The sequence below is a fragment of the Populus nigra genome, chromosome 10, assembly GCF_951802175.1.
Source record: "Populus nigra chromosome 10, ddPopNigr1.1, whole genome shotgun sequence".
In the NCBI taxonomy this organism is placed as follows: domain Eukaryota; kingdom Viridiplantae; phylum Streptophyta; class Magnoliopsida; order Malpighiales; family Salicaceae; genus Populus; species Populus nigra.
In genome coordinates this window covers 11266085-11406912 of record NC_084861.1, presented here as the reverse complement: position 1 = coordinate 11406912, position 140828 = coordinate 11266085, and the positions used below count along the sequence as shown (strand labels likewise).

Genomic DNA, 140828 nt, shown 5'->3' with positions numbered 1-140828 from the left:
CGTAAATTTTTCAACTTTTATTCCCTGCACCGGACTATAAACATCGTGTAAAACATTTAAACATCACGTTTTGAATATATTCTGTCTATATATTTTCTGGAATGTATGATGAGATCTATCTGTATAAATATTACTTCACTGTACGGTTTGCCTAACTCAATAGGCAATGGTTGGATATAATTTCTGGGATGAGGAAACGATCCGGAAAATTAATGTTTGAATTGAGAAAGAAATATTACGTAAACTTTAAAACTTTTCTCCTCTTGACCTTTCTTTTTCCCGCCCTTCATTACAATGTTAAAATTTAATCTCTAAATGATGGTTAAATGTTCTTCTATATATAATAACTATTCTTTCTCTTATTGTTAAATGATAACACATGAACTTTTTGCCCGTTTAATTAAGCTAATTAAAGTCAGAACACAACTTTGATGTAATTATTTATTATTTATATATGAATTATCTATTTGTATAAAATCCCTCGTTTTGCAATAATTTATGGTGAGATTTTTAAAAAATAATTTTAAATTTCAACACAGACACAGTACTGTATAGTATTTTAACTATACTATATTATACGTCATTTTTGGTGGGTAATTGTTAATTAAAACTGTAATCATCAACATCAAGCATGTATACAACAAGTACGTGTCACATGTCTTGGAGGTATTTTTAACGTGGAAATATTTTTTTATGCGGAATCTTATATTTCATCATTCAGTTGGGCGATTTAAGACATGTGGACACAATCATTATGGACCGTCAACATGAAAACGCTCAATTAATAATAATAATTTTATAGTTATTTGGTATCCAATAGTAATTCGAAATTTACTTTGGATCGATTCTTTGAAGTCCCATTAAAAGTCAGTCTTTTTTTTTTGGTTGATGTGATAAACAATCATTTTAATTTACTGTGATTAAGTGTTTAGAGTCTATTTGTTTTTGTAATTAAAATCTATTTTTAAATTTTTTTGAATTTTTTATTTCAAATTAATTTTTGTGTTTTTTTATCGTTTTGACATGTTATTATTAAAAATAATTTTTAAAAAATAAAAAATATTATTTTAATATAATTAAAAAAAAATAAAAATAAGTTATATTACAACTACAAGCTAACTTAACACGAAGGATTACGATAAATTACTGGTTAATGCGAATTAATTAATGAATTACGTTGTCCCGCTGCTGGGCGAGTAATGATTTTGCCCGATGAGTCTACGGATAAGGTCAAAGGAAATGTTTCAGTATTACGTGTGAGCAAAGGGATTTGATTTTTCCTTCTACGCAGATATTGGGAAACAATATTTTATATTAATAAAAAAATTGAATTGTTGTTGATATTGAATATTTTTATAATATAAAAAATATTCAAAACAGCTGGTTTAATTTTGTGAGAAGGGAATAATAATGAAAAATAGGTTGTTTTCAAACAACCAAGCAAATTACATTTATAGTGTCGAGTAATTAATAATTGATATGATAATATCGTTATTTGTCCAAAAAAACACAACGAGATTTTCAAAAATCAAAACTTCCAAATGAGAAAATATAAATAAATCAAATCCAGAATCGGTGGGCCAGTCACTGAGACTTCACTCCTTTCTTGTGTAATGAGCCTGGTATGGTGGTGTGATTTCATCTTCAGATAGAGCCTCAGGCCCGTTTAAGGGCCCATATTGTAATTTGGAATGCTGATTTTGTTTTTAAAAATGGGCCCATCTACTCTAGTTCGAGAAATAAAAACATATGGTTTAAAAATTACGATCTTGAATTTATAGAAAAAAAGAATTATTTATTTTTAAATCTCAAAATTATAGCCTTGGATTATTTGTAAAAACTCTTAATTCAAATGTCCTGAATATCAATAAAAATAATAATTAATATTTTTACGGAAGATAACTCATATGGTTATTTAAATAGAAGACATAATTAACAAATCTAGGTATAATAATATAAACCAGATACAGCTTTAAAACTTAATTGATAAAGAAATCCTAAAATAACTATAAAAATAAAGAGGAGTCTCACGTAAGAATTTAAAGGTTGGATTTGGATATATTATCGAATTAATTAGGATGACGCTACCTTAATAGTACAACAAGGAATATAACGTCTTTTAAAGATGCTGATAAATTTTAACATGATTAAATAGTTGAGTAATTTTTTTTTTAAAAGGTTTTTTTGGTATTTCTAGATTTTTTAAAAAACTTTGATTTTTCATTGAGTGTCCAGCATCGAAACGCCATGTTTTTATACCTGCTGTATATATTATCATTATTACTTGGCGCAAGTGAAAAGAAAAACAAAGAGTAGCTATTCGTTTAAAAAACTCCTCTAATGTCCAGTTCAAGCGCAAGATGAACACTTGGATGGGGATTAGGGGTGTTTACAGTCCGGTTTGATCCAGTTTTAATCCAAAAATTTAATTAAATCAAAAAGTAATAGTCCTTGTTAATATAACCCGAATCGAACCGAGAACCGGTTCAAACCGAACTGGTTTTGTTCGGTTCTGATCGGTTTTTAGCATTTAAAACCAGAAAAACCGAAACATTTTTGTTGCTGCCGTTGTATGCCTTAATCTGGGCTTTGTGCCAGTGGAGGAACGAGATGCTATACTACATCTTGGATAGATTGCCATATAGGATGGATCTAAGAATTCCAGAAAGCAAAAAAATCTCAAAAAATCTTAATGCCAAAACCATAACTATTTTTCGATGGCCATCTTCACAAGTAGGACTATGTTTACACCATCTACCTGAAACAGAAGTTTAGATTTGACCCTTCAAGATGATTTATGTTCCCTTAAAACCTTAAAGATTGAGATCATGAAGGGTTAGGGGAAAAAGAAGGGGTGGGGGTGGGGCGGCTAAAAGGGTTAGGATATTTGGGGTTAGGATTTTTTTTATACCTTTTTTCTAGATTTAATTAAATCAGTTCGGTGTGGTCCGGTTCAATCAGTTTAAGCTTTTTAAAACCGGAAATGAACCGGACCAGACAATTTTTTTTATTTTTTAATCGGTTTATTTGGTTTTTTCTATCGGTTCAGTTTTTTTTATTAATTTTTTCTTGGTTTAATCGGTTGGTCAGATTTTTGTTGCTGCCATTTTATACCTTAATTTAGGCTTTGTTCTAGTGGAGGAACGAGATGCTATACTACATCTTGGATAGATTGTCATTTAAGATGGATCTAAGAATTATAGAAAGCAAAAAAATCTTAAAAATATTTATGAGAAAACAATGAAATAATCTTAGTGCCAAAACTATCACTATTTTTCGATGGCCATCTTCACAAGTGGGACTATGTTTACACCATCTACTTGAACCAGAAGTTTAGATTTGACCCTTCGAGATGATTCATGTTCCCCTGAAGCCCCGAAGATTAAGATCATGAAGGGTTAGGGGAAAAGGAAGGGGGAAGGGGAAAGGGGGGAAGGGTTGGGGGGGTGAAAGGGTTCGGGTATTTAAGGTTAGGATTTTCTTTTTATATCTTTTTGTTTAGATTTAATTAAACTGGTTCGGTGTGGTTTAGTTTAATCGGTTTAAGCTTTTAAAACTGGAACTGAACCAAACCGGATGATTTTTTTATTTTTTAATTGGTTTATTCGATTAATTTTTTTTTGGTTTTTCGGTTTAATCGGTTGGTCGGTTTTTTTAAATATCCCTAAAGAAAATGATTCTTGATCTGAAACTTGAGATCACCAACAGAATATAATCATGGTAATAATTGCTACTTTTAGTTATACAATAAAGTTTCAGGAAATATTTTTTCCATTATGTATTTGCAATATCAATACAAGGTATGTTTATAACAAATTAATGTGAAAAATGTTTTGAGAATGAAAATTTACGGTCTTATCGAGATGTCAAGATCTAAGAGCTAGATTTATATATTTGATTGAGGAGGTGTTTTGACGTGTAATATTGATTATGTTTTCAAATATTTTTTACTTGAAAATATTATTTTTAAAAAATATTTTTAATATTAATATATTAAAACAATATAAAAATATAAAAACACAATTTCGATTATATTTTTAAATAATTTAACAATGAAAATGGGTCGAATTTGAAATACAAGAGAAAGATGTGATAGACTAGCAATTAACGTTATGTAAGCATGTGCATATCCACTTGTACTTCCCAACAAATGAAAGTCACGTTTCAACCTTCCACCAAGAGCCTGTTTGGCAGTGTGGTTGCGGATGCTTTTCAAATAACTTTTCGTGCCAAAATGCATGCCAACGATGTTTTTTCATTTTTAAAAAATCATTTTTGACATCAGCACATCAAAACGATCCAAAACGTACAAACCATATTAAATTTTAGCAAAAAAAAAACAAAGAATTTTCAATATTTTTGGGAACGCGGCCGCAGCCGCGTTCCCAAACGGTCCCCAAAGCAGAGAGCTCTTGGCTTGGAAGATAACCCATCCCCCTCCATCCGCCGCTCCACCGTTGATGCCGACTCGACACCATACTCCTCTAGAGAATCCTGTGTCGAGGCCTAACGGCCGGCCCACCTCCGTGTGGGTCACCGTAAAGTAGGAACTTTAAAAACAAAAATCAGGAACAAAAAAAACTCTACTATCAACATCCAACATAAGAGCAAGTGTGCAGCTAGACATAGTTGATTTTTTATTTATTCACTGACAAAACTCGGCTCACCGAGATTTAAGGTTTAAGAAATAGGCTGGTGATTCGTCTGATGTTAATTGTCAAAAAGAGGAAGGGAAGAAAGGAATTCTGTTATGTTAATGTCTATTTGACCAGGTCTGTCTGGAACTTGGAGAATCATCGCATGGTGACAGCATCTTGTGCTCGTGGGGACCACTCTGGGAAATGCATATTTAAAGGGTCACGATTAAAGAAGATGCTAGCTAGTCATCAGTGACTGCCCCATGTATGTTCTACAGATATTATTGACCGGAGAAGATTTGTTCCACGAATTACTCCAATAATCTTTTTTTTTTATAACCATGGTTTTCAGACGATCTTACTAGCATCTTAACTAAATTAATGATTAAATAAGGCTTCAGAAATCTATGATCTGTAACATAATCTCTAAATAATAAATTTATAATGGGACAAGTTAGGCTACATACCTAGAGTTATTATTCTAGTAATTTTTATTTATTAACATTGGTGTTCGAGTCAGCTTGCGAACACTGCGATTAATCTCACTGATCCTGAAGTTAATGACCATGTAAGCTTCCTGTGATCCTGAGAGGACTCGAATTCGTGATCATTGCAAAACAAACTCAAGACTTGACCAGTTGAGCTACTCTTCAGGGTTATGTTATGTTATGCATCTATTGACCAAAGAAGATTTGTTCCGCGAATCACTCAAATAATTTTGGGGTGTTTCTAAGTATGTTAATAATTATTTTTTAAAGTGTTTTTTTATTTAAAAATATAGTAAAATAATTTTTTTCTATTTTTTTAAAAATATTTTTACCATCAACCTATCAAAATAATTTTAAAAAATTAAAAATTAATTTTTTTAAAACTAATTGTAAAAAACAAATAAATACCATCAACGAACCGCGGAAGTGATGGCCTTTACCGCTGAATCTCACGGTAGACTTGCCATGAAGTGACCAGGACTATTTTTATTACAATAAATACAAATATTATTTGTTCTGTTTTTTATTCATTAAGAAACTCTGTATATTTTGGATCAGACAGATATCCCTCTTCTAAAAAAATGGGATTCTTAGTTTTATTTTATTAAAAAGATTATCGAAGTCTGAGTAATTTCTGCATCCACCCAGATAAATAAATGGATGGAATGGAATAATGAATGTTTTCGATGTTGCGTGGACCAATCGCCAAGACTTCAGTCCTGTCTTGTGTAACGAGCCTGATATGGTGGTGTGGTACCAATTTCCTAGGAAGATTACCCCTTGAGACCGGGGTGATTAGGAGCCCAAATTGTAGGGTATGTCCTAGGGTCCACAAAGAGGACCTAAATATTTATTCAAGAAAAAGGAAGAGATAGCCTAATCCTCCTGGGACCCCTCGCATGGAGTCGCTCGAGAGGATACTTAAGAGTAGTAAAACGACAAGAGGACTCTAAAAGAGAAGAGAAGAATAAAGCGAAAGACATCCCAACACACAAGCCTGTATTATAATAAAACCATCATCTGCCGCTGGACAGATAAGCTGTTCCTTTTTGTCCCTTCCTTCTGATCCCTAGCTATAACTCCCAGCCATGGCGATTGTTTTTATACACATAACTTCTGCTCACTTATACTGATTCCCAACCCCAACACTCATCATCTTCAACAGTATTCACTAGCTAATTAGCACTAATTTCCGTACATTCATGGGCTCGAGAGCTAGATGGAAGCAAAGATGGTGCACGCAAACCTTAACTCCACTGCTAGAAGGTCCGGACCCCGATATGCAAGAAGAAGGTAACAAAAAGGAAAGTTCATGGGAAATAATTCGTGAATGGTTTCGATTGCAAAGGGGTCTTTCTGCAGGAAACAATTTTACAGTCTCCTTGTATGGGAGCATTCCAGCCAAAAGACAAGATTTGAGGCTTCTACTTGGAGTATTGGGTTGCCCTCTAGCCCCAATCCCTCTAGTTAACGACCCCATCCATCGCATTCACATTAAGAACACACCCATTGTAAGTTCTTGCACCTCTACTTATCTAAATTTTTCATTTATTTTTCTTTCCTGTAACTCCATTTGCTAATTAACGTAGCTTTTATTTTGTCACAGGAAAATTCTGCCGCGCATTATATCATACAGCAATACTTGGCATCAACAGGGTGTTTAAAGCAACAAAAATGCATGAAAAACATGTACTCAGCAGGGAGTGTGAAGATGGTCCGTTGTGAGACGGAAATCTCATCAGGAAAGAATGTGAAGAGCTTAGGGACTAGAAGTGGTGAAAGTGGGTGCTTTGTTCTTTGGCAAATGTTGCCAGGGATGTGGTCTCTTGAATTGGTGGTTGGAGAAAATAAGGTCATAGCAGGCAGCGATGGGAAGACTGTGTGGCGGCATACTCCTTGGCTTGGTACTCATGCTGCCAAAGGACCCCAACGCCCTCTACGTCGCATAATCCAGGTACTAGCCACAGTCTATATGCAGTGCATCAAATTCAATTTTTGGATTGGAATTGACCCATTAAACATTGAGATCACCGTAATTCTAATTATAAAAAAGAATTGGTCTAGAATTTAGTAGTCTAAAATTGGCAGGAGTATGAGAAATAAAAAAAGCAACAGGGTTTAAAATCCAGAACTTCTATTAGCTAATCCATGCTTTGAACCGATGATTTTTTTTTCTTTTGGTTGAAAGATAATGAAATCTTTCTGTTTATTCAAATCTACATACAAAACAAACATAAAAGGATGGAGATAGAAGACCAAAATCACAATCCCGAGAAATGGTAGCGTATATGTATTAGCATCCGGCATGATACAGAGACCGTCTCATGCTTTACCAGACAAGCTGCTTTTTTTGAAACTCACGTTATTCACTGAGTTGGGAATGGCACGTGATTTTCTTTTTGACGTCATCTTTGATCATGTTCAGATACAGTTTCTTGGGATTGCAGCTTATAATCATCCCTTTGCTCTTTAACTTTTCCTTTTTTAGCGCTTTAGCGAAGTGCACCAGATTTATTGCACTATAGCTATTTGCTTTTCTTGGCTTTTCCCCTCTTCTTTGCTCGTTTACTACTTGTTCCCTTGGCAGTCGTTTCCCTTCTCTTTTTTCTCTCGAAATTATGGTGAGCTTCAGGACTTTAAAAATTAGAAACTATGTTGGTGGACTTAAAAATACTAATATCTCCTGAGGGGCTACTTAATTCCTTTGGTAGATGTAGATCTAGTGCTAATTAATGCTCATGCCCGTATGAGAAACATTTCTTTGCAGTTTCTTTTTGTGCCGAAGCCATGTTTCCTACCCACAAAGAAAAAGAAAGAACGAAAGAAAACAAGACTCGGAATTAGCCATGAGGAATATAACTGCTTCATACGCTCTTAATTAGGAGTGTGGCCATCCCCATTTTGTATTTGTTTCCTCGCTTGCTGTGAGTACATGAGAGGAATCGATCTCTGGCCCCAATTGTTGAAACTTTGTCCACCTTGAATGAAAAGCATATTACTATACGCTTCATATTTTTCATGTGTTATTGGAATAGCAAGGCCAGAATGTAAAAGCTTAGGGAGAGCATGTATGGAAGTACCTAAGATATTTGGACCTCCCCCGTCATCGTTCTTTACTAATTACTTATTCAAGACTTAAATTTACTGCCTTCCATTCTCAAACAAGAAGGAAAGGACTCAAAGTAATCACCAATATTTCATTGAATTCTTTGAAGTTTATGATTTAATTTCTCATTCTTTCATTCGATTTCGTGTACCTTCTCTCTTTTTTTATTATTATTATAAAACGAAGGCTTAAAGCCGAGATCTTTTAGAAGAGGGACGCATGGATGCCGGCTGAGCTTCAAGCCCATTGGCACCTGCCTTGCTTCTAATTATGTGCTATTCAAACACTACATTGCGTATAACATGGACCTCTTCTCTACATGTACTTATTCATTAGTCTTGTGATGATTGATATTCCAGGGCTTAGATCCAAAGAATACAGCCAACTTATTTGCTAAAGCACAGTGCCTAGGTGAGAAACGAATTGGCGAGGATGATTGCTTCGTTTTAAAAGTAGCTGCTGACAGAGAAGCTGTGATTGAAAGAAGTGAAGGACCAGCTGAAGTGCTCAGGCATGTACTCTATGGCTATTTTTGCCAAAAAAGTGGTCTCTTAATATACCTGGAGGACTCCCATCTAACCAGAGTACAAACCCCAGAAAACGAAACTATCTACTGGGAGACTACCATAGGAAGCAGTATCGGGGACTACAGAGATGTAGATGGCGTGCTGATTGCTCATCAAGGAAGGTCAATCGCAACAGTTTTTCGATTCGAGGAGTTGTCTGTTCAGCATAGTAGGACTAGAATGGAAGAAGTGTGGAGGATTGATGATGTTGTGTTCAATGTGCCAGGGCTCTCCATGGACTATTTCATCCCTCCCGCTGATATCTTTGACGCTTCCCCGTGATTAACTGACGTTAACTATGTTTTTGATAGTTTCGGCGGGTACTTTGTGGTGTATTTAATCTTCAAGTGTAGTATGTAGCTGCTTTCCAAGTCATGAAGAAAAAAATAACCAGTTCTAGCTTGGGATGGAATAATATATTGAAAAGTTATTGAATATTCTTACGCGTCAATTAATCTAGAAATAGCTAGGTGAATGATTGTATTCATGCTTGTTTATAAATTTCCAAGATCTATATATGCTGAGTTACCACTCATGAATGTTACACACTTGCGAGTATTTGATCTATCTTGTTTCAAGCTATCAATTTAGGGTGTATTTGATAATAATTTATCTATTTATTTATTACATTAACACCTTAAAATCATCTACATGAATTTGATATATTTTTAGATAAAAAATGATTAAAAAAACACTTTGAAAAACAAATTTATTAACAAAAACTCTCCCTCGAGGGGAAAAAAAACTGGGTTTTGCTTCGAAGGGGATAAAGATTGGACTGGGGGGAGCTTAATTGAGGACTCAGAGAAGCTCAACATGGAGAGTTTCGTATATTCACAGCACCTCCATGACTATAGGACGAGAGAAGCTTGGGACTAAGGACATGGGCGTTGCAAGCCTACAGATCAAAGCTGCTAGAAGAAGCAGCGCAAAGATATTTCTATCAGAAACAGGACAAGATCATAGCGATCTGAGTGAGATACGGAAGGAAATCCCATATAAGCTCAATATTAGTTTCACCTTCATAAAATCATGGTAGTTGTAAGTTATAGCAAAAGCTTCTACCCTGGATGGCCTCAGGAGTTCAAAAGATGTGGGCTTTAGCTCGTTTACCGAAAAAACAGCACCTTGAAGCCCATTATAAAGTGTAGTAAGGCCCATAGATGAATCCATGAGCTTAGAACGCCCTCAGATTTTGGGCCGAGCACATTGAACTCCGGTTACGTCCAATTAAATATTCTTTGCTAGTGATAAAGACTTGGCTTCATATCTTCAAAAGTCTATGAAAACCTATATTCCCACACCAATGAAATATTCGATTTGATATAGTATTTAATATCTATTAGTTTTTATATATAGAAATAAATTTTCATTATTGTCAATTTCTTTGAAACAGTTAGCTAAAAAACAAAACAATTAGTTATCATTCTTGATAATCTTATAGTTAAACTTACAGTTATACAGATGACAATTCCTTTTATTTCTCAAATCAGACAGACCATCCTTGTTTTTCAGTTCTCTATGGCAATATATATATTGCCACAATATCACTGTACATTGACATTCAAATTCTAGTTCCTTTTGTTTCTAAAGAAAACTACTCACTTTTTGTTAAGATTTTTATTTATAAAAATCTTCTTAAATCAAATGGATTTGGCAAATATGCATACTCAAGATATTTGAACTTGACAATCAATTAAATCCAAGATAATATAAATTTGACTAATATGTTAGGCCCAATATACTTGAACTTGACAAATACTCAAGTCCAAGGTAACATAACCTTGGATACTTGGACTTGGCAGTCAGCCAAGTCCAAGCTAATATGGGTTGAGTAAGCATGTCAGACTCAAGGCATTTGAACTTGACAGTCTGTCAAGTGCATGGTAACATGGGTCTGATAACCATACCAGACTTAGGATATTTGAGCTTGACAATCAGCTAAGTTCAAGGTAATATGGGTTTGCGAAATATCCCAGACCCAAAAAACTTAGATATTATTAAATTCTAAAGCTTTATGCATGGTCTTAAATAATTCTCTATAATATAAGTATTAAAGACATAATAAACCATTATGCCTCTCCATCTATAATAATTATTCATATTAAAGCAGTGATTTTTTTTATATTTATAGGTATATACAAGGTCTTTTAAAAGACCTATCATAATTACTATCTCATTAATGACATATAAGATATATTTGCTTTATATTAATATCATCGAAAGTAGAGAATTTTCCAGCTCTTTCTTTTCATGAAAATAACAAGGTTCGAAGGATATAAATACTCTCTGAACCATGCAGGTAAAATGTTTATAACTTTTTATTTTTTAAGATAAAAATAATTAGATTTCAGAGTATTAATAAACTTAAAACTCAAGAATAAACATCTTTAATTCTGAAATTTAAGATTTTTTTAAAGTCATTTAATATCTTTTTTCAAAAAAATATTAAGTTTATTATCGGAAGGTCTTTGAGTCTTCCTCGATTGTGACTGTTTTTGTAAGTACTCAAAACTTTTATGGTAAACCTAGAGTTCTTTAGATTAAAAAAAAGAAGTTGAAGTACGTGAATATATTAATTAATCATTATCTCAAACACAAAATAACTTTTTATTTATATATATTGTATTTTAGAATATCATCACCATCCCAGTTTTTCTAGCCTCTTTACTTTTCAAAGGTTAATACAATATGTCTCTTACTAATTTTTCCTTATTAAATTATTTTTTAAAATAGTTATAAAATATAAACTTCAGTATTTCTAAAAACTAATTTAAAATTTTCAAAAGAATTAATAAAAAAGTTGATAAAAATTAATTTATATCAACCTTTAGAAATTGATAAAAATTAATAAATACGAGACGGAGAGAGTACACAATTAGAGATGATCTCTGTACATAGTTCAAATGATATGCTGATATATACGGTCATTTTTGTAAAAAAATAAAAACAGAGTATAAACTACGCCGATCATGATAATTTGATGGTACCAAGAGAAGTTAATGAGGGAAATTTTTGTAAACAAGGTAACGAGTATGGTTTACATGATTTCGGGAATGGTTACTGAAATTTAGCTCTAAAAAATTTACACGGAGTGGATTATTCGATCAACACAGTAAACAGAGCACGCCAGTCAAAATCCTTAGCATAAACTCTACCTATCCAGCCGTATTTTTATCCACAGCTAGCTCGATCCTGTGCCTAAAAGCATGAGAGACAGGGGACAAAAAAAAGCTTCTAGGCAGCACTTTGTTAGCAAACATTCAAAGCTAGAACCCGAACGTATCAAATATATAGGAAGTTAAACAGAATCCAAGGTGCCTTGATTAGGATGCAAATCAATGATTTAATTTACTTTGAACATCCTCAATCACCCTGTTATATTATATTTTTTTGGTGCCTTCATAATTTGTTATAATCATATATACCACGGATCATAATACTCACATTATGCATGTAAATTAAAGTAAATCTATTATAAAACGTACTCATGCTGTAGATTTTGAGGCAAGGAAGACCCTTAACTTTGTGCGCATAAAGGTAGAAGCTTCCTCGATATGTGCACTCATGAAAGTGTGTTGCATTCCTCCTCTCCTTTAGGCTTTATTAGCTTTTCTTCTTTCTCTTTGTGTCTGTGTGGAGAGAGTGAGCTTTCTTGACAACTTGCAGTGGCCAAATTTTTTTCTCTGCGACCAATAAAGGTAGTGGTACCACCATCTTTTTTCCCCATCAACAAAGAGAAAGAAACCTCTGCATGTTTCTCATCTTAGCTACATCACCAATATTCTAGCTAGTGATATATATTTTATTTGGTTACTATATGTAGGTTACTGATAGTCTGCCTACATATATACGCGTGTGTACGTAAGAACATAGGCAGATATTATCGAAATGGGATGAAAATTCGAGTTTCTGGTTCAGCGCATGATAAAGAACATTTTATCAATCAAAAGCATAGACCATAAAACCAGCTAAAAATTGCTTTTATTATAAATATAAACCGTGCGATGGCTCTAAGAAAACTATGATATCAGGTGAGGCAAAATCTTAGTTAAGATTTATGCTGTGTGTTTCATCAAGTCATGCTGATACAATGCATTCAAATATAATGGGAGGCGTGCCCTACAGTAATTTGTCCTCTTCCTTAATTTTGATACCCTGAAACACATAGTAGTAAAGAAGAAAAGGGACATGCATGAAAGATAGATACTCCCTGTCGGGTTCTCTTAAAGGAAAATTATTCCTCATTCAAGGTAAAAAGAATTTTTATATATATATATATATTTAATATATCCCTTCACTCGGAACAAATGGGTTTTTAGAAACCGTTTTTTCTCTTATCTTACTGTTGTATGTGCGATTCCCGAAGCACATAGAGGTTCTTTGTTCTTCTTATGTTCACTTCCCCAATATGGCTTTGTCTGCAATGATAGGACTACGTCACTGAGAGCAACTAACTTAGAAAGCAGCGGTTAGAAAAAGAAATCTGTACTAGTAATAGGCATGGGGATGGAATATGTTAGACTGTTAGTGGTTGGATTTATTGTTGCTTGAGGGTGACAGATTGATTGAAAGCTCACAGGCTAGTGGATTTTCAAATGGAATTTACTTGAGATTTCTGATGATGGCGATAAGTGTTTGCTGCAAATTCAAGTTCCAATACTAGTGTATGTAGACCTCTCTGCTCGTTATCGTTTGATCTTGAATTGGATTTCCCTTTGTATATCAATTAATGTTTTTTCGATAGGTCTGGGTTGTCTTCTGTGGTTTGTTGCTCCCCTATATACACCTGCAGACAAAACTCTATTTCTTTGTCCTTCGTAACCTTTTGCTTATCAAAAAAGAAAAAAAGTAACAGGCATGACGTCCATTGACCCACATGGAACTAACGTGACATTGTACAAGTACAAGCTTCGAATAAAAGCCCCCATCAGAACGAAATCTAAGGTAAACACTTATCCTTTTATATATATAAAAGGATATGAAAAAGAAAAGAAAATGTCATGAATTTCACTCCTCGATCCATGCTACACACACACACACACACACACACACTCAAATGGTTTTAGTTTTACATAAAATAATATGACATGTGCTTTTTATTCAAAATTTAGGAAATTCTTCTTCTGTTTTGCCGTTTTTATTTAACTATGGTTTGCCCTTTCTTAATATTCAAGATGATATTCGCCGGGCCTTGCAGCCGCTGGTTAAGAAGGGCGCTGCTTAGTTTCTGTTTTCGTTCATGATGTTCGCCTCATTTTCTTTTCTTTTTCATATCCAATGGCATTTTTATTGTATAATTTTTATATACTAGAAGATCTAATTAACGAGTCCTCGATTACACAATGACACAAGTACTGTTCTTTCATCCTTAAATTTTCATCATACCCTTTTCAGGATTTTGAACATAGACTTTCTAATTAATGCAAGTTATAGATATCGGCTTATCTCGGTCGTTCCCATGTCACATATATAGTTTGATGATACCCCGATGCTTTTGAATGGACGCAATTAGCTAAGCACGCATGAATTTGATTTAATGCAAGGAAAAGAACACAGGAGAAAGGTGATAGCAAGAATCCGTAGGTCTTGCATTTTCCATCATTCTATGCACAAATTAACTAGAAGGGTTCTGGTACATATTTTGTTACCGATTTCGTAAAGAGAGATAAGAGGAGGAAGGAGAAAATGAAGAAGAAGAAGAAGATCAAGAAGATAGATGGAAAACTCCTTGTTGCGTTGACACCAAATTAACGCATGGGATAAGCGATTTAATTAATTACCAAAAAAAACAATAATGATAATAATAATGGGAGTTGTGAAGAAATATATTGAACAAAATGATAATAAAAATAGGATGTTTCAAGAAATATATATATTGAACAAATCAAGTGTGAATATGCATGCTACCACATTCCAAACCATCATGAAATATAAGACGCGTGAGGGATAAAATTAAGAATTGAAACCAAGTGCCAAAACAAGTGCAATTTTAATGTACTTTGTCAATTCATCACAATTTGACTGGATTGTTTTCCACACATGGCATTGTACTGTTAGCTCAGAGTAGAAACCCTAATTTAATAAATTGCTAGTAACTTAATTTCCAGTCCAAAAACCCTACATCTCATACTTATAAGAGCTTAATAATTAATATCATGTCACTTACATCTACATAATTCATAAGTCAGCTTCAACCAAATGGTGAGTTTCTGCCTTGTGGCATGGCACCGGTATTGATCATAGGGCTCAACCTGTCTGCTGCAAGTGGTGCTCTTCTTGGTGATGGCCTTTCAGTCTTTGCTGATGCTTCCAATTTCTTTTCATCCAGTGCATCACCCTGATGTACTGGCTTTGTTTCATATAAATCGGATAACGAATCCAGATCAGTGCCACTATCCATTAATGGTGGTGCAATCTGGCTCTGGTCACCTTTCAAAGGATCATCTTGATGAGGTCCAAGACATGACAGTCCCGATCCCAAATCTTGCAAACGCAGATCGTCCGACCAAATCAAAGGGCTCTTGCCACTACCAGCATAAGGATTAGTCCTCTTCTTTCCCAAAAAAATGTCGTCATGATTGTTGGACATGAAACCATCAAGTGATGGCCTATCCATATTGTGTAGAAGGTCAAGCTGGCCACTCCCATAAATGTTAAGGTCTTGAAATGGTGGAAAATTAAGCGGACCAAAGTCTTTCATTGCACCCATATCAGGAACTCCTTGATTCCCAATTCCCTTGTAGCTTCCAGAAGCCAAGTCTTGATCACCTGCTAGGGTTTGGCAAGCTTTCTCCAACAAACTTTGTATATATTTTCCTTGAGCTTCAGTCCTTAATTGAAGGTGTCTTTGAACCTGGCATTAATTTATGTGCATAAAATTAAGTCCATATAGACAGTCTTCATTAATGAAATGAAAAAAGAGGATGGTGGGGTGGAGGTGAAGTTGAGGAACATTTGATCTGTGCTTACCTCTAATTGTTCGTGCAGTCTTCTCTGCACCTCCATTTGCATCCTAATCGCATAAATCATGTGTGAGTTACTGTTATATACAGTTTCACAAACATATTCCACAAAAATGAAAACAAGACACTTAAGCGACTTTGTTTATATTGTTATTATATATCTTTAGAAAAAAGGGGACAATTGCTAGGCCACAGCTCGCTGAAATTCGTAATTGTTTGGTTTTTTTGCATGTAATACTTACTCATTCATACTGCGGCTAATCATGCCGGATGAAGATGCTCCGCTTCGTTGAAGATCTAACGCCGAAGCTGCATGCATGCCATGGAAAATTATGAACAAATCAATCTGATCATTTTGATCCCATTATATTGTGCTTGTATAACACTCAAAATATTGTGAAACAAAGGGAAGAAATGGAACAGGTTGGCGTCATTTAGATTAATGTTACTCACTCTGCGTAAAGCAAAAGGAAGGACTCGGATCCGAGTCTATCTTCCCTTGCCACCTTTAACAACCGAGAGAATAAAAATAAAAACAAAAACCCTAGATAGATAGATTGATGGATGGCATAGCTAGCTCTCTTACCATCCTTGATTGAATGATCATTGAATTCTTTGTGTAGTTGCTTTCCAAGTCTGAATTTCTAAATTAAAAGAAAAGAAACATTAAAGAAAGGAAAATTAAAGATAAAAGGAAAAGAAAGAATGAAATCAAGCCAACGCTACATCGAAAATGGCGCAAAGGTGTCAATACAAAAGCGAAAGAGGCATGAAAGAATGTCCTATTCGAACCTGAAGATGGCTTTTGAGGTGGTAAAGGGTAAGACCCTTCACACCCATGACTCTCATGATGGTTTTTGGAGTGGCCTCTGCAAATTTTTTGATGAAGAGTAGACAAAAGGGGCGAGAGAGAAGGCAATAGAACACGTATTAGAGAGATTGAAGCTAGAAAATGATCAACAGAAATAAACAAACAGGAATAACAAATGATCGACTGCTTAAGATTAAAAGATAGATCAAGTACTGTCAGGGCCTCCAAGCTGAGCTACAGCATCCACAAAGCGTTCATGGAGCTCAACAGTCCAGCGGAGACGGGGCTTAGGGTCTGTGGTGAGGACAAGACCAGAGTCTTGAACACACATGGGTCTATCATGGGAATTCATAGTTGAGGGTTTCTTGGTATGGAACATTCTCTCCCTCCCTCCCTCCTTCTCTCTCTCTCTCTCTCTCTAAGAGACCCTGGGGATACAAAGAGATTCAAGAACAAATGCGATGCAAATATGGAAGAATAGGGTGCGTTTTTTAAGAAGATCAAGAGAGGTTGGGATTTGTTGCTCTCTCACACACATACTAGTAGAAAGCAGAGACTAGTTAACTTTGCATCAAAGAAAATGTATAATAATATATACCAAGAAAAAAAATAATTATAAAATAAAGTACCCATCCCAATGTGCAGCCCTACAACCTTTGTCAAAAGATTCTCGATCCCTCTCTCTTGACTGTAGCAATCTACACTAAATTGAAATACATTTGCCAAATTACTTTGGTCGTGCCCTCTCCGAATAGAAATTAAATTCATAGAGATATATACAGGGCGAGAATCTCTATGTTTTGCGGTGGATGTACGTACCTGTGTTGTCTGATAGGAGAGAGTAGAAAACCTTTTGTTATCACCAAAAGAAGAGTATATCTTTTTGTAGTGTTATTCTTCTACCATGTGAAGCTTTTTTCGGATTAAGGCATGAGAATGGAGGCCTCTTTTTTTTTTTTCTTTTTTTTTTTACAAAGAATTGAGGCCCTATTGCGCAATCATGATGACCACAATACGTGCTGTTCTTTACCTCTCTCTCTCTTTTTTTTCTTTTTTTTTTGGTGGTGGGGAGTTAGAGCCATGCTCTGCATATATAAACCCAGATCTTACTAGCTAGACATTACTTTGTGCATGGGTGGTCACTCGTCATCATTTCTCCTGTTTCGGAGGACGATCCACTTTTTAGCTTATTCTGAACCGAGAAGATTATAATTGCCAAGATGGTTTTAGAACACAAAGACATGCTTTAATTTATGTATTTGCCAGCAAAAAGGTTTTAATGATGCTTTATATGATTAAGACAGTCTCTATCTCGGTCCGATCGAGGCTTTTATCGAACTCATTCATTGGAAATGTTTTCCTTTTCTTGTCATAATTATAGTTATCTAATTATTCTTAATTTGATTAGAAAAAAAAAAAGGTTTTCCTGCGCTAGCTCTCCCTCTCTCTTTGTCTATATATAGCTGTGTGTTTTTCGTATTCATGTATATATATTGATTTAAAGGACTAAACTTGATCTCCAATTAAGTCAGAACTAAAGTACTGTAGACCCAATATAGTTTATTGAAAATTTAATAAATTAGCTTTATCAAGATTCTAGAACTCCAGTTTACGAATAATATCCGGTGTAGTCTTAGTCTACAACATACGTCCAGGAGACCTCATCCATGTGCATTTGTGATCACTCAGAAAGAGTGATGTAATTGTATCTGCACTAGCTTAGAGGTTTGACTTGAAAATCTCAGTAGAGGATATTTTAAAACCCTAATATATGGAATACTGCTTTCCTCCCAGATTCTGAATTTATTCGTGAGACTTTCCATGCAAGACTGTATCTGACCTATATATTAAAACAAGTGTTTAGTATGTTTGTAATTACCATCTTGACATTCTACTGAGTTTAAATTTTTTAGGTATTATAATAACAATTGCAAGTATTTTTAATTTGAAAATATATCGAAATAATATATTTTTTTAATTTTTAAAATTTATTTTTAATATCAGTATATATTTTTATATATAAATACTAAATTTATCGGTTCTGGAAGAATTCATAAAGAAAAATCGCAGGTCGACAATCTAAAACTTGGATTTCTGATAATTAATTAAAAAAGAGAACACACTCAGCCCTTCGTGGAAATTGATTGTTGGAATAACTTTGATCAATGAGCATCGTTCAGGATGATGGATTTCTTCACACGTGTGCTGATGCCTCTATCTGCATCATCTGATCAGTTCCTATCACTTTTCTAGGATTGGTACAGTACGAATAAGTTGATAAGGATGAGAAACTACACCTCCACAACATGCATGAAACAATGGAGACCCCATCGGGCAAGATATACACCAATTGAAGAATGCCTCGTTAATCTCTTGTTAATTTCTTTCTGAAAGTACGTAGACATGCATGAAACAATGGAGACCCCATCGGGCAAGATATACACCAATTGAAGAATGCCTCGTTAATCTCTTGTTAATTTCTTTCTGAAAGTACGTAGTTAATTAAGCTTTTTATACGTGGTGGTTAATTGAGCTTTATATGATCAGCGGGGACCCTTTTTGCAATGGCAGTAGATTTGCTTTCCGTGCCGGAGTTTCATTAGTTCCGATGTCAAACGAGCTCTGACAATGCAGCATATATCAGCACTGAAATTAGGGGATAAATGTAGTTAAGCACCAGATAAGGATAAATGTAGTTAAGCACCAGATAAGGTGGAACCAACTTTCGGGGTGCTCTTCGAGGGGTGCTGCTGGAAAAATATTTTTTAAAAATATTTTTTATTTGAAAATATATTAAAATGATATTTTTTTAATTTTTAAAAATTACTTTTAATATTAAAATGATATGAAAATATTAAAAATATATATTAATTTAAAATAAATAAAAATATTTTAATTTTTTAAAAATATTTTTAGATCTCAAAAACAAATAAAGTTTAATTTTATTATGAATAGGATAAAACATAACCTAATTTAATTTAATCCAAGTTGGATATGGAGATAGGCAAGAGATTTACTTGATTAGGGTACTTCCACCAGCTGGGTTTATTTACTATTTTCTAAAATATATGTACAGATTTCTTTTTAAATATTTTAATTCTCATCTATTCATGAAATGTTATTTTTATATTTATTTGTTTTATAATCTATAGATTTTATTTTTGAAAATCATAAAAAAAGAAAAAAGAATTCCATTTTCCGAAATCTAATAAAAGGGAATAAATGCTTCCGTCTCTGACAATCAAAGGAAGATTCCCCTCCACCAAAAAGATCTCACACTCAAAGCCTCGTAATCAATCGTATGTATCGACGAAGAGTTTTTTTTTTTTTTCAAGTGCATGTATATCCATGAAGAGAAGAGTAAAAGATCTCAAATGTTGTTTTTTTTTGTTCTTTTTTCTTTTCGGAAGCCATATAATTAATTATACGCTACACGTGTCGATTTGGTTAAACTAAAACAAATAATTCTGACGAGGAACTGTTTTTTATTTTCATTTTTTATTTTGGCACCTTTTAATTCAATCCTTACGTGAAGAGGATGAAATTTCATTTAGCTTTGGAGATTCCTAACGTTATGGACCAACACATTGCTCCACTGTTAGCTATACCTTTACAATAGAAGCAAGCAAAGTAATGGCTTAACTTGTATAGTTCATTATGCTTGAAGCCTCTAATCCAGTGGGAAAGTGGGCGGCTTAGTTTTAGCCTTTAGGGGCATGCATGCTAGCCAGCTTCAATTTCAAGCATCTTTAAAATGAATATATTCTCTGGAATATTGAACATATATATATATATATATATATATATATATATATATATATATATATATATATATTCCTTTGAAGGTGAATTTGAGGGACCCATATCTTATTGTATAATTAATTAGCATAATTTCTTTTCCATCCCGAGAGATCAATCGATGGGATGGGATGGGAATTCACTCAGCATTCTAATATTCTATTACTAGAATAATTAAAAATATTCCACAAATCATTTGTAAAACTAATTATATATCTACGTTACGTGATAGTATGTTTTTAAAATGTAAAATGTCAAGAGAGAGGTTAGGATTAAAGGATTTGTTCATGCTTTGATTCAAGATCGAGCCCGTTGCTAATATATCGATAACTAAAAATTTATATAATTATTAATTTTAAAATTTATAAAATTAATTCAAATATTTATAAATTAATTCAAATATTCATATTAATAAAAAAAAACATCATAAACTAAACACGTACTTATAAATTCATGTTTGAAACTCCTTGCAACCAAATCAAGAAGCTATAATTGCGATTGATTCTCTCTAATTCATAAAGAACAGGGGGTTATCATGAATATTAATTATCACGAAAAATGGATTAACTAGACCTGTTCTCGTGAAATGTGCTTAGAACCTGTACAACGACAATGAAGAAGATTATAAGAATTCATCCAACATAAGAACACTGGAGAGTAAGTTTGGTAGTGGAGAGATTAAAACAATAATTTCACCGCTGTCCTGTAGATACACACGGGACACATTTAGTTCAAACCTGACCATGTGTCTTCGATGTGTGTGTGTGTATATAGATATATAATATTTGTTTATTTTTTTTTGGCCCCACGAGAAGATTCTAATCCACTTCCTTTTTCAATGCGGATAGAGAAGCAAGATTGCTAGGCCGGCGTACTAAAGAGAAACAAGATAGACTGTCGAATTTTTCTAGCCCACTTCCTTTTCAGATGTTTTTCTTCATTTTGTTTTCCTTCGTTTAGGGAAACCTTCTTCTCTTTAATTAAGACTATTGGAAATAACAGCAAGTCCAAATTTGAGGAGAAGAAAAGGGACAGAGAGGATATATTATTTCTGTAAAATGGGAACTTATCTGGGATAATGGTTCAAATTTGCATTTAATTACGTTCACATGCTGTGATGCTCTGTTTGCTGGTCATCTTCTACACTCACGATCCAAAAGTTGAGGCTGCACACTCTCCAACTGAGCTACCTTAAAATTATGTGCCGCGTTATTTGCCTGAATAAACCGAACAGCAAGCATCCTGACTGGATTTAAATTTAAAAAGGGGGCAACCAACCGGATTCCAACTACAACAGACAATTGGTGACTAATACAAATCTTGGACCTCAATTTCTGTTCATTTAGCCTAAGCAGACATATTTGATCTGCACAGCTTGAAAGAATGCCTCGTTATGGCAGTAAAAGCGGTGCAAAGTAAACCAAGAACTGGTTTTCTGGGAATTGAAAACCAGGGTAATAGGAGACAGAAATGTAGATTTGTATGTGTACAATGAAGCTGATAAACAATGCAGTTCTGAATGTCCCAAGGAGCTTTCAATTCAGTCATCTCCCCCGACCTGGATTAGTCGCCAGTCAAAAATCAAGACCTCCAGTTTGGCTTGTCAAAGCACATTCACCTCCGATCTGCAAATTAAATTTTACATGTCAAGGATTAAGGATGAGCTCGAAAGCCTAAAAACAAAACATGAGTGACCATGAATAGAATTGCAGAGTTAAATCACGTCAAGTAATTGTTGTAGGGATAGTGGTGAGAGGTTTGATAAACGAAGTAGTTGATCAAGGTTTGTAACTACAAAATATATAAACCACAATTATTTTTTACCAAGTGCAGGCATGGATTTTTTGGTTAGTAACAATACTATAGCATGATGAACAGTAATTATGCGATAATTACTATAGTCATCAATAATTTTGGGACAGCCCAAAACGGAAAGATGGACAAACTCTTTGGGGGAGAGGGAGTAATAAAGATCATAAAGCAGTTTAACATGTGTCACCAACCACTGAAATGCCATCATCTCTAGAAACTGCTAAATCTAGGAAACAAGGAATACCAGACTAGCTTCACACAAATTGAGATTCTACAAGTGAAAAACAAGCTACAACCCCTACCTGCGCCACTCCTTCACTAAATCCATCTCCAACTAGCATACTCTGAACAGCCTTTGAAAAAGCATCTGCAAATTTGTCAAAGATACCTGAACGTAAAGGCACAGTATATCACAAAGGCTGCATATTACGCATAAAATTGGAATCAGAGGGGAGAAAGCAATGGCTTTAGTTCTGTAGTTTGATACCCTCTTGCCCGATTATTCTGTTTGCACAAACACATGTTTGTCCACTATTACGGAACTTTGATGCAAGCTGCAAAATGTGAAATTGATTTTTAAGATTAGCATCACGATGACATTACCTTCCAATAATGCAAGCAAAACAAAGAGCTATATCACGAGGAAAGAACACGTTCTCAAAATCCTGAATCAAAGTCTCTGCACCAAAAGGCTGCCCTAAACCCAGTAAATCAAATGGCCTCACCATTGTAACTCACACAAAAGGTTACACTTCCAAACAAGGAGGCATGGACCCCATGTCCAACCAACAATTAACAACCCTCAGCACCAAAATCCATCCTAGTCGGATGAAGCCTTTTGATTTCCTGAGTTTAGGAGGCTTGGTGTGTCGAGTGACTCAATATGTCTAAGCAAGCAAATTCAACGAGCATTAGCATGCACAGAAATATCCAGGACAATACCACAATTAGTATTAGTATGCACAGGGAACCACTCTAACTTGACTGATCCTTTAACTGCCACGTCTAGGTTTGCATCATCAAATACTATGCAGGGTGCATTCCCATCAAGTTCCAGAGACTACCTAGAAATATCAAGGAAAAAGACAATTAGCCAAGATGATTTCTGAAACCTCATCACATCAATATTAGCATCCTATGCATACCCTTTTAACAGTTCCAGCAGCACCAGCCATAAACTTCTTTCCCACAGCTGTTGATCCTGCGAAAGTAATTTTTCTTACCTTAAGCAGATGTATAAAGCAAGAAATATCAACATTATGTCGTTTGGATATCCAATTACTCTGACCAGGACAATGCCGTGCTATCATAAAGAAAACAGAGAAGAAAATTGACGAAGGGCAGAAAACCTCAGGACTTGCACATGATGCATCGCCAATATCAGGAGCTTTCCCCATGACCACATTCAGAACACACTGAAATATTAAAAATTAAGGCCCTTAAAAACAAATGAAGTAACAGAATTCCAACAAATTTAAACTCAGATTAGCTAATATAACACATAAATCATATCTGACATGATTCTAAAAATGCAGACTAGAAAAGGCCACATTCACTCTTATCGTTATGCGTTCAAAGCAGAATAAAGTATAATCAGGACAATATACCAGATCCTGCTGTTTCCCTGTGATGCAAGGACACGGTTAACCATGGTGATGTAATGGATCTAAAAGGTTTTCCGGCGATGAACATTTTCTGTTTCAATGCTCGGTAAGGATGTTCAACTGATTATTAGCATAGGTTAGCGGTCATTAGACAGGTATGCTGAGATGTAAAATACAAATGAGCATTTCACTCTACATTTGCCAATTTTAGTTCTTCAGCAGAAGCATCAACACAACGTCAACAAATTTAACAGCCATCAAGAGCATTTGTTTTCAGTATTTTGCTTCATTGGAATCTTGTGAAGAACATCTAATACCCATGCGATGATGCTTGGATTTTTTATGTCAGCTCTCGCATCCAGAGTCATCCTTGCTTTTTAAGCACTCTTTAGTCAAATTTCCCAAAATTTAACTTGATGCAGCTTCTTCTTGCACTGAAAATTTTCTAAGATCTCTAGAGCCAACCTATACCGTATACTCCCGAATCCTAAATTATCAGAAAACCCCAAAATGCAGAACCAGTAAATAGAATATTCTGAGTTTCAAGTTTTTGGATGCTGAGACAAAAATCCTACATTACAAGCATCCAAGTTTCCAACCAAAACTTCCTCCAAAAACTTCATTGCGTCACAAAGGACAAGTCTTTCTCAATGAATCAACCATAAAGTACCAACTCTATCATCGATGTCTAACAGCATGCAATTTTCAAAGATGACAAAAGCCACAGTAGGGACCTAAATCCATACCCCAAACCCTAGTTATTAAACCCCAAATCAAAACTATAAACCCTAAATTCTAAATCTAAATTTTATAGAATTGGGACCCAAATCCTAAATTCAAACTAGTACCATTACTTTACTTTAACGTTTCCATACCCTAGTTAATTAACCTCAAATCCAAACTCTAAATTCTAAATCTAAACCTTGTTATAGAATTGGGAGCTAAATCCTAAATTCAAACCTTGAAACTCATGGGTAGTACCATTACTTTAACGTTTCCATACCAGTGGAATGTTAGACTGGCCCCTTAATAACACAACAATGGCTGCTGAAAACAGAACATCTGTGATTGCATTATCATTGCTCCAAAGGTCAATGGCAGTGCCTGAAAAATCTCTCACCTGAACCCCTTCCAAAAGTAGAATGTTGCCCTAGGAAGCAACTAGATATGAAGGTCCCGTGGCCCCCTTGGACTAAAATTCCTTCTGTTGTGAAGTGTAAAGGGAAGGAATTGTTAATCCGAATTCTGGCTGAATCGACAATGATGAATTTCAAGGTTTGAATTTAGAATTTAGTCCAAATTCTACATGGTTTTAATTTGAAATTTAATAGATAATCGACAATGTGTTTAGTAAACACCTAACATTACAAGATTAATAAATGAATTTTTATAGAATTTTATGTTGATTTTTGAAATTTATCAATAACTTCATTTTAGTTCAACATTTTATTTTTATGATATTTTAGTTCTGGTTTAATTTTTTTATTTTATGTTATATACAAATTAAATCTCTGAAAAAAAAATAGCAACTAAACCTCAGTGAGGAAATACTTGTTTTGATAAAATATAATCAAACTGTAGTCAAACAAATTAAAAAACTAGCACTACAGAAAAGGTGGGAAAAAGGAGCGAGTCGGCCAAAAAACAAAGTAGATACAGAGCGGAAGGGAATCAAAATAATGAATATTGAGCAATGTGGATAAAACATAGTCTACCAACCAGCACTACAAAAAACCTGAAAGGCATGGCCGTCTGTAATGTTTTCATGCAAGAGACTATGCATCCTTTCTAGAGATGAATAAAAAATCAAGGCCTGCGTAGCACTCCAAAACTAGAGTATACAACCTGTAAATAAACTAGTGTTTTTTATTGGAACTTCAATATGTTGTTATTTTTTATTATAAAGTGAAAATCGCCGGTGAAAATTTCTGATATGTAGGCGATTCTGTCGGTATTTCTATAAACTTACCAGAAGAACTGCAATTGTTGGAACCTTCATCTTATCAGCCCAAAATTGGAAGTTAATTGAAGCCGTTTCTCATCAACCCAAAGTTTGAAAACAAGTGAAATCAAACAATTGACTAGTCAGATATATCATCACAAACACCTTAAGATCACAATCTAGAAATAGAAAGCTAAAATTCAATTCGGCGGATTAAGAAAACTAGGGTTTATAAAATTCACAATCGAATTAAAATTTCCTCATTATCTAAACAGGAAATTAGAAAACAAAAATCAATTCAGCTTCAGCTGCTAAGATTTTCTCAGCGAGTAAAAACAGCAAAGAAAAAGAAAAAACTCGGAGAGCGAGTTCTCCGGCCGAGGAAGCAAGGGACGACAAAGTCTTTAGATCGAAAGTAATAGAGTTCAGATCTGGAGGCGAAGCATTCTCTTTAGACGATTTGGTCCTCCGCGATGGCGATGTTTTTGTCTTATGAGAGCTAAGGTCTGGGGACTGCTCATTGTGCGTTGCTGCTTCTCTCAGATTGGGTTTGGCTAACTACATTATAAGGGTTGTTGTAGTGTTATGTTCAAGGACGAGGAGGAGGAAGAACAGATGGGGAGAGGAGATGAACAGTCGGTTTTTAATTCAATTTAAAATTATTGTTGAAAAATTTATCAATAATTTAACATGTTATTAATACCGATATTTTGTCATGATTTTATTTATCAATAAAATTATTTTTTTCATAAAAAAATTTTGTCATGATTTTTATCAAAAAAAAATAAAAAAATAGTGATAAACATTTCTATTATTATTTTCTAGGAATGCAAGGAGAAAATAACACGTGAAACCTGGCTCCATGTTATTTAATTGATGCCATATACTTCAATTTATATATCAATTAGAAATAATACATATCTTTCAACACTACCTAGAAAATAAAAAATAAAATAAGTAAATAAAATAAACACTTATATATCAACAACTAGCAAAGTAATGTCCCCTGCACAAAACCTTTCCACTTGAGAAAATTAAACTCGGAAGATTAATGGCACATATATATGAAACACGCGATGGATAAAAAGAATCAAGTATGATATCAAATTCAATAGATGGATTTGATAAATGAAATAATAATAATAATAATAATAATAATAATAATAATAATAATAATAATAATAGATGCAAGAAATTGTTCGCGAATTCATCAACTCCTGCACAGGCGTGCAAATGATCATCAACAGCCAGCCACGATTATATACACATAGGATTTTCTTACGACGGTGGTCATTTTTCAACCCTCTTGATTTTAACCCATTTTAATCATTTTCTCCGAGCTCAGTACGTGGTGTTGATCCTAATTTCCAGGGAATGAAAAAACTGTTAGGATACTGTCATGCAAACCCGACAAGATAAAAGGTAAGAGATAGGATAAAATGAGAAATGAGACACACAAGAATTTACGTGGTTCACCCAATTTGGCTACGTCCACGGGCAAGTATAGAAGGATTTTACTAAGTAATGTGGGAATTACAACCTCTCTCAAATAATAGGAGAACAACTAAGAATCTCTCTATTACTAGGAGAAAACACCTCACTTACTCTCTCACAAATACCTCACAACTTTGTGGGATTACTCTCTCTTCACTCTCCTCTTCTTCTTCTCTAACTTGGTGTGCAAAATAAGCTTGAAGGCATTGCCTATTTATAGGCAAGAGTGAGGGGACAAATGCCATAAATCATGGCACCAATTATGCCACAAATTATGCCATAAATCATGGCACCTAATTATGCCAACAACTCCACTAATATTTGTCTTCCACCAATTAATTAAGTGGTGGCTTCACATTCTCCCACTTGAAGACTTTGATGATTTAATCAAGTCTTCACACTTGATCATCTGTGATTCTTCTATCCTTTCTATACTTGCCATCTTCATGCTGCTTACGTTTCTGCTAGGCCAGAAGAGGATTTACACCATATATATTTATCAGTGTTGACTGGTTTGGTCAAAGCATCTGCTAGGTTTTCCTTTGTGTGAATCTTTTGAAAGTCCACACTTCCATCTTCCACCACTTCGCGAACAAAGTGATACTGAACATCTACGTGTTTTGTTCTTGAATGAAACGCTGGATTCCTTGCAATATGCAAGGCACTCTGACTATCACAATACAAAGGAATCTTCTCTTGTTTGTGCCCGAGCTCCTCCATAAGTTTCTTCATCCATATTGCTTCTTTACAAGCTTGTGTAGCTGCCATGTACTCAGCTTCTGTTGTGGACAATGCTACAACAGTCTGAAGTTTAGAGATCCAGCTCACAGCTCCTCCTGCAATTATGAACACATAGCCTGTAGTGGATTTTCTTTTCTCAAGGTCACTAGCAAAATCTGAGTCAACATAACCTCTGACAGTAAATTCTGATCCTCCATAACATAATGCAACATCTGAGGTACCCTTGATGTATCTCAAGATCCTCTTAATAGTATTCCAATGCTCTCTACCAGGATTTGCCATGTATCGACTAGCTGCTCCCACTGCTTGTGCAATGTCTGGTCTTGTACATATCATGGCAAACATTAAACTTCCCACTGCTGATGCATACGGTACTCGAGACATCTCCATCCTCTCTGCTTCATTGCTAGGAGACATACTTGAGGATAATTTGAAGTTAATAGGAAGTGGGGTGGAAATTGGCTTACAATCTTGCATGTTGAAGCGACGCAAGATCTTCTTCAAATAATTCTTCTGAGAAAGCCAAATCTTCCTCTTACTTCTGTCTCGGTGAATTTGCATCCCTAGAATCTTGTTTGCTGGTCCCAAGTCCTTCATATCAAACTCCCTAGCCAACTGTGCCTTCAATTCTTGGACTCGATCTTTGTTGGGGCCTATCACCAACATGTCATCCACGTACAACAACAGAATGATGAAAACATCATCTTCTTCAAACCTCTTGTAATACGTACAATGGTCTGAACTGAGTCTGTTGTACCCAAGGCTAATTATAAAGGAATCAAATCTCTTGTACCAACACCTCGGCGCCTGTTTGAGACCGTATAGAGATTTGTTCAACCTGCAAACCAAGTTCTCCTTGCCTGTTTCAGCAAAACCCTCTGGTTGGAGCATATAAATTTCTTCTTCAAGTTCTCCATGAAGAAATGCAGTTTTCACATCTAACTGCTCTAGGTGAAGATCAAATATAGCACACATTGCCAAGACTACTCTGATTGTAGTAAGTCGTACCACCGGAGAAAATATCTCATTGAAGTCTATTCCTTCTTTCTGAGCATATCCTTTCACCACCAATCTTGCACGATACCGCTCCACTTGATCATTGCCATCACGTTTTATCTTGTAAACCCATTTGTTGCCAATGGCCTTTCTTCCTTGTGGTAGCGGAACAAGATCCCAAGTGTTATTCTTGTGCAGAGCTTCAATCTCCTCTTGCATTGCTGTCATCCACATAGATACATCTGTGCTTTTGATAGCCTCATGGAAAGTTGATGGCTCTCCATCCTCTGTTAGAAGACAATATGCAATATTGCTCTCAGTACTATATTCTGAGTGCCAAGCCGGTGGTCTTCTTTCACGAGTCGACCGCCGAACTTCAGGAGTTTCAGACTCTATTTGTTCTTGCTCTTCATGCTCTGGTGCATCTTCAGAAGAAGTATGATTCTGAGTATTTTCAATCTGGACTGCTGTAGTCTCCTTTAGAATGCTATTATGTTCTTCCATTTGCATTTTACCTTCTGCAAATATGACATCTCTGCTGATGACTACTTTGTGGGCAGTGGGATCCCACAAGCGATACCCCTTCACTCCATCAGCATATCCCAAGAATACACATTTTCTGGATTTTGAATCCAGCTTGCTAACTTCTTGTGTATTGTACATCACGTACACAGGACTTCCAAATATATGCAATCGAGAATAATCAGCTGGTTTCCCAGTCCACATCTCCATCGATGTCTTCAGCTCAATTGCAGTTGATGGAGATCGATTTATCACATAACAGGCGGTATTGACTGCTTCTGCCCAGAATGACTTTCCTAGACCTGCAGCCTTCAACATTGCTCTTGTTCTTTCTAATAGAGTTCTGTTCATCCGCTCTGCCACTCCATTTTGTTGTGGAGTGTATGCCGTTGTGAACTGCCTTTTGATACCTTCATGTTGACAGAAGTTATCAAATTCATCACTGGTATATTCTCCTCCATTGTCAGTCCTCAAACACTTGATCTTCTTTTCAGATTCAAGTTCCACCCGCGCTTTGAAAGTTTTAAAGATTGCGAACACATCTGCCTTCCTTCTAATTGGATACACCCAACATCTCCTGGAGAAGTCATCTATGAATGATACAAAGTATCTTGCTCCTCCCAAGGATACAACCGGTGCTTGCCAAACATCAGAGTGAATCAGGTCTAAGATGCATTTGCTCTTAGTTGTTGATGTGCCAAACTTTAACCTGTGTTGTTTACTTGTAACACAGTGCTCACAAAAGGGTAAAGTAACCTTTGTAAGCCTAGGGAGTAACTTCTGATCAGAGAGAACTTTCAAACCTTTCTCTGACATGTGGCCTAGTTTTTGATGCCACATCATCGTCTTCTCTTCTGCAGGATTGGCTGATGCGATTGACGCTTCTGCCCCATGATGTGTTTCTCCCATTAATACAAACATGTTTGCAACTGTTTTTCTTGCCTTTAAAACCACCAGCGCTCCTTTGACAATTTTCATTATTCCATTGTCTGTTCGGATCTTACAGCCAAGACTATCAAATTGTCCTATGGACAAAAGATTCTTCTTTAAGTCTTTCACATGCCGCACTCCTGAAATAGTGCGAATCAAGCCATCATACATCTTCAATTTGATGGTGCCAATGCCATCAATCTCTACAGCATGATTATCACCCATGAACACTTTGCCTCCAGAGATGGGTTCATATGTATGGAACCAATCTCGATTAGGAGTCATATGCCATGTTGCTCCTGAATCCATTAGTCAGACGTCAGTAAGCTCTTCTTTATCTGTAGAGATTGTCGCTGCTTCACTATATAAAACCTCCCCATCTTCTGAGGTGCTCGCAACACATCCTTGAGGTTTTGATGACTCTGCAGTGTTCTCTATACCCTTTTTAAACCAACAATCCCTTTTGAAGTGCCCTTTTCTGCCACAGTTGTAGCATTTCACAGTCTTCTTACTTCTTGATTTGGACCTCCCTTGCCTTTGACTCCCACTGGAGCCACGCTCCGTTGATCTCCCTCTTGACACCAATAATGCCTCTCCTTGGTTTGAACTATTTCTGTCTCCTTTATTTTTGCGCCTATTTTCTTCTTCCAAGATGGCGGCTGCAACATCATCAAAGACTAAATAGTCTGTGAGGATATTATTGGTCAAGTTGATAATGAGCTGATCATACGAATCTGGAAGACTTTGAAGTAGAAGCTCTGCACGTTCACTTTCCTCTATTTGTTGACCCAACGTAGTGAGTTGTGAAAATAGAGTCCTTATTGTGTTGATGTGGTCAGTCACCGCCGTGGTTTCTGCCATTCGAAGGGTATAAAGTCTCCGCTTTAAGAAAATCTTATTGTGCAAAGACTTGGACTCATATAGCTTTGTTAGAGTCTCCCATATCTCCTTAGCTGTTTTCTTCTCCGCCACACTTGATAATACTTCATCAGCTAATGCTAAATGTATGTTAGCAATAGCATTGCCATCCATCTCATTCCATTTTGCATTATCAGTGATCTCCGCGGGTCGATCCCCAATTGCTGCCAAGCAATTGTCTTTCCTTAAGATTGCCTTGATTCTCATTTTCCACAATGAAAAATTGCTCCCCTTGAACCTCTCAATCTCGTACTTTGCTGCCATTTTATTCACCGTGATCTATTCAGCTATCACCGTTTCACCGATCTGTAACGTATATAGAACTAGTATCGTGTAAATAATACTTCACTAAGTAAGTTCCCAGGAAAGATTGGAGGGGTCACAAATGGTCCCGCTTAAAACCCAATCTCCTTAGACAGAACTTCCTAGCCTGTATTTATTTACCGCACTGATTTTCTATAGTGCCAACAGTATCGTATGTAAACAGTATCGTATGGATGAATAGTGTCGTATAGGTGAATAGTAACCGTATACACGAATGACTTTTGTGTATTAACAACACCAACCAAGAAGGCTCTGATACCACTGTTAGGATACTGTCATGCAAACCCGACAAGATAAAAGGTAAGAGATAGGATAAAATGAGAAATGAGACACACAAGAATTTACGTGGTTCACCCAATTTGGCTACGTCCACGGGCAAGTATAGAAGGATTTTACTAAGTAATGTGGGAATTACAACCTCTCTCAAATAATAGGAGAACAACTAAGAATCTCTCTATTACTAGGAGAAAACACCTCACTTACTCTCTCACAAATACCTCACAACTTTGTGGGATTACTCTCTCTTCACTCTCCTCTTCTTCTTCTCTAACTTGGTGTGCAAAATAAGCTTGAAGGCATTGCCTATTTATAAGCAAGAGTGAGGGGACAAATGCCATAAATCATGGCACCAATTATGCCACAAATTATGCCATAAATCATGACACCTAATTATGCCAACAACTCCACTAATATTTGTCTTCCACCAATTAATTAAGTGGTGGCTTCACAAAAACTTATCCTCTTTATCATATTCCTCGGTGCTCCATAGCCCGTCGACCACCCATTTGATCTTTCCATTTTCCGTCCACGTGAACATAATGCAATCAACAGCCCGCGCATCTCCTCTGCCAAATTATGAAGGCTCGTCGTTTCCACACAGAGATCTTTGGCATATCTTTCTTCGTCGTGTCCAAGCAGCAGCTGATTTTTCTCTTTGTGGGTTGTTGTTGCTTTCTTGCTCGGGGTTCAGCTAGAACTGGATGTCGTTGTTGATGATTTCAGGGTTATTATGTGGTGGTTTGTTTCTGGGTGTTTGAGCGTTGATTTCTAGAAAGGCCATGGCTGGTTCTAGCCGGTGGTAAGGAGCGCCGGAATGGTTCCACACCGTATCATTCATTCTCTGCCATTTTATTTCTGGCAAATTGGAATTGGACTAAGGAGGGGATAAGATCTCATCCATAATAATTGATGCATGCCGCCAGTGGTACGATGGCGTTGACAAGAATTCGTTGATTTCTGCTAATTGTGCATGTAGGCAATTCTTTCCTCTGGTAAAACATGAAGAAATATCGAGTTAATAAATACGTTGGAAACGACAAGCATTGAACCTAGGTACCAGGAGGACCATCTAGATATTTCTGGCACGGCTTGACTCTTTCTAACAGGGTCTGAAACACGCCGAAATTAACAAAGGCACGTCTATTTTGACTGAATTTTTATTTCAGTGGCATCAGAATTAAATAACATATATAGAATCATGGAGGTCCGTTCTCCCTTGCGCCTCCGCACAGTAATCTGAATTCAAAACATTTAAAAAGCACACCTTTCCTTTCAGGTGGGGCGTCGACGGCCTCCGATGTTATCTAGCGTCCAAGGGTGACTATGGCTCGTGATTTAAATGTGATTCAATATTGATGTCTGCTAGCTCCGTCGCTCTTTCCTCTATAAAAAAAAATCTGCGAAGGGCGGCCAGCGCCAAACCTCTCTGTTTTTTTCTTCCCGTAATATTCTCGATTGTAAATTGATTTCAATGACTTGACTGCGCATGCATGGTGCAGAGATTTTTATCGATGGAGTTGATTTGCAAGCCAAGAAAAACTACAAATTTCAAGTGAGATTTTACACTTCGTTTAAAAAGAATTAAAAAAGAAAGTTATAATCATCACGTAAATATGGTTCATGGGAACAACCCAATCACATTACATGGATTAATTCAATCCCGTTACATAATAATACTTAGGTCATTTAGTTCATGAATAAATGACGAGGTCGTTGAAAGATTCTACTGGCCGACGGCCTACAAATATTTGATATTCAAATCTCATGCGGAGAATGCTAGTTTATTTAATTTTGTCTAAATATCAGTGATTTTATTTTCTCATTACTGCAAAGAAAACAGGTTTTTGGAAAACCTTCAGCTAAACATTCAATTTGAATAGCGTCCAATTACATCGTTGACCTACAGTACGCTGTAAGTCAGATTAATTTTTTTAATGTAACAATATATTAAAGTGTTATTAACGTATTTTATAGCAGAAAAAAATTAAACCGTATGGATATTAATTCAACATAATCCGATCAATTTAAAGGATCAAAAAACAATTTGGACAACTGTTAAAAATATAATTTAACTAAAAGAAACTTCAATATAACATTTTTTTCTTCTAAAAACAACATTTTAAGATGAAAACATATTGAGTCGATTTAAATCAATCTAAGTTAACCTATCAAGGTCACAAATCTGGATCATGAGATTGGGATAACCCCATAAAAAAAATCAAAATAAATTATGAAATCTAATTCTAAACGAACTAAATATTGAATGATGAATTAAAAAAAAAACTTAAGTCGACGTAGATTGCCTTGTCAGAGTCACAACTCGAATTATGTGACGGAGATAACCTTATAAAAAGTAAATAGAAGCAAATTATGAAGTTCAATTCCCAATTATTCTGATATTAAATGATGAAATTGAAAAAAAATGATAAAAAAGGGACACCAGAAAACCTGAGTTAACCCGCTAAACCCATGACTTGGTAATGAGATCGATTAAACTCCATAAAAAGCAAATAAAAAAAAATAATGAAATCTAATTCCAAATCAATCAAATATTGAATGATGAAATTGGAAAAAAAATTCTATTAAAAAAAGAAAAAAACAAACCTAAATCAACCCATCAAACCGGAGACCTTGATCATAAGACCAGTATAAGTGAATTCAATGTTGAGGGATAAAATTAAAAAAAACAAAAAAAATACCAAGTCAACTTAGATTAAACCGCCAACCTCATAACTTTACTAACAAGATCATGATAACCTCGTAAAAAATAAAAAAAATATAAAATTTAATTTCAAATCAATCAAAATTTAAAATATAAATTAAAAAAAAACAAAAAAAAACTCGAGTTAACTTTCTAGACTATAAACCCGGGTCATAAAACCTGAATAAATAAATTAAATATTAATAAATTAAATTAAAATTAAAATCTTAAAGAAATAATAAAAAAAACTTTAAAGTGCTTCACAAGTGGGATAACATCTGGTATCCCCTTCTCAATTAGTTCATGATAATAATTAATGAGAAAAGGGTATAATTTATTACCTACCGTTCTAGAAGATTATTCAAACCATAAGTGGACTCCGTCGTCCAAATTCGTTACCTCTCTATAATCCTGGAAACCTTCAATTTCAGCCTTGGAGGCCCCCAAAAAAACGACAGAAAAACCATTACGATAAAAATATATATTAGATGGCCTTAATCCTCTCTGTATTTAAAGAAAATACAGAAAAATCGAAGGTGAAAAGTATTATTAGACTATGCTAATAATATCTAGTCATTCTACTTATTCTAATAATTAAATAATTGCATTCTAGAAAAATAATTAAATAATTGTGGCTATATAATAATAATAATAATAATAATAATCCCATATTCTCAACACGCCGGTTCAGACAAGGCACCGTGTTTTCCACATTGTGCACTATCCGGATAGGATTTGACCTTTCAATCTGATAACTAAGTCTACAAGTTATAATTACCAGTAATAATTATCAGACAGCGGTTCCTTTCAAGTAAAATTATGTTTTGGTCCTTGTATATCAATCATTTCTCCTTCAGGCACTTAATTGTTCAAAAACTCTCAATGTGACCCATTATTAAATAACCTCTACTACCATTCCAGGGCGAGGAGAAGTATTTTTATTTCGATGGGAATCTGAGACAGGTCTAGAAACTCTCTAGTGATGACGAGCATAAGAATCTAATTATAAACGAGAATGTGATAATTTACAAAATAATGAGTTAATTTACGCATATATTAATTTTATTTGTAACTTGAATAAGATATTAAATATTATAAAACAAATATATCAATATATATATAAAGCCTATTGTGAAAGTGCGTGTATGATAAAATTATTTTTGAATTAATATGATCAATCGAATATCTATAGACAAAATATTAGAATTCTTTTTGAAATCTTATAAAGCTAATGAAGAAGTTAAATCAATGGAGACCAACATGCAATATTTCTGAATCTTAAGGGGCTAAAATAAAGTTTATCATTCTTTTTATTTGCTTCCTCCTCTACTAAGAAATTCTCACCTTCCAGAAAGAGAGAAAAATTTCAGAGTTGGTGATCAAGTCTAGAGAGAGAAACCAGGAAGCATCCTCGTCATTTACTGAAGTCAAACAAAAACTTGCAGATTCAATTCAAGCATGTACTGCTGACTTTCTCTATCTAGAAAATTTATTTATTTTTGTTTTCCCTATCTATGTTTTCTCAGTCTTTAAAAAGTCCCTCTCTTTCCTTGATCACATAATATTCTCCGCCACCTCTTTCTTTCTCAAGTTTCTCTCTCTGGTTGTTCTTGTGGTCTATTTGAGAGATAAAGAGAGAAAGAAACTACAAGTGTTTCGTCATTTTACACAGCCATGAGCAGTCACACGGCTTCGTCCAGCAATGGAGGCAATGGATCGGGCGATTCTGGTGCTCCAAGAAGGAATTCAAAGCGACCCAAATGTGATTTTTTTCTTCTTACTCCTGTTTTAGTTGTTTTGCTATTTTTGGATAAATTCATGACTGCTCACCTGTGATTACGTGATTAGTTTTTTTCTTACAAATTTTCGAACCTTGACTTATTTTTCTTGGTGGTTTGTTTCAGAGAAGCAAGTTTTTTTATATAATTATTTTGGGATCATTAGTGAATTTTATTGGTACCCAATTATCCAAGTGGAGGTCTATGTATATTCTTTGATGGGTTTTTGCTATTTGATTTGCTGTTCGTTTTGTTGCGTGAGATTAGATGTGTGAGCTCTTTGGTTTTTATCATATTGTTTCATATGAAGTATTACTGATATTAGGTCTTTTTTTTTTTTTTTGGAATGAGCATTACCTTTTTAATTCCTCAAGAAGATATGCTTGGAAATTCTCCTTTTGTAACAGGAATATGCCTATTAAACTTTATTAGAAATAAAATAACCTAAATTGGGTTTGATAAAGCACAAGATAAAAATGCTATAACATGCGATGAGATAATCAGGCCTTTTCCACAAAATGAATTGGAAATCTAGTAATTTCAGATGTATTAACTATTAATAGTACATATATCTGAGTTGACGCGCGTATGCTCATGTAATCCACATTAAGATTGTCAAACAGAATGTTTCCAGTGTTCAGGATAGTTGCCTGACTGCTTTGTTGCTATCCTGCAAAGCAAGCTAGGTCTTTAAATCAAATGAAGGGATAAATATTTCAAAATCTCAGGGATGTAGCTTTTTTTCCATTTTATAAAATGCACTTGTTTTCTTATTGTAGTATTTGTGTTAGAGAGAGAGCAAAAGCTGTGAGCATCTTCTTTGTCTGATGTTTTCTAAGGGCAACACAACTCACAAATTCTCTTTCACGGCATAAGCACACGTAGATATACCTGTGATTTTTAATGAACTAAAGATGTTCTGTTTTCTTTCAGATTCAAAGTTTACACAACAAGAACTTCCTGCATGCAAGCCAATTCTCACACCACGATGGGTAAGTTTTCATCATTCCTTTTATCTGGTCTCGTCTGGGAGGCAAATGGGTGCTCAAAGTCATTAACCTCAAATATATCTCCTTCTCCAGGTGGTGTCTGCATTCCTGATTATTGCCATTGTCTTCATTCCTATTGGCATTGCTTGCTTGCTTGGTTCCCGAGATGTAAGCTTGAGTGTCACCTAAATCTTTGCAATTCCAGTTATGCTATCACTTATGGTTGTTTACGGGTCATTCTCCTTTTATCAGGTTGTTGAAGTTGCTAAACAGTATGATACAGACTGTATTCCTCCTGCAAATAGATCCAGTAAGGTCCAATATATTCAAAGCTCTGCCAATAAAACATGCACAATATCAATGACGGTAAGTTCTGTCTGTGGAATTATTGGCTGTTGTGTTGTCGTCATTTTCTATATCTGTTATGAGCAGTGCTAGTGGATTTATATAAGCTAACAAGGAAAGACCTACGCCCATATTATTTCCTGTCATACAACTTACCTTCATGCTATTGTTGTCTGTCTACTAATGGCACTGCCTTTTTGCCAGATTTGTATTGGCAGTGTATTAGTAGGTGACTTTATGCTACCATGCCAATATCCTTCTGTCTTGCAACATGTCTTCAGTGCCAAGTATAGAAATTACTCATCATGACCTGAGAGGTTCAGCAAATGAATGACGATCTTTCTTTTTCTATTGTTGTTTTTCTTATCAGATCCCTAAGCGTATGAAGAAACCTATTTATGTTTACTATCAGCTTGACAACTTCTACCAGAATCATCGTAGGTATGTCACCAATATCATGCAATCTATCAACTTATAATTTCTGATGGGTTCAAGTAATTATGTCTATAATCTTACATGATGGTTAGAGGTAAATTGTTCATATGATCATTTTGGGAGCATTGATATTCAGGACTATCCAGGTGCATAAATTAGGTAGAACATTGGTGCTGGTCAAGAGAACAGATTACAGCATGTGTTTCGGGAAGTGTACCCATTAGATTTTCCTGTCACATTTTACAACTCAGAGTGTGATGTTTGTGATTTTCAAGAAATACAAACATGATAACCTAGGACCTAGGATGCTGTTACATTCAATATTGTGTGTGTGGCCATTTCAGTAAAGGATATCATGTATCTGATCTCAGAATAGTGTGGATTTGACTATTTGTTAATGGTAGCCAATTACATTCTTTCATTTGTTTAATAATGAAAACCAACCCATCATTTTATAAGATAATTACTAAAATTAGATAAGCAGAATATCAAAACTGTTGAACATGCTGTGAACCATCATGATTATCATTATCATAAAATGGAGGCTTACTCATTGAAAGTTGCAACGCATATAATTGTTATGACTGCTCTAATAAATCAGGTATGTGAAGAGCCGAAGTGACGAGCAGTTGAAAAGTTCGGGCAAAGAGAACGATACAAGTAGTTGCAAGCCAGAAAATACCGCAGTTGGGGGGGGGCCGATTGTACCCTGTGGTCTAATAGCTTGGAGTATGTTTAATGATACTTATAACTTCTCCAGGCAGAACCAAGAATTGATTGTGAATAAGAAGGGAATTGCTTGGAAGAGTGACAAGGAGAAAAGGTTTGGTAAAGATGTCTTTCCTAAAAATTTTCAGGGTGGAGGTCTTCAAGGTGGTGCAATTCTCAATGATACAGTACCAGTAAGTCCTCGCCTATTACTCATTTGGTCAAATTAATCTACAAGCAACTCATCTAATCACAAACTAAATGACCTCTTTCAACTTCATCCTGGAAAATACCTTTGAATACTTTTAATAATGTTAATAACACATGGACATTAATTGATTTCAACACTACATTGCTGTGATATTCATGAATGAATGAGTTAATTTTTTTTAAACCCAGGGTGTTAAAGCATTAGGTTTGTACCTTAGAGACATGATAGACTTGGTGCAAAAGTTTAAAATCATAGAATGTAGTTGTGTATTATTCGCCCTCTTCTACTGCTAAAAAAGTGTGAATGTACCAGAGAACCATAAAAAAAAATTTCTCTTTCTTTTGCTGCAAGTTTCTTCTAGTAAGTGGCATGTGACTGAACTGCTTGTATATGATTTTGTGTAACAGTTGAATGAGCAGGAGGACCTCATGGTTTGGATGCGAACTGCAGCTCTGCCAACTTTTAGAAAGTTGTATGGGAAGATAGAGGTGGATCTTGAGGCAAACGAAGTCATAAATGTGACACTGGACAACAACTATAACACATACAGTTTTAATGGCAAGAAGAAACTCGTGCTTTCAACCACAAGCTGGATTGGTGGAAGAAATGACTTTCTTGGCATTGCTTATCTCACTGTTGGGATGATATGCTTAGCTTTGGCAATGGGTTTCACAGCTGTGTATTTCATCAAGCCTAGGTAAGTTGATCTCAGAAAAAACTTAATTCTTGAATTTAAGGCTTTTGAAAGAGTGAGGCTGTCAGATGTGTCCTTCATAAGCTATTATTTTAAGGCGAGGATTTCCAAGTATTTGCAGCTATCATATATGGAGTGAGGCTCTGAAACGTGGAGCATGGCCCCGTGGTGGGCAGAAAAAAAAAAAATTAATGCTATATGAATTTTTGATTGTTTGTGAGATACTATTAACTATATGTTTGTTGATATTTTCTAACTGTATCTCCTACTGTGTCATCCCAGGCGGCTTGGTGATCCTACCTTTTTATCGTGGAACAGAGGTCCTGGATCGCAGTAAAAATGCTTTCTGGATTTCATTTGATGGCTTCCCTCTGGCACATCCCATCTTATTTGTAACTTAATGTCTATTAAATGTTCAAAGCATAACTTCGGCTTGAGAAGTATTCTGTTTGTTTGAAATTTTGATTTCTAGGCTATACATCAGTTTTCTTTATGTATAATTACAGCAATAGTATTGAATACAAGTTATTATTTGTTTCCCAAAACTTGTGGCTGCTGACGCACTCCAATATTATAGAATTTGCATTTTTCTTGTTTGTCTTCACTTTGTTTTTTTTACTCAAGTAAAATACTGGAAAGGTGCCCTTCTGGGTAGGGATAAATAGAGAACACGCAAGAACATCCCACTTTGGGTCAGTGCTCCTGAACAAGAGCAAGTCATAAGAAAGCCCCCTCTCTTTGTTAGTCCCAATGTTAAAGAGTTCAAAATTTGTGTACATGCCTGATGCACTTTGAAGCACCTGAGGAGGAAAAGCCCCAGCATTATGGAGGAAGGGCATCAGCAGATAAGCTAAAAAGGTTTTCCCTTCAGATGTAGACATAAACTGCCTTGGATGAAAATTTCCAAAATATAGAAAATGGGACACGACCTTAGGATCTATTATTCACTTGTGTCGTCTCAAGCTTTGAATATTTTCCTGGGCCATTCTTTTTGTTCAAACTGTATTTTCCTTAAGAAAAAAATGCATTAATATGACGGGATAATGGAGAAATTTCTTAAACTCCGACGCTTATTATGAGAAGTGCCCAGCAGTAATCTTTTTAGGAGCTAATTGAGGAGGGTCGAAAATAACTATATCCCAGGATTCATTTCTAGTAAAAGCACCCTTCATAAATTCAGTGGCATCTTTTCACAAAAATGATTCAGGTTGTTAAGAATATTATTTTCTCTAGCAAGCAAAGATGTATCAACTCCTGTCAGAACACTAAATTAACCTTGAACATGCGAGGAGTTTGGACAACCTACTTATACTGAAATCCAGAATCTTCAAGTGTCATTTAAGAATTGTCAATGAGAAGATAAGAGAGCTGTGTTAGTCGGAGGATCATAGATTAACAGACATAATCATGAATCAGGCCAAATGAAAAATGTTGACATAAATAAATATCCGTGACATCTATTGCACCTCCATGCACCGCATTTAGAGCAAAACCACCACTGTGGGAGCAAATATCAAGAACTTTCAGGCCATTTGAAATTGTAGATATGAACTAGCGGTTTTCACGTTGGTCAGCATAAAATTCAGTCTTCTTGCACACCAATGAAATTACGTAAGTGATCCCGTTTACCATAACCTGGCAGATGAACATATAGAATGGCATCAATTTTGCAGTAAATGGATTCGTTCAGAACCTCAAGCAGGTAATTCCAGAAATATGGCTAAAATAATAAGGCAAAGGCAAAATAGGTGGTGGCTGCTTCATAGATAGCAACACTTCAGAGAATGAGTTCAGCAAGGAATTGGCAAGCACTTGAGATGTGGCAATTGAATATAGATTATCCAAGCATGGGCTTAGACAGAGTTAGAAAAAAAGGCATTTGTTATTCAGGCATAAAATTATCATATACTTTCCCCAGTTGCATAAATCCAGAGTATGCTGCTACATGACCTGCAGACCCAAACGTAGACGCTGACAAACGACAAATGAAAACCAAAATTTGGAGTAATTAATAGGCAATCAGTGGTGGGAATTATTACTTTCAATTTTACGAAGCACCACTGTGAATTTTCAGGTACTAATCACAAATTACCAAAAACACAAAAAACATCATGTACGAGCAGAAAAAAGCAAGACCATTGAGTATGCAGTTCATACAGGCACCAGCCTTAAAAAGCCAATGGTAAGGTATCTCTAATGGTGCACTTCTTTTATACTCAGTGGAGAAATAGATGCCAGGAGCTAGAAGAATTCTGGAAGTAAAAAGGGACTGATAATTTCATAAATAAGGGGAAAAAAGAGGTTTTTCCGTGGGAAATGGGTGAAAGGTATGATGTAGAAAAATTCCACTCCATGAAAAGTTATCTTGAACCTCATTCTTCATGTCCAATGCACAAGAAGGATTTCTGCACATGATTTAAGAACTTAATAGATGAAGGAGATAAAATCAAACCAGAAAGCTGTCTTTATACAGATACCTCGTGGCTTCCTCTTCTAGCTGCATGAGCCTAACACAGCGTGGAAACTGAATTATACAACCCCCACCCCATAGGTTTCTCTGTTCCATCAGCAACCAGCACAAAGTCTCCTGTCTTGGGTGGTGGTCTACCATTTATTCGATTGACTGCTTCACTGTACACATTGGACTTCCATACTTGAAAAGTTTCGTCTTTCCCTTTTTTTTTAATACAACCTTTGCAATTCCTGCCGAAAACAGACCTATTACAAAGGGGTCTAGAAATCGTAACGGAACCAACCAATGATAATTTGATAACTATGAGAAACCTTATAACAGCTTCTTCATGTTGTAAAGAATATAGACAACGCAATTTTGCTATGACCTCAATTGCAAGTGCAAAATGTTGATTTAGTCCGATTGGCATGAAATAGTTCAGAGATTCCAGCTTTACACTAATTTTTCTCATAAAACAATGCATCCCAGTATCACAATAACAAAAATGAAAAGAAAGGACAGCACCCAGAAAAGAAAAGACACAGACAAACACAAACGTAAAATGAAGTGATGAAGAAGCTGCAAAAGAAGTGATGAAGACCCATGATGTTACTTTTGCTCAAAGGCCTTATTTCCTTGTTTCAGATATCATGTCTTACAATTCTACGAATATTGCTTTTTCGCCTTTTGGAGACTATTGGAGACAAGTGCGTAAAATATGCATACTGGAGCTGCTAAGAGCAAAACGCGTTCAGTCATTCCAAGCAATCAGGGAAGAAGAGGTATCCAATCTCACCAGTTCCATTAATTATAATGCAGGATTGCCAATCAACTTGACTAAATTGTTGTATACTATATCATTCGACAGCACTTCAAGGGCATCCTTTGGGAAGAAATCCAAAGACCACAAAGCATTTAAATCTGTCATGGAGGAAATCATGGAGGTATCGAAGAGTTTCATTATTTCTGATATCTTTCTCTCCATTAAATTGCTTCATTTGATCAGTGGTACGAGGCAAAAACTTAAGATTCTGCATCAGAAAGCAGACCAGATACTTGAAAACATAATTAATGAAGATAGAGCTAGAGAGGCACCCAGCAATGAGATTGAAGCTGATGACCTTGTTCATGTTCTTTTGAATCTTCTGGGTCATGGAAAACTTGAATTTCCCTTGACTACAGACAGCATAAAATCCGTTAACCTGGTTAGTACCTATACTATATATGCTAATTTGTGTGATTTCATATGTTAATACGTGCATAGATTCCTACATTTAGTACCAGTCTTCCTCTCAGGGATGATCAAAAGCTTAGCTCGGTTAGTTATGCTTTCTTCATTAAGCACGATGTCATCCACCGAGATAAAATAATTGATGTTTCTCAAGCACAATTAGAGCTGCCTGGATATTTTCTTTTTGTTCTTTTTTCTCTTTTTTTTAGCTGCTCATATTCATGTAATTGGCATGAAAATAAAAAAGTTTTTTGGACCTGTTTAATGAATTTGCACTCCTGTTGCAGGACATGTTCCTTGGTGGGACAGAAACGTCATCTACAGGTTTAGATTGGGCAATCGCAGGACTGCTAAGGAATCCAAGAGTGATGAAGAAGGCACAAGCAGAAGTGAGGCAAGTCTTTTGTACAGCAGGGAATGTCGATGAAACAGACCTTGAGAAATTAAAGTACCTTGAACTGGTAGTCAAAGAAACTTTGAGACTGCACCCTCCCCTTTCTTTACTACTTCCAAGAGAAAGCAGAGAGCATTGTGAGATTAATGGATTCAAAATACCTGCCAAAATCAAAGTCGTTATTAATGCATGGGCAATTGGCAGAGATCCTGCTTACTGGAATGAACCAGAAAAAATTCCATCCACAGAGATTCCATGATAGTTTAATTGATTACAAGGGGGCTAATTTTGAGTACATCCCATTTGGTGCTGGAAGAAGAATGTGTCCTGGCATATCATTTGGTATCGCTAATGTGGAGTATCCACTTGCACATTTGCTTTATCATTTTAACTGGAAACTTCCAAATGGACTAAAACCAGAAAATCTAGACATGACTGAAGTCTTTGGCGTTGCAGTAAGAAGATCTGCGCTTGATTCCCATTTCGTATGATCCTCGGTCTATTCAATGAGATCAAGGAGAGAGAGTTTCTATGCATGTTCAATGTATATTCCAGGTTGATGCCAATGTTTACTGTATAAATACATGGAGAAGACTCTACACCATGTATTTAGGGTGTTCAGCCACTTCCATGAATGAATCTGTAGCTTTTCAGGCCTACGTTGGTTTTAACTTGGTAAATTGTCTGAAGAAGAAAAGGTTGATGGATAAAAGAGGAATTCTCGTGGAAAATGAATGCATAGGCTAGTTGCATGTTCCTTGTGTTCCAAGAACTCTAGCTAAAAACACGGTGCACACCATCTTTATACTGCTACTATAAGGAATTGAGGGTAAAACTGGTCCCACTGAGATTTTTTATTTTTTGAAATTTTTCACAATATTGAGTTGAATGTTGACAACACATAATGAAATCTTGAATAGAAAAAATGCGCAAACATCATGGACACGTTTTTTTTTACATCATGATATATTTTAATTGAAAATTAAAAAGATGATGTTTGTATTTAATTAATTAAATCAATTGAAAAATATATAAATTAATAAGTCATAAAAAAAAGGTTGATAAAGTTAATTGAAAACTAAGATGAGAAGTTGATATTCCATGTAAAGAGTAAATGATAGATACACGTACATATACTCTATCTTATGTTTTAGTTGCTCTTCAATTTTTTATTTAATTATGTAGTGATAAAAATAGATTTTCACATGAGAACCAATAATTTATACCTCGAAGGAAAAAAAATAATTTTTATTTTCTTGTTAATGTATTTTCTTAACAAAAAATAGCAATGTAATTTATTGCATAAAAACTGAAAATAATTAAATAAATATCTAAAATTTAAAAAAATTGAAATAAGGAGAAAATAAATGTATCTCTTTGATCAAAACCCCCTTCTTTTATTCATGCATTCCTTTTTCTTCTTTTTTTTGACAAGAACATATCTTTTTATCTGAAATATTATTTTATAAATAAGAACTTATCACAAGCTTAAAAGAAAGTTTTAATAAAAAAATAAAAAATAATGAATTGATAATTTGGACATGAATATATTTAAAATATAAGAATAATAAATTTAATAAATAATATATAAATAATTTTCAATAACAAAATAAATAGATATTTTATTCATAGGTAAAAAAATTAGAAAATTATGATGTTAGGTTAACATATAATTATTTAAAAAATAATTATTAATAGTATTATTAAAAAAACACGAATATTATTAGAAAAAAATGACGTGTTGTGTAATTATTATTCATAGAGAATGTTGTTGTAAAATGAAGAAGAAAAAAAAACAAATAATGTAGGGCCCCTGCATAAAAAGGGTCAGGCGTGCCTGTTAGTTTTCATAAATAGAGGATGACACATCGTTCACTCTGATTTAAAAATAAGAAATTGAGTGCACGATATGTCAGTCAACTAGGTGAATGATGCGTCATTCAACTACAATTTTTTTCATTTGTTGAAGGTGGCTTGGTGATAAAAAATACCATGTTTATTTTTATTTTTTAAAATTTTTTTAAAAAAAATAAATTTTTTTTATTTTGTTATTTTAAATTAATATTTTTTAGTGTTTTCAAATTATTTTGATGCGTTGATATCAAAAATAATTTTTAAAAATTAAAAAAAAATCATTTTAATGCATTTTTAAGTGAAAAGTATTTTAAAAAGTAATCACACTTTCAAATGGATCCCTGTTTTTGGATTTCAAGAACCTAGTTTTCTAACTATTTTCTTCGCCCTGTAACATAAAAAATAATAATGTGAACCTCTAAAATATCATATTCAATAACAAAATATTTTTTTTATTGATATAAAAACTAAAAAAAAAAACCCAGTTCACCTTTTTTGCTTCTTTAAATGTGAGAATCATTAATTTTCATTGAATCTTTCTCTTAAAAGTAAGATTTATAAACATTAATATTAAAATTATTGATAGATAAAATTCAGCAGCCTAAAAGATTTCTTTCTCTTATGATTTTTCAGTAACTTACTCTCTTATCTCTCAACTTTTAAAAATTATAATGTGAAAAAAATAAAATTTACTATCAAAATATAATGTGGCTTTTACCTACCTTTTGTGGAAAAGAGTTTTGTTTCTTCCTTTTATGTAAATTCCAGTCAATAATCTACCAATTTATTTTTTTAATAAAAAACTAAAACCTTATTTTGTAAAAATAGACATGAATTTAACGTTGAAATATTTAACAAAGCATCAAGAAAGCTAAAAAGAGAGAACATATCAATACAAGTTTCAGCGAGTAAAACCATGAATAATTTAAAGAGATGAAATAAAAAAAACAAATAAAGTTGAGTGATTAAATCGTAAACCATGCAAAACTACGACTAAAATAAAATAAAATATAAATAAACAATGAATGAGCATTGAAATGTGGTGTGCACAATATTTTGTTGAACTCTCACGTGATTCAGTTGAAATTCCTGGTCAAGTAGGGAGTCAAGTTGGGATTTTATAAGTTTAAATTGTTATGCTGAATCTGATAATATGCCCATGACTTGTTTGCTCTTTGTTTTTTTTTTCTCTGATTTTTTTTTATTATTATTTTACCTGTGATGTTAGATTTTTAACTAATTTTATCATTTAATTCTAAATTGATTATAAATTAGATTTATATTTTTTATTATATAATAAAAAAATTTAACCCAGTAAAATCAATAATCCTGAGTTGTAGATTTTATGTATCAATAACAGGACATCTGAAATGTTTATTTTTTTATTTGATTTTTTCCTTTCTATCTGCATAATAAATAAGTCTGTGTCAATGCAACTCATTAGTTTTTTTACTAAATAATAAATTAAGTCTATATTTTTCAAGTTTAAATTATTGTTATGAGTTAAATGACAATATTTAAAAGTTTTTTATATTACTTTTTGACGTAAATAAAAGTGATTCAAGCGCGGTTAAGAAACCAGTCCTCTTCCAGACAATGTTTTTTTATTTAGCATGATGTTTTTAATGAACAATTTCTTGGCGACACCTCTAAATCTATTAGTTTTTTTTTTAATTATTTTTTCCTTGCGCTCTACAAAAACGATGTTTAGCAATGTGGGACCGGCTCAAACCCAACTCATGGAATTTTGGTCTGACTAGGCAGCCGGGTTTTTGTTATGGCTGCATTCTGCGGAACTCGTGTCCCAATGAGCCGTGGGAAGTAGCAAGCCAGCCAGTTGGTGGGTTAAACACTCGAGACTTTCAGAAGTGGTCATGTCCATAGTAATCGGGGATTCCCCACTCCAAAAACAAATATAAAGAGACACCGAAGAAACAACCCAAAAGAGAGAGGAGATAAAAAAGAGGAAAAGTAAAGTAAAGGTAGTTGCAGTAATGATTTTACAAGTCCAGGTCTTAAAAGGAAGGCAATAGATGACTCATATCATATCCGATGAAGGTGGCCTGGCCTGTGTATTAAATCGCTTTATAAAGCAAAACCAAATATATCTGATCATGGAAGAGATAACAAGCACCGGAAAACTTTCCATTTCTAGAGAGAGATAACAGGCTGTGAGAAATTAAGAAAAATAAATCGTGGTCTGAATGTTGTTATTAATTGACTAGATTCTTTTGTTTTTCAGTGCCTTACATGGAAGCGTATCCACTTGCCCTTTGATTCCATTTCTGCTACTTACTACCCCTTTTCAGTTTTCTGAACTCGTGTCTGACGTGTTCTCTCTCTATTTAAATCTCTCTTTGTCTCTATCTTATGTCTGTGTTCAGAGTATATTCTTGAATACTGTTAGCAAGGGTAAAAGGAGCCTCTGTTGCAATAGTTCTTGGTAACTACCTGTCATGTCTTGCAGTCGTCCCTGGTTCTGCCCTTCTTCTATATCAGGTTCTCTTTCTTGAACTTTTATGGGGTTTTGGCTATCTGTACAGTGCAACTATGCATTCAAATTTCTTTTCTTTTTTTTTGTTGATTCTGTTGCTGTGCTTCTTATGTTGTAGAATTTCGTTTCACTATGTCTTATTTGAAATCTTTATGAATTTATACATTGCACGCATGCTTACCGGGGAATGAAATAACGTCAGTCATCTCTGGTTATCGAGTTATTGTCGGTTAGAACTCGGAAGAAAGAAATGAAAGTGCTATTACAGAGAGCATACTTTGTTTTATGTTCTTAATAATTGGTATTTGATTATTCTAACAAGGTTGATTATTTGATTATTTTTTTCGACCATTCATTTGGCACTCGCGGTTTTTTTCCCCAGGATGCATTCTCAAATCTGTTATTTATCTATAATTCATCATGAATAACCTGACTTGGCTTTCTTTCCCTTTGGCCAATCTTCCTTTTGTGAAGCAACCTTGACAGACCCTGCATCAAAATTAGTCACAGGAGAATTCAAGACAACCAGTCTGGTACCTAATACTGCAACTCTTTGGAATTGTTCCATCTATTCTATGAGAAATTAAAGGATTGAACATTGCTCTCATTGATTTTCCATTTTTAATCATGCAGAACTTTCATGGAACTAAGGAAAGGATCAAGAAGATGTTTGATAAGATTGAATTGTCAGTGTCTTCATATGACACTGCTTGGGTGGCAATGGTCCCATCTCCAGATTGTCCGGAAACTCCTTGTTTTCCAGAGTGCACAAAATGGATTTTGGAAAATCAACTTGGTGATGGCTCCTGGAGTCTTCCTCATCGCCATCCATTATTAGTTAAGGATGCTCTTACATCTACATTAGCGTGCATCCTTGCATTGAAGCGATGGAGTATCGGTGAAGAACAAATAAATAAAGGTACTGTTTTAAGTTAGAGCAAGTGTTTAGCAATTATTCTTAGGTGGCCAAATTGCATGATTAAGCAATGAGATATTTGAGCTGGATAAATATTCTCTCCCCTGTTGCAGGCCTTCGATTTATTGAGTTGAATTCCGCTTCAGTTACGGATAACGAGCAACATAAACCAATTGGATTTGATATAATATTTCCTGGCATGATTGAATATGCCAAAGATTTGGATTTGAACCTCCCTTTGAAGCCGACAGATATAAATTCCATGCTCCACAGGAGGGCCTTGGAGCTTACAAGGTGAAATTCTATCTTCCGTATTTGCTATTTTGGTCCACGTCTATGTTCATAAAGCTTCTTTTCATAAGAATGATACCGAACTTCAAAAATGAACAAATTGGCTTTGCCAAGTTGGGAAGGATCAGACTGTTCAAGCTCAGTCAACCCCTGCCTTGAAACTGGGGTTGGCTGGCTCAGCTCTGCTTAATAGAGCTGTGTACTGCTCTCTAGGAGCAAGGTCTAGAACAAGGTTTCACTTCTTGAAATTCTACAAGTGCACTTTAAATATTTTCCAAAAAATGCGTGGAGCCTGTGGAGTGATCCCAAATGTTAGAAATACGTTGTCATTTCTAAAGTGTAATACATCATATTGGAATGGCCTGGTTTTCATTTGGAGTCTATATATGTAGTGGCGGTGGCAAGAACTTGGAGGGAAGAAGAGCCTACTTAGCATATGTTTCGGAAGGAATTGGAAAATTACAGGATTGGGAAATGGCCATGAAATATCAAAGAAAGAATGGATCACTGTTCAATTCACCATCCACCACAGCAGCTGCCTTTATTCATATTCAAGATGCTGAGTGTCTCCATTACATTCGTTCACTCTTACAGAAGTTTGGGAATGCAGGTCCGGCCACATAACTCTAAATGTGCTATCTATAGCGTCACATCTCTCTGGTATCTAGTTATTGACTTTCTATTGATTTCTTCAGTTCCAACCATTTATCCTTTGGATATATATGCTCGTCTTTCTATGGTTGATGCTCTTGAAAGGTTGGGAATCGATCGGCATTTTAGGAAGGAAATAAAATTTGTTTTGGACGAAACATACCGGTAATGTACCATTTTCATTTTGCAAATGCAACACCACTGTGTTGTAGATGCAAGCAACTTTCTTGGATAACTGAATTCGTCTTTATGTTTTAACAAAACTCTTCACTAAAGTTCTGGTTAACTTATTAGACCATAATTGGATACTATTGTTGTAACTTTAAACCTTGACATTAGCAAACAAGCAGATTTTGGTTGCAGGGGGAGGAAGAGATATTTTCTGATAATGCCACTTGTGCTTTGGCATTTAGGATATTACGTTTGAACGGATATGATGTCTCTCCAGGTATCTTCTTTAGATAGGAGATTTCATGTTTGGATTTTTGAGGATGTTTTAATCAGTATAGCTTTAATAGGGTTAACATTTGGTGTAGATACATTAAACCAATTTTCAGAAGATCATTTCTCTAATTCACTGGGAGGATATTTGAAGGATTCGGGAGCTGCCTTAGAGTTGTACAGAGCTCTGCAGCTAAGTTATCCAGATGAATCACTTCTGGAAAAACAAAATTCTCGGACAAGCTATTTCCTGAAACAGGGATTATCCAACGTTTCACTTTGTGGAGATAGGCTTCGTAAAAATATTATCGGAGAGGTACTTTTGTTTTTTCCCTTATTGTCAAATCCCTGAGAACAGCCTTTTTCAGTTCCATTGAAATTCCTAACTTCAGGTATTTTCCTCCACTTCAGGTGCATGATGCTCTCAATTTTCCTGACCATGCAAATTTGCAACGCTTAGCTATCAGAAGAAGAATTAAACATTATGCTACAGATGATACGAGGATTTTGAAAACTTCATATCGGTACATCTTGATTAGTTGAAGAAATTTGTTAATTTGACTGGTAAAATATATGTGTTCTTACTTGTACTTTTACTTTTCATGTCATAGTTGTTCGACTATTGGTAACCAGGATTTTCTCAAATTGGCTGTAGAAGACTTCAATAACTGCCAATCAATACAGCGTGAAGAATTTAAACATATCGAGAGGTGCGTTTTCTACACAAGCTTTGGACCATGACTTGGTGGCCTTCATTGAATATACATCGAGAGCAGGATATATTGAGCACCAAGCTAGCTTTGTTGCATTCACCCCCCCTTTGTCTCTTTTCCTTTTCAAGATGGAATCGCAGCTTTTGCTGGAGCTACTCATCACTAGTGTTGCGACTTTACATTGATCTCAATCTCACTGGAGTTCTTAAATTTTTCAATCAAAGATCCAAATTTCCTTAACACGGACTGAATGATTAGCTAGCTCAGAGCATTTAGTCAACTGTTTGGCACTTCAAATATTACTTGTTTTTAGCAAGATACCTGTCATGTAAACAGGTGGGTAGTAGAGAGGAGACTGGACAAGCTAAAGTTTGCTAGGCAGAAGGAGGCCTACTGTTACTTCTCTGCTGCAGCAACTCTCTTCGCTCCAGAACTATCTGATGCACGCATGTCATGGGCAAAAAATGGTGTGCTTACTACTGTTGTTGATGACTTCTTTGATGTTGGTGGTTCTGAAGAAGAACTGGTAAACCTTATTGAATTGATTGAGAGGTATGTTTCGTTTCCCCTTTCAGTTTCTTCACTTTCTAGATGATTCTCCTCTGTTCAAATCATGATTTATTTCTAATGGAATGCAGGTGGGATGTCAATGGCAGTGCTGATTTTTGTTCTGAGGAAGTTGAGATCATATATTCGGCAATTCACAGCACTATAAGTGAGATAGGAGACAAATCTTTCGGATGGCAAGGACGCGATGTGAAAAGTCATGTTATCAAGATTGTAAGACGAATTCCTACAGAATTATTATAATATTGTTACCATCATATCAGCAAAATTGGAAAGAGACTTTTTTTGACGGTTCAGTTTTGCATTACAGTGGTTGGATTTGCTCAAATCCATGTTGACAGAAGCACAATGGTCAAGTAACAAATCAGTGCCGACCCTTGATGAATATATGACAACTGCACATGTATCGTTCGCTCTAGGGCCTATTGTCCTTCCAGCTCTGTATTTTGTGGGGCCTAAGCTTTCAGAGGAGGTTGCTGGACATCCTGAGTTGCTTAATCTATACAAGGTTATGAGCACTTGCGGGCGTCTGCTCAATGACTGGAGAAGCTTTAAGGTGGATGGTTCTTCTCAAGGGATATAAAATGAGATGTTATCGGTCTCATGTCTGATATTTACTTGTTTGGTTGCTAACTATGTTTTGCATTTTGCAGAGAGAATCTGAAGAAGGGAAATTGAATGCCGTCTCGTTGTACATGATTCACAGCGGTGGTGCTTTAACTGAAGAAGAGGCCATTGAACATTTTAAAGGATTGATCGACAGCCAGAGAAGACACTTGCTTCAATTAGTTTTGCAGGAAAAGGATAGTATAATTCCTAGACCCTGCAAGGATTTGTTTTGGAACATGATAAAAACATTGCACACGTTCTACATGAAGGATGATGGATTCACTTCAAACGAGATGAGAAATGTTGTCAAGGCAATAATAAATGAGCCCATCTCTCTAGATGAATTATAAGCAAATGCTATGAAACATGTGAATCCTACTTTTCTGAATTTCTCAAACCAGCAGCAAGGTATCAGTCATTGTTGTTTATGAATGCTCATGTTTTTCTCTGGCACTGCATGTGATTGTGGCCAGGCTTCCTTGATATCACTCCGAAGCGTGTATCTGGGAACCACGCTGGGAGATAACAAAGAGCTGCTGCCACTAGAATCTAGCTAAACATGCAAGAACGCACCATCAGGGGCCGAACCAAGCTCTTCTTGCTAGGGAAAAAAAAAGAAGCGGAGCCTCCAGACATTAGAAAACACCTACTTGATTTAAAGCACGCCTTTCAATTTTTCCTTGATCATTCAAATATCAGCCTACCATGCCACGTGGATTGCAAAATCAAAAGTATACAAACAATCTTGTCCACTCACCATACATAAAAAAACAAGGAATTGTTTGTTTGAAGACCAGAGCGCAAAATTGCTTAATTAATCCATCAAATTCTCTTACACTTACATAGTACAACTGGTAAAATACAGGCAGGTAATTGCTCTCATGCCTGGCAACAAGAGGCAAAGATCATCAAGGCACTTCTGGTATTCCCAGCAGAAACCGCCTATAAATTTCACAAAAGAGCCCATGTAAAATTGGCAAAGCTCCTTCAAGATTCGTGCAGTTCAATTAAACGCTACTCGCACTCAAATATCACTTTGGAATTTAGAACTGGTCGTTGTCAGTAGCAATAAATGCTGGACGGGTTCCATTCAAAAGGCTTTCTTCTCATGTGAAGTCAGTCCATGAACTCCACCCTCAACTTGTGCCGCGGCTGTCCGTACCTATAGCAAGCCAGAGGAATAAGGTCAAACACCGTATCGACAAAAAATAAAAGAGCAAAGTTCACACATGACTTCAGCAAGCATGAGTAATAAGCGGACAATCAAGGGCATGATGAACCACTTCTAGTATTTGAGACCTGGGGATGCAAGTATGATACACGACCTATTGCCAATGAATCAAAACACTTACCCTTAATCCCTTCATATACACCCCCCCGGCCCTCCTGACAATTCAGATTATGTTATTGATGCGTTGCCCTGTACTAGAGCTGTTTTGGTTGATTTGCAATGGTAGTAGCGATTTTAATCATTTAAGATGGTTTATGCCTCTACATAGGAGGCTAACTTCGAATGTTCAACCAGCAAGCTATAAAAAACGTATATTTACACATATTCTGATGGATAAAGACTTCAGCTTCAAGCACAGTCACAGATTATTTTCACACATCAAAAACTACCAAATTATCCCGATACCAGAAGTATAAGAAAGCCATCCGTACCTCAAGCCTAAGTGTCTTTGACCTTAACAAATCATGAGCAGATTGCAACGAGGAAGCACCAAGATCCTGGAACCCTTGCTTTACTGCTTGCATAGTGTAAGGTACTAACTTCAAAACAGAACCTTTATCAGCAACTGCTCCTACAACTCCCTGAGCAATCTTTAGCTTAGCAGTATCACCCAGGTATCTTTGATCACTCCCTTTAGTCATTGCTTCAAGGGAGCCCATGCCACGATATTTTTTAACACGGCATTTTTTCTGGTATGGAAAATTGTTAGCATTCACAGAATTGAAACAGCATCTAGAGCCAATGAATGTATCCAGTCATATTTTGTCATGAAGCAAGAATAAAAATGATCACAAAATAATTTGGCATGTTACTGGTATAAAACCGTAAATCACAAGCATGCTGCATTAGTGTCTGAATATTCATATATTATTAAGTACACACATCAGCTGGCATGTTCATGAGACTGCCTTGCTAACATAACAAGTGTCCATTATAATTCATAAGTGCATTCCCAAATAATCCAATGCTAACCAATGTTAACAAATGCACACAAACAACAATTTTTCATTTTTTAGTAATGTTCAGGTTCACTTAGCTATCTATTCTGAACACCAACCTTACCTTTAAGGCATACAATTTCCTTAAAAGGACAGGTTAAAAGATGAGGATTGCCTCAGCTGCAGAAGATTATCTTGACAAGATAGTCTCCTAATAAGATTTCTTAACAATTAGAAAAACCTTTATTTATGACGTTTCAAACTTCGAGGTTATTTTTGAGTTCCCTGTCCAAAATCTTGCACAGCTTTATTGCCTCCGCCAATGAAAAAACATCGATAATGATAAATCGGAGAGGAAATACTGGATTGGCCACAGGGATGATAGTGGTTGCTTTTACTTTTTTGTTATTACGTAATCATCTTAATTCAAGGAAATAATTCCAAAAGAAAAAAAGCGTGAAAAGGAAGTTTGTAAAAAACCCACTTTCAAGAAAGATGCTTGAAGAAACCAACTAAAAGACTAGTTTTCATTGCCATTTAGCCATGGCGTACCTTCTCATCGTACTCATAAGCCCCAGGAGCTTCAGTACTTCCGGCTAAAAAGCTTCCCATCATTACAGTAGATGCCCCAAGCACCAGGGCCTTGACAATATGCCCTGAGAATGAAATGCCACCATCTGCAATAACAGGAATGCCACTTTGTGCGGCAATGGATGAAACCTTGTAAACAGCAGTTGCCTGGGAAGTTGCAATGCAAGAAAAACAAGTTTCAGTGTGGAGAAAAGGATGGGATGTGCAAATTATCTTATCTATTCACACGAAATCATTCACTTTGGAGTTCAGTTGCCTGGGAAGTTGCAATGCAAGAAAAACAACTTTCAGTGTGGAGAAAAGGATGGGATGTGCAAATTATCTTAACTATTCACACGAAATCATTCACTTTGAAGTTCAGTGCTCTGTTACAGAAATCCGTATGCTAGGTTGTGCTGAAACTCCTTTTCTATTGGCATTTTTAGATTCTCGCATACTAAAAACAACAAAGATAATGTTTTCAAGTAAAATGGTTGGTGTTGTACTACCAGCCAGCGTCCAAACTAAGTAAGAACATAATACCATTAACAGAAGTCCTTTACCTGTCCTCGCCCAACTGCACAAACCTCTTGTGTGGTGCATATGGACCCAGACCCCATACCAACTCTCAACCCATCTACACCTGCCTTGATCAAATTCTGTGTTTGACTCATTGTCACCACATTCCCACCGATCACATCCAGCTCCGGATAGGTCTGTTTCACATACTTAATCATCTCAACCTGATAAACAGAATTCCCTTGTGAACTATCCAGCACAATAACATCAACCCCTGCTTTCACCAACTGCTCCAACCTCTCCTTATCCGACTCCCTTGTCCCAATCGCCGCCCCAACCATCCACCTCCCATCAGACCCCACCGTTCCCTTCCCTAGCTTAGGATATCCCTTCACCCTGTCAACCTCCTCCTTCGTCACCGCATCCACCACCTTTCCTCCCTCCTCCACCACCACAAAATCACGCCCTTCCTCTTTTAACTTCTCATCAATCTGCCTCAAATCATAATCCCACGGCACGCACACGTTCGCATCCGTGCGCATGACCTCCCCCAATTTAATTTCTTTATCTTTCAACCCCAACCAATCAGACTTCGCAACATATCCCAGCAACTTCGTCTTCTGAGTCCCTAAGCAATATGAAACAACAGAAATCCTAAGCACTTCCTCTTCGTTTAAAAAGAAAAAATTATCGAAAAAGAAGTGATTTATTTTTTTTATTCTTTTTATTTTATTACCTGACTGAGTGACAAGAACAAAAGGAACATCATGGCTGTCAAACTCGTCAGCCATCCGTGAATCAGGCGCCTTAAAAACTGGACTCGACAATATAGGCACACGGCGTGACTTAACGGATCTGATCATATCAGCTTGCTCAGACGGTGTTACATTAGAGTGAACAATCCCAATTCCACCGAGCGCCGCCATCGCTGAAGCCATGTAGGACTCGGTGACGGTGTCCATGGGAGAGGAAACCCATGGGATAGAGAGGGGGACATTGCGGGAGAGTTTAGTTGAGAGGTTAACGGCGTCGGTTGGGAAGTCGATGTAGTGAGGGAGAAAAATGACATCGTCGTATGTGTAGGAGTAGCCTTGGTTGAAGAGTTTTTCGGCGGGGAAACCGTCTTCGAATTCTGTCGCCATTTAGTGGTGGTGGTGGTGGTGACCGTGACGGTGGTTGTTGCGGAGAGGGGAAATACTGGAGGATTGGGGCGTGGGATGGGATTGGTTTTACTTTTGTAGGTTTTTTATAGGTAGATGTTAGATAGATAATGATGAATTGAAATATGGAGGGAAGGGAAATGGACAAAAGGAGAGTGATTGGGTGTCTTGCGGTATATGGTAATTTGGGTGGTCCATTCATCATTACTGTCCATTTTTTAATTTGTCCATCTAGCATTTACGTGAAAAACTTTTCTGCATTTATGATTATCTAATTATTGAAGAATCTATACTGATTGATTTCTTTTGTTCTATAAAAAACCTTAGCTAGAAAGTCAGCTAAGTTTTATTTAAAATAAATGCCTAATTCCCTGCGCAGAACAATCCTTTGCACAAGCAGCTCTGATATCTTGAAATGATTGAATTTTTTATTTAAAAGAAATATGTATTGGATGAATTCTTTCTTTCTTTCTTTCTTTCTTTCTTTCTTTCACCGTATGCAACTATTAAGTCACATTTTAAAATTAAGTTCAATTTATTTTTTATTAAAAATTATTTTTTTATTTTTTTAAAATATCTTTAGATTATTTTACGTGTTGATATTAAGAACTAATTTAAAAAAAATGTTTTGATATATTTCAAAAAAAAATAACTATAAAAAATAACATTCACAGTATTTTCAAAACAAAATGAATGGAATGTCGTTACCTTGTTATTGGAAATTTGCTTCTTTTTCTAGGGCGACAGCTGTTATTCAAAATGGAATGTGGATTATAACGAGGGAAATAAATCCAGTTGCCATCAAGCTAAGTTTTAAATGTGCTGGAGCATTTAAAAAAAAGAAAGGTTTGATGGAAGATTTTTCATTTTTATAGAAAAACAATTCTTGGAAATATAAAATTAAAGAGAGGCATTTATTTTTTCTTGAAAACGCATTTTTTTAATTCTCCACGTTTTTTCAAAAAAAAAAATCAAAAACCCCAAAATATTATTTTTTTTCGTTTTTTCACTGTAAGTTCAGGGCCGGTTCACCTGATTTTTCAGACATCACCGCACGCGCGTGCTGGATTCTGGTTGGCCCGTGTTTTCAAGCTCTATTATTGAATTTTAGTTGATTTGTTTTTCTTTTTCTTCTTATTAAATAGTGCAAATATCTTTTTTTTCATAAAATATTGTTGTTGTTGTTGTTTTAATTGTTATTTAGATTATTTTTTTATTTTTTTTATTTTATCCATTATCATTTTATTTAAATTTAAATTTTTGTCTTAATTCTTTTTTTTTTTGTTTTTTTGTTTTTATCCTGCTCTAATTGAAATTTGCTTTTAATTTTACCCCTCAATATTTTATATCAAATTATTTTTGTACTAGATTCAGTCCTCATTTTTCTAATTATCATTTCTTTTGTTTTTGAGAGATTTTTTATTGTATTTTTTTTCAATTTCATCTCCTGATATTTTATTGATTTATAACTTTGCTTTATTGTTTTTAATGTTTGTTTTTTCTGGTATTGTTTTTTAATTCATAGTGGGAGTCATGGGTTTTAAAGGCTAACATTATACACAAGTTAGCTTTGATCTTTTTTTGAGGTTTTTTTAAATTGATTTTTTCAAATTTATCATTGAACATCTGATTTACCATGAATTATTTTTTGTTCTAGGTTTTTTTCTACTTGATTGGCAGATTAACCTAGATCGATATTAATTTATTTTTTCATTAATTTATTTTATTTTATTCTCAATTTCACAATTGAATATTATATTTTTTTATAATTAAGCATGATGATTTTATTAAATTTGTTTTTGATGATATTACCTCGATACCACTCACAGATTTTACATGCTAAACTAGATGGGCTTGGTTTTTTCTGACATTTTTTATGTTGTCAATTTTTTACCAGCTCATCTATTTTCATTGTATTTTTTTGTATTATTTAAATTAGATAAACTTATTAAACTCAGTCTAATTAATAACTAAAGTTTCAGATTTTTTTAGTGTTTTTTCAGATGCTTGTATCATCGTGGATTTTATTTTAAAATACATAAAAATAATATTTTTTAAAATTTATATTTTAACAATAAAGTATCAACTCACTTCAAGAACATCAAAACATGATTCTCATGAAAAACAAAGAGGATGCTAGTTACAACATACTCTAAATGGTGTGGGGGAATCACTATTCCCCCACACACATTTCACTGTGGATTACAATAGTAATCCACAATGATTCTTCCCCACTTTCTTTCTTTCTTTTTTTCTTTTTCTTCTTTTTTTTAGTTTTTTTTTTCAATTTTTTTTTCAAAATTACTTTTGTTTTTTCAACTTTCCTAATTTTTCTTTTTTTTTTCATTTATGTTTTCTTTTGTTTTTTCCAAAATTATTTTTGTTGATTTTATTTTTTAAATATTGAGCTGGTTAAAATTTTTGCTTTGTATTTTTTTTCTTGAAAATACTGTGGATTGTTGCGATGTTTTTCCATATAGTTTTTCTATTTTATTTCTTTATTTTTCAAAATTATATTTTTTGTTTTTTTTTAATATGAAGCAGATTGAGAATTTAGTTTTGTAATTTTTTTCTTTAAAACATTGTTTATTGCTACAGTGTTTCTCCGCATGGTTTTTTTTATGGTTTTCTCTGAAATTATCTTTTTTTTAATTTTATTTTTTAATATTAAGCTGGTTAAAAATTACAGTTACAATATGTGAGGAAAGCACTTTAACTTTCTTCGGAAATTACTGTTGGTTGCTACAGTGTTTTTTCTTACACCATACTCTAAATGGTGTAGGGGAATCACTGTTCCCCTACACACATTTCACTGTGGATTACAACAGTAATCCACAGTGATTCTTCCCCACTTTTTTTTTTTAACCTTTCCCTTTTTTTTTTCAAATTTTTTTTAAAAAATTACTTTTGTTTTTTCAACTTTCCTAATTTTTCTTTTTTTTCATTTATTTTTTCTTTTGTTTTTTTCAAAATTATTTTTGTTGATTTTACTTTTTAAATATTGATCTGGTTAAAATTTTTGCTTTGTAATTTTTTTCTTAAAAATACTGTGGATTGCTGCAATGTTTTTCCACATAGTTTTTCTATTTTATTTCTTTATTTTTCAAAAATATATTTTTTGTTTTTTTTAATATGAAGCTGATTGAGAATTTAGTTTTGTAATTTTTTTCTTTAAAAAATTGTTTATTGCTACAGTGTTTCTCCGCATGGTTTTTTTAATGGTTTTCTCTAAAATTATCTTTATTTTATTTTATTTTTTAATATTGAGCTGGTTAAAAATTACAGTTACAATATGTGAGGAAAGCACTTTAACTTTCCTCGAAAATTACTGTTGGTTGCTACAGTGTTTTTTCCCACATGGTTTTTTTCTGTTTTCGTTATGTTTTTTCCTAAAATTATTTTTGTCAATTTTATTTTTTAAATATTAAGCTGGTTAAGAATTGTAATTACAAGTAAATACAAGTTTTTCCTCAAAAAACACTATGGATTGCTACAATTTTTCTTCACATAGTTTTTTTTCCAGTTTCTTTTATGTTTTCTTTTTTTGTAATATTTTTTTCCAAAATCATTTTCGTCGATTTTATTTTTTAAAATATTGAGTTGAGTAAAATTTAACTTTGTAATAAAGCTTAATCATGTGGGGAAAGTATTATAGCTTTGCTCATAAAACATTGAGGATTGCTACAGTGTCTCTCCGCATAGTTTTTTTTGTTATAATTTTTTTCAAATTATCTTTTTCAGTTTTATTTTTTTAATATTGAGTTATTTTGAATTACAATTACAAGTCATTACAAATAAGGCTAAATCATGTGGGGAAGCACTGTAGCTTTCATCACAAAAACACTGTGAATTGCTACAGTGTTTCCAACATGATTTTTCCCCCTTTTTTTGGTGTTTGTTTTTTTTTCCTGAAATTATCTATGTTGATTTTTTTTTAATATTGAGCCGATTAAAAATTTAGCTTTGTTATTTTTTTTCTTTAAAACACTGTGAATTGTTGCAGTGTTTTTCCATGTGATTTTTTTATGATTTTTTCCAAAATTATCTTTGTCGATTTTTTTTTAATATTGAGTTGGTTAAGAATTATAATTACAATAAAGCTAAATCATATAAGGAAAGCGTCGTAATTTTTCTCACAAAACACTATGGATTGCTACAATATTTCTCTAAATAGTTTTTTAGTTTATTTTATTGGAAGAAACGCTATAGTTTTCCTCACAAAACATTGTCAATTACTGCAACATTTTTTCTCATGGGTTTTTTACCTTCCAAAATTATCTTTGTTGTTTTTTTTTAATATTAAGTTGGTAGAGAATTTAGCTTTGTATTTTTTTTTTGCTTTTTATTAACTGAAAAGCTAAATCATGTGGCGAAAGCACTGTATCTTTCATCACAAAACACTGTAGATTGCTACAAATTATTTTGTTTAGCCTCTAAGTTTTTTATCACCAACACAACTTTTTTTTCCATCATGAAATATTTACTCCATCATATCTTTAATTTCTATTACGTATCTAGCGCTGGTTCACAATTATAATACTATTAAATACATTTATTTTATAAACCCGCGGCAGCATGCGGGCAAGTCATCTCGCATAAACTATTAAAGCCGGTCACGTAAAGCGAGACAGCCAGCAACTTACGCAACACGGCAATAGTGCGTTCTGACCAGGAGCACTCTCCGATGTCGTTTCGCTTCTGTTCTTGTCCACGAGGTAATCGTTAATTAATGGGTGTCCACGCAGTTTAATTAACCGGAAACTAATCTTGACAAGTCTTTAATCATTAATTTCAAAACAGGGATTCTAATTAAAAAGAAAAAAACTATAGCCAGGAGAAAAAAAACTGAAACTTCATTAATACTTCTCCGCTGAAAAAACTAAAAAAAATTAGTTTTTCAACTTTTCAATTTTTATAATGAATTTGAAGAACACATCTTAGACACTCTTTACCTTTTTATAGAAGTTTCCACTCCTTTTCAACAACAAAAAAAAATTGTTTAATTTGAGTAGCTAAACATAGATTATGAATTTGCTTGGTTAATTTTAACATCCCGAATTAAATTTTTTTTTAAACTTAACCATATTTTATATAAATCTAACTAGATTGTTGGATTTTATCTCAATAAACTTTTAAATTGATCCATAATAAAACTTTGACTAAGTGTAAGTATTTGTTTAGAAGCGTAATAATCTATTTTTTATGTAATTTTTAGAAGTATTTTATTTATTTAAAAATATATTAAAATATTTTTTTTTGAATTTTTTAACACGAACACTTCAAAATAATTCAATGACACGAAAAAAAATTAATTTAATATTATTTTTAAACTAAATATATTTTTAAAATACACTTTAAAACAATTTCAACTAAAAAAACATTAATTTAATATTTTTTAAACTAAATATATTTTTAAAATACACTTTAAAATAATTTCAACTATTTAATATTTTTAAGATTAAATATATTTTTAAAACAATTTCAACCGGAAACAATTACTAAATCCGTGGGTTATGAGTAGATTCACGGGACCTGTCCTTGTTTAATAATCAGAGTCCATCGTCAAGGAAGGAATTATGATCACATGAATAAATAAATATGACTATATAAATAGTTAAAATACATGTAAATTGGCTTGAAAACACACACATCAAATTCAAAAAAAATATGGCTGTGCAAAGATGCTATGTTGCATACGTGTGCGATCACATGAAGAAAATATGCAAATGGAATGACTGCACGTCCTCTTTATATGTTTATTCGAGCTCACACGGGAGCAATAGAGGGAGGTCCCTTGTACAAAAAGAAGAACTTCATGACGAGGATGAGATAACCTAAAAAGAAATAGAAATCCAAGCCTAATCTACCTGGGACCCACCTAAGTAGCACTACTTACAAAATTCATGCCTTGACAGATTGTAAAGTGACCCTATAAATTTATTTAGAAATGAACCATCAGAGAGAGAGAGAGAGAGAGAGAGATTGGCCTCTGCTGTCTCGGAGACTGGTTTGCTATCTGTTCACTGTTGTCCCCGGAAGCTCGAATAGCCTTCATCTCATCACGCGTACATAAATTGACAGCCATCATAGCCTGCGAGGATATAAAAAAGAAGACTAATTACAATGAAAAGACAAATAATAATAATAATAATGAAAGGTCCGATGTCGTGATAAGCAGCACAAATTAGAAGTATATTGATGTGTGATTTAAGGGAATTACTAGGATCAACGGTGACTAGCATGGCAGTGCCTCCAAAGGAACAAGTGCCACCAGCAACTTTGGTCCTCTGCCAGTAACTATTGAAGGCATAGGAAGCATGTGCAAACAATGTGTTGGGCTCAAAGCATGCCCCGCTCGGTTGAATCGAGTCACAATCTGCCCCAGACCCACAAGCGTAGTTCATTGCTTCTTGAATGATTGGATCGGGCACCGAAGGCTTGGCAACACACCATAAGGCTGTGTACGGGCTTGTTCTTGGAGATGGTGGCCCTGTCGGAGGTGGATACACAACAGGTGGTTGAAAAACCCGCGGGCTTGGAACAAATCCAGTTGGAGATGGAACAAAAATGGGCGGGCTAGGGATATAGCTTGGTGGGCTAGGCTCGTAATAGGGGGGACCAGGTTCAGCTTCTGGTGGGCTTGGAACATAGATGGTCGGGCTAGGCACTGATTCCGGCGTGCCTGGGATGGTACCTGGCGGACTTGGGACGACAACTTCTGGTGTTCCCGGAATGTTGACGGGTGGGCCAGGCACAACTTCTGGCGTGCTTGGAGTGACACCAGGTGGACTAGGTACTATTTCGGGTGGATTGGGAATCGGGGTAAATTCGGGCGGGCTTGGTACCACACCAGTTGGGCTTGGAGGTGGGTTTAGGGTGGGAAGAACCGGTGGTAGATAAGAGAAGGGTGGTGGAGATGAAGATGGCACGTATCCTGCTGGAGTTGGAATTGTCGTGGAAGGGGGTTGTGGGGTGTTTGGAGGATAAATGCAGAATGGAGGGGCATTATCGGGCAATGAAACTGGTCCTAATGAATCATAAGGTGGCAAGGTAAATGGTGAGCTCACATAGGGACCAGCATTCGATGAATCCATCGTTTCCTTTTTCAGTAGTAATGAAGCCAAGTCAAAGTGCTCTGTCACTTTTAATTTCTTTGCATGTCTGTTTACCGAGCTTCTTGCATGCACTGGACCTTTAAATAAGCGCACTGATCTTCTTGCATCTGCTCAAAGGTTATAAAAATAGAGCTGTGATCACCTATCAGTATCCATATCCAATTGCTTCTTATATGCATAGAGATGGTGACTACTGAATCTCGGCTATGCTATGGACCCTATGCGATCTATTCACTGTATGAAATGGAAAATGACTTGGGATATTCAGCAGAAAAAGATAGAAATAAATTCCAGCACTCGTAATGCTATATAGTTCTATTCTTTCCATCCTTCTTGATCATGGATATGTATCATATATTAGGTAGTTATCAAAACTTGATAGCAGAGCCCACAGCAGTAGCAATTCCAATTTCACAATCTACATGCTATATAAGATGGTAAATTAGCTATTAACTTGAAACAAAACGGAGTACTAATCTGTAACTCGAAACAAATTGATGCAGGCCAGAGAGTGATGTAACTAATTATGGGTGCAAGGACTTGAGTGAGTGAGCGAGCTTACTGCAAAGAGTGAATGAGGTAGCTGCAATCGTCAAATAGAGCAGTAGAATGCAAACTCTCTTGCAACCTTTGCTTATTTCCATTCCTTTCGAGCAAACGAAAGCTTCCAAGGTGAAATTAAGCTCTTATGCTCAGACTCCACGCCCTTCGAAGAATACGAGATAACACCAGCCATTTGCTTATATATACAATGTCAGAGGGTCACGGCACCCTTGGACGGTCCTAGAATGGCTCAAAGTAAGGCCGTGAGGGACAGGTGGATGCGTTGGCCATAAAGATTGATTCTTTAGCAGCTTCACTTTGCTATACAGCCTGCTTTGCTTAGAGTGGTGTATGTGAAGAAATGCTAAAGAAGTTTAAAAGCTGTGATAGAAGGTATATTTTATAGGGAGTTGTTCCCTGGATGTGCTCACTGATAATCTATCTCTTCATTTTTTATGGGGTGCCTATGTATCATGGCATATATGCTTGCTTGACATTGAAAAAAATGAAAGTGTTGATTTTTGCCTGCCTTTTGTCTTGCTTGCTTTCTACTCAAAGCTCTCTCATGCTCGAGGCAGAGGCACCCTTTTGTCCCTTGAACGATTTCGAATCATTGGTGGCGTAATTGGGCTCTAGGATTGATAAAACAGTACCTCCAATTCCATGCAAATTTATTTCTGATCGTGGTTTTTTATCATGAAAAAAAAAAAACAGTGTATCTTTGAAAGATGCAATGCATTTTCGTTGTGAACTATATGGATCATGATCAGTATGGACTGTCATGCAATGCAAGTGATATCTTCGACAATTTTATTTGCATTCGAAATTAAAGAACTCGCAATTGCGTGGCTTGTATGTTTGTGCTGGTTTCTTAATTTCCCACTAATCATGTCAAAAGTATGTCATTTTTGAATTATGTCAATTCGAATCACACTAAATCAGTAATATTTTTAATATTAAAATCTAAATTTTAATATTTTTAACCTAAAAAATAAAAAAAAATATTGCATCAACTTTCAAAACCTCATTCTCAATCATAAAATATATTTTAATTGATCTAAAAACTCAAAATTAAAATAAAATTTTCAAATTTAGTTTATTTTTTTTTCACATCATGAAATGACACAACTATATATATTGTGCTCCTCTCTTATTAAAAATAAACCCATCAACACCGCATGACGGAGAGTATAATTGATTGCCAAGATGTTCTAATTCAAGACTTTTCTTTTTTTTCTGTTCTCTTTTATCTTCCATCTCAAAAACATCATGCATTAAAATATAAAAAAATAAAATTTTATAATTAAAAAGTAAACTTGGACTAGAGTGTAAAAAGACATGTCTCTTGAACAATAAAAATAAAAATAAAAATATTTTTTTTTCTTTTCTTTTTTATGTTAAAAAATGAAAATAATAATATTTTTTTATGTTAATTTTGGTCCATGTTCTTTGAGTTTTTTTTTAAACTAAACCCTACAATTGTATTTTGAAATAGCAATGTTTAATTTAATTCATAAACAATTAATCTTTTTTATATGGCGCATGTGAGAGCATGCTAATCAAAACAAACTTTAAAATATAAAAGTGAATGGACATAACTTGTGAAGATTAAAGAACAAATAAATAAAGTTTAACAATAAAAGTGCAAAAACAAAAATAATAATTCAAGAAAAAAAAGGAAAAAAAAAAGACCATACATATTGAGGTTAACAGGCAAATGTTTCTTCATGAACAGTAAACACACGTTATTTTTCTATTCTCTTTTTTTTTAATGTTTATAGATTTTATATTTTCATGAGTAAAAAAAATTAAAAAACCAATTAAACTGAAAAAAATAATAAAAAAAACCGAACCATAAAAAAAAGACTAAACCGATTAGAATATTTTAAAAAATATTCTGTTTGGTTTCGGTTTTATAAGTTTAAAACTGAAAAATCAAACTGAACCAAACCACACCGGTTTCGGTTTTATTTTTTGTATTTTATAAAATTTCAGTTTGATTGTTTTTATAAGGAAAAACCAAATCGAACCGAAAATGATCACCCCTATTTTCAGGTATTTTTTATCTTTTAAAACCATTTAGATGGCAATGGTAGGAACATACTTCTAATTATATGTTTTAATTGCATTTTTTTAAAAGATAAATTTTTATTGTTGCATTTTTTCATCTTCCTAAAAAGAAATTTCTCATCGTTTAAAATCTAAAAATATTAAGAAATAAATAAAATTTATAATAACATCAAATCACACGTAAATTATGAAAAAATTGAATTAAGTTTTTTAGAACAATATATTCTTGGGGACTATAATTGTTGGTATCAAAACATCAAAAGATATACATTGATAAATCAACATATCAAAAGAGTTATATTTATAAAGATTATTTTTAAATAATGATGTTAATTATTAAAAATACATCCTAGACATTAAATTAATACAACCTACATTTGGTTTTCATATTAAAATCGCGATGCAATGAATCATATTCTTTTTCTGAATTTTATACTTTTAATTTTTCTTCTTATTGGACCATATCTATAGAGAACTGGTATCATACCTGCAAATATGCTTGGATATCTTACCTTGTAGTAGCGCCACACACCAATTGGTGTAATCTTTAATATTTTATTTTAAGTTTTATAAGTAAATTACTAAATCATTTACCTTGTAGTAGTGCTGAGGATATTGAATATTTAGTGTTATGATCACTGATTGTGTCCGTGAAATAGCTAGCAGGAGTGTTACACGTGGCTGTAATCAGCAGTATAAGCTTGGCAGTATAACTTGTCCGTGAAATAGTTAAGTAGTTGGCAGTTAAGTAGTTGGCAGTTCGTAGGCGGTTAAGCAGGAGGTTGTTATAGTTAGTGATTAGATGAGTCAGGGAGTGTTATTTATAGTGGCAAGGGTAAAAGGTCAGTCGAGCCAGGGGTTGATGACCATGTTATGATTGGTGTGCTGAAGAAGCAAATTTTAAATGCTTCTGATGATGTTGCAAAAATTGTTGAGCATGTTTTTTTTTTTTTGTACTTGAATATCTTGAAAATTTAAAAAAATTTAATGGGTAAAAAGAATTTTTTTTTATTTTTAGATGAAAAAGATTGTATTTAAAGAGTCGTCACCTAGTATTGTGAACACTAAAAACCCTAATTATTCAATAGAAATTTTATAGTACGGGATGACTTACGTAAAAAAAAGAAAGATATTATTACCTTAAACATCTTACCTGAAATAGGCTACACTATTGATTTTATCTTAAATTACTAAGAGTTTGTTGGATTATGCTACTGATGGTCTTCTTATAATATTCTGACTCTGACACCAATGAATATTTGGATGCCAATACTTTCAATTCTAGTATTGGTAAATATTACGTAACACAAAAAAAAACATAGTATTCCTGACTCTAGCACCAATGAATAAACCAGTAAAATTTAAATTTAAAACAAAGCATGAATATTTTTAATTTTTTTATATATAAAAAAAACAAGTATGTATCGTTTATTAAATTCACATTTCACAGTAAATCCCTATTTGAAGTTAGCAAGGTGGTTCTAACTTCTAAGGGCCCCTGGGGACTTTGTTGTGGCGTGGTTTAAGAAACCAATTGTTCAGCAATTTCTTTTGAACGAGATTTCCTCAAGGGCAGACATACTAATGCACAAGCTAAACATTCCTTTTCCTACTTCCGCACCTGAAATTAGATCATCGACCCCTCCCAAATCACTCATTTCAGCAAATGCTGTGTAATTATCTATGACATTGGAGATCCTTTCCAGCTGATGTACTTGCATATATGAAACGAATTGCGAGTGACTATGAACTGAGATATGGCCTTAGATCCTCGGTTTTGCTATCTAGGTCTGTCAAGTTACTTCGCAACTGATAGCTTGGATTATTATCCTAAGCCAAAAAATTAATTGAGAATTAGCACATTCTAGTTCTCCTTGCTGTTGTGGCCATTTGATTGTTGGATATCTTTAGCACTTTATTTATGAAATAAACACACAGTTTTGCTGTACAGTTCTTGTATTGCATATAATGAAGCTTCATGTACTTGTCAGTTACTATTGGAAAAATGCTATCCATCCCTTTCCACTAACAGATGATCAGACGAGCAGGGCACTCCTTGTAAGGTTCTAACATTACGAATAATGATTCTTTTGGGGCCAATATATAGTATTTGCATATTTCACAACAAAATAGGTATACAATGCTGACGTTAAAAGCCATCGAGTTCAACGGGATTCCCACTTAGTTAGACAGCAAGAACTGCATTTGTTCTCGATAACAAGTGACTAGAACTTGTATGGTGACAGAATCTATATATGCCGGTGTCGGTTATATAATCATATCACAATTGCGACAGTGACGAAGTTGTGGTTATGTTTTTGTAAAGTTGGTAATGGATTGAGACGTTGAAGATGGACAGTTGTACTGGATTAGTGCAGAGATATTATGATAACCGGCAAAACAAGTTTCAGCTGTAGGACTAGTAATGGAGCCTAAGAGTGGGTGGAGTGATTTGGGGCCAGCCATCTCCTTTCCAACCTTTTGGTATCTTCAGGTCTTGTTTTCATCTAAGACGGGTCGTTTTCCGAATGTGTTGACTAATTAGGTTTAGTGGAGATCTCGTATTTATTTTGAAGACCAATTGATCGTGGGTTATGTGGGTTTTTTAGAAATCATGCCATCCCGCTCGAGTCCTCTACCGAGTCATGCATCATGCCCGACCCAAACACATGTTGTTTTCACTCGTGCTTTGGATCTCGGGTTCATCCCATGGCTCATTAGTCGACTTGGGCTTTGCCTTGTGTTTTGTATCCTGGGACGGGTGTTTTAGATATAAATCCCAGACCCAGAGACAACTTTCCAAATCTAGAAAAAAGTTGAGGGAAATTTGATTCTGCCGAAGAAATGGTAAGAGCTCACTAGTTATTGCAAGCCGACATATTCCTAGACTGTGCATACACGAGTTTCCGTATGAACAAGAGTTGCAAGTTGCAACAACAATTGGCAATCGAAGATAGAACTTAGTATCACGTTCAATTTGCCAAATAAACAGCAAACAGAAGAGATTTCCATGGAAAATGAGGTCGAGGGTAAGGGACAAATCTCAAGTTCTTTCAGCCTTCTGTAATATTTTTTTTGTGAGTTGAGGACAGGAAAGGGCATAATATTTTTTTTTTATTCCCTCTCATCTAATTTAGTTGGAATCGAGACGATTAGATTTGGACATTCATTAAATCATCAATCGGTCCAAAGAAATTTTGGCCTTATTTCCTGCCGTACAATTTGTTTGCTTCCTCTTTGTAGTTTGTACGCCTCCAGTCCGCGATGGAGTTTTTTTCATGAAAGATAACTTTGTTAACTTTTTATTTTTATCGGTTAATGTTAACTTAGATGTATCTTAATATAATATTATTTTGAAAAAAAATACTATTTTCAATTAAAAAATTAAAAAATAATTAAAATTGACATGATTAATTCTCACTCAAGTTTAATAGAATCATGAAATAATTGTTAAATCAACCCACGCAAATTTAAAATTAATAATTTAACAAATTGACCCACCTAATCATTTTAAATTTAATAATTTTAAGAATTAATTCAACTAATCAGGTTTTAAATTTGTTCCTTAATAATTATAAATTTAAGTTTTTTTAAAATCACTAAAAATTTACATGGTTGTTAATTTTAGGGTCTATAAAATTAATTGAGGTATACATAAATTAACGCAAGCATTTATATTAAAAAAATATATATATGTTTACAAGTCAAAATGTTCTTTGGTGAATTTCTTACCGAAATGAAAATTGATCGGGGGATTAATTGTATGATTGGATTTTCTAAACAGAACCACTTTTTTTGAGCGGTTACAAATAAAAGCCTGTTTTTTTTTTTTTTGGTTTTAAAAGTAATTAATTTTAATATACCAAGGCACGTCGTCATTTTGCTAAGTACCTTTGGTTGTTACTCAAATGAAAGAACAATGACTGCAAATATGAAACCAGTGGATAATTGATTTTTTCCACATCTAAATATATATATATATCATAAAACTAACACTGTTAACCAGTCTCTCAACAGCCATGAACATGGATGGAGAGAAAATACTTGACCAAAAATGAAAGTTAAGGGTCTGGTGCAATCAAAATTGAACTAGATGGGCACATATTTTTAAAACTTGAAGGACCATGAATCCATTTTCCCCGGAAAAAAGGCTTGTGCTTGTATGGTTCTGAAAATCTCAAGCCCATCTGACCATGAAAGCCATGCAACCAGCCCCTAGAAGAAGGGAAACATTTGCTCCTAGTTGAATCCTGAAATTGCCTTGCATCCTTGGACTCATGAAATCTGATGCTAATAGGTCAACGAGTGCCATGTATATCAAAATCCCAGCTGAGGCTGCATTGAAGATGCCCTCGACTGTCAGAGCAGTCGGACTCCTCTCATCGTAAATGTTAGAAATTCCAATTCCAATGGCAATTCCCAGTGGGGTTGTCAGGGAGAAAAGCGTTGCCATTATTGCCATAGACGCAGACTTGAACTGTGCCTATTAATACCAACAGGAATTCATCGGAGTTGAAAGGAGGAAAAACGACAGTATAACAAAAAACAATCTTTGCCCAGTGATAACATTGATTCATGTTTAATTAACAAATAAAAATTGTTTTTCTTATATAATCCTTTCTTCTTAAAATATTAATCAAATGCTCAAAAGCTACTTAATTTACCACGCAATCATTTTTATGTTGAAACTATCAAGTGAGGCATTTGTATGCATGGCAAACCTATCACATTGACGAACCAAGATCACACAAGAGTTGACCATATATAGGAGATTAATGTAGTAGAACAGTGAAAAGACAAAGATGTTGTCATTATGTCGACATCTCCAACCCTTGTAATCTGCATAAAATTCTACTGGCTGGCAGAAGGCAATAATTGCAAAACATGAAAAAATCATCCTAGGTCGTGTGCGATATTTACCTGAGTGATGCAGCCACCAAGTCCCAGGCCTTCAAAAAACTGGTGGAAAGACAAGGCTGCCATGAGAGGCTTTATTGTTTCCGGACTCCCAGAAGCACCCAGAGATATTCCAATTATTATTGAATGAACTACAATCCCCAACTCCAATACCTGGAATAACATCCATCCAAGCATAAAACATAGGTTATGTGTTAGTTCACCATCAAAAAATTGCCAAAAAATTAGATTATGAGAAAAATCTTACTTGTGAAATAACTCTTCGACGAACCATTTCAGACAGAGCCAAATCTTCATTTAGGGAGGCAGAACCATGGGCATGGCCATGTGTAGCATGTGTATGAACATGTACATGACCTTCATGCTCTTGACCAGCTGTCTCTTCATCCGTAGTATCTACCGGTTTGTTCTTGTTAAAATGCATCCTCTTATAAAACCCTGTCGCAAATGAATCCACCATTAGCGTCCCTATTGCAGACATCATGGCAACAAAACCCGTGAATGGAAAGCGCCCCCATAGATCTTGGTTAAGACATGGTGATGTTAAGCTTTCAAATGCGTCCGGTAGTATGTGAATGAATCCGGTTGCTAGGATAACACCAGCAGCAAATGCCTTGATCATGAAGAAAATATCATTTTCAGGCCTAAAGGCTTTTATTTTCTTTCCTAACAAAGGGAGGCTAACACCAATAGCGCCAGCAACTAGAATTGAGAGTATTGAACCTAGTTTAAACTTCAGTGCTTCGCCTTTACTATGCTCTAAATCTCCAACCTCACATGTACACTCACAGGTGACTATAGTAGGGTAATAAAGAAGAATCAAGAGAGAAGACGCTTTAAAAATGTTCAAAAAGCAAGCTTGAAGATGAGCCATGGCGTGTCGGAGAGGACTGGGAGAGAGGGAAGAGAATTAACAGAGATTTTAGGTTTGTGGGTTGTAGAGAAATGATCAAGTGATTTTGGTCTTGTATATCAGGAAAGAACAGAAAGGAGTGTAATATAATGGCTGTTGAAAACACTGGATGGCTAATAGCAAGAGAATATTATACAGTCAAAGACATAACACAAAAGTGAATACGCAGGAAAGGGGAAACCAATCCATGAAAAGAACTGAGATGAGATTTGAAAGTATAGAGTGATCGTGTGGGTATAGCGGCATCCCTTTGGGTATATATTGTGTGCGAGCGTTTAAGAACATAAAGCTTGTTGTTGTACAAGATGCCAAGATGGTACGTAAATCTATATACGTTTTTTAGATACTGGAAAAAAGAAGAAGGGTGGTTTCAGGTCTGAAATGATTGCTTACATGTTCTGTGAATGAAGTGATACAAATACTAGGAGAGGCGTTGGAAGTCATGTAGAGGCATTATCGGCAGAGGAGACCAAACGAAGAGCATAATCAATTTTAGGTTTGAAAGTAGGCATGTTGGACATATAGTGAGGGAATAAAGTAAAAATCTAAAAATGTGGGGAAAATGTTGTCATCCATTCACCTAGATCAAGAAAACTTGCTTGGACTGCAATGGTAGAACTTCCTTTGACATAATTTTCCACTGAAATATTATGTCCTCTTTCCCTAGCTATTTCTTTGTAAGTCAGACCACTTTCTTTAACATCCTGTTTAGTGCCTCCTGACTGGGCTTTCCGAGGACACAGCCATCTTGTTTAGTTGTCTAGTTAATCAATAAAGTAATCGAATAGGTAATCAGTTTCGTGCATTTTAATGGCAGAATTGTTTTGTAAGAATTATTCTTGAAAGCTGCTTAAACGTCACAGATGAAGGGAATAAAAAAAATATATTATGCCCTTTCCTGTCCTCAACTCACAAAAATTCTCTCTCAAGTCTAAATCCCTATCGAGGAGAAGAATTATTTCATCTCAGGTGCGTTTGTTGCTAAGAACAACGACGTGCATTCGCTTAATGCATGCATCATGAACTCTTTGCCCCCTAGATGATGAAACAAGTTTTTTGCCGTATATTTTTATTTAAAAATACTGGACTAAAAAAAATTTACAAATATAAAATTTTTAAAAAATAAACATGTTTCAGTAAATACATGCTGGGTATAACACTAGTTAGTCCCAACATATTAGGCTTGACAGCGTGACATAACTTGGTCATGCTAGATCTAACATTAATCAGACCAAAAAATAATTGAGCTTGACAGTGTGTCAACCCCAGGAATGCTCATGAAAATAATTATACTTCCTTAGCATATCCAAGAAAATAACTATCCTCTCTTGAGTCTAACCTAGAGAAAGAACTTAGTCTCCATTGATTTAATTATATTTGATGTCTTGGATTTTAATCACCCTACACCTTTTAGATATATAAATTTTTTCTAAGAATACACTATATTTTCATCAAACATTAATATAGATATTTATTTAAGTATCAGAGAATCCTTATCTTCACCAACAAATATCTTTTGCATTTACTAGTTTTGCAGATACTTCCAGAACTAGGCATGGATAATTCCAGATTTGATCATGTCTACAGGCTTTCTCCATCTTTTTTTGTAACCTGTACGCATGTAGAAGGACTGCAATTGTTTTGATTTTTCATTTTTTTTACTCGACCTTGAATCGTAGCATCGGAATATCAAAATAAATAATGTTAAATACGTCAACTAATCTACAATGAAACCCCAGGAATGGTGTCTTTGATTCATAGGTTTATCCAATAAACCTAAGAGCAGCACTGTATAACTTATTTTTTCCTAGTTGAATGGTTATAGGCAGGGGTAAAGCAAGAAAAAAAAATAAAGAGGACCAAGGGAGGGGCATTTCCTTGCCGTATGTTACTTTTATTAAATATTTACAAGGGAGGGGTATTTTCTTACAGGGACCGGGACCTCTGCTAGCCTTTCCTTTCTCCGTCTCTGGTTATAGCTCTGTACAATTATTATTTCAAATAAAATCTAAAAAACATTCAATTATTTCCATCCTTTAGAAAAACAGTACCATTTAATTTTAATTACATCTCCAGGGTCTTAATATCCATAGAACTTCAAGTTCTTGATGTTGTTTTCCTCCTGGTGTGAATGAGGAACAATGTAAACTTTAATAGCAAAAGCTTAGTGGATGATAAATACCATTATAATTGTCATGTAAGTATAAAGAGTTAGCTTGTTACTTGCTTGTTTGGACTCATAAAATATACTTTTCGGATGATGAGATTTTCTTAAATAAAAAAAAAATTGTTAGTGAAAAGAAACATCATTTTTATATTGAATTTCTTATTTTAAAATTTAATGGGAATATTTAAAATAATTTGTATAAGATCAATATAGCAAACATGTTCTTAAATCATCTAAAAAACAATTTTAATTAATGCACAAGCTGGTTCAAAAATAATTTTTTATATCGTGTAAGAAAACAATTGTTACTACGTGATCATTTCATTTGAATACATGCTTTGCCTACGTAGACTTAAACACAAAGGTATATTATATAGTGACAAAAAGATGTCTCGAGATTATGGTTAGTGGAGAGATTGACAGGTATAACTGTTGTAAAGTGGGCCATACATGATTAACAATACGTGGATCCCACATTCTATACAAGGTGAAAAGGTCCAAGCAAGGGTGATCTTTTCGATAGTGCTTTGTTTACAATATTGGACTTTGCAGCGTAAATACGATATATAAAATACACTTATATTTTTTTTTATATAATTATTCGGGTTAATTTACGCACATTAGATCTATTTTGATTGCCAAAAATAAAGATATAAGAACATGTGCACTGTTTGTATTTTCTGTTGTGGTATCATGTTTTTTTTAAAAAAATTATTTAAATATATTTTTAAATACAAAATATTTAAAAAAACTACTTATTATCACAGTATAAAAAACTAACTTAATCATGTTACTAGCTTTGACATGAAAACTATTGGATTTTTTTTAGATTAACATGAGTATTCATGCCAGTTTGGATGCATTTCGACTAATCCTACAAACCCTGAAATTAATGATAATATAAATTTTCAGTAATTTTAAGATTTGTAAGACTTGAACTTTTAATTTTTAGTCGAAACCTGGAACATGAGGGTTGGAGGCTAGGAAGAAAATTTTGATGAATTTTCTTGGATAATATTAGGAAGTATGCACAATTTTTTTTTTTAAAAAATATATTTTCCACTTTATTACCAGTAAAAAATGTATGGTTAATTTTTTTTTTATTTCAAACAGTGAGATATCCTATCAATGAAGGAATATAACTGTTGACAAATATTTATGCGATAATCAAGAACAAAAGATGTTTTTGTAACGCTTCAAATAACCCAGGAGAGGAGCTCGATGCCTAGCTGAACAATTTATAGAATAAGCATAACATTGAGTTGGGACCTTTGTCCTCAAAAACCGTTCTAGCAAATTATATTTTTTAAAAAAAATTAATTTTTTTTATTAAAATTTAATATGATTTGTATATTTTACATTATTTTGATGTGCTGATGTAAAAAATAATTTTTTAAAAATAAAAAGATATTATTTATATGTATTTTGACACGAAAAGTTATTTAAAAAGCAACCGGTATTATACTGCCAAACATACATACTATTAATAGAGAATATTCTTGAGTGCAAATAGGTTCATTAGTTATTTATTTTATCTTTTCATATTTCTTAAATATAGAATATGGAGCATCACATTCTTCTCTTTTTAATTGTGCACGTTCCCATCACACCACAACTGTACTCTTAACGTGTGTTTAGTTGAGTATTTTTTATTTTAAAATATATTAAAAATATTTTTAGTTTTTTTTTTAAATTAACACATCAGAATTATAAAAAAAAAACTAAAAAAAATAATCAATTCATTATAAGGGTGAATTTTACCCTGTCCCATGTGTGCTTTTTAATTGCTCTCCATGCTCCTATCATCACGCCTCCAAATCCAACGCTGAATTAAAGACAATTAGACACAGGCCCAAAAGTTACAAGGGGTTGGGGCCCGAGTACAGGGTGGGAAGCCCATAAACAGAAAGCCTAGCCCAACAAGAAACAAAACCCAAAACGTTGAATTTGGGAGACGCGGAGACTGGGGGCATAAACGTAAACACGCGAAAATTTGAAACCATAAAGGTTAGTCGAGATTCAACATTTGCAACGGTAACCCCTCAAATTCATTTTCTAATAGAAAACACAGGTATCAAAAAAAAAAAAATAAAAAAATTTAGCGTCATTGAAGGTATAATCTATTAATTAAATACTTCTTTGATTGTTCTTTAATCTTTCTTTAAATTTTATTCAATTTTCATTTTATCCGCTTTCTTGTGTATTTTAATTCCAATTTCCCCTCTAACAAAAAGAGGATTAGGGTTTCATTATGTTTTTTATTGAAAGAATACGGGTGTTTATTCATGTATTTTTTTGTTGAAACTAAAGAATCAGGGTTTAGAGGGAAAATAAAAGGGAGGAAGAGAGAGTTCCCTTTTCAGAAGAATGCCGTTTTATTAAATTGTTAAAGAAGAACAAGGGTTGTTTTTAGAAGAATGGTTATTTCTTTAATGCCTTCTACAATGTTGAAATTCTGTTTTTCTTTTTCTTTTTTTGTAATTTTAGGCAAAACAAATTCAGCGAGAGAACTTCATATCTGTTATCATCATTCGTCATTAAGTGCTCGGTCTTTCTATCAGAGGAACCGAGAAAGAAAGTAACAGCATGGTGGCCACTAAAGTATGAAAGAAACCCACAAAATGTTTTTTTTTTAATTTTTTTTATTGTGAATTCACTGTTTGTTTTTGCATGTATTCCTTGTAAATTGTCAGGGAAAAGTCAGCGTGGGCATGAATCGAGTTGCTGAAGATGCCCATACCTGCAGAACAGGTGGAGGAGGTTTCATTGTTTTTTGTTTTTAACTTGACTTTATAATTCAGATTCTTGAATTGTTTTGTGTACCTAATTTTTTTACTTTTATTTTAGGTGTTAGAACTTTTAAAGTTTATTCAGAAAATGAAAAGAATAAGGATGCTGCTAGCATGTAAGTATAACTCATGCTCGGGTTCCCTATGGAAAATCTTATTATTGCGTAATGCTTATTGGGTGATGTTTTCATTTTTCTTTCCAGTAAATCTGCCAGGGATAGTTTTCTTCCTGCAAGGTATGTGATGCTATAGACTTGTTAAATCAATATACACAACTTCTTGTGAATTAGAGGTGAAGAAAAGAGCAGAAATCTGGGTCTTTAAGTTTTGTTCTCTGGCTTTAAAAAAACTTAGATTAAGGCTCAGCTTGGTGGATGTTTTCTTTAACTAGTCTTACAATAACAGGTAGAAGGTCAAGGTAACTGATGTGTTGATAAAGTTTTTATAAATTAATTGGAAAAATAGGTTAAGGGAAAATTTGTGCTTTATTTGTTTCTTGAAATATTTTTAACATTTTTTGTCAAAAACAAATTTTGCAGAAGGATACCTAACAAAGGATATCCTCCTGCCAATGCAAGTGATTCAAAGGTAATTTTCCCCCCTTTATTTCCTAATGGTTTATACTTTAATGGTGTTTTCAGAGAGGATGCTATGTTTTAGATATCTATATGAAGTATGGTTTTATAGTTTTCCTTAACATTTAATATGAAGGGGAGCTTGAAAATTGCGGGGAAGAACAATTGCAAACACGACAATTCTGGACTGACTGGTATGGCTGAATTCAATCATAAATTTTCTCTTTCTTGATTTTTTCTGAGCCATTGTTAAATTTTGATAGTGGCCCTTTCCAGTAAATCAAAATGTCAGAAGAAAAGCGTTGGCTGATGTAAGCAATGTGCAGAGCGGTAATGCAAGGGATGTGGCATATGATGTTTCAAAACCAATGTGAGTGTCTCAGTGTTTGAATTGGAAAACCTATTTTTTAATTTATGAAGGACATTTTCATCTACTAGTTACATATATGACCTGTTCATGTCTTACATGCAACTCCCTTTTTCATTCCCACAAATAACAACTTTAGAAAAATTTCTCGTGACCTCAGAACATATGATTTTTACAGAAAAGTTACTTATGAAAGACAATTTGAACATGTAGATATCCATGATTTCTCAGTGGAATATATCCTCTCTCTTGCTCTCTATCTTATTTTTTTATTTTAGCTGTCGTGAAAAAAAAAGGACCAAAGTTAAAAGAATATTTATTTATCCTATTGAGTAAATAATCAAAGTTTATTTTTCTTATGAAAGACAATTTGAACATGTAGATATCCATGATTTCTCAGGAAAATATATCCTCTCTCTTGCTCTCTATCTTATTTTTTTTTATTTTAGCTTTTGTGAAAAAAATGGACCAAAGTTAAAAGAATATTTCTTTTTCCTATTGAGTAAATAATCAAAGTTTATTTAGGTTGTGAAGCCATAACTTTATAAACAAATCTTTCTTGACTTTATTTTGATTCTTCAGAGTAGAATTTTTTCTAAGAATTCCATGTATGTTAGATTTTCCTTATAAACTGACATGATTCTCTGCCTGTCATCAACTTTTTTAGGATTTCGGTGGGTCCAGGCTCTAGGACTACGAATCTTTCATCAAGAAAATCTGCAAAGGTATGAAAACCAAATTTCACCTCAAGGTTTTTTTTTCCATCCGTTTTTGCTTTTCTTCCATGTTCCATTGCATCGTTTATGATGTTTGTTGCCATTAATTATTGGTTTCTAACAGGAAACTATAAAATGTCTTTTGCTAACTGGTTCTTTCTGCAAAACCAGCATATAATTACAGCATCCGGGTGAATGGCTGATTTATTGTTTTGCTAGATTTTGTATCTGACTATGACGCCTTTGTTTCAAAATAGTCAGATAACAAAGGAAGCATGCTTTTGAGTTCTTGTTTGTTGGGAAGGGAGGGTGAGGGGGGATGGTTGAAACCCTAAATTTGTATGAAACCCGCTTCCATAGCATAACAAAAGATAAACTCCCCAATACTATCATGCTGTTTTTTAAATTCTGGAAGGCAGGAGTAGAAACAACATTTCACCTCCCAAGTCTTAACCTTGCTTTAGAATCTATAATATGCGTAAACTAGTTTTGAAAACAACCGAAGGAGCTGTTTGTGGAACAGTTTTCTTAAGTCCAGTGGGAGATGGATGAACAAACAAACTCTTAACACGCTTGGAGGTCCTCCAAACAAGGCCTGCCTCCAAGGAGGATTGGCTCGCCTATCTATAGAAGAAATACTGACAGGTCCTGGCCATAATTCTTAGATCATTTCAGTATGTTGCATTATTCTGGATTTGCATGCTAGCAAGGCTCTTTGTTGCTTGCATGAGTGATTTTACCTGGCAGATATCATTGCTTTATGTTGATCAGTATTTCTGAATTTTTGTCCTTTATGGAATTCTGGAAAAAAATTGCTTCTTTTGGCTTCACTTTTCATGCAGTGGTTGTCCTTGTCACTAGCTAACAAAGGCTTCTTCTCTTTTCCTTGAGAAGAAAAATCATAAACCTGGCCAATATTTTGCCATATGCTGGATTAACTTTAATTTTTTTAACTGTATGCCATAGCATTCTCCAAACTTAAGACAATCTGGGCTGCTTTTCTCCTTATTTGTTTGCTTGCTTCTGTTTCTTGATTCGCTTAATGATTGAGAGACAATTTCTACAAGTTGAATTGGGTATTCTTTTGGGAATTGGCTTTTTCTAATTTTATACTTCAAGCTTATTTGTCTGAAGAATTGAGGTTTCCATTAAAAATGGAGGATTCGTGAGGAACTATTCACCAATGTTGGATGCGTGAGGTTTCCCAACATTCAATCTGGTCACTATTATACACTGTATGTTTGTCTTGAGTGATCATAATGTTAAATTCATAATTTGACCACATTGTGCCAGTTGCAAGATGAAAGTGATTTGTCACTAGTAAAGATCAATGTTCTGTTTTATCATGCTCTTTAATTCTTCCTCCTGCGATTCTAGAGTACCAAATACCAAAGATTTTCTTGTTTCAAATTAGGGAAAAATGAGGGATAATCTAAGTCAAAAGGCTGGTGACCGTCATGCTTCTAGGAAAGGTATTTTGTCATAACTTCACATCCATAATCTCTCTAATTGGGAATTCCCATTGGATAGTTACTGGTCTTGTACAATAGCAGGAGCTAAAGATCTAAGGGTCTCTTTAGAAGATCAGAAGACCAACGCCAAGAATCATGGTCATGAATCCACCGTTAACAATAGCAGGTATTTCAATTATGTTCGTTATATTTCTTATCTAGGCATGAATACTGGTACAACAGCAAGGGCACAAATATGTTAGTATCAATGCCAGCTGCTATGCAACTGTCTAATGTGACTCAATATTTTCTCATACCCAGCTGGGGCACAAATAAGTTATGAAATTATGTTCTTATTTTTTTATAGGAGGAATGCAAGGAATTTTGTTGCAGTGATGAGGTTTTTGATTCTATCTGTATGAAATTTACTAATTAATATAACTGTGTGCTCACGCGTGCTCTGTTGATATAATTTTTGTTACTTTTGACATGAAGGAAGTCTCTACCAGTGCTAAAGAGGGTGAGCCATGCAGATGCAAGTAATGCAAAGGTTAATCTCATTACATAAATTTTCCTAGAAAAGAACTGCATCCTAACCCTGATAGACCAGTGCTAATCTCATTACATACCAAAACATATTTATGTTTTGGTTTCGACTGATTCCTGGTCCATTTAGTTGTCTCCTTTTCTTGGTTTTTTTGACACTTTGATTCTCATGTAGGACAATGATGGAATGTCTGAGGAAACTAATAATATTAGTGAGTTTCCTGGTAAGATACATTGATCTGTCTCTTTTTACATGGCTCTATTGTCCATTGACTAAGGTTCATGATATTTATATGGCTATTTTGTGTCTTAATTCTTTTGGTTTCAGTTAAGGTTAAAGTGAATAAGAAAGTAGTACCTCAGGTGGGCATGGGTAGGAGACATCTATGGAGAAATAGAGTGAGTGATGGCTTCATATTAATGTAAGTAACAATGATATGTTTCTCCCAAGAAAGGGGGAAAAGGAACCGCTGTATGTTCTAATTTAATTTACTATCCTATACATATTGCTGCTTTATTTTAATAAATTTATTTGCATAAACAAAGTGGCTGTACTTGTCTTTGCTCTTCAATCAATTGCATGCTAATTTCTACCTAATAGATGAGCTTTGTTTTTATAAATTTATTTGCATAAATAAAATGGCTGTACTGTTCTTTGCTCTTTAATCAATTGTATGTTATTTTCTACCTAATAGATGAGTGTAGAACGTAAAACCAAGGCATAGTGTAAGAATAGCAAGAACATAAATTACCTACAATTTATACTTAATCCTTAAACTGAGAGTACTTTATTACTTTTCTGAATCATGGCTGAGAAATTCCTTTTTTTTTATCTATTGATGACTGTCCAGGCTGCAAATGCTCATCTTTTCCTGTCTGTAAATAGGGCCCCTAGGGATCAAAATAATGCTGAAGTTCGTGTATCCAGAAAATCTGTCAGGGTATGAGTTGTGTTTTATATATTTACTTTTCTTTCTCCTATTTCCTGATCATCTATGCTCCATTCTTTTGTGACTTGAGATATTTTATTTGCTTGCTTAGACAAACATTTATGGTGTTGCTTATTTCTGTCGTTTGAATTGTCAAGGCAATGTGAATGTTTATAAATTGGTTTATCCTTGTGGCAAAGCTGGCATGACCTGGAAGTTTGAAATTATTCTAACAGTGCCAAAATATATGCCTACTGAATATCATGACAGATATCATCTTGAAATTGAAATAATGGCAGATGACATCTTTAAGCTGCACAAGCCTAATTACAAATAATTGACAAGAAGTGGATGTTGAGGTAAAGTGGAATCGTGATTTGGTATCAAAACTCGTACTAGTTTGATAGAACCTGTGCTTGACCTTTTGACCAAATCATATACAATCATACCTTTCACATCTGTGTAAATTAAATGTGTGATTTCTTGAGTAACTGTTTTCACGGTTGGGAGTTGTATACCATTTTTTTGTTTTGTATGGCTGACGAGTGGCTAAATTCGTATCCAGGTTCATGGTTCCCACAATCAAAATCTTCACTTATAGCTATGCATGTGCAGTGACATCCTTTTCTACTCCTACCTGTATCTTCAACATACAACAACAATAAAGCCTTAATCCCAAAATTGTTGTGGTCAGCCTAGCTTCAATATAGCTTAACTATAAATAATGGAATTCAGTGGCCACCAGAACCGCTTATTATGTTCCTAAGCTTTTCCTCATTCTATTGTTTTGTTAATTTGAATGGATGTGCTTGCTGGAATGTACGGTTACATCTTATTAATAGTAGATTAGCAAAAATCCTGGTCTTGCTGTAATGCTTATAGCTCAAATGAAATCTATCTGACAACTTGATCTCGTGTTCTTTTGTTCTTAGTGGTGTTAACTCCATTTCTGCATTCATTGATCCAGCCAATACTAAAGACTGAAATCAATGCTTCTGGTCACCATAAGGCATCAAGATCAAAGTGCATCTCTAGTTTGAACAAATCCAAGTCCGTTGCTCCTATATCATCAAAGAAAAAAACACCTGTGACATCTTTCCCAGAAAACATGCCCTTGGTGATTGCCAATGAAGTTACTCAAGGAGAACCTTCATCTGACAACAACAAGATGTCAAGTGCTAATCACAAATCAGATGTCATCACCATAGGAAAATCAAGTCGAAGGAGATCTTATACATCGTTATTAATGACAAGATCAAAGGTCTGGAACTGCTTTATTGTCGTGATGCTGTGCTTGAGCTTTTTTTTTTTTTTTTTTTAACAACTGCCATTATTTTGCAGTTACTAGAGGAACATGGTGAAGTTATTGAGCAGGAAAAGCTACCAGCTATAGATGATACTTCCAATCAACTGGAAGTTGCTGAATATGTAGACGCGATATATAAGTACTATTGGATTTTGGAGGTGATTGTTCTTTTGATCCAGCTTGATGCCATTAATCTTGAAAAAATTCCTTCACTGGCACACCCATATTTTCAGCTGAACATCACTCTTTTTTGTTGTTAACTACTACCCTGCCTAATAAACTAAGCTGTCAGATAAATCATGCATGTTTTATTCCTATTTTATTTTCAGATCTCTGTCACAGATCTTTTTAATGGTAATCAGAGCCATTCTTTTAGTGGTTTTGATCCAACCTGAAACTTTAATCTTGAAAAAGTTTCCTTCATCGACACGCCTGTATTTTTGGTTGGTTCAATGGATGCTAATAGCATATATCACTATTTTTAGTGGTTAATTACCCTGCCTAATAACAATTAGCTGTCAGATAAGAAAGGAATTGACTATGTTCAATTGTTGGAGAGTGTGCCTGCAGTCTTCAGCTAAATAATATATGATGACAAGAAAAGTTAGATTGAAAATCTTTAGCAATTAATGAGTATCTTGGAGACAAATACCTTTCTTCTCCAATATAGATTTGTTTGTCAACAGTGATGTACATTTCAGTTTCAGTTGTTTATTCCTCTGTCTAATACAACTAGCTGGGAGATAAGAATGAAGTTAAATCAGCGGAAATGTTTAGTAATCATGTCCAGTGTTCAGCTAAATAAAATAAATGACTGGTTCTCATATGATTGCAACAAAAAGTACGTATGTGAGGGTTTTGGGTATTAGGTGGTGAGAATGGGGCCAGAATCCATCCTTCTCCAGCATAGATGTTCCACAATGGGGTGCATTTATTCAATAAGTTGTAATTGTGGTTAACATAAAATGATTGGTTAACATGGCCATGCACATATGTTTTGCTTACTGAAAAATTTCTATGTATTTTTTTAATCGACCAAAGCATGACCGGTGGGAAGTGACAAGCCTGTTTCTGTTAGCAAGCTTTAGTGCTGTTCTGTGACATTCTAAGAGATATCAGTCTGTTCTAATTGATATAAACTTGGATACATTAGTCTGTTCTAATTAGTTTATAGATATTTATATCTAGGTAATCTGGATAATGAATCAAAAAGGAATGAATTCTGTTTGGTATATAGGTATTGTTGGGATCTCATCTTAAGTGTGAAATCTGATATATCAAGTGAATTGTACCAGGTCTTTAATGATATTGTGATTTATCATGCTATGATGTTAAAGTCAATTCATTTCATTATTACATATCTTTTCATGATTGTAAAATAAAACAAGATTTCCTTCAAATTAAATCATTATAAACTTTCTGATTTTTGGTCTGGGACCTGGAGCTGATGAAACCAGGCATGTGAATGGTGGTTTGACTTTTACCTCTTTGATCTGCTTCCCATTCCTTGTTCACCTCATCTGTCAGCAACCCAATTAGATCTAATTTGTTCTGTTTTCATGATTTTTTTTTCAGGTGCAGAATTCATCTCTGGAAAATTACATGGCAATTCAAACTGACATTACACCTCAAATGCGGGGCATAGTTATCAACTGGCTAATTGAAGTATGCATCCATCTGTTCTCAATTAACATTTAAGCACCTTTCCCTTCCTGCTTCTGGTGCTGTTTTCCTTGGTACTTCCATTAAGCTTACCTGTTTTTTTTCTGTGGTAATGTATTTTCCTTTCTGGTTGCAGGTACACTTTAAATTTGAATTAATGCCGGAAACTCTTTATCTTATGGTCACATTGTTAGATCGATACCTATCTCAAGCCCAAATTAAGAAGAGTGAACTGCAGTTGGTTGGTCTTACAGCACTGTTTCTGGCATCAAAATATGAAGATTTTTGGCATCCTAGGGTAAAAAAATAACATGTCAAATGCACATGGTTTCAATTGAATTCGTATTTGAGGTTTTGATTTTTTGTTAGACTATGCACTCATACATCTTTTTCTGAACCATGCAATACAGATCAAAGATTTAATTAGCATCTCAGCAGAGTCGTACTCAAGAGACCAAATGCTTGTAATGGTATGGTATTGCAATTTACCAAGTACTAGTTCACTGAAACTTAGTTTCTTCGTAAAAGAGATTTTGGATGTACTTGACAGAAAATTGGCGTTGATGATTTTATTCTCCCCTCTTTTAGTTGCAGGGTTAGGAATGTAAACATCTTTCCAAGATGGACTTGATCTCTACATTTTCTTCCCTTTGCTGAATTATTGCATATTTGTTTGTTTGTTTTTCAAATTTGTATAACAGAATCATGCTACTTATCTTCTGCCCTCTTCCTGAAAGATGATGGCATAAAATTGCAGTCCATCTTGATGTTGGTTTCTCCAGGTCTTAATGGTACTCGCGGCTTGCTTTGTTTTCAGGAGAAGCTTTTACTGAAGAAGTTGAAGTTTCGTCTAAATGAGCCGACTCCATATGTTTTCATGTTAAGGTTTCTCAAGGCTGCTCAATCAGACATGAAGGTATGTGGCTTTCGAAAGGGTTCTAAATCTGGATATTTTTTATGATTTCTTGTTGCATCCTATCTGTCATGGACATATCAAATAGGAAGATGACTAGAGTGCGGACCTCAACCACTGTAGTTGTGTTTCATTAGAGAAGAGATTCTCTGGTCATAAGGCTGGATATTGGATGGTCATGGACATATCTGTCATGGACATATCAAATAGGAAGGTGACGGGAGTGCGAAACTCAACCACTCTAGTTGTGTTTCAGTAGAGAAGAGATTGTCTGGTCATAAGGCTGGATATTGGATAGTCAATAGCAATGATCTTAGATTCTTAGTTGATATAGGTTTGCATTATTGCGTGTACAATTGTCAATGGCAATCCTAAATCTATCAACCTAATATTCGTTCTTGCTTTCACTGCCAGCTTGAGCATTTAGCATTCTACCTCATTGAGCTCTGCTTGGTTGAACACAAAGCTTTAAAGTTCAAACCTTCAATGCTGTGTGCGTCAGCTATCTATGTTGCACGGTCTACCTTGCAAATGGCTCCAGCTTGGACTCCTCTGCTTGCCAGACACGCACATTATCAAGTCTCCCAAATCAGGTATTACTTATTAAGATTAATTTCCATTAGTGGGTACTTTTCCACCAAGTTGATAATCAAACTTGATTATTATAGGGACTGTGCTGAGATGATATTGAGATTTCAAAAGGCTGCAAGAACATCACAATTGAGAGTCACATATGAGAAGTACATGAGGCCTGATCTCAGTGGTGTTGCAGCAATAAAAACCTTGAGTGAACTTCCGCTTTGATTTTGATAAGTAAATTTTTATGCTACATGAGAAGATTCCCTTGAAATATATGCTTGTACTTCCCCCCTTCTTCAAATTGGTTTTATCACGTCACCACAACGGAAAGATTGTGTGCTTTGTGTGATTGTAATCTCCGGTGACTTTGCATACCAGAGGATACTGCTTTCTTAGAAATTAGATCACTGTAACTTTCTCAAACGTAGTAGAAGTATTATAACAACCTCTTGTTGTAATGTTCCTGTCGCTTTATCTCTGGATTATCGATTCTCTTTTACCGTTTTCAAGGATATACTAATATTTGAAGGGATTATAAGCTCTTGCTTTAGCTGGACGACTCAAATCGAAATGCTATAAGAAAACAAACCCTACTGATTATAAATTAAGGCGTGAAAATAGAATTCATAGTTATGCATAACAGTCTTGATATAATATTAGCAACTCAAATATAACGATTTGAGTCGTCTTGCTAAGGCAATACAGGATTTGGAGACAGCGCCTGCCTCCCTTTATCAAAGTAATAACAATAAAAGAATTTCTAAAAAAGAATAAAAATACTAGTATTATCCTCCAAAACATTCTGCAAATTAAGTGCCTAATGTTTATATTCAGTGTGGTGGATTGAAACCAGGCTCTCCAAATAGTTGTCAGCTTCATCAAGCACGAGACTGATCTTGCGGAATCATTTTCAAGTTTCGGGTCGAGAAATCATAACAAAGAAATCCAATTGTCTTCCTGTAGTATAATTTCCCTGTCGTTCCACATTCCTAGAACCTCTTCAAATCCATCGAGACCTCGTCCATGCGTGAATAGCTTGGAATAAGATCCATTGTTCGTTGTCCACAGCTCAACTTTCAAAGTTGATTCTTCAAGGTACTCCACAAAGTGCAATGCAAGCACGCTACCACCATTGCAAGGTAGAGCGAGCAGCATCCATCTTGGGGAAAACCATAGAATACGTCCCTTCACGACCGCCGAGTACGCCCTTATATCCAGACAGGAATGTGGCTGAACTTCTCTCCAAGAAACTGTACTCAAAGTAGAAACCTCTGCAGCAGCCCACAAGTCGTAGCACTTTGTGGACGTTTATTTCATGATGGAAACCAAACCCCAAAATATGACTATCACCTCTGAGACAGGGCAGGCGGCGGTATTTTCTTGCTGCTGGGTTCCATAAAACATTACCATAACGTTCACTGTTATCTACGATGACCTTTATTTCAGACTTTGAGACATAATAAACCGTTGGTAGAACCCACATGATATATCCTAACAGTGTTAGTATTGATAACGGATGATGGTACGTTTAGATCCTCGAGTTCAATTGTTACATCACAAAGTAAAGACATGGCAAATTTTGACTTCCAGCGGCTGTACGTGAGAAAGACACGGTTTTTTATTGGCAGGATGTTGGGGGTGAGTGGCAATAGAGATGGAGCTTGTAATGAGAGCCAATCACTGTTTGGATACAGCCTTGAATCAAGGTAAAGATTATGTCTTTTGGCAAACAGGAGTTGTTTGCCACGTTTTTGAGTACGCAAACCAAGTACTTTACTAATACACCATCGCTCAACATTCAGCCTTGCACCAAACAAAAGTCCCGGATGAAAAATGAACCAAAAGAATAACATGGGTTCACAGTCATGCAATCTAATTACAAGGAATGATGCCATGTCCGTATCTCAGATTCAAACAATTACAGAACTTTGATAGTAATTTAACTCGTATCTTTACAAAGGAATACCATCAACACGTGCTACATGTATTAATAAGAAACGCATCACTAAAGCATAAGGCAATCGTGTTTTAAACCTCTGCAGTATAAGGGGACTACACGCCAACAAAATAGAAGGTGGTGTTATATTGTGTGGCTTGGTCTGTGCAGAGACGCCAACGCGGTCCCGATGATTTACAGCACAGAAGGGACAGCCAAAAGAATTATCAAAATTGAGAGGCTATGTTGGAGAACAATTAAACCAATCTCGGAATTTTGAACCATCTTTTTCTCCCTTTATAAAGCTTCAGATCATCCAAGTTTAACAATCGACCCCAAATGCTTAAAACTTCATATTGTATCAACTGCTCCCGGGCAGTGAAAATGATCCGGATGATTTCTTGATTCATTTCTGCCACTAGAGGTAGTGGAAAATTCCTAACCAGATGTGCCGGCTTGCTTTCCATGGTCATCATCATGAATATTTCTCCTTAACCTTCTTAGCCATATATCATAATCTATAGGATATGGTGTCCCACATAGACTGTCTACATAATCAGCAAATGCTTTTAACACAGTTGATACCTCACCAAGCTTCAGCTGAATCAATCTTCTTGACCATGAGGTCTCTCTCCATTGCAATGCCCCCTCAACCGAATCTAAATCAGGCAAAGCTCCACCACAGGCAAAGTAGAGCACATATACCAGGCTCTCTGCATCTGAAGCTGAGCACAATTTTCTCTCTTGAAGCGCATAGGTAGATGAAAAATGGAGATTCATCGCAGGACGATCCCTGTCTTCAAGAATTGCATGACCCCAACCAACAAGAACAAAATAAGGATGCCTCACACCAGACCTCACACAAATTATGTTCTCTGGCCGAATGTCTCCATGCCGAATGTCAGCAGAAGAAGTAGTAGAAAGTGCAGATAAACAATCATGACAACACCTGATAGCCTCATCCAAACCAAATCTGCCAGCATTTACCATATCAGCAACTGTCTCGCCAACAGGATTGGTAACAAGAATAGGGGTACCACACCATGGGTGATCACAGTTCCCACCTGAGCTGGGTTTTTGACACCGTCCAGGGTGAACAATCCTGCCAGAAGCACTCAACTGTGGTAGATATTTACTAGATAAACCTTTCTGTCTCATAACAGTCAATATTTTAGTTTGCCTTTGGACTTGAAACCACAAATCCATATCTTCCCATGCCGGTTCCAGTTGAGAAGGATGAGAACCAACATAAAGAAACAAAGATTTACCAGGATCTTTAACAGGCGATGCAATGTAATACCGCAGTTCATTATTGTGCACGACATCATTGATCTGATAACCTTTTTGCTGGTCTGAGTCCTCCAACCACAGTACAGATCCTACATCCAGCTTCATTATAAACTCTTCAGACTTTATTTTTATGGATTCATCTGGAACTTCAACGATTTCAGGAGAAGCACTCTGTTGCTGAAACTGAAATAGTCCGTTGCCATTAACTCTGGAATCCCCTAACTGCCTTGCCACTCTTCTTGTTTGGAGGCGAGAACCATGATCAGCTGCTAAATCTTCAATTGAGTGCTTCGGCATCCCTGCATACTGTACAATACAATGGAAAGTAGCAAAAAGTACCTGTAGAGCACCAATGTCTCCCCAGTTGGCATTTCCAAGTTTGTTCCAGATCCTATCAATAGGAGAGACTGAGACTTTACAATGTTTTTTTATCCAATCCACAGAACAGTCATAAACATTATACACATCAAACTCCAATTTATCTACATCTCCTTCAACTTTTACAACCCCTCCATATTGAGAATCAACAAGAAGAACATAGGCACAATTAGGACTCTCAGAAAAATTCAATTTGCTCAAGCTTCTTGATAGCAGCATGCGTAAAGCATAGAAGAGAGCCTCACCCAGAACAGATAAAGAGAGTTTCTGGTCACTTCCTGCAGCAACACTTCTAATATGAGGCCTTAGAAGGGCCAGTTCAAGAACATGGTCCCACATTCCATGTGGATGTCTAGGGTTGTTAAGTAATACACCAGTGGCACAAAGACCACTGAGCTTTCCATTACCTATTGCTTTCTCAGCCTGGTAGAATTTCAAGTTTTCATTGTATAGACAAGCAACTGAGAAAGGAATGGGATCATCCTGACTCCAAAATGCCTCCCACAAGCCCTTCACACTTGCATGTAGAAAGTCTTCAATGGCAAGATAAGCAGTTGCTTCTGCAGCATCAGACGTTGAAGCATAGACAGCATTGGGCATTCGAACCAGCTGCTGAAATGACACCCCTTCCAATGCATAATCAAACTTTTGAAGTTCTATCAACTCAAATGGAACATCAAACGCAGACTTTTTTTTCCCAGACTGTTCTGATATCAATTCAAACCAGTCTTCAAGTCTGGCTGTCAGAGTTTGACTGTCCACAAACCTAGAAAGAAACTCTTTGTGGATGCGAGACCTACTGCCAGATGATACACTAGATCTTTTTGTCTCAGACCCATTCGATTCTTGGTCTGATGATCCACCTGTCAAATAATAAAATTTGCAGATCTTATTTTTAGTTGGAGTGATGATATTTCATATCATTGTATTTACAACAATAACACAATTGGAGACACAACAAAGCACTCTCATGGTGAGTAGAGAAGACAAATCACATGCCATGACAAACAAAAAATAAAGGTTAAGCAATAACTCTGCAATTTGTTTATTGATGATGCTCATAAACATACACAATTAAGAAGTTAACTCATATCATATCATGTTCAGTGCACTCATAGGGAGTTAGATAATAGAAGAGGTAACACTTGGACCCTAGATGGTAAAATGAAATATGAAGGATGGAAAAAATTTTCTTATCAATGAGAACATCAGACTTGAACTGAAATAAATAGCTACAGCCTACAGAACATTGCAATGTAAAGATGTAATAAAATGCCCATATACAAACCTTTTGGAGGAGGGCGTCTAAAGTCATGAGACAATAGCTGCTTCATGCGAGAAACATTATTTTTATATGCAGTTACAGCTGCAAAACCAACAGTATTACTTCAACATATCTCCCAATACTTCTTAAAGAGATTGAATTTAGGACAAAGTTGCATGCCTGGGACTTCAATACCAGCTTCTGAGACTGAAAAATCATAATCATTTACCCCTATAATGCCCTCGGGCGGGGATTCAAGATTCTTCAATTCCTTTGCTAGTTTCTTTATCATGCTGGGTGGCAGATCTTCATATGCTGCCTTAAATTATCACAAAATAAAGAATAGTAAGACAAGAGAAGTAACAATCCACAAAAAGAATCCATTGTCATGCTTCATGAATATACTCAACGCAAATAACTATCTTCTTTAACCAAGGAATAAAGATTTATTGACTAGTGTGAAAAGTTCAATGAATAGTTTTAAAGCTCTCTCCCAACCAACCAAGAAACAGCGCTGAAGTAGCGAGACATTTTCTTCATGTTTGCATTGTAAAAAGCTATCCTTGCATGGGCGATACTAGGCCATGACCTTATAAGGCTATTTGTTTCTTAGTTAATACTTGTAACTCATTACATTTCTGTTATCCTTGAATAACCTGAAACAGAGATAATTTTTGCTATTGGATAAGCAAAACAGAAAAGGTTTTGCGTGGATTTAGATAGATTTACCATGTGTAAAGTGGAAAACAGGACCTTTGTAAGAACTGATATTTGCTGAAAAGAACCAGAACTTCAGCAAATTATGTGCAAAAATCTCCCTCAAACTTGCTGCATAACAGTAAAGTAAGTGACCAAGATAGATAATGACCTGTAAATTACATGATGACAGATCGCTTCCAGATAAGAATTAAACACAATTCAGTTCAGTCAAGTGTTTCAATGGACAGTCGAATGAACCTTGCCAGCAACTGCACAGTTCACCAGTGTAGACATGTTTGATAGTACAGCATAGGTAATATGTCCAAGAGCCAAGTATGTGATATCAGAGCACTCGGAAAATAAGAAACTAGAGAAGCAACAATAGCAATGACATAGGACCCTTCAATAGGTGATTGCCCTTTACCAGAAAGCAGTGAGGACATATACATTAATCGTCATACTAAACCAGACAATTTGATGCCCCTAAATCAAACCCGCAAACATATCTAGGTAGAAAATACATTTTGCTTAGATGCAAAAAAGGAAATGATCCACACAAGACCAAGTTCAATCACTTTAAGCATCTGGAACTGCAATGTAGAATTGTCAAACATTAAATTCACACACAAAGTTTCTTCATGGTTTTGGAAAGTAACACAAACTCCCTGTAGTGGATCCTCTTGGTTCTCAAAACACTACATCTGAACCTTAGATGTAAACTGTAATGGCAATTCATGTACTTTCCATGTGCAGAACCAGAGGCACTCACAAAGATATGGAGCCACCTAGATTCCCTAATGTACTATCACTACAAATTCTAAATCCATTAAATCTTCCGAGAAAAACCAATCTTTCTAAAGTCTCCAACGTCATGAAGAGCAGTACTTGTACAGCAGGTAAACTCTCAGAATCTTGTAGATTCCTAAAAGGGTTTTCTGTAGCCTTCATTTTGCTATGAACTTTGGAAAGCATAACCATGACAAACAACCACATCCAAAAATTAAGCAACTTTACCAATTATGTAGCAGTAGAGTATGAAACAAGGCATAAATGAAAATTCAAAGCGAAAGTTGAAGTCCTTCATATATCCCAAGAAAAATAAAAAGTTGAAATCTTGAGTCCAGCTATGCCAATAAAGAAAAGAAAAGCCCAACAGCAAAAACAATCAAATCAAATCAAATAAAACCACTCACTTGATGAAACCCTAAGACACAAATCTCTGAAATCTAAACACATACATAACCAAAAAAAAAAAAAACGAAAGTACTAACCCAGTGAGACAAAACCAAAGAAAATTGACAAAGACAGGAACTTTTCACTTAAAGCGGACAAAAACAGAACAAGAGTAAGGGATCAAATCACTAACAGGTAAGATTATAACTGTAACTTACTAATCAACCAATTTTAAATTAAACATTCATTTTTAAAACATATTAAGAGATAGAAGTGATCAAAACACCAACAAAATATCAAACAGGAAAGAAAACCCATGTGAGAAATTACCTTATCTTCTTCTCCTCCTCCTCACTAAGTGGACCTTACATTTGCTACTCCATTAATTAATCAACACTAGTACACTGTCATTATTTTTCATTTATGGTGGTGTGTATTTTTCCTTTCTTTCGCAGTAAACGGTAGCGAGCGGGATCTTGAAATGACCAATTTGACCTCCTATGAATATTCGAGTTACTACCTGCAGCCTCGTGAAGGCCACTGCCGGCATCTGCTTAAAGAAAGGAGAAAAAAGAGAGAGTATTTTCTTTATTCTTTTTTTAATGAGGGACAAGAAAATTTATCTTTTTGTTTCTTCATTTTAGTACTTCCATTTCGCAAAATATCTCATATAAACCTTGGTATGATGTTTTGTATTGTAAACAGCGAACCCTTTCCAACTTTTTTTTTTATTTGTAATTTTTTCATTCCTATGTTGTTTTTCTATTGATTCATTTTGATTTTCATTTAATAATTATAGTTTGATAATACTTGATAAATTATTAAATGATATTTGAAATTATAAATATGTGACCCAATAAAAATAAAAAAATATTTAAAAAATAATAAAAATATAACTTGAAAAAAAACTTAATTAAATGTAGGTTGCAATAATTACTTGCAATGTTTTAATTTTTTTTTCACTTGATTGTTTTTATTCATTATTTAGTCATTTTATTAAGTTGACTTGAAATTAAAATTAATATTTTGTTCTGGGTGGTTTCATACTATGTTCTCACAATGTTAAGAACAAGTGTTGATGTGGATAATGCTTAATTTGAAAAAATAAAATTTATTTTTATTAATTTAAATCAATTAAAACTTAATTTTACACTGAAACAAATATTTAATTTTTTAAATAATATATTTATTTTAATTTTCCAACTCAAATCTTAGTTGGAATCAACATATTTATTACTATTTATTAACCCCTATAATTCTCGATTTAAATATTTAACATATATATAAACTAAATGGTTTTAGCATGCAAGTTCAATCTGTTTTGACGGTAAAAAGCCATTAACAATGCCTATACCTTTTTTGCGCAGGGAAAAAAAAAAAACAAAATAATCTCGCAATAAAGTGCGGAGAATAAAACCAGTCTTTAATTAAAGCTCTGCCTCTAATTATTAAGACTACCAAGACTTGTAAGAACAGCACAAAAGTGACATGGAACAGTAATGATGACAAAAATCTGTTTCGTGGTTCGGAGGATGGTCACGGGTGGTTGGTTGGATCATGCAGGAAAAAGCCGCAATCAAAGGCACGTTATTGTTATTATTGTTATTAACCCAAAAATTTAAACACCCAGAGTAAAAAGCACTGTTTTAAACTCACTGAATTGAGCTTTGACTTGGGTTTAGGCCGGCTGAGTAAAAAAAATAAAATTAACTCAGTATAACCCGGATAAAAACTAGGCGAGCCGGAACAAAAACCTGTAAAAAACCAGTTATTTTATTTTATAAAATAAAAAAAATAGATTGACTGATCAACCACAACCCAGGATTTGCCACGTATCATCCCCGGTCAGTTTAAAAATCACGGTAAGAAGTCTAGGTCGTAGGGATGTGGGTCCCAAAAAGGACGTCAAGATCAGGCGGTTCATATTTTATTTCTCGTAATCGTAATCTGTACGTACAATGACGTAAGATAACGTAACGTCACTGAAAATAATCAACATTCTATGTTCATGGCCTGACCTGTAAAGGTCTTCTGCTTACGCGTACCCCATGCTTAACTGCGGTTCAAATAAATGTTAGTCAAAATAATGCTTTTAATTTTGAACAATGCCACGTAGGCAAACGGGTTCCAAGCAAGAAAGAAAACTCGGGAGTAGAATCCGCGTATGAACAAGAGTTATAAGCTTATCCTGACGTGGAACAGGGGTCTCTTTCTCTCGTTACCTGTGCAGCTTCACGAAGACGGAAATGCGAAGAACAGCAAGCCTCGAGGTGATGAGAAGCTACACTAATGGACACAGAACCAAAGTTTCCGCAGATAAGAAGGACTACATTGAGTTCAGCAGCAGAACAGAACTTACTTGCACACTGTTCTGCAACCTCCTAGGAACGGTCCTGTTTCTCTTCCACCTCTCTCACAACAATCAGATAGCTTACATCCTTGGAAAAACATGATCATAAGTTCCTCCCATCAAATCAAGGATGTTCCAGTATGCTGTGGCAATCCTCCAATGAACCCAGTTCTCACTATAAGCTAACTACAACCACATGAGCAAAGAAGAGCAACTGTCGAGGATAAATCATCTACAGGACAGGCAGCTTTAGTCGTACAATACCAAATTTTAGTAACTGAAGCACTGAGAAGTCACAAAATCCAGTAGCAAGACTGAGCAATAAAAAATGCTCGAGGAAAAACGAAAGCAATTATCATTACGTTACCGTTACCATTATCATGATTGGTAAAAACTTTAAAAACGAAAGCAATTTATCATTACGTTACCGTTACCATTATCATGATTGGTAAAAACTTTAAAAACGAAAGCAATTATCATTACGTTACCGTTACCATTATCATTAGTTTAATTGGTTAGGTTTTTAATTTATTTTTCAGATATTATTAATTTGAGTCTTAAAAACTTTAAAATCACTAAAAATTTATATAATCATTAATTTTAAAACCTATAAAATTAATCAAAACCTATAAAATAATCCATATTAATTAGAAAAAAAAAACACTACAACGTACATGTCATGAGACAAATGTGCGAGGGAAAGAAACAGTTGACTACAGGCACGGAATCTTTGTCGTAATACTACAAGAATGGTATACTTGCGCAATTACAAACTGCTGTAATTCAACAAATAGAAAATAACATAAATGATATAAACTATGTAGAAATCCCACTTCAAGCAGATGCATGTGTTTAAATGCATATATTACACAAGTGAATGGCACTGTTCTTGGCCCAATGTCTCTCTAACAGCACGACAAAATTCCACCCATGAAGACGAGCAGATGTCGACGGGTCCCCACAAAGACGTTGGATTAGGACTAGCAGGGCAAGCAGCCACCAAATCCAACACGGAAGCAGCAGGTTTTAGAGGTTGTGGGAAACTAACCTCTGTGCTCATAGTTTTTCCCATTTCTATCCAATTTATACCATGAAATCTCGATGCCCAAAAGATCAACTTGTAGTTATCAATTCCCGTGAACGTATTCACAGGGTCAATAAACGTGATTCCAAATTGATTCCTATTGGGTTGAAATTAAATCTTTCTGAAAAATCTAATCAAGATCCTACTTTAAAAAGCAATAGCTAAAACAATACTATTAATTTCCGTTCGTATTTGTATTTGCTTTCCCACCATGCAATAGTGTGCATGGAAGACAACCGAAAAAAATATCGAAAGAGGACGGAATAGCTGGAGTATTCAAACGAGGGTATAAAACCCTAGAAAAGACGTCCTAGAAATAAATCAAATTGGTTATACAAAAGGAATAGCTATTTCCATTGGCTAAGGCTACTACATCCATCATCGTCAAGTCTTTTTTTTCAACTGTTTAGTTGCTTCAAAGAGTGAAACCAAATGGAGACAAATGGTAGATCCCTTTGAAGGGAATTGTAAAAGGAATATCCCCTCCGTCGTCTTCCTTGCCAAACCAAGATATTATTCATGAATGCGTAAAAGCATATCCACAGAATAAAAAAGGAAAAACAGAGAAACACCAAAAATAAATTTCTCAAAAACCAACAACTGAAAACGGAATGGGGTGGAAATTAGAGAGCAACTCCTAAATCAGAAAAGCTGGATCAACAACAGCAGGTTTAGACGTGTCCAAGTTCTTAGAAAATGAATTTATTGTACAAATCTTACAACTTACTTTCTGCCACATAACATTTTGCATTTAAATAAACGCATGTTTAAATATCCAAAACAAATAAAAATTCAATGAACGAAAAAGAAATACACGCATAAATAAAAAAAAGTGGAAATTATGGAAGCAGAAGCCCAACTATGATAAGAAGCCCTGCCAGAATCTCAGCACCCAGTTAGGTGTTGGCAACGTCCAGCACTGAGAAACAAGACTGGAGAGCAACAGAGCCTACGTGAATCATTCATTCCATTTCTTCAGCCATACGAGTCCTCACCACATGCAAATAACCAAAACATTTCTCAATTACTTTAAGTACATTTCTCGAAAACATAAAAGAATCATTCAAGAATAAGAATCCAAACTCAAACAAGAATTCTTCAGCAGATATCTTATTGAGGGAAAACAATAAATAAACAGACTTTGTATTGATAAAATGTAGGCATCATAGCGAGCCAAGAGCTGATAGCAGACAAAAGCACTGGCTTTCTGAGATGCACTTTGTTATAAGATCCTCTACTATGCACAGACACTATCCAGGTTCTCATCAAACAAATGAAAATTCAGAAGATTTGTCTGGAGAGGACCTCGAAGAAAATTATATTCCGAATTGCATTGATCACCATGCACCTATAGCTCTTATAAAAAAAATTAAAAAAACTACAACATCAAGATCATAGCATCCACCATAACAGTTCAAGTCTAACGAATTTTGTGGAAGTGCATAAATTAAATGTGGGAGCATCTGAATGCACATGACTTATCAAAATAAGGAATCCATGCCAGAATCTCAGCACTCAGCTACATATAGGCAACGTACAGCACTAAAACGCTATAGAAAGAGCGAATCAGAGACTCTAAATTGTTGCCCTTGCACGCAAGACAATTGATAGAACGGCATTCCCAGCTTCACTATTTAATTAACCGCATCAAATGTTGGCTTTTACAATCGACTATAAAACAAAAATACCGAGACAAAATCATCATCAAGCGGGAAAATCCATATGAGAAATTACTTACCCAAGAACAGTGGTCAACGAATCATGGAACGAAACAAACTCAAGATTTCTCATTAAACTACTTGTGAGAAATGCTAACACCCGTGGGTGTCATAACATTACTTGAAAACTTAGCAACAGATCCAACACTATGCAAAGAAACTCTAAGAGTAATCAACAAAAATAATGTAACTGAGTTCAAAATTTTCATCGCCTAAAAATAGAATGTAGGAATATCTGAATGCATAAGCTTCATTAGAAGGGAAGCAAATGCCAGAATCTCAGCACCCAAAAGTTGGTGTTGGCAACGTACAGCACTGAAAACGCTATAGAAAAATAAAGCACTTCAGAGACTCTAATTTGTTGCCTTTTGATCCGAAACAATACAATAAATTTATAACTAATAATCAAAGAAAACACTAACATCAAAACAGAGGGCTCAGAGAATAAGAGATGGCATCAACAAGCTCACATTTTGAGCTCTCATAGTTTGATGGTATATAATTTTCATCATCACAGCCTCTGGTTAACAATGAGTTAATCATAAAATGGAAAAAAGAAAACGAATAATTACATTAAAAAAAAAGTGTATTAAAACGCCTCAGAATCTGTATAAGTTTTGGTAACATCACAGACAGAAATATCTCAGATGGTACGGACAATTTTGATGCATCACAGGCCTATATATCAAAACAACTAAGAAATTTAGTTTAGAATTTAGAGATTGAATTGGAGATGGGGGAAAGGAGAGCAGGGGAGGGGGTGCGGCTCATGCGCAGTCGGTGAAGAGGTCTATTGTTGGGACTAAATAGAGGTTCTGTATAGGGCAGAAACCCTAATTTGGTGATCTCTTAATTTAGCTAACTGACCCGGGCGATGTGTCGGCCCAGCCCAACATAAGAGTTCGAAACTCAAAACATTGTCTTAAGACAATGAAAGCCTAGCCCGATATGAAGTAGTTTTAATACACCTAGATTTGGGACTTCTTTATGGAGAAGAAAAAAATATCATTGGAGATAAATTCTAGCAGAAAGAAAGCTAGGGATTTGCTTAAAAATGATTTTTTAAAAAAAAAACATAGGTAAAAAAAGAAACAGCAATTAAAATATTACATAGTTTTTTCATTGAATAGAATTGAGATCTAATACATGAAATATAAAATAACCGAGAATAATTAATTTTAAAAAATTAAAGTTATTAACTACGTAACTGAATATCATTTAATTACTATTCAAGTTAGTTAATTTTAAAATATTTAAAGTTATTTTTATCTTTTAAATAAAATAAAAAATTTTTTATTAAGAATATTTTTAAAATTCTAATCAAACACGTTTTCAAATGCTCTGCTTAGTAAAAGCTAGAAGAACACGGAGCCAAGCAGGCTCAATAACTAACAAGGACGAGACAAACGTGGATAAAGCAAGGGAGAACTTGCTAGTGACTGAACCAGCTTGCTTCAATAAAGAACTGCAGGAATCCGCGGGAAAAGAAGAAACTTACTATTATTGCTCCAGTAGGATCAATCCACCAGTAGTATCGGAGTGCCGAAACGGCTGTTACCAAACCACTTGAATTTGTTACGACATCGAAGAAATGATCTTGAGCATGGACTCTGACTATTTCGTTCTTATTGAGACGCCATGATGGCACGCTGGTGACTGGTACATCCTCACCAGGTGGGGAAGGTAATTAAAGCTCGGTTCTATAGTCTGATGAATCGATTCGAGGACTCGTCGCCATTCCCCCCCCCCCCCCTGAGAAGAGTGTTTGCTTGGCAGAGAAGGTAGCATAGTCACTCCTTGAATGGAAAGGAACCTGAGAAATGCATTGCCAGATAATATAATCTATTTTATGAACATTAAAACACATCAAGTCATCTTAGTTCAAAGGAGAAAAGATTGGATATCTATAATGTTTTTGAACCTCATGGATAATAAGCAGAAATGTATTCCAAGTTTCTCACAACTACTACAATGTTCTGGTCTTTTTTTCTGCTTCTTTTTGCTCGAAGGGAATGGGAGTTCAGAGAATCACACATTACTAAACACTATCAACCCATAAACGAATAGAAACTTTATATAAACAAATACAAGTTGCCAAAATCCCAACTTAAAATTACAAAATAAACATTACAATAAGCAGAAGAACAGCTCTCTTCCACCCCTAACACCCCTTTAAGTTATACCCCCACAGGCCACAGATAAATATCAAATCCAAGCTACCATGTTTCTCCATCTCCAAGTTTATAGGCACACTCTTATTATACGATCAACTTACTTCATGCAATTTCTTCTGTGAGATTTCATTTGTTTTTTCCATCATTAATTGAATATTTTTTCAAAAAGATCCTAGAAAGTGCTGATCATGCCTTGAACCATAATAAGGCAGTCTCCATTAAAGGATTTTCGTTCAGAATATTCATGGACGTTTGGACTTGTGCTCCAGATGATGAGTGGTATCAAAATCCACATGGACAAAAGCTCTTTCTACTTCAGGAAGTTGTTCCAGCTTCTCTTCTAGTGTCTCCCCAATATTATGTGCTTGATCAAGAGACATATCCTGTGGTAAGACTATATGAACCTCCACAAAGTATTGACAACCAAATGTGTATGCTCTAACAGTTTCAATGTGCTTAATATCCTTGTGATGGTTCCAGATTAGATACGTCAGCTTAGCTAAATAGTCTGGAGGAGCTGTCCTCCCTATTAATGACCAAACATTCTCCACGACTGTCTTCGCCCAATTGCCCATCGTATATAAAGCTATCTGCATTATAGTTTCAACATATCAGTTGTTGCTATAATAATGTGAAAAAAAGGGGAAAATATACCAAGATTACTGAATAATTCTGATTCATGAACTAATACTGTCAACTTACAACGATGGCTCCAATAGGATCAATCCACCAGTAAAACTTGATAGCTAACACTGCTGTCCCTAGACCAATTGAATTTGTAATGACATCGAAGAAGTGATCTTGAGCATATGCCCTAACAATCTCATTGCTGAATCTGCGGCAATATACCGTGAGAACAAATTTTACCACTGTGGCAGAGACCATAATGCCAATCATCCATTTTTCTTTGTCAGGATCTCTTTCTGGCTGAGTCTGCATTAATCGAAAAGATGACTTTAATTGCTTTATGATTATATAGAAGTTGTAGCATATACTGATAAGTTTTGCACTGGCATACCCTTGTAATAAGTTCTCTTCCTGACTCGAATAATATCTGTAATCCAAGAGTTGCCATCACTGATGCAAAAATAACTATTCCCTGCAAAAACAAGAACACTGAATCGGTGAAAAAGCACAAAAAATATAAGACGACTTGAACAATTGATAACCCAAATACACAGTTGTGATCGATATAAACTCATTAGATTTTTTGCCAACGTGTATCACACTTGCACCATCTTCAATGACCTAAAGTTCATATCTTCTTAAAGCTACTCGAGAAAAAAGTGAGCAAATGAAGCATTGCATACTTTTGAGTGTTTCTGTTAACGATGCACCAATGCAAGTGTGTTTTATGTAAAACAAAACAAAATTCTAGGGACATTAATTGGTTTGGTAATATAATCACCCTCTTTCAAGTCACTGCCAAACAATGAGAAACGAGTTCATATATATACAACTTCACGATCAGCTGAGGGAATAAGGCCTACCACAGGTTGCATTCTTTGCTTGCCAATAGGATATTGAAATTGATTTGGTTTTCTCATAGTATGAGCAGTAAACCACAAAATAAACCCTGACAATAAATCCAAGAATGAGTCCAAAGTTGAAGCTATCACTGCCAATGATCTGCTCTCAATGGAAGCATACACTTTTGCCAGGAAAAGCACCAAGTTGGCTACATTTGATGCATATATTGCCCCTCTCTCATTTCTTGCAAGCTGTTTCATTTCATCCTGAACCAACAAAAAAAAATGTCAAGCATAAAGAAGATCACATGATCGAGCGAAATCTTCACGAGAGCCAATTGGGAACAAATTAAAATGAGTGAAACAGAACCGACTGCTATCATCAAGATGCTCTCTATAAGATCATGGTCTCAAAATAGTTATGACCCAGGATAAGTGGTTCCAGTCCACTAAGGCACTCATATTTGAGGAATTGAAAATTAAAAAGAAAAGAAGAGAAGGAAGGTAAAAGAACTTAACCTCGCTTAAACTTCCAGGCAAAATGCCCAACTCAATGAACGAGTCCACCTCATGGAATCCCTCGACAAGCTTTTCCTGCCTTCTGTAGTATTCTGAAATTCTCTTTTGTCTCCCTGCCAGAGAGGAAAAAAGAAACCTTAAATTCATTAAGCAACTATATTAAGTTTGTAAATAGTGATGTGAAAAATCAACTTCTAGCTTACTTAGTGTTTTAAGAAAATATCCAAAGCCAAAATGATTATCCATCCGCCTCTCTGGCAACTGGAACTTATCCATACTAAGTTGCCAAGACGGCTCCCTTGTCATCGTGCTCACATTCTCTCCTGTCGCAGCAGGTGATAGAAGCTCCGTTCGATAGTCTAACGAATCTGTTCGAGGACTGCTCTGTCTGCTCGCCATTTTTAGCCCAGGAAATTGCTTTGAACTTGTCCGGGGCTTATAACTTTTGAGCTGTGTGTTCCAATGAGACCAAGCTCTCTTTGCTGTAAACAGGGAAAAGTTTTAGTATGAAAGGATGTGCTTTGAAGTGAAGCAAGAACCATAACCACTTCTTTTTATCTAGTTAACAAGAGGGCCCACAGATATTGTACACAGAAAGCATGGAGAACGTTGATTTCATAATACGAGCAGATAGGCGGGCCTAGAAATCGGAGACATTTTCAAAGTAACATCATCCCATGCCTTCATTGGAGGCTGGAGCTGACTCCATGTATTTAATTCAGGATTGTACTCCAAGTATGAAAGGAATCTTAGGCAACGAATAAGTTCCTTTTCACACCACAAAATAGATTTCAGTTCTTGCTTGGTGAAGTGGCTTTTCAAGATCCATTTCTTGCTGGTCCACAGCCAAAAAGGATTTGCATTTTGCAGTAATATTCATTTGTAATTGACTGATCAGTCACGGCCATTAGCTAGAGGTCCTTGGGGTTATTTAGCTGTGGAAGAGAATCTAATTACACACTCCACTTTAAAAGTAAGAATTCTGTAGTTGGGAAAATCTGCTTCGACTGGTTTCCTCTCAGGAATACAAATTTTTCTTTTCCCTCCGATTTCTTCACAACTTTTATTCAACTATCATCACGGTCCAAACTAGTTTACAGAGTTGCACGAATAGAGCTTGAAACCTGGAACGAGCTTGCTCCAAAAGAAAAACATGAAGAGAAGCACAGAGTCTTCACACTTATGTTGTGCCTTCATCTCACAGCTTAGTTTGCAGTAATGTTAAGATTAAAAATAAAATAAAATCAGCGGTCACAATAATTAATTCCATAGATTCCCATTTCCCTCTATGGGCTCCTCTCTTTTTTCTTTTTTCTTTTTCCTTCTGAAAAAGCTATTCGCCGGCTCTAAGCATTGATATATAAAAATGGTAAACTTTAACTTAACCCCAAAACTATATCCAAGTTTGAATTTAACCCCAAATAAAATTTCAAATGTCATTTTTCAGCAAAGAGTGTCAAGCTTCCTACAAAACAGCTTCGGTTTTTGAAGCATAAACGCAAAGCTTGGACAGAATCCACTAACAGATATAGATAAAGGGATTCAATTGAGAATTTTATACTCTGAGACAAAAAAACAAAATTATTTAGGACTTAAATAGGAATACTTTATAGTTGGAGGGGTGACTCAAAAGAAAATCAAAGTAAAGCTAAAATAATGAAAATGACAGAAATCAGCCGAACACTTGTTTACTTACTGCTCCTAGTAAAGAGAAAAAAAAAAAAAAGCTAACTGAAAACAAGAGAGAGCTATCGAAGTCGAAACCCTAAGATTCTCTCTCATCGCAAATATCACTTCTCACTGTGAATCAGGTTTTATCAAAGCTAGGAAGATGGTCAGTTTCTTTTGTATCCGTGTACTTATATAGTATAGGTGTATGCGTATGCTGTTTGCAAAACTGATTGTATTGATTTCTGCTTGCTTTATACTAGTTGTCATCAACATATGTGTGCGATGAGGGATTGATTGTTTCTTTTGAATTATTTTGTACAATTTTCTGGTAATCAGTGTTAATTGTAGGTTTTTTAATTTAGTGGTGTAAACTTTAAATGTATTCTGTGGAGAATTTGAAGTTACATTGAGTTAGGCTTTGTTAATTGGTGAATTTAGGGTCTTGCTTGCAAAAGAGGAGCAAAAGGAAGAAAATTCTTCTTGTTGCAAAAAGAAATCATCACTAGTTTGTTTTGGGAAAAAAAAAATCTTAGTTTGTGTAAATTTAATGCAGTTTCTTTCTTTCTTTTAATGTTTCTTGGATTATGTGATATGTATGTGCGCACTCAGCCTGTGTTCAAGCAAAAATTTTAGTTTGTGTAAATTTAATGTAGTTTTTTTTTTTTTTTAATGTTTCTTGGATTATGTGACATGTATGTGCGCACTCATCTGTGTTCAAGCAAAAATTTTAGTTTGTTTTGTTGCCTGTGCATGCACAGTCTGTCTTCACTGTGAAAAAAATGGCAATCTTACTGATTGATGGTTTATAAATTTCTATTATACCAAGTTGTTTTCTTTGTGTTTATTAAGCATATATTCATTTGATGGGTTATAACTATGTGCTGAATCATGCAGTTTTATGTTAATTATGGTCATGTAGGAATTTAAACAAAAATCATTTTCAATGTGTGCATGTTCACTTTATTTTTCTTTAAGTTTCTTCTTTTTTCTTATGCATTTGTTTTCTACAGCACAAGTTAAATAGAGGCAACCGTGAGAAAGTCCAGCAGTTCATGAGTATAACTGGGACAAGGTAAACCAAAGATTAAATTTGATGTTGCTACTGTACTTGGAATGATCATTATTGAGACTAAACTTTAAATTAAATATGAGGTTCCTGGAGGACCCTTTCCCTTGCTGTTGATACTCCTTTTTTTTAAATCAAAATTAAATAATGGTAGCACGAATTAACTTTCATTGGAAAGATCTTGTGTGCATGTGTGAATAAAGTAAGAATTGTATCCAGGTGCTTTGCTGTTTCTTTTATTTCTATTTCTCATTACTTATCGAAGCAATTTTTAGAATTTAAAATTGAACTTATTGTCTAATCAATATGTTTTACTTATTTAAGTAAAAAGTAAAAAAGAGAGAAAGGAATAGATTTCAGAACATGATATGGGCAATGACCTTTCATAAATGTGACATCTTATTGTTCTTGGGAATAATGATTTGAATGTGTGTTTATGATCTGCACAGGTAGCCTTGTTCCTTTTCTTTTACAGTTTGGTGATTAAAATAGTTATTTTGAAATGCAGCGAGAAGGTTGCTGTTCAGGCTTTGAAGGCTAGTGATTGGCATCTAGAAGGAGCATTTGATGCGTTCTACAGCCAGCCTCAGTCTAGAACATATACTGATTCTAGACATTTGGAAGAGCTTTACAACAGATATAAAGGTGAACAGTACTTATCTACCTACTTCTCTCTCTAGTGGCACTTAAATTAGAACCTTCAGTATGCTGCAATTAATAAATTTTAGATGCATTGCTACATGCTTATTGAAAATGTGCATTTAGATGCCTCAGTCTAGAACATATACTGATTCTAGACATTTGGAAGAGCTTTACAACAGATATAAAGGTGAACAGTACTTATCTACCTACTTCTCTCTCTAGTGGCACTTAAATTAGAACCTTCAGTATGCTGCAATTAATAAATTTTAGATGCATTGCTACATGCTTATTGAAAATGTGCATTTAGATGTATTACTGTATGCTTATTGAGGATGCACTTTAATTTCTATGTCATTATATTATACATTGTGCTTATTGAGAGTGTACTTTTAATTCTATGTTGTTATATTATACATCTGTGCTTTAATATTAAAAGAGGTATTGATGTTAAGATAATCATTAAGGAATTGGTTGTTGCTTATAACCCTGCCTCATTTGCCACTATTTAGATGCAACCAAATTGATAGTTCTATCCCAGGTAATCTCGGTTCTTCTTCTTTCTTTCTATTTTTCCTCTTACAGAATGCAGTATTCAAACCTAGAGACGCCAAATCTCTCTGTTCCAATTATCTAAAAATATAACTTGCTCCATATTTATTTGATACTCTGTGCACACCATGTAGGATCCAAATTGACAGAGCAGACATAAATGTCTACAATCTATATACAAATTGCCAATTCTTTTTGGCTTACAGTGTTAACAAAAGAAAAAATATACTGTTAGAATATCTCAGTTATTTGCTCAATGGCAATTCTGATTATCATTTTTTTTGGAGTACCATTATCTGCATGTGTCTTGGTGCATTTGAAGCATATTAAACTTACAAATAAATCATGTTTTTTGCGCATGTATGGATAATGCATAAGTTAGTGGAACAACTTTTTTTTATTGGAAAAGCCCTAATGGTTCTATATAGCATCCAACAACTTACCAAATTTTGTGTGAGTACAAAATTCACTTTTTTCACAAAGATACTCTTTAAAGAACATAGTTAACCTATTTTATATTAATAGGTTAGCGAAATTATGTTTACTCATAGACTTTTGCTCTGATTTGTTTTGCAGATCCTTATGTTGATATGGTACTGGTTGATGGTATCACCATCCTTTGCAATGATCTGCAGGTGCTGCTTTGACTTCCATTTATTTGTTTGATTATAAATGTTGCATCGAATCAGTTCAAAGATTAGAAATTGTTTCTCTTAGATTCTGAAAATAACATCTGAACCTTTCTCATTTGTCAGGTGGATCCTCAAGATATTGTTATGGTATGCGTGCATTTATCTGTCCCAATGCTTTGTTTCTGAGGTGCATGCATCTGCATATATTTTTATTCACTCACATACATATTCTGGTATTCTGTTGAATTACTTAAATGGGAAATGTAACCTGATCATAGAACAAAAAAGAATATGTAAGACAATTTTGCAAAATTGCAATTGCTTTGCATATGTTATACATTAAATAATAGTTTAATCAGTCTAGAAATTTATATGTTCTTATGTTATTACGTTTTACCTGCTTCTTTTTTTATATAGAAATACATTATAGATATCAAGTGGGTATCGGTGATTGTACCAGCACCATTAGCTTTTAAGACTAGGGGTTATAGTTGATGTTGATTCATCTATTTTAATGTCTCTAATTCAAAACTGAACTTGACAATTTTGTTTCATCCAGCTCCTTTATTGTTCCTGCTATAAGTAGCAAAGAAAACTAAAATTCCCTACAAGTAATATATCTAGAGAAATGTGATTGATTACTTCTCAACACTGTTTCATTTATAAATAACCCCTGTTCAACCATCTTCACCATTGGCCATGTACCTCATAAATAAACTGATCAATTATCCTGATGGAGCTTTAAATTTTTTTTCAGAAGATGGACAAGGTTAGTTCACTTTTTTATTTAGCTTCCTTCATGGTCCTTGGCTTTACTTGTCCCTTAAATCTGAAGTAATCTGGCATTTGATGATTGGAAAGATTTGAAGAAAGTTTGTCAGTTGTAGTTTCTTGAAACTCTTCTAGAGTATATGTTTTGCTGCCTGCTTGCTTCTAATATAGTGGGTGACAATTTAAGGAATATTTGATTGGTCTCTCATTTGGTACTTTGGAATTTCAAGCGTTGGTAACTTAATCAGTTTTTCCTGGGGAATGTTTTTGAGCTTTCAGTTCAATGGACGTAAAAAATTAAAGTTTCTCTCCACTGCTTTTCAATGTGGAATCTAGGGATATGAAGTATAACAATTTTAATGTTTTTTTCTGAAGAAGTTACTGTTAGCATATATACTGGCAAGGAATAATTTATTTAAGCTAGTGATAGGAAAACATAGAAGGAAGGGATAATTAATCAATTGTAATTGAGTAGTTCTTACAAAGTGGTCTAGTGGATTTGTATTTGGAATGGTGGGGTGTTTTCATTAATGTGGTGGAGTATGGTAGGAGAATCTCTCACATGATGCATGGCATGAGAGGTGCTTCAAAATTTCTTTTCTAATTAATATCCAGCTAATTCAAGGTGGAAAGTTACAGGAGTTTTTTCAAACTTGTATCGACGAAAAAAGACTTGCTAGTGTAAGTAGGTTGTGTAAGAAAATAATATGAATCATATCTTGGGATCTCACCTAACAATTTAAGCTATTGAGTTGAATTGGTTTTTTGACATGGTATCAGAGCCTTGATGACCAAGCGGTTACGAGTTTGAATCCTGTCACCTCCATTCTATTTGATAAAAATTAAGCACAAAGTAATATGAGTTTGTGCAAGTTTCAAGTCCAAAGAGCTTTCACTTGAAGGGGTGTATTAGAGAATAATATAAATCATATCTTTAAACCTCATCTAACAGTTTAAGCTTTTGGGTAAGATGGTTCTTTGATAGGTCGCACTTGTTGATAGGTTGTGTTTAAATATGCATGGATTCGACCTGGATAAGGTCCTGGGTGAATCAACCCAAACATATCCATTTTAAATGTAGCCCTAACTTGGCTGCTTTCCTAAAAAGTGAAAGTCCTACATGGGATTGGGATTAGGCTTAAATGGATCCATCATCCCTTGTTTAAAAGTTCCACTTAGTGAAAATTTCTCAATTTTGATTTTTAACATATGAAGTGATAATCTATGCATCTTATAAGAACTAGATGTGTCCTTTTTCGAACTTTGGGACAGTTGGGAATGTAAAAGTGGGAATTTTTATCCATTTGCATATTGGTAATGTCATCTCATAATAAAGAGTTTCAAAGTATCTAGAAAGGAAGCTCATGGTAAAAGTCAAACATATAAGCGGCATTCATTACATTAAAGAAACTGCATATGTTCCTGCCTGGAATGCCAACCTGAAAACTGCCCTGCATGGATTGGGCCATTGTAAGGCTGAGCTCTGCATAAAACTTATACTCCTAGTATTCATTAACAGGTACCCATTAACCCATGATGTACCAGTGAATTTTTTCTTCTAATTGTTAACTTGGCATATTGTCAATTACATATGCCAATCAGGGTAAGGTAAGTTGGTAACATGTTATGTCACTTGTTATTGCAGTTAGTTGTTTCATGGCACATGAAGGCTGCCACCATGTGTGAATTCTCCAAGCAGGAATTCATTGGTGGATTACAATCACTGGGGTTAGTGTACAAATTTTCTGTGTATCCTGTTGTTTGTTTCACTCTAAAGAAGTATATGTTGATAGCATGTAATTGTTTTTATGTGAATCTAGTTTAAGCTGTATATTATTGGCAGGGTCGATTCTTTGGATAAGTTTCGTGAAAAAATACCATATATGCGATCTGAGCTGATGGATGAACGTAAGTGCAACTTCATAAACTATAAGAAATTTCTCAGATAAATTATAATTTTAAAATTTCATTCCGGGGTTAGTTGTATAGATTGTATTATTGATCACAAACCTGTGGGCACACAAACTTTGCGCGCGTGCGCACACGCACAAAGACCTGAGATACATTTGTTTAAATAATTTTTAAAGAGATTTTTTGATGTGGTTTTAAAGAGATTTTTTTTATTTGGTTTTATCACTGAAATGACCTTTTCCTCCTCTCATTTTCCAGAGAAGTTTCGTGAAATATACAACTTTGCTTTTGGCTGGGCAAAAGAAAAGGTAAACACTGTTTTGCACAAAGAATGTGCCTGGATTTGTGCTTGACGATAACTATTAATTTTTGCATCTGGCATACTTGATATGTTAGATAATTTGCCATTGATTTTGAAAATTTGTGTCCAACAATTTAAACGACTGCCTGTCTGTGGCATAAACCAAGCCAGGTACCAAATTTAATGAATAAAGCACTTTAATGGAGTTGATATGTTAGCAAAACTTGTTATTCATGAAACTGTCAGTGATGCTCATTTCATATCTCCAGAAATCTGTTTTCTCATCACAGTGCCTGGTTTTGTGAGTATTTGTCTTGATGGATGTGAGTTCCCATGTGTAGAATAGAACAAGTCTGTGGTTACCATATGCATACATGATTTAAAGCGTCACAATTCCAGCTTCAGGAACAGCACAAAAAATATTTAGTGCTTGCTAGTGGTTGTGGTCAGACCTGATACTGGAGTACACTTTCCAATGATTTTTTAATACATTAGGTTTGCCAATCTTATGCTGACTCTGGTGTTTTTTTGTTGATATTAGGGTCAAAAATCATTGGCATTGGATACAGCAATTGGTATGTGGCAGCTGCTGTTTGCTGAAAAACAGTGGCCTTTGGTGGATCACTGGTGCCAGTTCTTACAGGTAGCTTTTAACTACATATGATGGTCTATCATTTCAATATTACTGAAAGTATTCAAGGTTGATTATTCCTAAATTCAGAATCTGTGCTTATGAATAGTGGATCTGGTATCTAGATAAGCTGACTTGTGTTGAGTGGTGGGTATGCAATAGTAATAAGCTAACCAGCTATCAGTCTTGAACGGCTATATTCTAGAGTGATTATGTCAGGAAGTGTTTTAATAAGCTAATCAGTAATCTTGAACACCTATTTATGAATGGCAAACTGACATGTAATTGCCAGTGTCCTTAATAGATATCTTTTAGCATATCAGACATGAATTTAATACTTCTGTCACCAATTTCATTCCAGTACTTTCTGTTTTTTTATCTAGTAAGAGATGACTTTCTAGTAGGTTTGACCATTCATGTTTGTATCAACTGTGGTTTTATTTCTAGTCTTATCGATATTTATATTTTCATGAATTATTTATTTATTTTTATTTTATGATGCTCTTAGGCTCAGCATAATAAAGCAATCTCGAGGGACACTTGGTCTCAGCTTCTGGAGTTTGCCAGGGTAAGATAAAGCATTATGCTCGCTGAAGTTACTTGCTTGTTTCAACTAATATAAGCTTATACACCCATAGCTAGTATGTTGTGCCATATAGAGCTACTAAAAGGAGAGGGGAAAGAGAAGTTATTCTATAGCTTTAGGTAATTAGATGTTGTACCAACAAAGCCACTAGTTTGAGTATAAAATAATTTGGCTTCTAAGTTTGCAGAATTGAGGATGATGATTAATGGCCCTAACCTGCTTAAATTTGTGACTTGATTGATTTTCTCTTATGACACAGTGAGAGATGTAGAACTCTATTTGACTAGCCTTGGTTCAGAATTTGTAAAAATAAATGCTTCGGAGTGAAGGATAAAAGGAAACTAAAGTCCTCTTTTCTCCCTTCCCCTCATTCTCGAATCACTTTTCTGAGCTTGGATCATGAGATGTGGATGGGTGACTGAAATTCACAAGTCTTCAAGGCCTGCAATCATTTGAAAAACTGTGCAAGAATGCTATTCATCCACCATTTGTATACCCCATTTACACCGCCTAGATGCAATGGATTGCTTGCTTGTCACGAGTGAATCTTGTGGATCCTACCTTTCTGTGTTTAGCTGGCATGTAGAACACACTAGATACCTCATTTTGGGCTGCCCTCTAGGGAATGTTGCGTACTCTGGAATTCCTAATCAAATTTTATTTTCCCTAAAGGTGATAAGTTAGATAAATTGAATGTTGGAAGTTATTTTTAGCTCGATGAAATTCTGGAATTATGAGGAATGAATTTAGTTTATACCTTTTTCTTAGTTTATAGCATAAAATTTCTTGTTTTGCGCAATGAAGTAGAAATCCAAATTGACAATAAATACAGACCGGGGAGTTTTACCTTTACTATCTTATGAAAGATGCAGCAATGAAAATATTGCATGCTTTTCGTGCGTGTAGGACTGTATCATGGGGGCGTGGTCTTGTATGATTGAATCTATTGTCATTGCGAATACTAATCTTGTAGAATGGTTTTCTTTTCAACGCAGACAGTAGACCCCACATTATCAAATTATGATGCTGAAGGTGCATGGCCCTATCTGATTGATGAATTTGTTGAATATTTGAATGAGAATGGCATAATGCAAAAGGGTCGGTCAACTGATTGGAGCCAAAAACGATGATTGACCATGGGAATCCTCTGATGTAGGTCGTGGATTTTTGGCTCATGTTCTGTCATTTTCTTCCAACTTTTTTTTTTCCTTTTTCTTTCCACAAGACCCAAAATGAAAGGAAAAGGAAAGATGCATTGGTATCTGATATCTGAATTTGGCAACCGGCACTTGGATTTTCAGTTGATGGGATTTTCTGTATTAGATCCATTTCTTGTGAAAGCTGAATATCTTGTTGAAATTTCTCAAAAAAGGAAAGGTTTGTTGGTGTGTAATATCTCACTTTTCTGTGCGCTATTTTTTGTTTTGATAATGCAACGTCCATGTTTGTGTCTTCCTGTCATTGAAGGTGCAAAATTCTGTGTCCGAAAGTAGTAGCGGCTTCAAAAGAATTGAAGGTCTTGCAGGTCGCATTTAGATTTTAATAATCTCGATACGAATTGGAACCTACTTTCTCAAAAAAGTCTGAATTTTAACACACTCGCTGCATCGAAATAGCGTCTACTAGCTCCGGTCTTCACTCACCTGTCGTTTAATGTGGTCTGATCATGGAAAAGCTTTTATATGTGTTTATATATATTATCAAAATGATGTTTTGGATTTTTCTAAAAAAAAGCCAGGATCATTTTTATTTTTTTTATCGAAGTATTTATTTTTATGTGAAGGTATTTCATGTCAAATGAAATCACTTTTCAAGTTTGCCTTTGTTAAAATTGCAAGTGGATTGGAATATTTCATCGATTCATTGTTACTTTTGAGAATAGTTTTTAAATCTGGTCTAGTGGTCGAACCAGATTACTAGGTCGTCTGGGTTAATTTTTTTTATAATCAAAACAATATTATTTTAGTAAAAAAATAAAAAATAACGAATTGCAACTGAGTTTTTAATTTGGTCTTGTCGGGTTATACTAGATTTTTTTTTCTATTTTTTCTTCAACTTGACCTAGTTTTAGTTTCGGGTTAGCTGGTTCCGGATTAATTCATTGGACTGAACCGGGTTTTAAAATTATGTTTTCGAGTCTGAATTTGAGGAGAGGTTTTTCTCCACCAATCTCGTTGAGGACGTCCGGTTTTCTGAGAGGAACAAAAAATTTGGGCCTCTAGTTCCCGTTTGTCCTAAAAAAAGGGGGGGGGGGGGAATTGCCGAAAAAATTTCATCAAAAGTCACTGGTTCAGTGGGCTTGGTAGCCCAAATTAAGACAAGGCCAGATTATTAATTAATACCCGTTATATATCAAAATTGAAAATAAAAAATCTAAATAAATTTATTTTAATATATTTTTAAATAAAAAAATATTTTAAAAATCAAAGGTGACAACCGTTAAAGACTCGGAAACTAAGAGGGTGTTTGACTATAACAAAGGAGTACATGCAGGGCGCCACTGCTGTGGAGCCCCATGCGGAGTTGGGACCCATGTTTTTCTCTGTGAAAGAATCAGATGTATCAATGTTGGAGCACAAGAGGAAGCAGAGAGAAGAAAAATCAGCAATGGAAGAGGATATGGAGAATATGAGGAAGGTGCAAGCCGAGACAGAGAGAGGAAGCAAGGAGAAGGAGAGGGAGAAGAGGGCAAAAAGGAGAAGGAGAGGGAGAAGAGGGCAAAGCAGCAGCAGCAAGTCTCAATGCCTGGATTGAAGAAAGGCTCTTCCACATACTTAAGACCGAAGAAGCCCGGTTTCTACAGCTAGTCGAAGCGTTACCAACTCCTGGCAGAAAATAGGAATGTTATACGAGAGAGAACTTTTTTCCCCTCTCTATTGCTGTAAGGAGAGCAGCGAGATTAGAATTGTGGATTGTTCGAGCATATTGAGTACTTGGTCATTGATGTTAAGGTTTCTTGACAACATCGAAATCATATCATGTTAGTGCCGAAAATAGTCATAAATGGTGATATGTTAATATTCTAGGAAGTGAATTTGTCAACATTTTGCTACGTTCTTTGACTCCAAGCTGCAAATGAAACTACGAACTTGAACATCAACCTGATGTACAATGACAATCTATGGTCGAGGCAGTGGACACAGTAGCATTTTTCATGGTATAAAGCTTGAAAGTTTCGGTCACAACATATTGGGACTTTTGGAGGCAATTTTCTGCCTTGGTTAGGGACGACTAGGGCAATCCATTTTCTGCTTGATCAAGCTTACGCAGACTGGTAGTTAGGCATGGAGTCCCACGATTTCCAGGTAAAAGTTGCGAATATGGTCTGGACGGAGATGTTCTCTTTCACCTCAATACGGTATATATTCAACTCTTCGAAGATAAAATTGAGTGGTGGATCAAACTATGAATAACCAAATTTCGAAATACTAAATATATATTCTCGAAAATTGTGATGATAATCACCCAATCAAATTTATAAAGGTTTTAAGAACGAAGAAAGCTATCCCTGGGTTCAGTGTATAATGAAGCCAGATAGGGTGAAGAGCTGGTTAAACCCTCTGCATCGGGCTAATCCATCCTCGTTGAATAACATCATGGGGTCAGTAAAATTATCATTTATGTAGTTAAATTGTTTTTTAAAATATTTTTTATTTGAAAATATATTAAAATAATATTTTTTATTTTTTAAAATTTATTTTTAAAATCAGCACATTAAAAAATTTCTAAAAATACTAAAAAAATTAATTTTAAAAAAATAAAAATAATTTTAAAAAAATTAAAAATACAAAAATTTCCCAGCATTCTATTATACAATTTTAATGCAGTCGGGAACTGTATCGGACATAAAATGCATGGAGAATGCCAAAATTGACATTTCTACCAAATTCAAATGCTCAACCCAATGACACCAACCCAAAACATCGAATTGATGAAAGGAAGTCGATCCTCATTTCTTTTCTTTTTCCCTTATTGGGTTGACCTCATAAATTTTGATGATTCTGACATTATTTCAGAGTTTGCATGTCCAAATTCACATGAAAAGAAAGACCCAATAGGCCATACAAACAAAAAACCGAATCACTATCAAATTTATAACTACTCTTTCGTAGAAACTTGGAGCATTCACTAAAATTGTCGCGTCAGTGACAGCAGTAAACCTCTCATGGCATTCCTCCTTTAATTATGCGCTGCCACCAATGCCATGTGCTCAATCAGGTCCAGCACTCGGTTGCTGTAAAAAAGAGCAATATATATTGTCATGTATCATTACCGTAGAACGATCAGCAATGTACACGTAGTATTCGATACCAGCCTTTGTTTGCACACGCCTCAGTAAGAGAAAGATGCTATACCTGTAACCCCACTCGTTGTCATACCAAGAAACAAGCTTCATGAAGGAAGCACTCAACCCTATCCCAGCTTTGGCATCAAATATGCTTGACCTGGAATGACAACAAGCGCATTAGAATGCAAATGATGCAGAAGAATCACTGAACTTTGGTTAATTAAATCAGATCAGCACTAAATAAGATCATGCAAAAGATCTATTTGTAATTCTTAATTATTCACACGCAAGTCCAGTTTCTATATAAGATAAGATACCAGAGGTGCGAGCATTCTCAACTGATGATTAAAACAAAAAAGAAATTTTCAAACCCAAATGAGTTGACCAGACAAACTTGACGCTGCTAGGATCAGAAAATGATCGCCACCAATTGCTAATATTTATAGTTGTTTGAAAATGAAGCAGCTCAACACAAACACAGGAAACGAATAAAGGGTAAAGGGGAGGCTTACCTTGAGTCGCCAACAAAATCATTGGAGACGACATCATCATCAGTATAACCAAGAATGCCCATAAGTGGGCCCTCTGATGCATACCTTGATTTGAAAATCAGAATTTTAACTGAGTTATTCCCATTGAACTATAACCAGTAAACTATAAATAGAAGCCCTCCATCCTGGCCCAACCCCAAACCAAAATTGAGAAAAATATGCAAAGATAAAAAAATAGCAGATTTACTTAATAGCTGCCTTGACATCTTCATATGATGCACTCTTCTCAAGTCGACAAGTTAAGTCCACAACAGAAACATTAGGAGTTGGGACACGGAAGGCCATTCCAGTAAGTTTTCCGTTGAGTTCTGGAAGAACTTTTCCAACAGCCTACAATAACCAAAAACACATGTTCACATGACTTCTTGCCAACAACTTACATAGAACAAAGTCCTAAGTTAAGATATTCAATATCATACCTTTGCTGCGCCAGTGGAACTAGGAATGATATTTTGCGCGGCTCCTCGCCCCCCGCGCCAATCCTTCATTGATGGACCATCTACAGTCTTTTGAGTTGCTGAACAACAAAAGTCACAAATATGTTATACAACTATAAAAGACAGTATGCTAAACAAAAGCACATGAATGCAAGAATATGCATGGGAGACAGACCTGTGGTTGCATGGACGGTTGTCATTAAACCTTCAAGGATACCAAATTCCTCATGAACAACCTGTGAAACCAGTTTAGAGGAAATTAAGGCATATTAAAGAGATAAAGGAGATTATTACATATCGAAAAACAAACGAAAAAAAAATTGCATGAATTAATTGGATCTTCAAAAGTAGTGTAAAGAAATGCAGGGGCCAAAACAGCCCAGAGGTTCTCCCAGCAACTGTTAATTAGAACAAAAAAAAGTGTAATTGAGCTTGAAATTTCAGGATGAGATGAGACCTTTGCAAGAGGAGCAAGGCAATTGGTAGTGCAGCTTGCATTAGAAACAACGTCCATGTTTGGCTTGTATGTCTTCTCATTTACTCCAACTACAAACATCGGAGCATCAGCTGAGGGAGCTGATATGACCACTTTCTTGGCACCACCCTGCAGGACAATTCACTAGCTCAACTTGCAGCAGTGCATGGATCTCGATATAAAAGAGAGACAGGCAGAACAAAAACTGGGAAAAACTTGAGGGAAATAGCAGTTAATACCAACCTTCTTGTGAGCTGCAGCCTTCTCAAGTGTGGTGAAAACACCAGATGATTCAACCACAAACTCAGCCCCAAAATCACCCCAAGGGATCTCTGCAGGATCCCTGGATTCGATGAGTTTAAATGTTAGATTGAAGAGCTAATATTGCAATAAAAACTGTATTAGGATTCATACTGACATTTGATTCAAGATGCTAAAATACAAGTTGCAGTAAGCCAACAGTAAGTATTTCAGGTCCTATACAGATATGAGTGCAAAAATAACATCCCCAGATAGTACCTTTTGCTTGTAATTTTTATTTGTTTCCCATTGATTTCCAAGGTGGAATCATCCAGAACCTTGATGGTTCCATTGAAAACTCCATGAGTAGAATCATATCTGAACATATAAGCCTGGATAATGTGAAGAAAAAAAAAAGGAGTTAATCATAGACAATTCTTTAGAAAATTAAGGAAGCTTCCAATATAGGATTTTCCCCTACGCCCCAGCCCCCCTATTTCCCCAAATGCACCATCTCCCAAATTATCAAATAGCTATAGCTAGATCAACATATACCAACAGGCTTGATTCGTTTTAGTCATCTTCAAATTCTCCAAGCATTCTTGCATACCATGGATACACAAAATCCTGTGCATCTATATGATCAGTTTAATCATAAATTTCTATGCAGTTAAGACTTATAGCCCTCTACATAACCAAATTGCCATGTAAATAAACCCACTGAAATGAAACAATAGTAAGAATTCATAGATGTTGATATAATAAAATCAATATCACCATGGAACACAAGGAAGGAGATCATTATGTGATGTGAAGTTATCTATATGTATTGGTGGCTTTTCAACCATTCTGAAGAGCAAATTTTGGTGTTTGAAAAAGAACTCGTGCATCTAAAAATGTCTGCGGTGTTTGAGACAGTTAGCATAACTTCAGTGAACAGAAATGAAAATGAAGGGCACCATCATGACAGAAAGCTTTTGTATGAGCAGACACTGTAAATTGTGGGCAATATGCTAATTCCTGATTCCATGAATCTATGTGAAGTTCACCAAAAAAAAATTGGAGCTTGATCCATGCTGGTTGAAATGCATTCAAGAAATTATGAATCAAACACCATCTTCTAATTTCAACATCGCTTCCAGCATCATATGGCAACTCCATAAGCATTCCACACACTATAAGACTCCCCCTCCCCCAGTTTTTCTTTCCAGGACACTGCACTGCTTAACATAATTTGACAAATTCACACAAATTTACAGTAATAATATCATTGATTTTCATTAACAGTCCCGTCTGAAAGATAACACAGTGTACTTGTGAGTAGATATCAGAAATGTAATTGTATAAGGATATTAGTACAATACTTGTGGAAGGATATTTTTACACCGCATTCCAGACACAGTGGAAAAACAATCAAGAAAATCCCAACTTCCCAGCTTAAGTGGTTTCAAGAAAATTATTTTGCTTCCAAGCAATAACAGCACTGGTCTAATATCAAAGTTCAATGACATCCTAACTCCTCGTACACATGCAGTTGCATGTAAAAACAACCCATTTAAGAATTAAGACTGCTTTGCTCTTATTTTTCCTTTGCTAAAAAGGTGCCAGGATTTCAAGGCTCTTTGAGTACCTCACTAACTCGTTAACACATGCAATGCACTAGTCCAAGAGATACTGAACAATTTCCAGAATAATTCCTAGGGACGGCCATTAAAAGGGTCTGCAATGGGGTTCACCCAAGCCTGCTCTTATAAGTAACACACATGCAAAACAAAAACAGTAATAAAATGAATCACATTAAGGAGGCTAACGTGTAAACTTTGGTCATTCAACAATATCTTCAAAACATAAATTGCAATAAGAAATCTAATCACGAATCCTTTACCATGTACTCAGCATCAATGAAAGGATCATTCACTGCCACCACATCAATATCATCCCTGAAAGTTGCTACTCGCAAAACCAATCTACCAATTCGTCCAAAACCTGTACAATTGTAGACTTGACTCCTGTTAGTATTTGAGTTTTTTAGTTATGTTCCAAAGAATGTCAGTTTATACTTCAAGATATATTGTAATCCATGCATCATCTATCAATAAATAAGTAAGACGGAGCAAATATCAAGTTTAATCATCTTCAGGTACCATTGATTCCAATCTTCGTCTTTCCATCAGCCCGTGATCCTATTCAAAGTAAAAACAAATCAAATCAGCACCACATCAGTAAACACAACTCCCAGATCTGTCTAGAAAACGCTAATACAAATCAGTAGTTTCTTACTTAAAACTGTTGGGGGCATTTCGGTAGCTGTGGCTTTGATGGGTTGGATGCTCCTTCCACTGCATGTACTGAATGGTTCAAATGTTTAAGAATTAGCGTGAAGAAAAGGCATGCCCATGCACATATTTCAATATATAGAGAGATTTTAACATCAAAATCTTCAGAACTCAACTGTAAGGAAGATGACCCTGTTGGTACTGAAGCACCAAAAATGCTCTTCGAAGAGTTAAAACGAATGCTTGAAACCTGAAATTATGAAGGAGATAAATAAAGATTAACATTCAATGGCAAAAGGTAAATACATTTCTATATAGTAATAGGTACTTCACACCACTCATCAGCTTCTACATTGTCAAAAGATTAATCTATATATGAAACATTCCTTGTAGAGAACATAAGGTCAAATAATAATGAGTGTTTTTAGTGATCTGATGCCAACTCTTCACTGCTTTTTTTCTTCTTTTTACAAGTTCTTTTAAGAGATAAACAATACTCTGTTTCATTTTCCTCTGTTTTCTCACCAACCATATAGAAAGTATGAAACTCGAAACCAATATATGCGCACCAAAAGGAAGCCATAACTACACTGATACACAGGTCATTTTTTTTTAAAAGAAGAAATTATTTCCGCTTGATAATCAAAGGCACGCACTGTTATCTATCTTACTCCACTTTCTTTTCTTCTCTCACCAACCAAAAACTAGAACGAAGGTTAAACAAGGTGTAACTACCGACAGCCTTTCAAAAAGAAGGTGTTGATCAGAGAAAAAAGCACGGATACCTCGAAGCGATCGGACGGTGAAGGAGAGAAGTCGGGACGGGAAGCTTCGATAAGAGGAGCGGCGGGCGTGGATCTGAGAAGGGTAGAGAAAGCCATCTGTACTATGAGCAGCACAAAAACCCTACTGATAAGGCAAAGGTTGGGTTTGCGGCTTTTGAGAGGGAGCAGAAGGCCGAGGAAAATGAAAAATCGAAAATGAAATGGTAGTTGCAGGCAGGTGGTGTTTGATGGTGTTTTAAAAACAAAACGAATGTGTATTTTTTTTTTTTTTAATAAAACAAGCGGAAACTTTAAGCGGAGTTTCTCACGAGAATGTGCTTGGCTCGCTTTTTCCTGTACCGATTTTTTTTAATCTTTTTTTTTTAAATAGCATAGTATATTAAAAGTTTTGAAAAAAAATAAAAAATATTTAAAAATAATAGAATTTAACAACAACTATATTTTAAAATATTATTTTTATATACAATTACTATTTGAAATAACAGTTGCATCTCAAAACATATTTAGTGAATATTTCAAAATATTTTTCTTTTATATATTAATCAACTTTAGCAAAAGTCAATCAAATATTTTATGCAGATTCAATAAACAAAATATGGGATTAAAGATCCAATGATTGAGAAAAAAAATTAAATAATATGTTATGGTAGGAGAAATAAATGGAAGAAGAAAAAAAATATATGTTATTGAGGACACACAAATTTTGTTATCAACACACTTGATGTCTTTAAAAATATCTCAACGAAACGATTCTAACTGTATATTAGAAGAACACCAAAAAATAATGTAATTAACCCTGAATTAATCTTAAACAAAACTTTTAACAAATTATGATTATATTTAATTATCTTTTAAGGTGTGGTTAGAATCGACTTGTCGAGATCTTTCAAACAACACTGAATAGGTAAAGAACAAAACTTTAATGTATCCTTAGTAACCCCCTTTTTTTACTATTGAATCTTAAATCTCATTTCTTGATAATTAAATCTTCATGAAATTCTAAGTTGTATTTTTATATATGTTAATTAAATTGAGAGGAATATGGTTTATGGAACAACCTTTATTTTCAATAAGAGTTGTGTTTAACTGTTAATTTTAATAATAATAATGTTTAAACTATAATATTTTTTAATGCTTTTATTCTAATTATAAAATACTATATTTTTAACATGGAAGTAGACACATTGTTTTTGGTGTGAGTTTTTCTTATTTTCAAAATATATTTGATTTGATGATCGTTAAAGAATCATTTTAACTCAATAACTCAAACTGTTAGGTAAAGTATCAGGATCAGGGGCGGAACTAAAATTATATAAGAGGGAGGGCCAATATAATTTATTATTAGAAAACTTATCTATTTAAAATAAAAATATATTATATTATCCTATATTTAAACACTAAAAATATAAAAAAATTAAATATTTTGCAGGGGCCCCGGCCGCTGCCCGCCTCCTCTTGATTCCGCCTCTGATCAGGACTACTTGATTATCAAAACTCTTATACCATGTCAAAAAATCATTTCAACCAAAATAGCTTAAGTTGTTAAATAAAGTCTTCGGATATGATTTATATTATTTTCTAACATTAATTTTATATACATGTTAATAATTTTATTTTAAAATTAATTTTGTATAGTCGTCATGGTGTGTTTAGTGAGCAAATTAAATTTTTAAAAAATAACTTATTTTATTATACATACAACAAACATCGGTAAAGGTACAATTATTTTGTCTAATTTCTTTACTCATTCAATATATAAGGCGTTGAACAAATCTATATTTAAAAAGGTAAAAAAAAACTATAAGAAAATATATCATTATATTCTTGTTATTGTTGAAACAATTAATGGACTGGAAATATTTCCTTAAATAACTGCAAAAATGCTCAAAGTATCACCAGGGAAATGAAACTGTGCGAATCACGTAGGCGAGCTTGTCGTGTAGTTTCGGAGCTGAGAAACCCTGGCCAAGTCCTCGAAGGCCACGTCAGCCAGTCTGGGGCCTTTTTGTATTTTTCTTCTGGGCCCTCCGGGGCGGCTTTGCGCCTCCACTCTTGCTGTGTTTTCTTCCCCATAGTTCTATTAGCAATTGCTTCGATTTCTTTAATGTACAATCGATGAATATATTATTTAATTACTTGAAAAACAAAAATTGAGTTATATTAATATCTGATGCCGTGTCGGGCGTCGGTGTATATGAGGAGTATCTTTATTTCAATCAATACCATGGATAGCATTTCAAAAAGAAAAGAAAAAAACTATTTTACATATTCAGGGGCATACTCGGCAATGAAGAAAAATAATAATAACCGAGGAGTAAATAACTTATGGTAGGTGGTTTCGTGCCTTGGGGAGGTAAGGAGCAGAGTTGAAAAAACTTGCCTGTATTAAGTTAGTATTATTAAGGAGATAATAAATTATTATAATTAAAATACTCAGGCTCACAATAAGGAATGCGAGTTATAGATCAATTACACGAAGGGATTTGTGAAGATACAGTTGAAGTATTATGGATTCTATCGGCTCTGAGAAAAGATCACGTGGATTCCAGAAATATAGGATTATAATATTTGTTGTTTTCCAAAATGTATTTTGTTTATAATATTATGGATTCTATCGGCTCCGAGAAGAACTTACGGCTGAAGAGGTGCTAAAATGACTTCGAGCATCCATCGTGAGTTTGCTCGCCACTTCGAAGTTGTTTACCTAAACAAGAGGCAATTAGGAAAGTTGAACCTAGACAAGAGTGAATAGCCTGAACAAAATTTGTTACTTTATTAATCCTCGCTAGCCAGGGGATTTGGAAAAAAGTAAATTGAGTTTCCGTGGCAGCAAACTTTTCCTTTTCAGCGGCTCGTTTGGGAATCTCCACAACCTTTCGTTGATTATCGGTGCTTCAGCGATGATTTCTTTTGAAATTATCTCTGGCGCATATTTCTCAGTTACAGGTTTCTACAAAGAGGAAGCCATTCAACATAAACGAATACCCTTCTGGAATCAGAGTAACGATAAAACTACTAAACAAATATACCAGTTATGGTGCTGACGAACTTGGATTAGGAGGCCTTAATTAAAAGAGTTAGGTTATCCATGTATTCTCCTCCGCGAATAATTAGGGAATCATGTTGGGCTCTGCTTCCTTATTATTTGTTGTAATAAAATAAAATAAATAAAATAAAATAAAATTTGAGATGTGCATAGATATTTAATAAGTATTTTTTAAAAAATAAAACAAGATTAAAATTAAATAAAAATACCAGCAAGTTTTGTAAACATAGAAAAATACTATATTTTTTACAATACCCCTTTTTGTAATGATGCTAAATATATATAGACAGCTAAATAAAAGATAAATTAAGAAATTAAAAAGTTATTATAACAGTTTTTTTAAAATAAACTGTTATGGAATTAAATCCAGTCCAATGCAAATGCAATCGCTAGAAATCCATTGCTCATTTTGTTAGAGCTAACCAAGTCCGAGAGAGACGACCTGGAAATCCAAAACTCAAGGAGCATGTACCGACTCTGTTTATTATAAATAAATAGATCAAAGACAACCTGTCCGGGAAGAGAAAAAATGATACAATGGGCAAACCATTACCAATTTGGCTCATCCTAAGCTGGTATCTTGGCACCGAGGCTCATAGCCTAACGGCATATGTAAGGTTTTTTTATCTTTGTTATTTGAGTTCGAGTCTTAGCGTGCATGCCTGTTATTCCCGTGGTGTTTTAACTTGTTTACTGAGCTTGCAGCATATTCAGTGAATTCAGAAATTAGTTATGATATGTGTAAGCTGGTCCGGAGATTCCAGGTTACTTAAAAAAAAAAAAAAAGGCTGGTATCTTGACTGCATTAATTTGGAAAATTCATGATGTGATGCACTTCGTGCTCGGGCCTCACACGTTCCGTGACTTTGCACAATCGCGGCTGTATTTAACGCTCTTTATATAATTTATCAAATAACCAGTCTTTATGCACGCTAAGCACTATTCACCAGACAGCAGCGACTAGGCATCCCGAATTGAATAAACTGGTTTTCCTAAAATTTATTTTGAGGGCTCTCAACTTCAACAAACAAAATATTTTAATTTTCATTATGAAAATATAATTTATATAAAATACTTGGTATTGTTGTGATTTTTTTTTAAAGAATGATTATATATAGGAAAGGTTTGGCATGCTTCCCAACGAGGGGTTGTCGTAACTTGACAGGATGTATAGATTCGAACCGCATGAGGTTCTGTCGGGGGTCGTTTGATTCGAAGAGGGGACGGATGAGACTAGGAAAGGATTCACAAAGAGAGTAGCTAAAGCCAACGCTACGCTTGAAGTGTCCCTGTCCCCTTTTCCATTTTCATGGGACTTGGGAGAGATTGTATCTGTCCGTCTGCAGGTGGGTAGTTGGGAGCAAATCCTTTCAACACGTGGTCCTCGAGAAAAAAACACAAGGGAGATCTATCTACCTTTTCTTTCTATAGAGTTTTGGACGACGACAGCTTCGTTCATTTTCACAACTAAAGGTATATGCATCTTGAAGTTCCCTGCCTTTCCGTTGGGCCACTGGCTTCATCACTCTGGAATATGACATGTTTCGGCTTTGTGGGCCTGTAATAAATGTTATTATCAGATTTCTCGAAAGAGAAAAATAAAGAAAGGATTAGAAAAGAAGTTGGCGGCATTGTGTTATGGGTTTTTTAAAAGTATATTTTATTTATAAAAATATTAAAATAATATTTTTTTAAAAAAATTATTTTTGATATAAGTGTATTAAAATAATCTAAAAACACCAAAAAAATATTAATTTGAAATAAATAAAAAAATAAAAAAAATTTAAATTTTTTCAAATGCAAAAACAAACAGTTTTTAATTTTTTCAGAACTAGTGAGATATGCACATTCATTTATTTTTTCTATTTATATGAGGAATATTTCATTATTTATCTTAAAACACACTTATATATCCTTTATATTTTGTCCTTTTTAGGCATTTATTTATTTATTTATTCATAACAGTTAGTCCCTCCATTTAATGATGTCTTTGTCTTGATAATCATTCTTACTTTAATTATATAATTACCCTCTTATTCCTTTTAATTTCAAATTATTCCTATCTTGTTTCGGCCAGCCCAACTCAATCAATCCATTTTTACTGGTCTTCTTTCTAAATATGGGCCATTCCAGTAAAGCCCACTAACTGCTAGGCTCACAAGCCCTAGTCGTCTATAGGCTGTGCCGTACACGCTCGTCGGGAATCCTCCTTCAGTTCATTTTTCAACTGCTTGCATGTTTCCAGTTTCCTCCATCCTATTTTTCCTTCTTTAAAGCATTATTTGCACCCTTCTTTCCTCGGATATCTAGCTTAGTTCGAGTGCTAGCCTTTTCCCGAACTTGTTGAATTCAACCCTCTTATCTGTACGCTGACCATTCCCTCCTGTTCCTTCCCTTTGCCATTTTTCTCTCTAAATCTTTCTAGTTTTTCTAGTAGGAAATCACCTAATGGCCAGCCAAAACAAGGACTATAACCACCTAAAAAGACTTAGATCTCTCCTCTCTAAATCTTCCCTCACCATCTCTGGGAATAATGCTTGAGGCACTCAACGATATCCTGCTTTATGGGAATCCAAGAAAATCATGGAACTCATAAAAACACTACAAACTTCTATGTCTATCACAAGCTTTGCTTCGGATTCTTCTTCTCCTGGCTCATCTTCCTCTCGAGCAGCTTTTGCCTTTGCTCGAGACCTAGGCCGATCTACCCGATCAAATTTACCTCCAACTCGATACACTTAATTTCGTCCCATCTTCTAATCAACCTGGACCTCCTCCTCCTAGTTTCACTTCTGGCGAACTACCAACCTTCCCTTGTTCGGAATTCTTCCACCCCACTTTAACTCCTCAAAAAGTCCATGATCTCGGCACCCCATCCAACTTTACCCTTCTCTGCCCTGTTCGAGAAAGAGATCGGATTGAAGACATCAACTCCAACACATAGTGATTTACGAAGATTCACTAGAAGCTGGCTTACGAATTCCCTTCCATCCATTAGTTTGCGACTTCCTAGATAATTACTGTCTTCTTCCGGTCCAAATACCTCCTAATTCTCGGAGAATTCTTCTCTAGTTTATACTCATTTGCCATAGACCAGGTAAAACTAATACTCTACCCATTTTTTATTTTTTCATTCAGCTAAAATTCCTAAAAGAATTCCCACCTTTTATCTTTAAACACATCGTGAGAAGGGTAATTACACCCCCACTGCTATATCCCTCATTCCATATCTAAAAGGAATTCCCATCTTTTGTTTTAATCATATAATTACCCTATTTTTCCATTCTTCCTATTTTAAGATATGATTCATGTCTTAAATTCTTACTTGCTTCGTACTGTATCCTTAGCTCTTAATTAGGGTCGAGAGCTATCTCGTAGATATTCAAGACGTTCTCCGAAGAACGAACTGACCTATTTCAATTGCTGGAATCTCTAAAATCTTCTCAAAGCGCACTAGAAGTCGAAAAGGAAAACTTGTCCAAACGCCAGAAAAAACTCATCTCGCACGTAAGGGTCAAAGGACGACATGCAGAATCCTTGAAAAGACATATCATTGTATGAGCAGCCTTTATTTGAACATCAGCCTGTACTTCCATGGACTCTCTTTATTACTTTTAAACTTTTTTTTAGTCATTGAGCTATATCATAGTTTTCACCACCCGTTTTCAATCATACCCAATGCTTACAGATGGCTTAAAACTTAAAGATAACTAACCTCAATTATTTTATTTTAAGTATTTTAGATTTCAATTTATATTATTTTCAATTAAATTATTTAATATTTTATTTACTAAAAAACCATGTAATTAATATTTTGAATATTCTTTTTATAATATTTGTGCATGTCTTTTAAATCATTTCTTACATAACTCATTTAGTAAAAAAACATATTTAATTTCTAATTTAAATAATTTTTCAAACTCATTAACAAAACACAAATACAAATACAGTAGACACGATAAGATTAATACGGTATTTGAGAATACGGTTGAAATCGTGTTTCTCAAAAATTTAATGTTTTTTTTTTATTTTTTTTAAATTTATTTTTTTATGTTTTCAGATCATTTTAATGTGCTAATATAAAAAATAATTTTTAAAAAATTAAAAAAATATTATTTTGATGCATTTTCGAGTGAAAAACACTTTGAACCGCAACAACTACTAGACTTCCAAACATCTCCTAAGAACTTGTTTGATATTACGGTGACGATTCGTTTCAAAGTTTTTTTTATTTGAAAAAACATAAAAATAATATATATTTTTATTTTTTAAAATTTATTTTTAATATCAACATATTCAAACAAAATAAAAATAAATAAATTTAAAAAAAATAACTTTTTTTAAAAACACTTTTTTAAACAAACGTACTCTAAGCAAATTATAAATCCCTAGCTCCTTGTCAACTTGACCTAGCACGTACCTGTTTATTTGTTATAATTATGACAGAGGTTTCATTTTACATGACCTACCACGTCACGGCGTAGTTTGTTTGTTTTTTTTTGCAATCAGGGCATTCTCATGTCAGTTTTCACAAACGAAATAGTAAGTTAGAAATGAAAATCTAACCAAACACAGCAGTTGGGTAACATATCAATTCTCAGAGCGTAAATTGCAATACTCGTAGACAATCTGTGTGAAGCAACGCCATTGATCAACCACGTCTGAGACTGCGCATCTCACACGGAGACAGAGAGGAAACGTACAGGGTGGCATTTGCCTCCTCTGCAAGCAACTGAAACACACAACCAGTTACTATCCACCCGAAGAAAACCACACCCCCTCCTCCCCCAACACAGACAGACACTAAAAAGGAGAGGGTGGCAGAGACAGCTAGCATATGCTTAGAGGGATGCATAAATTCCCGTCAACAATGATCCACCCTTAGTCTTTGCATAACCTCTCTTCCCTTTTCTTTTAATTTTCTGTACCAAAACAAAACAAAAACTAAGCGTGAAGAAAATTTACTTTTCCGTTCTCTTTGATTTCCTGAACACAACAGAAAGGGAACTTCTTAACTTTGTCCCTCTCTCTCTCTCTCTCAATTATAACAATGTGAGTGATGGATATAATAAGGGCGTGTTTCATTATCTGGGTTCTTGTCTTTCTCATTTTGTAATCTGGAATATCTTTTGCCTTTTTCCGTGTCTGTCAGGTAATGTATATATATCTATGTCTTTTCTTAGTGGGTTTGATTAAATGAATGTAAGGGCAATAGGAGTTCATATTCTCTGGAATTTTAAGAGTTGTTGCATGGAATTCAAAAACACACAATTTGTTACAGTGGTGCTTCCAAATGCACCTTAATTCATTTTATCATATGGAATGCAGCATGGTTTTGGTTGTTAGGCTATGTCTGATTTCAAAGTTAAGGATTCACTGTTTCTTCTCCTTGTGTGCCCTTGGATCTTAAATGTTCTATTTGAAACTTTTTTTTGGGGGGGAACATTCGCAGTTGCTAGTTCTTAAATAATTGACATGTCTAGTAAAGCAGCATAATTTTTTTTTTTGCCAATTTAATTTGGGAATTGCCCAAGTAGACTATTTTTTCTTCAAATCCCCTGGCTCGTCCTCATTTTTTGTCTATTTAGAATCTGGAATGAATAGTCATTCTTTCCTAGATACATATGAGAGCGTGTGTGCTTTGACTGCTTGATGTCATGCGTGTCATAATGCCGGGGGAAAAAACATATTTTGGCTATTTCTCCCTTTAGCATATCCTGTTTAAACATCTCACTGTACAGGAAATATCATCTAATTTTCTTCGTTCAAATAGATTTGAAATGTCAGATAAACTTTTGGTTATATTCAAAAGGACAGGTTGATAAATTGAATGCTTGGCTCATATTTAATATGCCATTGTTATTGGATTCTACAAGCCGTATAGCCTATCAAGTTCTCCGATCAATTTTTGTTTGCCCATTTCTGTGATGAAGTGTTTCATATGTTTGTGGCATTTCTAGATAACTTGAATTTAAGTTGCAACATGCTTCTTAGTTCTTGTTCTGTCAGATAGAGCTATGTTGTCAGGTTATGCTATGATTTATTCCCTGCAAGCCCGAAAATCAAGTGTGCCTGATATGATCTAATGGAAGAATTACAAATTTTTTTTTGTTATTTACATGTGTTCCTCTCTCTTTGGAAGCTCCAGGTCCAGCTTCAGCATAGCATGCTATTGCCTTGTCCATAGAGAGAACTTTTCAAGGTAGTCAGCAGAGTTTTGCACCTTGAAAATTCTCTTTGTTGATAGATCCCACGGTACAAAGGTTCCAGGATGGCTGCCAGCTTCTATTATTGGAATGATTGCGTTGATGTCCAGGACATGGAAGCAATGTGGCGGGAACCTGAAGTTAGCACGGAATGGTTAGATGCTGGAGAGACTAAAGGAAATAAAGTTCACCTTTCACGGGATCCTGATGGAGAGCCTTATTTGACGCAGACTGAGATGAAGGTAAAACATCCCTTCATCTACTTCAAAGACAACTGAAAATGCTTTGTATTATATTCAACAAATTTACAAGTATAAAATTATGCAATCCGCTTGCTAATGAAGTAATCTATTCAAGCAGCACCATAACGATAATTTCCTTTCATCTTCCTAAATCTTGAGTCTGAAACATTAGTTGCCAATTCATTTCAGATGCTAATTTCACCAGTTGTCTCTTTGTCTTCGATTACTCAAAAAATTGAAGCATACAAGTTTGAATTTGATGGATTCTTAGATACAAGCCACATGATTTCGATCTTGTTATCTAATTGTACTTTGCATCATTTTGCATTCCTTCAGGCTGTTGCTGATATTATCGTCCGTAGACATTTTGATTCACAAGTACACCCGGTATGCTCTTGTCAATTACTTCTTGTAACTCCTTTTATTGCTCAGAAAGAGGCTAAATGTGGGTAATGACTATCAATGTACTGACAGAAAGAGGTTATATATCTGCTAATTGGCTAAATGTGGGTAATGCTACCAATGTACTGACAGAAAGAGGTTATTTATCTGCTAATTGGCTAAAGTCTTCACGAACACCATTAAGCTCGGACCTAGTTTGTTGTTTTAAGACACAGAGAAGCTAGCTATCCTAAAGTGCTTTATGCAGTTGGACTGGCCTCGAAATTCAACTTCCTGTAAATAGTAACTGAAAAGAAGTGATCTGACCTTCACCCTACTCTTTTTATGCCATGCTTGCATCACTTTCATAGCTTGTAGCGTTGTAAAGAAAGTAAATAGCATATGCACAAGGCTACAGGCACTTTCATGACTGGTCATGTATCAACCTAGGCGTTAAGAATGGTTGGTTCGATTGAAAAATTCATCATAGTTATCTATTTTCTGTTTTATTCATCACGTCGTTACAATAAGTTGTCAATGGACCAGACCAAATGTTAAGTGGATCATATTTTTTGTTTCAATCACTGCAAATTCAGCCAACTTTTTGTCTCTTCTCTTTGCTTTTTGTGAAACAGATAAGCATGAAATAAAACTTAGTTGTCTGCAAACTGCTTCCTGAATTGTCCATGAACAAACTTTTGGTTTCGGGAAGAATTGTATGACTTCATAACAGCATTTTGGCAACATCAATGAGTAATTTAGCTTTAAGAAGCTAACTGCACGTCTCCATTTTGCCTCCATTCCCTGTGTCTGCAGGACATGATATGTGCTATAGCTGAACTTGCAAGTGACAGACAGCCACTCTCTACGAGGTGGTATGATAAAAAAACAAAGGAGACAGCCCTGGGGATCATGCAAATTTTACCACAAACAGCAGAGTGGCTGGTCAGGTATCAATTATATGTTCTGGTCCTTTTTTGAGATCCTTATTAATGGACCCTTTTTATGTTAAGCTTATTCTGGCTCTCAGAAGTTGTAACTGGAACTTTCTGGCAGAGACTTGGGTTATCGGGCATATGAAGTAGAAGGGAATCCAGAAATTCTATGTCGACCTTTTGTTAGCGTTTATTTTGGTGCTGCTTATCTTAAATGGCTATCGAACTTTGAGAAAAAGTAAGTTATCAATCAGAGATACGATTGGTTCAATTAACCATTTGTGCTGTTTTATGGCTCTATAATCTTGAAGCAAACAATTTGTTGTCAAGTGATTGACAAAGCTTCTATTTGAGTTTCATTGATTTAGGAAATATCAATTTTTGAGGTATTTTGCAGAGTAAGAAGTGAAGAGTTCATAGTTAGGGCGTATAACGGCGGCCCTAAAAAAGCAACCCACAAATCGACTTTGCCATATTGGAAAAGATACCTTTGTGTCATAGAAAGTCTCCCATCCAGGTGAAATTTTTTTCTTGTGTATTACTTTGATGATAGCTTGTGAATTATACAAGCCCCTGCATTTCTCTCTTTTTTGTCCTCCCTCCCTTCCTTTATTATCCTTTTCTGCTCCCTACTTGACTTTGGATTCCAAGTAGTTCCAAAATTGTTATCTGAACAATTTCAAAGGTGAGTCGGAAATTCCAATGCACTCATCTGCTTGAGAACTCTTTGTTTCTACTGAACATGCAACAAAGTCCTCGCTTGGGAATCTGTCCCCCCCCCCCCCCCCCCTCCCCTACCCCCAATTTCCAATCTGAATTTCTGTTTGTTTGGTCAATTCTATTGATCTGAATTGCGAAGATCTCTGGGACATACTTGGGAAACTATGTGACTGAATTGCATGGTTCAGCAAATATTCCAATATGTAAAGTTTAGTTTGAGAGATTACCAAAAGTGCGGGCTACTCTGTTTTACCTTTTTTTTTTTTGAGCTCATATTTCTCTTTTACTCAATATATCAGTGGCAAGATAAATTTTACAATCACATAGCTGATGTTTGGCCTTGGAACAAGTTGCGTGATTTGTATTAACATAACAGGTTTTGCACTCAAAACGGTTGTTCCATGGCCTGTGCCTTGCAGTTCTATGTAACACTTGCACACAATTGCATATGGCCATTTTGTCCCTTTTAAATTTGACTTCTATCACCATGGTAGACTACTTAATGTGCCCTACCACCTACAGTCAGGGATAACTATACCTGCATTTTATGATTGTAACTTGTAGGCCATCTCAATTTATAGCCATTCCTCGTAGATCCTAGTTAGCTGCTTCAGAGGCATGCATGTACAAGTCATTGAATCAACTCTGAATTGTGAAAAAGGTTGTGATACCGTGACTGTTAGGAATTTTTGAAATCAGGATCCTGTGCTTGTAAATTTAAGAGGCAGATACATTATGTTTTAAATTGGGTACAACTGCATTGCCATTCTGCAGAAGGTTTGTCATTCCTTCAGTAAACAGTGCTTGTTCTTCAACTGCTCCAGCTGTACCTGCTACACAAAATACAAATGCACCTTCTTCACAAGTCACAGGTTGTACTTTTCCCACTTTAGATAAATTTTCAGTTCACATATAATTGAAGGACTAGAAAACTACTGTAAATGTGCCAGAATCTTGTTTGAATAACAGATAAAGGCCAAATGCAGCTCAAATAAAACTTTTTTATATTATTGTATTAGGGGTCTTAAAGATCCTAACAATCAGCTTTTCCTCCATGAGCATTAGTGCCCTTTTTATCCTTGTATATTAATCTCTAGGCTGCTCAAGAAACTGCCTATTCAGAATCTTCAGGAGTGATTTTGCATCAGTGAAAATATATTTTGTATATTTTTTGCTTATAGAATGTATAAATAAATACCTGGGAAAGGAAAATACGTTTGTGTAATTACTTGTGTATAAATGATATTGTTTTTTTTTTCCAGTCTTCACATGCATGAGGTGACACTTTTCTCTTTTCAACTTTATTAACTTCGCAATTTTGTGACATTTTTGAGAGCATATAATTAATTACTCAATAACAAAAATCCCTTTCTCTAGTGGAGTATGTAAACTTGACAAGCTCGGCATTACTATTGGAGTTGTCTTGGTCAGCATTGTCTTAGTCAACATGGTGGTGTAAATAAACATAAGATGCTTTCTTTGTTGATTATAATGTCATATGGAATGATCACATCTTGAGAAGAGATAATGCCACTTTGCGGTAAAATTTATTCTCTTAATTAAATTGATAGTGTCAATTGACTATCCTGAATGGGGCCAATCTGTCCTCCTTTCCAAGTTACTTCTTTAGAAAATATTTTGGTTTCTGTTGGATGTTAATCCCCTGTTGCTACTTTGAGGAAACAGGTGTTGATTATATATACTGGGACTCTAAAGCTTCCTTGGAAGACATGCAAGAGATGTGGAGTCATTCTGAAGTCGCAAAGGAGTGGACACAATCTGGAGAAAAAAGAGGAAAGGTGCGCTTTTCACAAGATCAGAACAAGAGACCTTATCTATCCCGGGTAGAAATGAAGGTAGAAATAAATAAACATGAGAATTCCTCTCTATTATTTCCATAAAGATGATAATTTTGCTTTAACTAACATCTTGCGTGGAAGGCTAATCACTTCAGCATACTGGTCTATAGCATACCAGTAGCCTAAAACCAAAAAAAAAAAGTTGATAATAGCCCGAGTGCATGGATTTTTCATTTCACATATCATTTGTATGGTCATGATGTTAAAGGTCTCCGTCCATATCATTGACGAAAGCTTCTCTCAGATCTCAACTTAAAAAAAACAATGCTTTTAAGAATGTGAAATACGCCATAAATTATTGTGCACATCACTAATACCGACTTCACGCAGGCTGTTGCAGACATAATTCTTTCGAAGCACTTCAGCACAAGGGGTGTTAAACCTGTGAGTATATGTCCTAGCTAGTAAAAGTTCCTTTTTCAGTAACAAGATGATAGTATATTGCCAATTCGTATTTCCTTTTCTTTTTCTGTGTTTCTTCTCTTGTTCTCTTTTATTTCCATTTCTTACAGCTATTTACTAGTGGCTATTCAAACCTGCCACCTGCTAGAGCGGATGATCCCACATTCATTTGCTAAGTATTGTGATATGAGTTTGTGTTAGGAATTGGGTCCGCCTAATAGCTTGAGCTTTTTGGATGGAGGCTCTAGCAAAACCCAAATGATGGCGCATGTACTCCATCCATCCTGCTGAGGCATTTCTGTCATGTGGATTGGATGCATCCAAATTATCAAAATAGTAAAGAATATCTGGTTCAGATAGATGACCTATTGGAGAACTGGCATCTTATGAGTATGCCGAGTCCCATGTCATCTTCTATTTTATAGCATATAAGATCCATTAAAATTGCTTGAACTAGTACTCAGATTAACAGAAACTATTCAGTTCAGTATTGCGCTACAAGGGTATTTAAAGAAGAGAAATGGGTTAGACCACTTTTTCTGATCAATAAGTTGGTGGGAGTGGATAGGTAATCTTAAAACACACATCTGTTTTTTTCTCTTGCTCACAATTTCTTGGAAACAATGGATAATATGATAAGCATGTGCGCAGTATGTGATTTTTGCTCATGTTTGATTTAAAAGCACCGGTGCTGGGGTCATTGGTTTACTCGAGATTTTATTCCTTGGGAATATTACAATGAAGAGGCTAGTATTAAATAAAACTGATCTGCTAAGGCAGCGAATCTTGCTTTTCTAACCAGATTTCAAAGTTCTCCTGACATTTGAGTAGTCAACGAGGTGGTTAGATTTTACTGTCACCTCTATTATGGTTTGTTTCAGTTCTTGGACTTTCTATCCTTGCCTAAATTTCATTTTTCTTGGACCTGTACCCTGCTCAATATTTTTGTTCTGTGTTCTTTTTTCTTGATGCTTATTTTCTGCACAGTCAGTCCTTTGTGCTCTTGCTGAGATGGTTAGCATGCGTTTTGTTAACGGGGTTGGACCGCGAACTGGATTGATGGGGATCGACTACTCTACAGCTTTCTGGCTTTACATGTACGCAAATACCAAAGTAAATTTTTGAAATTCCAGTTTGTATAGGGTAACATGTGCCTTTTAAAAAAAACTGTCGTGCATCTGAAGTTTTGGTAAAATTAAAAATTAAACAAGTTCGGCCATGCTAGCTTGCTACATTGCATTTTGATTGAAAGCTGGGGCTATTACAGGTGGCCTGCTCTCACTTTTCCTAAGCAATTTGACATTAATTCAAGTGGAATCTTTTTATTCATCGATACCTATTTGAGTGCAAAACTCTACAAGACTCCTACCACCAGAAATGTACAAGTATATATGAGATGGATGTTTTCATTTGTACCTGGTTTTCTGTCGTTTCTTAAGACCATTGCTAAAATGTGCTTATTTTTCTCCTTGTACTCAGGGAGTTGGGTTATAGGGCTTACAGAGCAGATTCTGTTGACGATATGACCAAGCCATTTGTGTCTGTGTACTTTGGTGCAGCTTATTTGGCTTCGTTATCCGAATATGAAGGGAGGTGAGTTCGGTCACCTCAAAATCTGAATTGTAGTTGGCCTCGTATTTAGTAATCCTTTGTGATGTGTCTCGTTCACAGGGAAAGGACTCCACAGTTTGTCGTTCCAGCTTATCTTTCTGGGCCAAAGAACGTGAACCGTCAAGAGTCTGGTCCCCTTTGGCTCAAATTCGAGCAAGCTTTGAGCAATTACGAAGACATAAAGAGGTAATCCCCACTCATTTGCGTATATCCTTAAATGGAAAAATCACTATTTTTCCAAATTGCTGATGAGTTCATCTTTTCCTTTATAGGGATCCTGGAAATTGCACCGTCTTGTAAGCAGTATAAGCTGACCAACGAAATGAAACCATCGTTCAAGTTGTATTGACTGATGGATATTACTGTCGTTATACAAGAGCAATGAAATGAGTGTAAACTTCTTCTGTGTGGAATTAAGTTAGCAAATACCAGGGCAGATCCAAGCATTAGGGAGAAGAAAGACTAGCTGTAGCTTCTTCTGTCCTTTATTGGCCTCCTATACAGTGGATTGAGTAATCAAACAATCATATAAGATGCCGTGTGAAAATGTGATCTGCATTTGCTGTTTTGGCTTATTCTTAGAATGCTTTACAGGAGCTGTCAGTGGCGCTTCAACTGGTTTTATAGTTAGAGCCTGCGGTGTATTGGAAGACGATAGGAATCGTTTTCAGAATGTATAGATACGCCGTGACTGACAAGTCAGCACAATTTGTAAAGACTTGGCTTCGTTTGGAATGATCACTAAGTTAAAATAAAGATTTTAACTTATTCTACTTACTTTTAAATACCTCATAATTGATGTTGCAAGTGGCATCAAATTAGTACTATAATTATTGACTAAGATGTGAAGAATGGATTTAGTACTATAATTATTGACTAAGATGTAAAGAATGAATTCACCTTCTCTCATCATTGTTGACTTAGATGGCTGGCTTCATATTTTTCAAAGTAGTAAATGTTTACCCAAAGGTTTGCCCACTTCACTAGCTTCTGCGTTCTACAGAGAGAGAGAGAGAGAGAGATGGGAATCTGGGACTGCATAAATTCAAGTGCCGATTTAGTGAATCGGCGTGCGTTGACACCTGCAAAGAACATATGCTGGACCTCTTATTCTTACGCCCGTTCTGCCGTTACCAGAATAGACACCGCCGCCAGAGTTAACGCCATCCCCGAGTTAAACCGGCGATTACAGGACGAAGAAACCCGGTCCATGATGAGCCATCTCACCATCAACTGTGCCAAAAACGCTGCTGTTTTTGCAATTCGCGAAGGCGTCAAGACTGTCCCTGGTACGTACACAGTAATCCACTCCATTAGCTGTTGGTTAGTTTTAATTTATTGATTAATTAATTAATTAATTCCTGTAAGGTGGAGCGCCAGTTTATGAAATTGTTTCAAAATCAATTGGAAAGAAAGGAGTGGTGGGGGATTCCAAAGAGAAGACAAACAAATTGGAAGCTGAGGTTGAGGTACTGAAAAAAGAAGTCAGTGAATTGAAAAGATTATTCAATCAATGTGAGGCAGGTGATTATATGAATGGTTGTGGATCCACAGCTAGAGTGGATTATTTTGAACAGCCAAAAGTAGTGAATAAAACCTTACAAGGTGCAGTGGTCAGAAGTTTTATGAATAGACAACAACCAGACAGTGCGATCCGGCATTTCATGATGGAGGGATTTGCTCATGTGCTAGAATGCGAGGTTAAGTCTGAGAATCAACAACCTCATAAGTGATAAGAGGGAGTTGAGTCTTGGGGCGTGTTTAGTATGTTAATTAAGTATTATGAGTTGTTTTTATTATTAACTTGATTACCACTCTCTTTTTTTCATCTGAATTAAGAACTATTCGGTGCTCTGAGATATGTTCATTTCTGCATTGTTTTTTTTTCCTACTTGTGGCTCAGTTGTTTAACCTAGAAATGTAAGATGTAGATTCAGTTTATCTAACCATTTTCTCTAACATAAATCAATATGTACAATCTTGATTTTGAATTTGGAAGGTGGTTTAATGCAAACTAATATGATTAAAACATTAGTAAGCTTTTGCTTTACCTGGGAATGTGACAGTTCAGACTTCTCTGTTAGTGTTGAGAGCAGCCACATCTTCTGTTTCCTCTTCATCATCAGCACCCACTTTGGAATTCTCCTCTTCCGTTGCCTCTGCATCATTTGTAATGGCCATGGAATTTAGAGCTTCCAAGAAGCGTAGTTAGAACCCTGTCTTTCTCGCAGTGACCGGTTCAACAAAACACATTACAACCTCAACCTTACCTTCACTGCCTGGATTGACATTTTCATTTAACATGTCGCACCTGAAGACGTGTGATCTCCTTCGTCCAATGGCAGTTGGAGATAGAAAACACCCTTTACAATCAGTGTCTGCCAAGCTGATGGTAAATCAGTAATTCTCTAGGAGCCTTGTGAGGCAACCCAAGTCCAGAACGGACAGTTTCAGGAGGCCACTAAGGTCAGTTGGTAGGCTATAAAAATCATTTATAGATGATGGAACTCCCGCACCATCTCCGTCCCTTCCTCAAACATAACAGCCATGCTCATATAGAAATGAGACTCAACATGGCAATGAAAGGCCCAGATTCCTGGATTTTCAGATCTAAACCTCAAAGCAGTCCATCCCTAAGGTGTGTTCTTTATACTGGGATTAACCCAATTGTCTTTCCTCCATTCACTAGACATGTTATACTTGCCTGCACCATACCCCAGGACCCAAAAATCATGCCCATGAAGATGCCATGGATGTGACTCACTATTGTTTACAGTCACAGTATTAGCATTTTGTATTACGACGTCAACTGTTGAATTGAACCATAGGCTATATATGCGGTTGCTTGAAGTACCATTAATATTTTTTGCAACACTATATATGTAAAAATTTGCGAGCTCCTTTCCATCAGGAGGAGGGCATTGATCAAATGCGCTGGTCAAGTTTTCGAGTGCAATAAGGTATGGGGTCCGAGGAAGTGAGAGAAAGGTTGTTCAAGGACCATTTAAAATACCCAGCAACCTTGTTTTGTGTTGCAAAATCACTTTATCTGAGGTGAGAGGAGGGTGTTAATGAAACCTTGACGAGCCTAAAATGCAGAACTTGGAGCCAATCTTTGATGATATATCATTCCAAAGAGGCCCTATGGTTGGAACTGTTGGAGGCTGCTTTTGTGGATGGTTTGGGTGGTAGTTGAAAATGGCTATGCCAGTTGGTGTTGCTGGTTTGCGACTAATTGCATTAACAGTTTCCCAGTAGTTTCTCGAAGGCTCTTGTCAGTTTTTACTAGGACCGCACGTCTCACCAAAGTAGATGTAAAGGTTTCTTATAGCAAATGGTTATACATAGCTCCCATTCGCTTCTACAACAGTCATATCATGACCCTGCACAAGAAAACTAAGAGTAACAATCATGGACCTTTTGAACTTGAATATTGAAAATTCAAACAAATTATCGCTGAAGCAATTGGAAGTTGGTGAAGTCATGGAATTACCTCAGTTTCAAAACTAAGAGCTGACAGGGAAGTTTAGCTACCAATCCTCAGTCGATATGTTTTTCCAGGAACACAGTCAGCGAACAAGGAGAGCATTCTGGATCTATTGTATTGCAAACTCCAGCTGCAGAGCCTGAACTAGAGGGGAGACAGCAGTTGTATTTTCCACTTCCGTTTATTAAAAGTGGCTGGGTAGCAAAAATATAGAGAGATTGGCCAGTATCATCTACCTAGGGAATATTATTACACTTAATGACTAATTCTAGATAATTAAAGAATTAGTTGAATTCACTTGTGGCTCTCCGTAAAAAAACAAAGGGTATGGCAGATAGGCCTGCAGGTTGTTCATTGGTGCATGCGCGTTACCAATCACTTAAGACTATGCTCCGATCATAATCATAGGAAAAGGGTTGCTCTTTGCATTCCATAATGCCCATGATACAGTTATGTCCCAGCCTGCAACAACAAACTGAATGTTAAAATATGGCTAATGATATGTTTGAGATCAAATTAATTCTGCACTCCTGTCCTCCTTTTGAGACAAAAAAAACAATCATGCTCCCTCTCTGTTACTATCTTCTTGTTCGTTTGCTCTCTAGTTTTAGTCGAAGACTACTTGCATTGATATCATTTGCACAAATTGAAAAGCAATTTAGCTTAAAAGAAGAATACAATCCTTCGTAATAATTTTCTTTCATGCATTGTTTTGTTCCATATTCTGTAAAAAAGTATTATCGGTTATTAAACAATTCATAACACAACAGACATGAAATTCTGGTGAAATGGAGCACGGCTTCCTGAATGTAACATTTGCTAGATGGAGGTGCAAGACTTTATGGTCTTGTCGGCAAGTGGAAACCGCCCTGTCGATTTGGATGTTGACGCTTGGTGCCTCAATGTATTGCAGCTGTCTCCTGCCATAGATCTCTGCAGTTTTCCCCCCCCTCTAGAAGTGGAAAGTGCCAGTTCAGTGTGGTTTCCAAGTTTTCTATGGATGAAGCAAAGCGGGAGTTTGAAACGTGTCTTCTACCTGGAATTTTAGTTGAAAATCACTAAATCAGTACAAAAACAAAGTCTAGGATAACCTTAATTTGCCACGCCAGGATAGATTTTGTTATATTGGGGTTACAATGTTGATTTTGGATATGGACCATTGTCTATATTTTGACCTGAGTAAAAACAAAAAAGGCCAATGTATTATATATCTCAACTTCATATTTAAAATTTAAAGTGGATGCATATTTCATGTAATTCTGATGAGATAATCTAAATTTAGCCCTTAAACTCCTAAGATTCTGATTTAAAAAAAAAACCTCTTTGGCAATGTATTCCAGCCCAGGTTGATAACCCAAAAATATCAGTAATGATTTTGGATTTAAAATTACACAGGTTTTTCCATGATTTATGATGACATTAATGTCATTAAATTGCAATTATTGCATTTATTATTATGAGGCTGACGTGCATGGTTTTTCAACATATCACTGCCAATGTCGATCAGTTGATGTGCTTAAATGTCCAGAGTTGTAATTGAATAATTCTAAGTGGACAAGTATGACTCGGGTGGCTATATTGTTACAGTAATTTTTTAGGAATGGCAAACTAAGGGAAGACAAACGCAGGAGTCCTGCGGCAGGACCAAAAACTATAATGTGAAGGCCTAGGAGACAGCTGGTACTGTTGG

At 35.1% G+C, this 140828-nt stretch overlaps 13 protein-coding genes, 1 long non-coding RNA gene, 2 other non-coding genes and 2 pseudogenes across 41 annotated transcripts; 7 read left to right on the top strand and 11 right to left on the bottom strand.

Moving 5' to 3' along the window:
- The first annotated feature begins 6081 nt into the window (after nt 1–6081).
- LOC133704699 (uncharacterized) lies at nt 6082–9362 on the top strand. Its single transcript, XM_062129620.1, has 3 exons — nt 6082–6636; nt 6732–7079; nt 8591–9362. The coding sequence occupies exons 1-3, from the start codon at nt 6328–6330 to the stop codon at nt 9077–9079; spliced, it is 1146 nt and encodes a 381-aa protein (XP_061985604.1). The 5' UTR covers nt 6082–6327; the 3' UTR covers nt 9080–9362.
- A 5385-nt stretch (nt 9363–14747) lies between these two features.
- LOC133704810 (myb family transcription factor IPN2-like) lies at nt 14748–17141 on the bottom strand. The gene is made up of 6 exons (XM_062129810.1): nt 16787–17141; nt 16555–16631; nt 16349–16406; nt 16005–16071; nt 15770–15812; nt 14748–15653 (listed from the first exon to the last, which is right to left on the bottom strand). Exons 1-6 carry the CDS (start codon nt 16950–16952, stop codon nt 14991–14993), a joined length of 1074 nt encoding a protein of 357 aa, XP_061985794.1. The 5' UTR covers nt 16953–17141; the 3' UTR covers nt 14748–14990.
- A 5459-nt stretch (nt 17142–22600) lies between these two features.
- On the bottom strand, nt 22601–23640 carry LOC133704806 (uncharacterized). Its single transcript, XR_009844123.1, has 3 exons — nt 23329–23640; nt 23126–23247; nt 22601–22737 (listed from the first exon to the last, which is right to left on the bottom strand). It is a non-coding gene; the product is annotated as an uncharacterized LOC133704806 (long non-coding RNA).
- A 12334-nt stretch (nt 23641–35974) lies between these two features.
- On the top strand, nt 35975–40398 carry LOC133705671 (ALA-interacting subunit 3-like). Of its 2 annotated transcripts, XM_062130999.1 has the most exons (9): nt 35975–36094; nt 36269–36396; nt 37346–37404; nt 37495–37569; nt 37654–37767; nt 38117–38187; nt 38783–39083; nt 39508–39797; nt 40077–40398. In XM_062130999.1, the coding sequence occupies exons 2-9, from the start codon at nt 36309–36311 to the stop codon at nt 40129–40131; spliced, it is 1053 nt and encodes a 350-aa protein (XP_061986983.1). In that variant the 5' UTR covers nt 35975–36094; nt 36269–36308; the 3' UTR covers nt 40132–40398. The 2 variants fall into 2 exon arrangements, with proteins under 2 accessions (XP_061986983.1, XP_061986982.1); XM_062130998.1 differs by having other exon boundaries at nt 35977–36396.
- Nucleotides 40399–40413: 15 nt separating this feature from the next.
- Nucleotides 40414–42405, bottom strand: LOC133705310 (uncharacterized; annotated as a pseudogene).
- A 319-nt stretch (nt 42406–42724) lies between these two features.
- LOC133705309 (desmethyl-deoxy-podophyllotoxin synthase-like) lies at nt 42725–44436 on the top strand (annotated as a pseudogene).
- A 3236-nt stretch (nt 44437–47672) lies between these two features.
- LOC133704731 (ent-kaur-16-ene synthase, chloroplastic) lies at nt 47673–52839 on the top strand. Its single transcript, XM_062129668.1, has 14 exons — nt 47673–48224; nt 48694–48752; nt 48853–49138; nt 49249–49429; nt 49819–50036; nt 50122–50242; nt 50428–50525; nt 50614–50834; nt 50930–51042; nt 51130–51228; nt 51568–51783; nt 51870–52011; nt 52109–52354; nt 52452–52839. The coding sequence occupies exons 1-14, from the start codon at nt 48182–48184 to the stop codon at nt 52755–52757; spliced, it is 2349 nt and encodes a 782-aa protein (XP_061985652.1). The 5' UTR covers nt 47673–48181; the 3' UTR covers nt 52758–52839.
- Nucleotides 52840–53094: 255 nt separating this feature from the next.
- On the bottom strand, nt 53095–56933 carry LOC133704732 (inosine-5'-monophosphate dehydrogenase 2-like). Its single transcript, XM_062129669.1, has 5 exons — nt 56402–56933; nt 55710–56293; nt 55129–55314; nt 54070–54327; nt 53095–53569 (listed from the first exon to the last, which is right to left on the bottom strand). The coding sequence occupies exons 1-5, from the start codon at nt 56805–56807 to the stop codon at nt 53498–53500; spliced, it is 1506 nt and encodes a 501-aa protein (XP_061985653.1). The 5' UTR covers nt 56808–56933; the 3' UTR covers nt 53095–53497.
- Nucleotides 56934–62546: 5613 nt separating this feature from the next.
- Nucleotides 62547–64797, bottom strand: LOC133704923 (extensin-like). Its single transcript, XM_062129987.1, has 3 exons — nt 64503–64797; nt 63046–64047; nt 62547–62916 (listed from the first exon to the last, which is right to left on the bottom strand). The coding sequence occupies exons 1-3, from the start codon at nt 64582–64584 to the stop codon at nt 62885–62887; spliced, it is 1116 nt and encodes a 371-aa protein (XP_061985971.1). The 5' UTR covers nt 64585–64797; the 3' UTR covers nt 62547–62884.
- Nucleotides 64798–70481: 5684 nt separating this feature from the next.
- Nucleotides 70482–72754, bottom strand: LOC133705138 (zinc transporter 1-like). Its single transcript, XM_062130249.1, has 3 exons — nt 71718–72754; nt 71474–71623; nt 70482–71036 (listed from the first exon to the last, which is right to left on the bottom strand). Exons 1-3 carry the CDS (start codon nt 72342–72344, stop codon nt 70731–70733), a joined length of 1083 nt encoding a protein of 360 aa, XP_061986233.1. The 5' UTR covers nt 72345–72754; the 3' UTR covers nt 70482–70730.
- Nucleotides 72755–76590: 3836 nt separating this feature from the next.
- Nucleotides 76591–86851, top strand: LOC133704567 (putative cyclin-B3-1). 9 transcript variants are annotated; one of them, XM_062129432.1, is made up of 23 exons: nt 76591–76663; nt 77038–77151; nt 77244–77301; nt 77398–77455; nt 77543–77575; nt 77864–77927; nt 78051–78108; nt 78191–78284; nt 78949–79006; nt 80412–80469; nt 80548–80635; nt 80816–80848; nt 80944–80998; nt 81170–81218; nt 81323–81416; nt 81881–81935; nt 82891–83184; nt 83265–83387; nt 84805–84894; nt 85028–85189; nt 85302–85361; nt 85709–85807; nt 86219–86851. In XM_062129432.1, exons 2-23 carry the CDS (start codon nt 77137–77139, stop codon nt 86606–86608), a joined length of 2088 nt encoding a protein of 695 aa, XP_061985416.1. In that variant the 5' UTR covers nt 76591–76663; nt 77038–77136; the 3' UTR covers nt 86609–86851. The 9 variants fall into 9 exon arrangements, with proteins under 9 accessions (XP_061985416.1, XP_061985420.1, XP_061985417.1 ...); XM_062129433.1 differs by having other exon boundaries at nt 76604–76621; XM_062129439.1 differs by lacking the exon at nt 76591–76663 and having other exon boundaries at nt 76731–77151; nt 86219–86397; nt 86473–86851.
- A 1366-nt stretch (nt 86852–88217) lies between these two features.
- Nucleotides 88218–93691, bottom strand: LOC133704782 (uncharacterized). 12 transcript variants are annotated; one of them, XM_062129756.1, is made up of 6 exons: nt 93454–93691; nt 92120–92219; nt 91981–92025; nt 91432–91570; nt 91276–91353; nt 88218–90850 (listed from the first exon to the last, which is right to left on the bottom strand). In XM_062129756.1, exons 3-6 carry the CDS (start codon nt 91981–91983, stop codon nt 88758–88760), a joined length of 2313 nt encoding a protein of 770 aa, XP_061985740.1. In that variant the 5' UTR covers nt 91984–92025; nt 92120–92219; nt 93454–93691; the 3' UTR covers nt 88218–88757. The 12 variants fall into 12 exon arrangements, with proteins under 12 accessions (XP_061985740.1, XP_061985744.1, XP_061985748.1 ...); XM_062129760.1 differs by lacking the exon at nt 92120–92219 and adding an exon at nt 91754–91907 and having other exon boundaries at nt 91981–92079; nt 93454–93690; XM_062129764.1 differs by lacking the exon at nt 91981–92025 and having other exon boundaries at nt 93454–93690.
- A 5017-nt stretch (nt 93692–98708) lies between these two features.
- On the bottom strand, nt 98709–98795 carry LOC133706110 (small nucleolar RNA snoR116). Its single transcript, XR_009844454.1, has one exon. It is a non-coding gene; the product is annotated as a small nucleolar RNA snoR116 (small nucleolar RNA).
- Nucleotides 98796–98869: 74 nt separating this feature from the next.
- LOC133706111 (small nucleolar RNA snoR117) lies at nt 98870–98954 on the bottom strand. Its single transcript, XR_009844455.1, has one exon. It is a non-coding gene; the product is annotated as a small nucleolar RNA snoR117 (small nucleolar RNA).
- Nucleotides 98955–100331: 1377 nt separating this feature from the next.
- Nucleotides 100332–103055, bottom strand: LOC133704953 (metal tolerance protein 10-like). Its single transcript, XM_062130027.1, has 6 exons — nt 102641–103055; nt 102438–102550; nt 101940–102185; nt 101468–101548; nt 101152–101382; nt 100332–101039 (listed from the first exon to the last, which is right to left on the bottom strand). Exons 1-6 carry the CDS (start codon nt 102834–102836, stop codon nt 100692–100694), a joined length of 1215 nt encoding a protein of 404 aa, XP_061986011.1. The 5' UTR covers nt 102837–103055; the 3' UTR covers nt 100332–100691.
- A 1058-nt stretch (nt 103056–104113) lies between these two features.
- Nucleotides 104114–112590, top strand: LOC133704954 (uncharacterized). Of its 2 annotated transcripts, XM_062130028.1 has the most exons (11): nt 104114–104271; nt 105119–105180; nt 105683–105819; nt 106942–107000; nt 107121–107144; nt 109414–109496; nt 109612–109676; nt 109938–109987; nt 110522–110623; nt 111120–111179; nt 112193–112590. In XM_062130028.1, exons 1-11 carry the CDS (start codon nt 104269–104271, stop codon nt 112325–112327), a joined length of 780 nt encoding a protein of 259 aa, XP_061986012.1. In that variant the 5' UTR covers nt 104114–104268; the 3' UTR covers nt 112328–112590. The 2 variants fall into 2 exon arrangements, with proteins under 2 accessions (XP_061986012.1, XP_061986014.1); XM_062130030.1 differs by lacking the exons at nt 104114–104271; nt 105119–105180; nt 105683–105819 and adding an exon at nt 105924–106003.
- Nucleotides 112591–115125: 2535 nt separating this feature from the next.
- Nucleotides 115126–120486, bottom strand: LOC133704138 (glyceraldehyde-3-phosphate dehydrogenase GAPCP2, chloroplastic-like). The gene is made up of 14 exons (XM_062128895.1): nt 120250–120486; nt 119641–119714; nt 119469–119536; nt 119333–119371; nt 119074–119174; nt 117468–117580; nt 117192–117291; nt 116931–117077; nt 116649–116709; nt 116456–116553; nt 116224–116366; nt 115998–116081; nt 115553–115642; nt 115126–115431 (listed from the first exon to the last, which is right to left on the bottom strand). The coding sequence occupies exons 1-14, from the start codon at nt 120343–120345 to the stop codon at nt 115377–115379; spliced, it is 1269 nt and encodes a 422-aa protein (XP_061984879.1). The 5' UTR covers nt 120346–120486; the 3' UTR covers nt 115126–115376.
- A 7497-nt stretch (nt 120487–127983) lies between these two features.
- Nucleotides 127984–137518, top strand: LOC133704341 (uncharacterized). Of its 5 annotated transcripts, none has more exons than XM_062129143.1 (14): nt 128004–128347; nt 129444–129743; nt 130080–130130; nt 130941–131074; nt 131181–131297; nt 131457–131576; nt 132554–132651; nt 133466–133635; nt 133969–134022; nt 135028–135137; nt 135520–135633; nt 135712–135837; nt 135924–136940; nt 137020–137518. In XM_062129143.1, exons 2-13 carry the CDS (start codon nt 129567–129569, stop codon nt 135949–135951), a joined length of 1299 nt encoding a protein of 432 aa, XP_061985127.1. In that variant the 5' UTR covers nt 128004–128347; nt 129444–129566; the 3' UTR covers nt 135952–136940; nt 137020–137518. The 5 variants fall into 5 exon arrangements, with proteins under 5 accessions (XP_061985128.1, XP_061985129.1, XP_061985130.1 ...); XM_062129142.1 differs by having other exon boundaries at nt 128004–128447; XM_062129144.1 differs by lacking the exons at nt 135924–136940; nt 137020–137518 and adding an exon at nt 135308–135425 and having other exon boundaries at nt 127984–129743.
- The last annotated feature ends 3310 nt before the right edge of the window (nt 137519–140828 follow it).

Excerpts from the sequence above, each read along its gene's own strand:
- LOC133704810 (XM_062129810.1), bottom strand. The coding sequence starts at position 16,952 with ATGTTCCATACCAAGAAACCCTCAACTATGAATTCCCATGATAGACCC. Across the intron at positions 16,632-16,786 it reads TCAGCTTGGAGGCCCTGACA|AGGCCACTCCAAAAACCATC; the intron begins GTACTTGATCTA and ends AAAAATTTGCAG. Across the intron at positions 15,654-15,769 it reads GACTGCACGAACAATTAGAG|GTTCAAAGACACCTTCAATT; the intron begins GTAAGCACAGAT and ends AATTAATGCCAG.
- LOC133704567 (XM_062129432.1), top strand. Across the intron at positions 80,999-81,169 it reads CAGATGCAAGTAATGCAAAG|GACAATGATGGAATGTCTGA; the intron begins GTTAATCTCATT and ends ATTCTCATGTAG. Across the intron at positions 81,417-81,880 it reads AGTGATGGCTTCATATTAAT|GGCCCCTAGGGATCAAAATA; the intron begins GTAAGTAACAAT and ends GTCTGTAAATAG.
- LOC133704782 (XM_062129756.1), bottom strand. Across the intron at positions 91,354-91,431 it reads AGCTGGTATTGAAGTCCCAG|CTGTAACTGCATATAAAAAT; the intron begins GCATGCAACTTT and ends TTGGTTTTGCAG. Across the intron at positions 90,851-91,275 it reads TAGACGCCCTCCTCCAAAAG|GTGGATCATCAGACCAAGAA; the intron begins GTTTGTATATGG and ends ATTATTTGACAG.
- LOC133704732 (XM_062129669.1), bottom strand. The coding sequence starts at position 56,807 with ATGGCGACAGAATTCGAAGACGGTTTCCCCGCCGAAAAACTCTTCAAC. Across the intron at positions 56,294-56,401 it reads TGTTCTTGTCACTCAGTCAG|GGACTCAGAAGACGAAGTTG; the intron begins GTAATAAAATAA and ends CATATTGCTTAG. Across the intron at positions 53,570-54,069 it reads CAAAGACACTTAGGCTTGAG|GTACGGACAGCCGCGGCACA; the intron begins GTACGGATGGCT and ends GGCTTGCTATAG.
- LOC133704341 (XM_062129143.1), top strand. The coding sequence starts at position 129,567 with ATGGCTGCCAGCTTCTATTATTGGAATGATTGCGTTGATGTCCAGGAC. Across the intron at positions 133,636-133,968 it reads TATCCCGGGTAGAAATGAAG|GCTGTTGCAGACATAATTCT; the intron begins GTAGAAATAAAT and ends GACTTCACGCAG. Across the intron at positions 135,138-135,519 it reads ACAGCTTTCTGGCTTTACAT|GGAGTTGGGTTATAGGGCTT; the intron begins GTACGCAAATAC and ends CCTTGTACTCAG.
- LOC133704923 (XM_062129987.1), bottom strand. The coding sequence starts at position 64,584 with ATGGAAATAAGCAAAGGTTGCAAGAGAGTTTGCATTCTACTGCTCTAT. Across the intron at positions 64,048-64,502 it reads TACCTCATTCACTCTTTGCA|ATGCAAGAAGATCAGTGCGC; the intron begins GTAAGCTCGCTC and ends ACCTTTGAGCAG. Across the intron at positions 62,917-63,045 it reads GCTAGTCACCGTTGATCCTA|GCTATGATGGCTGTCAATTT; the intron begins GTAATTCCCTTA and ends ATATCCTCGCAG.
- LOC133704138 (XM_062128895.1), bottom strand. The coding sequence starts at position 120,345 with ATGGCTTTCTCTACCCTTCTCAGATCCACGCCCGCCGCTCCTCTTATC. Across the intron at positions 119,715-120,249 it reads CACCGTCCGATCGCTTCGAG|GTTTCAAGCATTCGTTTTAA; the intron begins GTATCCGTGCTT and ends TCATAATTTCAG. Across the intron at positions 116,367-116,455 it reads GTTCCACTGGCGCAGCAAAG|GCTGTTGGAAAAGTTCTTCC; the intron begins GTATGATATTGA and ends TGGTTATTGTAG.
- LOC133705671 (XM_062130999.1), top strand. The coding sequence starts at position 36,309 with ATGAGCAGTCACACGGCTTCGTCCAGCAATGGAGGCAATGGATCGGGC. Across the intron at positions 36,397-37,345 it reads GAATTCAAAGCGACCCAAAT|ATTCAAAGTTTACACAACAA; the intron begins GTGATTTTTTTC and ends GTTTTCTTTCAG. Across the intron at positions 37,570-37,653 it reads GCTTGCTTGGTTCCCGAGAT|GTTGTTGAAGTTGCTAAACA; the intron begins GTAAGCTTGAGT and ends TCCTTTTATCAG.
- LOC133704954 (XM_062130028.1), top strand. Across the intron at positions 105,820-106,941 it reads GCTTTACAACAGATATAAAG|ATCCTTATGTTGATATGGTA; the intron begins GTGAACAGTACT and ends TTTGTTTTGCAG. Across the intron at positions 109,677-109,937 it reads ATCTGAGCTGATGGATGAAC|AGAAGTTTCGTGAAATATAC; the intron begins GTAAGTGCAACT and ends CTCATTTTCCAG.
- LOC133704731 (XM_062129668.1), top strand. The coding sequence starts at position 48,182 with ATGTCTTGCAGTCGTCCCTGGTTCTGCCCTTCTTCTATATCAG. Across the intron at positions 50,526-50,613 it reads CGGATATGATGTCTCTCCAG|ATACATTAAACCAATTTTCA; the intron begins GTATCTTCTTTA and ends CATTTGGTGTAG. Across the intron at positions 50,835-50,929 it reads GTAAAAATATTATCGGAGAG|GTGCATGATGCTCTCAATTT; the intron begins GTACTTTTGTTT and ends CCTCCACTTCAG.
- LOC133705138 (XM_062130249.1), bottom strand. The coding sequence starts at position 72,344 with ATGGCTCATCTTCAAGCTTGCTTTTTGAACATTTTTAAAGCGTCTTCT. Across the intron at positions 71,624-71,717 it reads GTCGAAGAGTTATTTCACAA|GTATTGGAGTTGGGGATTGT; the intron begins GTAAGATTTTTC and ends ATGTTATTCCAG. Across the intron at positions 71,037-71,473 it reads TTGGTGGCTGCATCACTCAG|GCACAGTTCAAGTCTGCGTC; the intron begins GTAAATATCGCA and ends TGGTATTAATAG.
- LOC133704953 (XM_062130027.1), bottom strand. The coding sequence starts at position 102,836 with ATGGCGAGCAGACAGAGCAGTCCTCGAACAGATTCGTTAGACTATCGA. Across the intron at positions 102,186-102,437 it reads TGCCTGGAAGTTTAAGCGAG|GATGAAATGAAACAGCTTGC; the intron begins GTTAAGTTCTTT and ends TTGTTGGTTCAG. Across the intron at positions 101,383-101,467 it reads GAAGAGAACTTATTACAAGG|ACTCAGCCAGAAAGAGATCC; the intron begins GTATGCCAGTGC and ends CGATTAATGCAG.
- LOC133704699 (XM_062129620.1), top strand. The coding sequence starts at position 6,328 with ATGGGCTCGAGAGCTAGATGGAAGCAAAGATGGTGCACGCAAACCTTA. Across the intron at positions 6,637-6,731 it reads ACATTAAGAACACACCCATT|GAAAATTCTGCCGCGCATTA; the intron begins GTAAGTTCTTGC and ends ATTTTGTCACAG. Across the intron at positions 7,080-8,590 it reads CTCTACGTCGCATAATCCAG|GGCTTAGATCCAAAGAATAC; the intron begins GTACTAGCCACA and ends TTGATATTCCAG.